Source organism: Lagenorhynchus albirostris, chromosome 17 (genome assembly GCF_949774975.1).
Source record: "Lagenorhynchus albirostris chromosome 17, mLagAlb1.1, whole genome shotgun sequence".
Lineage (NCBI taxonomy): Eukaryota > Metazoa > Chordata > Mammalia > Artiodactyla > Delphinidae > Lagenorhynchus > Lagenorhynchus albirostris.
The window spans coordinates 4626306-4740812 of record NC_083111.1 but is presented as its reverse complement, the minus strand read 5'-3'; the positions used below and the strand labels follow the sequence as shown (position 1 = coordinate 4740812).

Here is a 114507-nt window from a genome sequence, read left to right as displayed (position 1 = left end):
GTCTTCCCAACTCAGTTGGTGGTGTTGGAAAACACCCATCAGAGTAATGTAAACAGAGAGATGGAAACTCTAAGAAAGAATCAAAAAAAAGTTAGAACTCAAAAGCACCATAACAGAAATGAATGCCTTTAATGGGCTCATTAGTAGACTAGACACAGCCAAGGAAAGAGTCAATGAAATTGAAGATGAGCCAATGGAAAGTTCCCAAATTGAAATGGAAAGAGGAAACGATGGGGGAAAAGACATCCAAGAACTGTGGGGCAATTTCAAATGTGTATCATAGGCATAACTGAATACCAGAACCTAAAGAAAGAGAGTAGAAAGCAGAAGAAATATTCCAAGTAATAATGGCTGAGAACTTTCCAAAATTAATGACAAACACCAAACCACAGATTCAGAAAGCTCAGAGAACAACAGCAGGATAAATACCAAACACACACGTACACACACACATATATCATATGCTAACTACAGAAAAATCAAAGACAAAAAAAAGAGAAAATCTTTAAAGAAAAATCTTTAAAGAAGCCAAAGAACAAAAACACCTTACAGCTAAAGGAACAAGGATAAGAATTTCAGGGTGCTTTCATTACAAACTATGTGAGAAAGAAGAATGTGGAATTTAAATATGTAAAGTGTTCAAGGAAAAAAACTACCAACCTAGAACTCTATATCCAGCAAAATTATCCCTCAAAAGTAAAGAAGAAAGAAAGACTTTCTCACACAAACAAAAACTGAAGGAATTCATCACCAGTAAACCTATCTTATAAGCAAGAAATGTTAAAAGGAGTTCTTCAGAGAGGAGAAAAATGCTATATAGGTCTGAATTTGGATCTATATAAAGAAAGGAATAATGTTAGGAATAAATGAAGGTACAACAAAACTTTTTATTTTTATTATTTAATTGACCTAAAAGATAATTATGTGCTTAAAGGAATAATAGCATCAATGTATTATATGGTTATAGCGTGTAGATTAGTGGAATGAATAACAGCAATGCCACAGAGAATAGGAGGAAAGAATTGGTGATACTCTGTTATAAGGTACCTGCAGGCCACACAACACTATATGGTTTACTTCAGAGTGGACTTAGATTAGTTAAAACTACATATTGTAAACTTGAGAGCAACTGTTAAAAAAATTTTTGACGTATAATCAATATGATAAGTGGGGAGACAAAACAGAATCATATAAAATGTTCAATTAAAACCAGAGAAGGGGGCTTCCCTGGTGGCGCAGTGGTTGAGAGTCCGCCTGCCGATGCAGGGGACACAGGTTCGTGCCCCGGTCCGGGAAGATCCCACATGCCGTGGAGCGGCTGGGCCCGTGAGCCATGGCTGCTGAGCCTGCGCGTCCGGAGCCTGTGCTCCGCAACGGGAGAGGCCACAACAGTGAGAGGCCCACGTAACGCAAAAACAAAACAAAACAAAAAAAAACCAGAGAAGGCAGAAAAAGAGGGGGAAAAAAAGAAACAAAGAACAAATGCAACAGTAGAAATCCTTAATTCATCTACATAAATAATCACTTTAAATGTGAATGATTAAATACACCAATTAAAAGACAGAGATTGTCATAGTGGATTGAAAAACCAGGACTCAACTATATATTACATATATAATTTATATATTAAATATAAAGACTCAGGTTAAAAGTAAAGGGATGAAGAAAGATATACCATAATACTACTAATCAAAAGAAAGCTGGAGTAGTTATATTAACTTCAGACAAAGCAGACTTCAGAACAAGGGAGTTTATCAGCGATAGAGAGAAGCATTACTTAATGATAAAGAGGTCAATTCTCTCTGAAGATGTAACAATTTTAAATGTGTATACATCTAACAACAGAGAGTCAAAATATATAAGGCAAAAACTGATAGAACTGAAAGGAGAAATTTTAAATCTACTATTATAGTCAGAGGCTTCAATATCCCTCAATCAGTAGTGCATAGATAAAGCAAGTAGAAAATCAATAAGGATACAGGTAATCTGGACAGCACTATCAGTGGACCTAACTGACATGTATAAAATATGCCATCCAACAACAGCAGAATATACATTCTTCTCAAGGTCATCTGGAACATCCACCAAGAGAGACCACATACCAAGCCATAAAAGATACCACATCAAATTTACAAAAATGGAAACCATACAAAATATGTACTCTGACCGAAGTGGAATTAAACTCGAAACCAGTAACAGAAAACTATCTGGAAAGCCCACAAATATGTGGAAATTAAACAACATATTTCTAAATAACCTGTCTCAAGAGAAACTTAAACATGAAACATATTTTGAACTAAGTGAAAATGAAAATACAACTTACCAAAATGTATGCAGGGAAATTTACGTCATTAAAAGTATCAATTAGAAAAGAAGAAAGCTCTCAAGACAACCACCTAAGCTTCCACCGTAAGAAACCAGAAACAAGAAGAGCAATTTAAGCCTAAAGTAAAAGCACAAGTAAAGAAAGAGTAAAAAATAGAATAGAAATCAATAAAACGAAAAGAGGAAAACAGTAGGAAAAAATCAATATAATGCTAACAGAGGAGATAAAATGGAATCATAAAAAATGCTCAAAACCAGAGGAAGCAGCAAAGGAGATCAACAAAATTGATAAGCCTCTAGTTTTCTCAATGTCTGGTGGAAAAGTCATCAATGCATTCTTTCTAAGGTTGACTTAAATTATCATGGACCTTAGATCTTAACTCCTGCATAAAATTTTTAGAGCAAGTGTATAAAAGTCCATTTATAAATCTAACTGGCTTTTATTTCAGTATTAATCAACCAACCTATTTGTAGAGTGGGTGGAAGGCTGGGAGTTTTCAGTGGCCCAGAGTAAGAAAGGGCTCTGCAGCAAAGTGGTAGAAAGATGGGATTTTTAATTAATGGAATTGGGACAATAGGAAAACAAACTAGATACCTTACACAACAGTAAAACAAACTTCAAATAAATAGAAGATGTAAATGGACCAGAAGAAAAACATGAGAATATTCAATTTATAAATTCAATTCATAAAGAAAAACATGAGAAACTTTAATTCAAAATACATGAAAGTATTGGAAGAAAAACATAAGAAAATTCAACTAGAGCCTTGGAGTAGGGGAAGCCTTTCTAGTTAAACCTCAAAGGAAGGGCTAACAAGTCCAAATACATAAACATAAAAGCCTTCCTTACAGCAAAGAAAAAAAGCTTTATATTGCTTTTAAGAGGAATGTGTGTAAAGCTTCTTCATTAAGTATAAAGTTTATACACTTAAACACTTGTAGTTCCACAAGTATAAAATCTTTTAGTATATAAACTTTATCAAGTTCTCTTTTATCCCTAATTCTCCTTCCTGTATCTCTCAAATTGTAATGAGGAGCTCTGCCAGGGGGCCCCTACCCAGATCCCTTTTTCCCCGTGATACACCCACCCCAGCTGCTGCAAGGGATTCCTAGCAGCTGAGGCTTGGGACCTTCTCCCCAGACTCCTTCCTGCCTGACTGAGCCAATGCCCCACCTTCAGGGCCTGTATTTGTTTGACTCAGGGTACAAGGAGTGGACTCGGGATACAGTTTAAGCTCCAGAGTGCCCCCTGCACTCCAACGGAGCCGGGCTCAAGGTAAGGCTTTACCTGCCCACGCCTGGCTTTGCTCTTTCCCCTTCCTTATAAAGCTTCCCTCACTGCCGTGCAGGGTTTTAGCAACCAACCCATACTAAGTGCTGGGGCAGGCTAGGGGTTTTCAGTGGCCTAGAATAAGAAAGGGCTCTGCAGCAGAGCTGTATAAGCTGTGGGATAAGCAGCCCCGCTACCTCGGCCATACGACCCAGAAGATCCCATGATACTGGAAATCCAATAGGAGACATGCAGTCACGCTTCCTGGTTTCTGGAGCAAGACCACACCATCCGTAGTAGGAAATTAGCTCCTGGGTCCAGCTGGGCCCTGGTAGAGATGAAGCATCTGGCTGTAGAGCATCAAGTAACTATGCAGCAAGAACTCCCCACGTTAAATGAGGAACGTCCCACTCACCAGGACATAGGATCAGGCAAAGCCAGCTTCAGTCTAGCACAAGATGGAAGTGGTATATCCAGGATCGAGCTTGACAGGCCCAGAAGGGACAAGGAAGGGGCACAGATAGGCCACTCAGGCTCCCTGTCACCTTCCACTGCTGCACGAGTTCCATTCTGTCAGCTCACACATACGGGAAGTCCCCTGTGGCCAGATGACAGAGGAAAACCCCAAGCTTTGTTCACACGGGGATGTTCAGTGTTGGTACAAGTCAACAAAGGAGCGATGCATCACCTCAACCCCCTGTGGGAGGAAGGGGAGGGTGTTAGGAGATCGAGTGGGATGGAAACCATCCCAGTTGCGCAGGGGTCCAGGCGGTGTACCCAGCCATCTCCTTTGTAAGAGAGGGGGGTTCATAGCCAGGATACACAGAGACTCATGCAGTGGAAATGCCTTGGTGGGTGATCAGGACCTAGAAGGAGCAAATCTGGGATATCAGAGACAAGAAGGTCTGGGGAAGGGGCATGGAGATAAACCTATGGGAGTGGCCGTAGCATGTGAGGTCTTTTACCTCATGTTAATCTCCACCACAGAGCATCCCTTTAGCAGAGACGTTAAACTGAACAGACAGGATGGCTCGGCTAGGAGACATCAGCCAGCCTCTGTCCTCAGCTACCCCAGTCTTTGTACAATGGCCATAGACTGGAACAGCCATGGTAGCAGAGAAGGAAGCCAGGCATGTCCCAGCACGGCTGCCTTTCACCACAGGCTCCCTTCCACTGAGGCTGATCTAGCAGCTGCTACGGAGACGGATGCCAAGCCCTCCATTACAACACTGTCCCTCAGGGACACTAACCAGGCCCTTCATGGCAAGTGATTACATTGGATCCCTTCCATCCTGGCAGGGTCAGCGGTGCCTCCTGACCAGTCTAGAAGGTTAGATAACAATACCATACATCATAAACTATGCAAATTGAAAAAATGATTTTTTGTATTGTTACAGATTCACAATACCTGTATCACTGCAGTTATGTGTGAGTAGAATTTTGATGAATTAGATTGTTTGTAATTGTTTTTTCCCCTGCTAAGTTTACTCATTTTATTAAGAATATGTGAAAAGCAAGGAATACTGTATTTTTTTTTAAGGTAATGATTTGAGATTTCTCAGGGGATTTCATTAGAGTTGGAACAAGGTTTTTAACGTCTTTTAAAAGTCGTTAAAAGATGACTTTTCTGGGGTTCCCTGGTGGCACAGGGGTTGAGAACCCACCTGCCAATGCAGGGCACACTGGTTCGAGCCCCAGTCCGGGAACATCCCACATGCCACGGAGCAACTAAGCCCGTGTGCCACAACTACTAAGCCCGTGCTCTAGAGCCCGTAAGCCACAACTACTGAGCCTGCATGCTGCAACTACTGAAGACCACGCGCCTAGAGCCCGTGCTCCGCAACGAGAGAAGCCACTGCAATGAGATGCCCACGCACTGCAACGAAGAGTAGCCCCCGCTCACCGCAACTAGAGAAGAGCCCACGCACAGCAACAAAGACCCAACACGGCCAAAAAAAAAAACAAGATGACTTTTCTGAATTTCATTTGTTAAAAACATTCTCCGATCTGAGCACCACGAAGGATTAGATTCCTGTTCTGTCAGAATTTAATTCAGAAGGATGAATTTACTATTCACTCCCTTCCCCTTTCCCCTTGGGGCAGAGCACACTTCCACACTCCACTGACCTGGGCTTTGCCATGTGTCTTGGTTTGGACAGAAGAGGTGATGTGATCAGTGGAAGTGATCTAATCAGATGTCTTAAGAGGCATGGCCTTGGGCTGACTCATAGCCTGAAGCAAAGCCTCCCAATGACTTGAGACCTATAATCAAACAGTGTGAATACATAAATAAATGCCTACTTTTATGAACCCTGAGCTTTGGGATGACTTGTTCTGCAGCACTGTTGAGCAATACCTGACAATTACAAACATCACCAACATTGTCTAACCATGATTACAGATAAAAGGCACGCACCTGAGTGTCTGCGCTGTCAAACCAGAGGATGTAGAATCGCACTTTAAAGGGATTTGGACAAGATTGTTCACCTAGAGAACAATCTGTGTTGTAAGCCTAGAATTTTATAGTTACGTGGAGTTTATCATTTGCTTAGCTTGATGTTTTTCCATTTACCATGTACAGCACACCTGTGCCTTGGAGGGAACCTACAGCCACATTCTAGACCAGCACTGACAAATCTCATCTTCCAAGTTTCCACCGTCACGCACGGACTCACGTGCATTGGGAAATGGCTCATTGGTGATCAGGGGCCAGCACAACCCAAATAATGAGCACAGTGTCAATCTTCATGTGACACTAGTTGTGAGACAATCAGGAAAGCACATTTTGTCCCAAATTAGGCAAATTCAAAATAAAATCAACCCTAGGCAGATGCAGGAAGTTGCCAATCACTCCCCAAAGGAGAAAGGTGAGCTAAGGCTGTTGCTGCCAACAGCAGGGGTGAGACTTGAAAGAGAAGAAATTGGGCAATATTCTGTATATACCTCATGGCTCAGAATCACACTTCCCAACCATCCAGGATACATTAAAACGGGTTCCATCTCTGGTTGGGAAACTAAGATCCCACAAGCTGCATGGCATGGCCAAAACAACAACAACAACAAACATTATTCATGATACATTAAGAGAGGACTCTAGTCAAGGGGTACAGAAATCTGAGGGATGTGGAAATGCAGAGTGATCCTTCCCCCAAACACACACACACACACACACACACACACACACACACACACACCCCAGATTCATGGGTTATGTAGAAACGTAATCAGGAAGCTTAACAGAGTCTAAAACACTTTTTTGAGAGTGTAGTTTGTGTTCTGATTGTTCCCATGTTCCTTCTTTACCCTAAGATTCTCCTCTGCTGGGTGTAGATGTTTCTTCTGCATCCTGCACAAGTACTGAATTCTTGACTGCTGATGCATTTCTTCTTGATATCCCTCTAGCACATCACACTTTCCTGACTCAAGTCTCATCTTTCTGATAGCCCCTCCTCCATCTTCCATGCCAGTTCACTTGTGCACCCTGTTTCTTAGTTCAGGCTACAATAATAAAAAATGCCACTGACTGGGTGGCTTAAAAAATAAACTTATTTATCCCGGTTCTGGGAGCTGAGAAGTCCAAGATGAAGTTGCCAGTAGATTGGCAGACCAGCTTCCTGGCTTGCAGACAGCCACCTTCTTGCTGTACCCTCTCAAGGGAGAGGGAGAGAAAAAGAGAGCATGGGGTAGAGGGGCCCTCTTGTGTCTGTTCTTATAAGGGCACTAATCCCATTCATGAGGGCTCTACCCACATGACCTAAGCACCTCCCAAAGGCCCCACCTCCAAACACCATCACATTGGGGATTAGAATTTCAACATACAAATTGGGGGCAGGGAGAGACACAAATATTCAGTCCATAAAATGCTGTCTGTTTCATGTTGCTGTTCTCAGTGTCCCATCTTTAACTCCTTTCTCATCCCACTATAACATATTCTCCCCAGGTGGTCTCCCGAGGCAAAATAAACAAATGGGACCTAATTAACCTAAAAACATTGCACAGCAAAGGAAACCATTGACAAAATGAAAAGACAACCTACTGAATGGGAGAAAATATTTGCAAATGATATGATCAATAAGGGGTTAATATCCATAATATATAAACAGCTCACACAGCTCAATATAAAAAAAAAAACAAATAACCTGATGAAAAAATGGCAGAAGACCTGAATAGACACCTTGCCAAAGAAGATACACAGATGGCCAACAGGCACATGAAAAGCTGTTCAACATCATGAATCAGAGAAATGCAAATCAGAACCACAGTGAGATATCACCTTATACCTGTCAGAATGGCTATCATCAAAAAGTCTCTCTGGATTTGGGCAAACTGCAATTCTTCTTTGGTGACAGAATGTCCCTTTAAGGCTAAAAGTGTTAGCAAGTAGATGCTGTCTTCCTGTGAGAAGGCTTGAGAAAGAGAGCAGAGAGGGAAATCATCCATATATTGCAACAAAGTAGAACCTCTAAGGAGCTTTATATTACCCAGATCGACCTTCAGGATTTGTGAGAAATAAGAAGATTCTCAGTAAAACTCTGAGGCATTACTGTCCAGGTGAACTGTTGTTCTTCCCAAGTGAAGGCAAAAAGGTACTGGGTAACCTTGTCAACTGGAATACTAAAGAAGGCACTGCATAAGTCAATTACAGTAAAGAATTTTCTTCTGGTGGGAATGGATGGTAGTAAAGTCTGAGGGTTAGAACCACAGGGTGTTGAGGGATAAGAAGTTGTTTACTGCTCAGAGGTCCTGGACAAACCTCCACCCTCAGCCCTTCAGTCTCCTCACGGGCAATATGGGAGTGTTACAGGGGCTAGAGCGCTGGGATAATGGGGCCTTGAGAGACTTTCAATCTTCTGTTATGGGTTGTATACCTTGAAAGTCTTCTTTACTTATCAAGTATTGATTAATTCTGGGAAGAGATTTGGATGCCTCTGTTTGAATCTTGACGGAAGGTGCACTGTGAATTTTGCCGATATCAGTTGCAGCTTTTGCCCATAAGGAGGCTGGTAGCTGATTCAACAGGGCCAAATGGTCAGTGTTTCCAGAATCAGTTCTAGTACCATAAGAGATGGAACAAATTAAATCAAAGGGTGATTTAACTCACCTGGTTGGCTGCTTGGATGACTACTGTCAAATTCTAGGATTATTTCTCCTTTTGGGAGAAAGAAATCCCAGCATGATTCTTCTCTAAGAAGTCTTGGCCTAACAGATGGCTAGGGGCAGAGTAACTAAGGAGAAAGTGGCGTGTATCTCTCAAAGGACCTAAACAAAAGGGAACAGGTTCAGAGACAGGAACCTCTCGAGGTTCGTTAGAGATGCCCACAATGTGAACTGTTTTAGTCCTCCGAGGCAGGGGCTACTGTATATAGTGGGGTTGAGCACAGAGAGTGTGGCTCTGGTGCCAGTTAGGGCTGGACGAGATTCATCCCTGATCTGGGGAAATGTTTCTCCAAGCCAATTAAAAGGGAGAATTGGAAAAAGCCCCTGTAGTTCCTCAGAGCCTTACCGTTGTGAATGGGAGGACATTGGAAAGGCTGGTTAGAAGGCTGAAGGCGTCTAAAGCTCTAAAATTTCTAACCATCTCTTTTCCAGTATCCTGGATCTTTGCAACAATAGCAGAAACTAGGAGGGTTTGGTTTTGTCTAGAAGACTTCATTTGCTGGAGTTGAAGATTAAGAATTTTGGCGGTCTTCCTTTTGGTGATTCATCTAGAGAGCAAGAGAGCTGGTTTGCCAAATTAACTAAGTCTGGAGTGGACGTAATTTCCCATTCTTTTTACTAGAATTTTTACTAATTTCCCATTAACATAGAGTTCAAGCTACCCAGGGGGAATCAACATCTGAAGGAAGACCAGGATTTTCTTTAAAAGCAATCTGAAGTCGATCGTAATATTCATAAACAGATTCATCAGATTTTTGTGCGCAAGCCTGAATTTTGTTCCAATCAACAGACTTCGGAAAAGCCCTAGGAATTGCCCAATGTAGTCACCTAGCAATTGCCTGAGCCTGATCATATAATAAGCTAGCCGGCTGGTCACCCAGGTGTAATTCTGGAAAGTCCAGGATTTTCCCAATTGACAATTTTTATCCAATATTGGGCCTGACCTTCACTGACAAGCATATGCTGTAAGTCAGAGAAAACCAGGTTGATCCGTTTGAATGACTAATTAAATTCCTCAGCAAATCTATGAGGCTCTTCGGTTACTTTGGGAGAATCTCTATGGTTTGCAGTTCAGCTCTAGCCCAGGAATATAAGAAATCAAGGGTTTAGCTTTTGGCTGATGAGAAGTCTTAATTTTAAAGGGACAGTTTCTGATTCGTTAAGAGGAAAAGGATGTAGGGAGAGTTTCAGAGAGAAAGGGAAGTTTGGAGAGAGATTAGTACGGAGGAACTGAGGGTCTAGAGGAGGTGTAAGTGGCAAGAAAGGAAAGAGAAAGATAGTACGAGAGGCAGAGTGTGACCACAAGGAGACAAGGGAGAGAGCTGAGATGGAGGAGGAGGTGGGGTCTGAGGAAAAGAAGCCAAGGAAGAAGAGCCTGACACTTCAGGAGCCATTTTATCTTTCTTTATCATTCGTTTGCCTCAGTTAATCTTAAAATCTCATTTTACAGAGAGGCAAACCCCTGATAATGTATAGAAGCCTCAAAATACCATTCGAAATAGGCATTCCATTCACTTCCAGAAATTCTAGACCTCTAGATGTCCAATTTGGGTTTAAGAAGATTAGGTTTGGGGATTTCCAAGGTTCCCCATCATAGCCATTGATGTGCTAATCTGCCTTTGGTCAGGTGGGTCCATTTAGTTAGAAATGGGCATGAGGTAGGACCAGGGTTTTTAAACATAAAATCAGCTAGAATCCCTGTAGGGGGGCACATGCTCAAAATCTTTAGATAACCAGGATCCCCTTTCTCTCTCTCTCTCTCTCTTTTTTTTTCTCTAGAGTAAAAGAATAATTTTCAAACAACCTAAATAGCTCATTACAGCTCAAATGACTCAATTCAAGCAGCTTAAAGAGTTCAGACACCTCAAACCACCTGCAGGCCTAATGCCAGCCAGTTCTAAGGCAACAGCTTGGTCCCAGAGGAGCAGGGTCAAGGGCTTTTCACCAGGGCCTATAGATCAACTCCTCTTCCAAAAGCATGGTGGGACAGTTTCAGTAAAACAAATACTACAAAAATCACACCAAAGAACCAAACAAGTACGCTCATACAGAACAAGGCCTTCACCAGAAGAAAACAAAACCGTAAAATAGATCCCCATTAAAGCCCAGAGAGCTTCAAATGCAAAGAGGGTGGAGGTTCAGACTGAGGAGAAAGACTCCAGGGTCTTGGAGAAAAACCATGACCTCAGTGGGGTCCACTGTGGGTCCTGCACCTGTTTGCTCACTGGCCCCAGAGCTGGCAGTGGTCTTCTCTGGTGCCCCCACCAGGCCCCCAAAACGTTGACCCAAAATAGGCAGACCACCAGATGCTTCTCTAGCAAAGAGGGGCTTCCCTGGGATAGCAGAGCATTGCAACTTGGGGTGGGCAACCACGGCAGCCACAGCAAGTCCCTGCAAGGCAAGGGAAGCTTTTATGGAGGGGAAAAGTGGAGAGGGATGCATTAAACGGAGCCCACGGCTTGTCATTGGCTGAGTCCTTCCAGAAAAAAAGAGGAGTCGGGCTTCTTCCTGTTCTGCTCCGCTAGAGTCACAGGGTGTGAGAGCTCCCCCTGCTGGTATCCTGGCGCTATTTAACTGAGATTTCTGTTTATTAATTTTTTACAACTTCATCTGTAATATGCAGATAATGACAATATTTACCCTATAAAGTTGCTGTGACCATTAAACAAGTTGATATAGGTTTTTAAAAAAGCTTAAAATAGTGCCTAGCATATAGGAAGCACTCAACAAATATTAGTTTACAAGATTCTAGGATATTACTCCTCCAGCTTTGAGCGGAAACAATGTTTTCCCATAAGTTACATCTACAATTTAAACCACCTTCTGTCACTCTGATATCTAACAATGCCCCCAAGTTTTCCCTCATTCATAGAATTTGAACCTGGTTCCCTGGCTCACGGATCCATCCCCCACCCCCCATGTTACCACCCTTTGGGGTAGCTCAGACGATGCTGTCCCCATGACTAATCCAGTACTCGAGCATCAATGGTACTTGAGGAACCCCCTTGTTTGTGGGCTTCCCTAGAGCTCACTGTTATGTGCTGAATGTGTCCCTTCAAAATTCACATGTTGAAATCCTAGGCCCCCAGTGTAATGGTATTCAGAGGTAGGGCTTTGGGTGGTAATTAGGCCTTGAGGACAGAGCCCACAAGGTAGGATTAGTGTCCCTATAAGAAGAAGAGAGCTAGCTTATTTTTTGTTTGTTTGTTTTGTTGGTTTTTTTTTTTTTTTTTTTTTTTGCGGTACGCGGGCCTCTCACTGCTGTGGCCTCTCCCGTTGCGGAGCACAGGCTCCGGACGCACAGGCTCAGCGGCCATGCCTCACGGGCCCAGCCGCTCCGTGGCATGTGGGATCTTCCCGGACCGGGGCACGAACCCGTGTCCCCTGCATCGGCAGGTGGACTCTCAACCACTGCGCCACCAGGAAAGCCCGAGAGCTAGCTTATTTTTTATAGCAGCCCAAAAGCTAAGACATTTGCCTGCCAGATTGCCTTGTCCCTGATGCCCTAGGTTTCAGTTTCCCATTCTGATCACAGGGTCTGTCCCTCTACTTCCCTCAAAAGATTTATGCCTTTCTCCTCAGATCAACAGGTTCCTTGCATTCTACCAGCATCATCCTATATTCCTTTATAATACTATCACCAATGAACATTTTTTAGTCTGTTACTTATAATTGTCCTCTTTATCACCTGAACTGAAACCTGGCCCCTATCACAACCTTCCTTCCACTTCACTGACCTTTCTCTTTGTTCTTCACATCTCTCTTGACCGCCTCTGAAGTGCACGTGATCCCCAGGGTTTCTGCCTGTGTCAGAGCAGTCGTCACTCTAGGCGCCTCCCATGGTTAGACAGACAGTTGAGTCTATTTCACAAAACAAAAAAAAATCATCCCTCTTATTCTTTTAGCAACCACAAATAGGTCCATGGCTCCCATACCAGCATCTGAGGCCCAGCCCTTGCCCCTAAACCTGGATTTCTAAAAGCCTGATGGACGTCTGCACAAATCCCTTCCTGCAAAAGAAAACCAAAACAACAACAGAAAAACACAGGACCCCCTCCCCTTGTATTCTCTGTGTCAGTGGATAGAACCACCACCCACCCGGGCACCCTGGAATTGATCCTTTATTCTCCCTCTTGGTAGTCAGTTTCCCAATAGTCAGATCTAGTATGTGTTCAAGGTACCAGTAATGGAAAGACACCAGAAAAAAATATTTGGAAAGCATTCAGTATTTGAAATTGTACACACACACACACACACACACACACACACACACACACTCACACACAAACTTACTACAGGAAAACAAAACTAAAACAGAACTTTGTTGAATTTTCTCATACTCGTTATATAGACCATTATAGCTTGTTTTAAAAATATGTACAATGAGGTAACAGATTCATTTTTAACACTTAGGGTCCCTAAAGATCTTAATCTAGCCCTGTCCTTCTCTTTTAGCTGCTACTAGTCACCAGGTCCTGGCAATTTGGCATCCCAAATACTTCCGGCATCCCCACCATCGCACACCCTGACCTTCATCCTTAATGGCCACCACCCTTGGTCAGGCTCTTATCCTCCCACTGGAGTTTTACAAGCGCTTTCTCAACTACCTCCCGGTCTCCCTCCCATCACAGCGTCCTTCCCTCAGGACCACTGTGGTGGCTCCTCTCAAAAGCAATTCCAAAACCATCTCAGTCCCTTGCAAAAAAGAACAAAACAAAAAAGAAAAAAACAACAAAAAAACCCAAACAGAACAAAATAAAACCTCTTTAACAGTACCACACAACAACAGGGAAGTCCATGCACCTTAGCCAGACTCGGGGATCCAGGATCTATGTATTTAACAAGCTTCCCGCATGTTAAATGTGAAGACTCCTGTCTACCTTCCCGGGTCATTTGCCATCACTCTCTCCCCAGCAAAAACAGTGTTTCCCAAGCCTGGATGCTTGTTAAAATCACCTAGCAAATTTATTTTTTTTAAACACCAGCACCTAGGCATCTCCAGATGAATGAAATACTACCTGGGAATGAAGTCCAGAAGTTGGTATTTTTTAGAAAGTCCCCAAGTGAATCTAATACGCAGCCAAAATTGAGAACAACTGCTAGCGTTTAAGATGGAGCTGCTTGGAGAAGTACCCACACACCTATGACACATTTCACCTCCATTCCTTCGCGCATAGCACTCCCCACCTGGAATGTATCTCTGCCCTGACATCTGCTGAACTAATTCCACTTTATCCCTTAAGACTAGGCATAGGTACTGTTAATTCCAGGGAGCTCTCCCAAACTCCCTCCCACGGACTGAGTTTGATCCATTTTCTCTGGGCTCCCATAACGACAGGTGCATCTCTCTACTATTGTCATAAGTATAATTGTGTACATAGTGTGATTATGTTTCTCTCTGTCTCCTCCAAATAAGTTTTGAGCTAAAGGCAAGGAGCAAAACTCATGCAACTTTGCATTCTTTGAGCTTAGCAGTATCTAGCATAGAAGGTACTGAATGAATGATTGTAGATTGAATAAATAAAAGTGAAAAAAATGAATGGCTTGATCTTTTTGATGAGATAGTAGTTGAGTCACCTGTCTAGACTAAGAGGCCTAGGGTGATGTTAGAATATTGGAAAGGGGGATATTTGGGATTACGGTAGTGAATCACCAAGAGAGGAACGGAAGAATTGAATTTTGCAAATATATTCATATAAAATACAGAAGTAGATTTCTTTACTGTAGTTAAAATACTGGCTTAGCCATGCAATCCATTCTACGTGCAAGTATTGTAAGTGTCATAGGGCCATAGGTATGTATTTAGCTAAGACCCAAAGAGGATTTTGTAACTGTTTTAATGGACTGTCAGCCCTTTACACCTTAGTGTAAGTAAAAGCTTTGAAGGTGGGAGAAGGCTGCCATCTACTGAGAAAATGGAGCATAACAGAGAGGTGAACGCTTCAGAGGTTTCTTATTTTTAAATTGCTCCTAGGAATTATCTTACCAAATTTCTTACTCTGTCTGCTGCATATCTTACCAAGTATTTTTCGAGATTATTTTAAACACGTTACTTAGGAAAACTTTATATTGCCTCAATAAATATCCTGTGCCCATTTTTAAATACATCAAACTTTGGTCATATTTTCCTTAAAATTTGCAGTGTTTTTTCCTTAGATGTCCTTAATTAAAATTTAAAAAATAGAAATTAATGGATAGCACAGCTGCAAAGTCCAGACTGTTATTTATTAACAAACAAACAAAAACTACTACTTGTTTTGTTCATAAATTCAGGGGGTAAAAGGATTTTTGACACAAGGCAATGGCCAGATGTGTTCACCTTACTTAACACAAATGCTAACGATGTGCAATTAAATGCATCATTGGAGCCTTTGCAAGAAGGCATCCCTGGCCTGGCATCGCAGTCCACACAGTGGAGCAGATGAAACCACCCGGACAGTGAAGAGAAGGCCACCCGAAACCCGCTCCTTAGGTCCTGTGGCCGTAGGATGGTTAATACTTTGTACATTGTATTTTCTCAAGGGCCTTCCTCGTGCACAAGAGACTTAGTTAACATTCAGAGAGGAGGCTGAACCAAATAAAGAGTCTGTTCCATGACCTTCCTGCTGAGGTCCCCTGAAAGTTCAAACAAGTAGGAACAGCATTTATTGAGCAGCGTCTATATGCCCGGCACTAAACTTTTCACCTTGTACATGGTGTATCGTTTAATCAAAACATTCCTAGGAGGTAGGTTTTTATACAGAGTTTAATGATGAAGAAAGGAGACTTGAAGAAACACAAGAAGCTTACCAGAGCTCATACATTTAGTAAGTTGTTGAAATTCCAAGGCCAATCTCTTCGTTGCTCAGATCTATTTTGTCCCCTCTTGCCCAGGCTGTGTCATAAGGGAAAAGTAGACAATCTAGCTAAGAAAAATGGTTGTGGGCAGCATCAAAAGAGAAACTAATTCTTAAGATGGGGGAGGCAGAGTTGAGTGAATCCCCATTAGTTTGAAAGCAATATCTATGGGAAGTGTTTCTCAAAATGTTTACATTGTAATACTAATCATTGTGGTGCTTCCCTGGAGAAAGGGCACCGCACATGCAGTTGGATTTGGGAAAGGCTGTATCTCACATCCCCTCTCAAAGGGTCAAAATGTTCAGTTAGTACGTTAAGAGCTCTGAGAGGTAAAGAATTCTGTTTAAACTGGTTTATACAAGGCTTTGTGCCAAATTTTTCTTGCAGCACTTCTAACACCCCAGAGAAAACCAATCTGAAAGTGCCAGTGAGGAGTGGATGGGCTGTCAGCAGGGCGAGATATGGTGACGTTTCCATTCTCCCGCAGGCTTCTGGCAGGTGGCGCTGGGGGTTGGGAGAGACATTAGAAGAGGCAGCCAGGGACTTCCCTGGTGGCGCAGTGGTTGAGAGTCCGCCTGCCGGTGCAGGCGATGTGGGTTCGTGACCCGGTCCGGGAGGATCCCACATGCCGCGGAGCGGCTGGGCCCGTGAGCCATGGCCTGTGCTCCACAACGGGAGAGGCCACAACAGTGAGAGGCCCACGTACCGCAAAAAAAAAAAAAAAAAAAAAAAAAGAGGCAGCCAGAACCCGTAATAGGATATTTGGGGAAACAGGGATTGAGAGAGAGAGACAAAAATGGAGAAATACGTAGGAAGTAAAATTAATAGGACTTGAAGATGGATTAGGTGCAGAAGGGAAATAAATAATAATATTATTTTATTATATATTATTTACAACATATAAATAATATGTAATATATACTATAAATAATATGTAATGAACAACCCACGGATTTCTCGCTTGGGTGACTGGGTAGATGTTGTACCAGATGAGACAGAGTTGTTTAACTTTTTAAATTCAGTGCTCTCCAAATTTATTTATCCCTAACACTTTTTTTTTTTTTTTTGAGATCTCCAATGGAACTGATGACCTGCAGAACACATTTTCAGAAACACTTTCTTCTGCGTTAGAAAGGAACTGGCCCAGAGGATGTGCTCAACATCATTGAGCTTCTGTGGGGAAAATCCTAAGGAATACTTCAGGGAGACAAGTGAGTTTCACTGTACAAATGAATAGTGCGCCACTATAAGATCTAGAGCAAAGCAATCTGGAAAGGGGAGTGCTGAGCCTTCCAGCCCACCGCAGAGGAAGGGAGAGGACACTGGGAATGGTTTTGGGAGCTGTGAAGCCACAGTGTCTGACTCAGAGCCTTTGCTCCCACCATTGTCTGGAAGAAGGCAATGCCGCCATGTTGTCAGTGCCCCATGTGGACGGTCCCACTGGCCTTGCTCAGTGTGTGTGCCACAGCCTCCTTTCCTCATAAGTCTGGTAACACGCTGTGGAACAATCAGCAACACAGCCCGACCTGACTGACTTCACCATGGCCCCCTCCGTTCTTATTCTGAAGCTTGAAAGAAACAGGCTTCTTCAAGAAACTCTTGCCCATGTCCTCTCTAGCATCTCATGTTAGTTCATCTCTGGGGGGTCCTTCCAGATACCCCCAGACAGGGCAGAACCTACAGGTTCTTACGGCTCAGTATCCCACTCTGGGATCCTCGCAAATCAAAAAGGTAGAGCCGGACAAGGTGGATAGAAATAGGGTTTCAGTGCGAAGGTGGAGCCTACAGAATGGAGTGTTTACGGAACACCTACCACTTGCCACGAACTTAAAGTCTATATTTTAATTATAAAGTATTAAACACAGTCAATAGGATATAAAATATAAATTCCATATTTTAATTATAAAATATTACATTCAATAGAATATAGAATATTAAAGTCTACATTTTAATTCTAAATATTTTATCTATCTAAATACCAGACCAGGACTTCCCTGATGGTCCAGTGGTTAGGATTCCTTGCTTCCACTGCAGGGGCCATGGGTTTGATCCCTGGTCAGGGAACTAAGATCCGCAAGCCACGCAGCTTGGCCAAAAAAAAAGAAAAAAAAAGACGTTCTTGGAAATATGGTGACTAGTAAGGAATCATGTTCATAAGTTTGATAAGAATTTGTACTTTGATGACTGGATGAATGGTTGGTTGGTTGACTATTATTTTTGGTTAAAGTCTATGATAAAAGAATAATACAAAATATAATATTGAGTATTCTAAAAAATAGTCTTGCATTAAAATCAATCAGACTTTTTATTCTTCAAATTAAAGAAGTTATATTCAACTCAAGTGCATCACAAAATAGGTATTTACCCCTTTACCAAATATATTGCTTTGGTCATGTGTGAACATTAACTAGGAATCTATCCAATATTATGACATAAAAATAATTAATTTTGGTGTAGAATACCCAGATCCAAGTCACGTGCATTATCTCATTGGACTTTCACAAGTATCAAGTCACCCCATTTTCTTCAGATCAGATTTGCTACCCCAGAAACACGACTGCCTTTACCACAGGCAAATTTAAGGGGCCTTAGTTAAGGCCTCCCTGTATCCCCTAAATATTTCTGCAACCTGCTCACTAATGCTTGACATCTTTTCATAAGAGGTAAATCTTATGACTAAAGACCAAAAAAAATTTCCACGGGATGGGTGATATTTTATTCAATTTCACACATAAGTGTGAAGGCAACATAGTAAATAAGAGTTCAGGCTCTAGACAGACAGGCCAATGATGAAACATGGGCTCGGCCATCATTAAACATGCTTCCTCGTCTGTAAAAGGGAATCATGATTATGTATTATCTCTACCCCATGTGTTTTTTCGCAGGTTTCTTTTTTTTATAGGAGAGAATTATTTGAAGAAATATTGCAACATACAAAAACTACATAAAGTCTTAACTTCCACTCATACGGTGGTAAATTCGATACAATGGATAATAAAAAGAAAACTTTTTTATGCTTAAAGTACTGCACAGTTTGATCACTAAGCCCAATTAGTTGATAAGCAAACCTCACAGAACAGCTTCATGTCAGCCAAGGCCACAAACACAGGAAATGTTAGTTGTTCTGGCTCTCCTTCGTGGACTGATGGAAAAGGAGAGACAGTACGAAGGGAATCAAGCTTTCTAAGGGGATGAGAGACATGATCCACAGAGGAGAAAAGAACGCCAGAAGAATTAAGAAGTTCGTGTTGGGCGTAGTGGACCAACAGGCCAAATCCCCAACTTTGCATGTTAGCTGGTGGACCAGCCCAGGGCCAGTGAGTCTGACTCACCAGCGAGGCAGAGCAGCAGTTCACCACCAGGTGGCAGCATAGACCAACTGCCATTTTCACCCTTGGGCAGCACTGCAGCTTCATGATGCAGTACTATATACAATGTTCCAAAGAAGAACCGAGTTCACAGCTATGGAAACAGGTATTATCCCAGTCAGACTCCCTTTATTTGCACCATCTAAGACTGGAGCGCTGATGTTCCTGAATTCCATTTCCATCCACTTTCCCTCACTCCCCCTTTTCCTCTTGCTGTCCTTGGGAAGGTAGAATAACTAGCAAATCTGATTTACTACAAAAAAGAATCATTCCACTCCCAAACTGAAGAGTTGCAGGGTCCACTCTGCAGCAAGCATCTTAGCCGTTCTTTCTAAACCCATAGTGGTTCAGCTACAGCTAAAACTTTTATTAAAACAAAACACCATTTGCTATGCTTAACAGTACCACCAGTAAGAGGTAAATCACATTCTGACCAAAGTAGTTCCAAACAGAAGACGCCACAGAAATCCACTTGCTTTTCTGCAGGAGAGTCAAGCATTATGCCATGAATATCCTTTAAGATTAATTTTCAGATACTGAATAGCTGCTAAATGGATTCATATGAATAAAGTATATTGCATCCAAAAACCCAAAGTCTTTATGAGCAAAGTACTATAGGACCATCAGTCTGAATCCATTCATTTTTCATTCGCGCCAAATAAGTCATCCAAGGAGAATTTCACAAACATACATAATGTCCCCCAAAATGCTATAATTTACATTTGCTGCTTAGATTCTGTCGACAGACATGAAAACATATGTATCCAAATGATTCCCTAGAAATTACACATTATGCAGAAGTTGAAAACAACACGTTATTATTCTTGCTTATGTCACTGTTTACCTGTACCTGAAGTTTTCCCTTAATCTGCCTTTTTTGTTGCGATTGAACCTGGCCTGGTATTGCAGTTATGCTCATCCCTTGTTCTGTAGGTACACTTAACTTTCATGTGGATTAAATGTGAGCCCATGTTAATTTTTAAAATATTTCCCAAACTATCTATTAATAATGACACTACATTGAGCTGAAGACAACAAAAACATCTACTATTTGAAATATATAGCCTTACCCTTAAGTTAACATCACCAGTAATTAACCTCATCAGCGATACTTACTAATCACATCATGTGTTTCTAGTATGATGCACCGGAAAGGCCACAATAGCTCTTAGATAGGACTCTTTCCAAAAAAAGCACAACCTGAATCCAGTCGTGAGGAAATCACAGATAAGCCCAAGCTGGAGAACATTCTACAAATAAATGGGTTGTACCCTTGGAAAATGACAGTCATGGAAGAAAAAAGGAGAAACTGATCCAGATGAAAGAAAACTGAAGAGATGTGGAAAAAACTCAGTGCAACGTGTGATCCTGGATTGGATCTAGAACCAGGGGAAAAAATTGCTATATAGAACATTACTGGGACAATTGGTGGAATTTGCATAAGGTCTACAGATTAGATAATAATAATGTATCAATGTAATGTTCCCTGATTTTGATGGTTATACATGGTTGTGTAAGTGGATGTCCTTGTTCTTAGGAAATATACACTTAAAGTATTTAGGGGTAAAGGGCAATGTACTCTCAAGTGATTCAGAAAGAATACATAATTTTCATGTGTGGGGGGGAGAGAATGTGCAAACATGGCAAATGTTAACAGTTGGTGGATCTGACTAAAGAGTCTGTCAAAGTCCTTTGGATCATTCTTGCAACTTTTCTATCAGTTTGAAATTGTTTCAAAATAAAAGGTAATCCATTAAAAAATGGTAGCCAGAAAGTCGTTCCAGGCTAAGATCCAGTAATTTTTACTTATTCTTTTCTTAATGAAACAACATGTACCAAGACAAAAAAAGAATATTTACAAAGAAAGTAAAATCACCCACAGTCCACCTCCCTACTCTGCAGGCATCCCCACGATGACAGTTTTCCTCCCCTGTCCTTGCTGTCATGCATCTGTTGTCCCCTCTGTGTGGTTACCATCACCTGTTCCACGACGCCATCATCTGTTGGCCAAAGATTGGGCTCCCCGCCTCTACCTGTCACCTCCCCATCTATTCTCACCAGAGCAGCTGAGGTGTGCCTTTTGTGTTTGGCACTTTCAACAAAGTGGTGCACATTCGCCAAAAAACCTCACGGGAGGAGAGATTTGGGCGAAATACATAATGAAGTGTCTGGCTGAATATTCTTGCATTTGAAGACATCCAAGCTTCGCTTAACCTAGTAAAATCCCTTCTCCTGTCACTCATCCCTAGAGTTCACCTTCTACCCAGTTGAAAAGGAGACCAAATGTCCCCAACTCCACTTTGGTTCTCCCCCCTCCACCCCTGCATTTATCTCACACTATGGCTCTCTACCTGGGCACTTCCGAGGCCAGGTGGCAGTGTCCAAATCTCTCAAGTTAGATCAGATTGGGCTCTGCGCTCCGAGTGAACCAGAACCTCCTGGGTCTCACCGAAATCAGCAGGGCAAGGGTCAGGCGTCTGATCCTGAGCGGAACTCTGCCACTAGCCAGCCGTAGGCCTTTGGCAAATTGTATAATCTTTCCTGTTCCCAATTTTCAATTAAGTAAAACAAAGGCAGGATTAAATAACTTCTAAAATCACTTTTAATTCTGAAAGACTATGATGTATAGCTGGGAAAAGTAGAAATAATCAGATAGAAAATCAGGAGTTGAAAAATTCTGAAATGCAGCAGAATGAAAGATGATTATGAACAACATAGGTTTACTTTAGGACCTAGATGCAGAGAATGGAAGAACGAGACTCTCCTTACGCATAGTGGTGGAATAGAATTAGAGACTAGGAGATGAGATGGTTAATGACTTAATAAAACAGTTGACCATGACTCTTACCAGCTATGGATGAATGACACATCTCCAAATGCTGTAATTAAATCTCTCTGAAACCAAATTCTAGCGATGAGTAAGCTTTTCTTCCTTTATACTTTCAGTAGCTTAGGAAGGAAATACAGTCAGTTTTTTAGGTCAGTAGATCAATGGTTCTCCAAGCATGGTCTATGAGTTTAGACCAGAGATCAGAGCATTTCAGAGGGAGAAGGGTTGATGGCCACCAACTTTTCAGTTACTGCACAAGGAGAGTAAAGACCAGGCTGGTTGAGTGACTTGTCGAAGGTCACACAGAACGGTGGTTCACTCCCAAAATGTCTGATGGGCAGGGTGTCCCACTGCCACACATCCTCGTCCGGGAAACATTTCTCACTAGTCAGTATCAGACTGGTCTCTGGTGCTCTTATTGAAACCATGGCCAGGCTTCACCCCTGTATACACTTCACCCCTGAGACTGTCAGGTTAGGCAGGTCACGTACAAGGAGACCTCTTGCAGTACTGGAGTCATTCCACCGCTCTGGGATGGCATCCAAGATGCACACCTTCTGCCTGCCTCCCTGATGTGGGTCCCTCTGGCAACCATCCAGGTGTTTTCAATCTTTGCAACGGCAGTAGGTGAAGGGCTCCACACTGCTCCAGGGGCATGTATCTCCATCAACGTGTCCTCTAGAAATTTGGAAAGTTTGAAAGCCAGTACATGTTCTGAACTCAAATGAACATGTTCAAGAAAAAAGCCAAGTCCACCTATAGAACACCCCACAGTATGTCTCTTCTCTGGTTTTGCCCAGAGAAGGGGGCAGTTAAGGGGGACTCCATGATAGCAGCTAAGGGGGGACTCAATGATAGAAGCTAATTCCTTGCATTATCGCTATTGGCAATAGTAGAGATAGCTTTCGTTACTTGACATGGTGATGGTGGTTTCCACTGTGGGATGGGATGGAACAAAACAAGTAAGCATCATGCCTTTTGCTGGCCTTGCAGTGAGCTTTCCACAGCACCCCTTGTGTTAATCCCTAGACCCTGGCAAGGCTAGATGAGAGCGCTGCTTTTGCAGTTCACCTTCTGGGCAAGGACCACTCTCTGCAAAGCCCTGGGATCCAGACAGATAGTGCACCTGCTGTCACACATCGCCTTGCAACGTTTTCTCGTGAAAACAGACATAACGTTTTTTATCTGGTAGAAAGCATCTTTAGTACAGAAAAGAATGTCATTCCTTGAATCTGTTAATAAAACCTCCCTAATCACCTGGCAGGTTTTTTTCTACACCTTTCCAGGTCTCTCATTCTTTAGTAATCTATAATATTCCAGAGGAATTTCAAAGGACATGGATCCCAGGCCCTCATATGAGAGAATCCACACCTACAATTTAATTGGTGAGAGCATTCCCAGGAAGGGGAAGTGGTAGAACTATGGGATTCAATTTCCCTGTTTTTGTAAATCAGACTGCCTGAATCTGAATCTCTATTCTTTAACTTACTGGCCGTGGGAACTTGGGCAGATCACTTCACCTCTTCAAATCTCATTTGGGTCATTTGTAAAAACAAGTCTGATGATAAACAACCTACACATTTCAGATATTACGGTTGTTATTATCATTACCATTAATTATTAGTTGTTCGGAAGGGAATGTCACATAAAATTTCGGGTTGTGGGTTCTGAAATTACATTGCCTGAGTAACAATCCTGGCTCCATCCCGTGTTAATTATGTGACTATGAGAGAATTATTTAACCTCTCAAGTCACAGGTTTTTCTTCTCTGAGGATGAAGGTTGTTATGAAGAATCAATGAGGAAAAAATGCAACATATCCACAAAAGTACATAGCACAGCACTTGGTGTGTAGTAAGCATTTAAAAAATATTAGTTGTTATCATTAGTGGAAATGCAGCGGCAGCAATGGCAGCAGGAGTGGTAGTAATACTGCTTTATTTGGGAGACAACTTGTAATTATTAACAGTGGAATATCTCTGGAAAACGTTCTGGCAGAATTAATATTTCCATCTTTGACTGGAGCTCATTACAAATACCCATCTTCTCTGAACAGTGCAAGAAGCTTTGAAAGAATGTTCCAGATGAATTGGGAGTGCACGGCATCCAGTGATGTGTAGACAGGGAAACATTTTTTTCCCTCCTGAACTGTTCCATTGGACTTATTAAAAATCTTTCATGTGTTACTTTAATAGTTGAGATACTAATAAAAACAATAACAATTCCTGCCAATATTTATAATATAAAATTTTACGCTGGTCTGACACTCTTGCGTATTTTATGTATTTACCTGAAGTCCAATTTATTCTCGAGAGGCACTATTACATGAGATGTGCACTGGATTTTAAGTTGAAACAGAACCAAACATACTGTATGTGAAACGCTCCTCCAGCTACTGTCTTGGATAGAATATTATGGGACTGGACCATCGTCGAATATTTTTTCATCTGTTTCCTCCTCTTTAGTAGCTGCCCCTCCTGTATTCCAAGGTGGTTATTGCAGATAAGATGAGGAAAACCTTGGATCCAATTGTAATTGAAGTTGTACAAATTTAAGTTGTTCTTATTTCAAGATGTGAGCTCACTGCCCCCCTCACACACTGGCTCTTGGATTCTGTTTGCACTCACTGAAAAACAACTCATTTGGTTGGTACATTTCCTCCACCGTCGGGGCCTGAATTTGGCTCCCAGAAAGGAGGACAGGCCGTCTCAGAACTTGCTGGAAGGTATTCGGATGCACACCTATCTGCACTGGAAACAGGGAGGCCATGCTTCTGCAGCCGGAGCCTTTCCGAGACTCCTTTAAGGAATGTTACCAGGCCTTCTCAGAGCTGTGCGCAAGCCAAAATATATATTGACATGATAGACCACAATGGATTTAAGTGTTTAAAGTCAAAAATACACTTTTAAAAATAAGTACTTAAGTTGGCTGCTTGAGCAATACCTGGGTGCCAAAGTGAATTTGTTTAGAATAAACCACCAAGTATACTTTTTTTTTTTTTAACATTTTTGCACGGAAGCAAGGAGAACCAAAGGGGAAAAACACAATTCCGTGGAACACTCCCTTGTTTCTACATTATGGAACAATTGCAACTTGTAGCAGCGTTCTATCGTGAGGCCAGCAAATTCTGACAGTCTCTATAAAAATGTTTAGCTTCAAGTGAAAATTAAAGATGCTTCCGTGCCCCCGGCTCTGTGCCCTTCTCTCTGTCTCACACGTGTCTCTTACACTTCCTGTGATCCCCTTCCTGATGGCCAGAAACTCTGCTGCAGAAGAATCTCCCAAACTTGGGAAAAAATTGCAAAAATGTCGGCCGCCTAGTTTTCACTGATGTGCCTGTGGGCGCACAGACTCTGCTCTCTCTTCCTTTGGTTACAGCACACAGTTTCTATTACTCTCCCTGGTTGTCTCCATTGTTTTAATTTGGGTGGAATATTGTGAAATATTCTGACTTGGGCAACGTCCTGTGTGGGTGGGCTATGTAGGGTGTTCTGAACGTAGAGGTGAATTTGTCTCATTCATTTGGTTCCTTTTGGGAGACGCCAATGCCTCCAGCATACTCTAAGAAGTGCTATTTCATTCTTTTGTGAGGTTTCAAGCACCAGCTTGAAGCATCAGAGGGGAGAAACCGTGTTGACCTAGGTAGGTGGTCAGAGCATTCTTGGTCGCATCATGTCCTCGGATACGCAGACACTTGGGCCATCACACTCAGGGGCAGGCTGCAGGGTGGCCCTGGGAAGGTCTTGGAATTTGCCACAGGGTTTCTCGCTCCTCCACTTCTCCGGACCCAGTTCTTCAGTCCAAGGCTGGGAACTGGGGAGCGGGGCCCGACTCTGGCATAAATGTATAGCAGTAGGTCAGAGGCGGTCAAATTCTCCCTCTGGCTTAGAGGCGCCCTCTGCAATTGAGACAGATTCATCACGTTTGCTTGCCTCTGTCAGAGGTGAAGGTCCACTAAATAGTGTTTAGCAAGGTCCCCGGCAGCTAGGACAGGGCACAGCATGTTTCCTCAAAGGGAAAGAAGTTTTTCTTCCCTCTACCTGAGATGACATTCCTCCAACCTCAAATGAGAATCCTGATCATTTTCCACCAGCCCCTGACCACAGCTCCGAGCCTGACCACGGGTACGCAGTGCCACGTCCTGGAGGAAAGAGAGAACCTGAGGCAGCCATGTAGGTGCTGGGAGTCACGTCAGCAGGCAGTAACTGAGTTTCTCACTTGGGATCTTAGAATCCCCTGTGGGAAGAGATTTTCTTCAAAGGCGTTTAGCACTCTATAGATCCAGAATCCAAAAGCTTCCTGCAGAGCCTTTGTTTATTGTATGTATGACAACAGCTCTCGCTCCTCGCTGCGTGTGGTTTCTGAGTTCAAGACACCCACTCACCGTCCTGCCTTCCCTGTCGTCCTTGGTTGCCCGGACCCTGGGAAGCTTCAACACTACTTTTCATTGTGCATTTCCATTACCTCAGTAAGTGTGATTCCAGGTTCTTTAAGGGCCTATTCCTGCTCTCCTGCTCTCCCAGGGACACTCGTGTGACCTCTTTTACCTCCATATCCTAAAACCCAGGAGACGTCCATTAGAAAAGCAAAGTCAGAATAGCAAGAAGCAAAGTCACCGTTGCGTGGTGGCCCCAACTGCTGGCAGAGGAATGAGCATACTCAGCACATCCACATCCGCTCCCCCTCCGACGTCCATTACTCCCACCCCTCTTCTCCTGCCTTAATAATCCCTTTGTTCACAGCACTTATAACTTTCTAATACACTAGTTCATTTATTGTGTTTATTGCTAATTCATAGTCTCTCTGTCACTCTCTTCAGTCATATAAGCCCCACGAGGGCATAAGTCTTTGCCTATCTTGTTTGGTAATGAACCTTAAGTTCCAAGGACAGTGTAGCACATAGTAAGTACTCGATTACGTATTTGCTGAAAAACAAACAAAAAGGTTTTTGCTGTACAAATGAATGAATGCCAAAAGATAGACATTTCTCTAATGCTCAGGTCATAAAGCATACCCTATAGACCGCTAAATCTTTTCCTTGCTTACTTTCCTTATCTCTACGTACAAAGCTTTGGCAAAATTTTAAACCTTGTCCACGTTTTTCTTCTGCACTCTCTACATCCTTCCGTAATCCCTGTGGCCCAGAACTTTTATTTAACCTAAACAAAACCATTTCTTTCGTCCAGTCTGACCCATACTCTTCAAAGAGCCCCATGTTTCAATATATAATGCGTTCTCTCTCGGTTGTTCACCCCTTCTAAGTAAATCCATGCCATCATTTGTTTTATCGTTGAGAGAAGTACTCAAAACTTCAGAGCCATAAACACTTCAGGAGGAAAGTCTCTTCAAATTAGAAGACAGTCAGACTCTCTTTGTAAACATGCTACTGCCTTCTTGAAGATTACTAGTGCCAAATCATACAATCTTATGCAGCTGACCCTCTCCCTTAAAGATACCCAGATAGTAGAATTACTATAACTAGTTTTGCAATCACTCAGCACTAAGGAACTCTTAGTCAAGACTAGGATGCTCTTTTGAGAGCACGAGGAGGTCAACAACGTGGAAATAAGTGGTATTGATCTACTATTCCCACGAAGAAAAAATCAAAGTATAAGGTCTCTAATTTTCAAAATTTAATCTCCTTGGATGGAGATTTCAAGAGGATATTTACTTTTCCTTCTCCTCAAAAGGGAGGGATACAGAATAAAAAGAGCTGATGCTTACTGGTGCTTTCCTGTGGTCCAGTTACTGTGCTAAGCTTTTTTTTTTTTTTTTTTTTTGCGGTACGCGAGCCTCTCACTCCTGTGGCCTCTCCCGTTGCGGAGCACAGGCTCCGGACGCGCAGGCTCAGCGGCCATGGCTCACGGGCCCAGCCGCTCCGCGGCACGTGGGATCTTCCCGGACCGGGGCACGAACCCGCGTCCCCTGCATCGGCAGGCGGACTCTCAACCACTGCGCCACCAGGGAAGCCCTGTTTTAAGTTTTTTACAGACATCATCTGACTCGATGCTCACAGGAACTATAAAATGTGGGCATTTTACAGCTGCAGAACTTGAGGTTTCTGCGTCTAAGTAATTATCCAAAGCCCACAGCTTAGGACAGCTAGAAAGAAGTGGGGTTACAAATCGAGCCAGAACAAAGCGGAGCCCTCACCGTCAACGCCCAGCCGCACCCCTCCCACCCTGTCCCTGATTTCCTCTGCTTTCCACATCTTCACCCCACCCCCATCCCCAAATGATAGATAAAGGGGTTTCTAGAGACATACAGGTAACTGACCCAAACGCTGCCCTAAGCCCTCTCGTGCTGGAGCTCGGGGGCCCCGCGGCCATGAGGGGCGGGAGCCACGCCCGCCCAGGAACAGGACTCAGGAGAGTCAACCAGGCGGGCTTTGCTGCTATTCTTGGAGTTGTTTGGTCTTGTTTTCCCAAGACGTGGAGAAATATAGTCTATTGAGGTTGTGAAAGACATTCTTCAAGAGTGGGAATTACATACAGAAGCTGTCGAGGCTCTGGAATGCTGCTCTACAAGATGACATCTACGTTGCAAGGGAGAAGCAAGCAGGGAGACAGATGACAGCTCCAGCAGCGCAGCCCGCGAACCGCGAACTGAAAAGGCCCCAAGCCCCCAGCCTCCAAGGCACAGGCGCGCGCCAGGGGGCACTCGGGCACAAGCTGACAAAACCCACCCTATGCCCGGGAAAGAAGTCTGCTTTGCAGATCACCCAGAGCTTGGCCTCCCCTCCGTGCTCTTCTCGACAAAGAGCACGGCCATCTCGGCAACGTCATGTCCCACTGTCACCTCAAGAGCAGAGGAAGCAGGTAGGGTTGACAGGGCACCCGGCACCAAACATCTGAAAGACTTCTTAGAAGTTTAAGTAAAGAATCAGTCACGCAGTCACAGACGCTGATTAATCTGTAAATTTCTCCCTAGAGTATAAATCCTCATTCACTTTCACATCCCGTGCAGAAGCCTTTTATTGTGTCCAAGACTCAATAAGTACTAGATGGTGAAATGAATAGTAACTGGAACACTAGGCAGAGTCAGGAGCCGCAAAGGAGAGGAAGGACGCTGAGGAGCCCGGGTCCACGCGGGAGAAATGCAAGCGTAGGGAGGCAACGGCACCAAAACGCAGTTTATAGGCTGCAAGTCTCACTCCTGCCTCTGCGAGCCAGGAAGACCACCGGCTTCCCAGGGGTGGGCTGCGAGTTAAATACGACCGTGTTTCTGACGATACCTTGCAAACTGCAAGGTGCTGCACGAGGAATCATGGTGGTCCCTGCTTTTGCAGTTTAGTGCAGGATGTGACGGGGACAACCTAGGTCTACAGTCAGGGACATGATGGAAACCAGCATCTAATTACGGACAGAGTGGACTAGAGCTGCACTTAGCGCCCAGGCACCAGGAGGTGCAGAGGGTGAAGAGCCGCTTCTGGCGTGGGACTAGGCCTAGCGTGAGGCAGAGCTGACCCACCAAGAGGCCAGCGCGATTCCTGAAGGGAACAGAGGACAGCTTTGGGAGAGAAGAGGGAGAGGCCTCCTGTGTGCCGGCAGAGGGACCATCCGGCCCGCGGTCAATTCTATTCATGCAAGTCGGGCCCTGAACACCGGTGCCTAGTGAGTTTCTTCCGAGTGACTTGGTAAATATTTCCTGTTCTTCTAATCTGACCCCACCCCCAAAATGAATTTTTTTGTACTTGTTCTTGCTTATTAGAGATTTCAGGTATACATGAGGTGACTAGGATAGCGGTAGAATGTGAGAACAAAATTAGAGGAGAGAACATTCTGGGCCAAATTACATAATAAAACTGGAAGTGAGGGCGTGAAATAAAACAATGATCAGTTTGGCTTCCTGCGACCTCTTCTAGCAGAGATGGAGTTTGGGGGTATTTTTTAGGGAGGGATTGAGGGAGGGGGTCAAGTTAAGAAGACTGTAGTAGTTGACATTACGGTTTTCAGAGGGGACCAAAATCAGCCAGGCTTTTGCTGATTACATACAAATCCACTCTCTTTATCAGTGCATTTCAAATATTAATAATATTAATGATACCTACTTGCACAACACACGTGAACTCTGCTTTGGGTTTCACAACAACCTACAGGACAGTTAGGGCATATTCACAGTACGAAAGGCTCTAGAAGGGTCAGCGATTTGCTCAGGACTGTGCGGGCAGTAAGGGACGGAGCCCAAACTCACACCTGGATACCGTGACTGCAAATGCAGTGCCGTCTGCACATCACGCTGTGTCTCGCTTCTGGGTATGAAGTGAGGTTTTGGGTTTAGGCCCTGGCGTTGGAAGCTTTATTTGCAGTGTGAACAATCTTCACCCTCGGTGCTCACTTCACCTCTCCTCCCCCATCTCAACGCCCTACACTTGCCCCTTCCTCATCCTGTCCACCCTGAAGACGGGCCGGGACACAGTCCTGACTCTCTTCCTTCTCTGGGAGGACGGTCAGAACTGGTGGAAGAATCCGAGTCGGTACCAAGCTGACATATCTGTGGTCTCTAAACGCAGTGATGAGATAAAGAGAGAATCTGAGCGCACAACCCCACCGTCTTGGGCTTCGAGTGTGGACACGACCAACGACAGAGGCGGCTCCTGATGCGGATGCCTGTCCACGAAAGCTGTTCCTATGTTCATAACTCAAAGCACAACCGGTTCACCTCTTTCACTCTCCTTTTCAGAACAAAGCATTTCACACTTAGGAGACATTTCTCTTACTCTGCTTCTGCAAAATAAAAACGAAAGGTGAAACATTAAAAGCCCACCCGGGTGACTTTATTTGCCTGGTTCTACCTCGTCTGATCATATGAACTCACGAAGTGAGACCCACTGCAGGACGGGGGCGGGGGCGGTGAGGGGGGCGCGATGGGCCCTGACCGGGGCGGCAGGGAGGCTGCAGAGGGGGCGGGGGGGCTAAAGGCCCTTTGAGACCTGACTGTGGCCTCAGGAGGCCTGGGCACTCGGCGGGGAGGACCGGGCCGCCCAGGGGCAGCGATGGTCCGGGGAAGACACTGTGCCTGGAAGGAGTGGCGGGTACATTCCCATCTGCCTCCCTCTCTGAAGTCTAAGGTCCTTGAGGACAGAGTCTGGGCCTCGTGTGTTCAAAAACACATGCTCCGCATCCTGCTCAAGGCTGCACCCTTTACAAATGTCGCCAGATCTAGAGGACCTTGGCAACCAGGGGAAGGAGTGTGGATGTCTATCCTGAGGTAATGGCAGGTCTTGGGAAGCTTAAGCAGGGGGCTTGCTGGGGTTGCATTTAGGGAGGTTCTGTGGGCTGCGGTCCCAAGAAGGACCTGGAGCTGGGCGAGGATTCCCAAGGGCAACAGTGTAGATGGTCGCAGGGATCCAGGGTCATTGCGATAACCTGTCTCAGCGCCTCCAGAACTACCCTTCTAAACACACACGGGACTTGACCTTCTCCATCTCAGAACGCTGCAGAGCTTTTCTTTCTGTACAGAGGGAAGTTTAAGTCCCGGGAACAGCATTCAGGGCCACACACAACGTGAGCCCAGCCCACCTGTCCAGAGCCCCTGCCGCATCCCCTTCACCTACTCTGCTCTAGTCAGTGAACAGGACGTGCCCCTTCGTGTCTATCGAGGCCACTCACCCTCTGGGAAGCTTGCCCTGGCCGCTCCCGGGAGCATCCTGAAGTCCCCTACGGCCGGCGGTGCCTGGCTCCTCCCGCACGGTTACCCCAGCGCTTTGCACGTTGTGGGCACCTGGCGGATGTTTGCTGAGCAGAAGTGAACTGCAAGTGCAGTGCTTGTACTTGGATTCATTTAGTGTTTATTGACCACCAGAAACCACGGGCAAAAAGACTGATCTACTTAATTACCTTAAAATGTAAAACACTGCTCAGAAATGAAAACACAAAGTTAAAAGACAAACTGGGAGAAATATACAGAATACATTTGACAAAGAGGTAATTCCCTTACTATACCAAGAGTTCCCCAAATTGCTCACACCAACAATCTAAAAAAAAAAAAATGAGCAAAGGAAATAAATACGCCCATTCCATTTTTCACTCATCAACTTACAAGGATGAAAGTTTTAAAGTGCCCAGTGGGACTGAGGGCGTGAGGAACGAAAACTCTCAGGCTTTGCTTCTGGGAGTGCGAGTGTGCTTCCTGTGGGAGGGGGTTTAGCAACATCTACACGATGCAAACTACTGAAACCTTCCACTCCTACACACATAGCGTACACATAAAAACGGAACAAGCAAAGAACCGCAGCTGTCGCCCCGTTCCTAAGAGGGGACCCCTCAGTGGGAGACTGGTTCCAAGACGGTGTACCTGCACAATGAAAGAACTAGAGTAAATCTGTAACCACACGTGGGGAGTTGTTCCAAACTATATTGCTAAGTGAGAAAAGCAGAGGGCCTCCACTCATGTACTATGATGTGCCTTTTGTGCAAAACAAATAAACAAATATACAGGTACGCTCGTGCAAACATAAAACCGTGAAAACCATTGACGTTGGCTGCTCCTGGGCAGATTTATTTACATTGTAAACCCGTTGGCATTGTTTGAACCTGCGTGCTTTTCCTTTTTACTTTTTCTTAAATCAATTTATTTATTTTCGGCTGTGTTGGGTCTTCGTTGCTGCGCGCGGGCTTTCTCTAGTTGTGGCAAGTGGGGGCTACTCTTGGTTGCGAGGTGCAGGCCTCTCATTGTGGTGGCTTCTCTTGTTGCAGAGAACGGGCTCTAGGCGTGCAGGCTCAGTAGTTGTGGCATGCGGGCTCAGCAGTTGTGGTTCGCCGGCTCTAGAGCATAGTCTCAGTAGTTGTGGCACGCAGCCTCAGTAGTTGTGGCACGTGGGCTAAGTAGTTGTGGCTCACGGGCTCTAGAGCACAGGCTCAGTAGTTGTGGCACACGGGCTTAGTTGCTCCGCGGCATGTGGGATCTTCCCGGACCAGGGCTCAAACCTGTGTCCCCTGCACTGGCAGGAGGACTCCTAACCACTACTCCCCCAGGGAAGCCCTGAACGTGCAAATTTTTCATTGTGTTCAATTTTAAAAGCCTTCCCTCCCCAAACACATACACAGCTTTGATCCTTTATTACGTACTAGATGTTTGCCAGGCGTTATGGGCAGAACCACAAATGACACTGCTGCATCCTCCAGGAGCTTTCAGATAGATACAGTGATTCTCAAAAGGACTGGTTTTGCATACCACACACACATGGAACCTGCGATGAGACGCTTCCTACCAGCGTGAGATGCACGGGAACACGGTAAAATACCTTCTATGCATCTTGTTAGTCGATAGTTGCTTCCAAAGGCCTGCCTGCCTCCCAAATTTCTCTAGGCACCTACTCACGTCCTGACACAATTAATTTATTAGCTTCACCTCTCCCAAAGTAGCATCGTAGAAAGAGAAATTAAAAGAGTGGCAAATTTAACAGTGATGACGTGGGAAACCCCTGGGACTCTGTCCCTTCAAGTGGTGCAACAAGATCTCTAACAACCAGGTTACAAGAATAGTGTCCCAAAGTCAGCAGGGTGTGTGCAAAGGTGTAAACAAGAAGTTAGCAAACTACTGAAGACAAAGTTAGAACTGAACAGTGTTGCCTGGGTAGAACCTGGGTAGAGCCATATGCTCACATATGTTAAGAGTTTGCTGATCAGAAATCCCCAGTTAGTCTGTCTTCAAAAGTACTTCACAGAAAACACACCTATAGATACCAATCATCGAGGAGCTGCACCATCACTACAAAACTACAGTGATCAGGACAGTGCACGACTGGCATAGACATCAACACAGGGATCAGTGGGACACAACTGAGGTCCAGAAACACTTTCACAAACACAATCAGCTGCTGTGCCACAAAGGTGCCAAGACAATTCAGGAGAAACCACAGGCTTTTCAACAAAAGAAGCAGGGACGACAGGCAGGGCAGCCACGTGTGCAACAGAATGAAGTTGGACCCCTACCTCACACCACATTCAAAAATTAACTCAAAATGGATCAAAAACCTAAACATAAAAGCTAAAACCATAAAACTCTTAGAAAAAACGTAGATGTAAACCTTTGGACCTTTTCTTAGATATGTCACCGAAAGCTACAACAAAAGATGAATTGGACTTCATCAAAATTAAAAGCTTTTGTGTCTCAAAGGACACCACGAGGTGAAAATACAACCCACACAGAATGGGAGATAAAATTCACAAACCATGTATCTTATAAGGGACTTGTATCTAGTATGTAAGGAACTCTTGACAACTCAGTAATAAAGATACACAACCTAATGTAAAAACGAGCAAAGGACCCGGAAGAACACTTCTCCAAAGAAGATATACAAGTGGCCAACACGCAAGTGAAGATGCTCAGCATCGCTGGGCCTCAGGGAAACGCAAATCAAACCCACAGTGAGACCCCAGCTCACGCCCACTAGAATGGCTGTCACCAAACGCAGATAATAAGGGTTAATGAGGATGTGGAGAAACTGGAGCTCTGATACATTGCAAAATGGTGCTGCCACTTTGGAAAACAGTTTGCTGGTTCCTCAAAAGGCTAAACACAGTTACCGTATGACCCAGCAATTCAACTGCTAGGTATACATCCAGAAAGAAATTAATGTCCACGCAAAACCTCGTGCACAGAAGTTCAAGAAGCAACATGACTCATAAAATAGCCAATAGTGCAAACAACCCAAATACCAATCAACTGATGAGTGTATAAATAAAAGGTGGTACAGCCATACAATCGAAGGTTACTCAGCAGTGAAAGGGAATGAAGTACTGATACTCGCAACAGGAACGAACCTTGAAAACATGAGGCTAAGTGAAAGACGCCAGCCACCAAAGACCACATGTCGCATGGTTCCATTTCTGGGAATGTCCAGAACAGGCAATTCTAGAGACAGAAGGTACGCTGGCAGTTGTCTACGTGCTGGGGAAGTGGAGGAAGGGTGGTGTTAGGAGGAAAGGAACTGTGTGCTAACAGGTACAGGCTTGCTTTCTGGGGTGATGCCCCCTAAAATCCATTGTGGGGCCACCTGCGTAACTTTGTCAGTTCACTAAAAACCATCGCATTGTACACTTTAAATAGATGGCTTATGTGGTTTACAAACTGCATCTCAATGAACCTGCTGTTAAAAAAAAAAAAAAAAAAGAGCTAGGCCAGGACAAATAGCTACCGGATGAATGCTGCTGTTGGTATGTACCTTTAAAAGGGTGACATTAAAATTCCAAACCCTTGAACAAGCTTAAAAGTACTGAAATGCTTCTTACACACTATGTATTAGTTTCTTGTCAGCTCCTATTTTAACCCATCATTTTAGAGCAATCAGTACAGATCAAAGAATTTCTGAAAGAATCGATCTTTTATTCAAATAGAATCACATTTGGAAATCAAGATCATATGGTTTAAAACCATCTGACCTGGGTTTTGGATTCAGACCAACGAGAAGGATAGTCTGTTGTCAGCATCCGTTAGAACACTACTCCTGCTCCAGGACCAGATGAAAACAAGGGACACAAACTATTTGTTTTCGCTGACTTTATAAGTACATTAAATTTTATCAAATAATGTATCTTTTACAATTCTGTAAATGAAACAAACTGGATTTTAAAAGGTGGTGAGTCTGAGAGCTGCTCCACAATCCACCCTGTCACTATGCTGAACGTTCCTGCTTTCGTATCATTAAATGAAGCTGAGCTCTGGCCTCACCCGGTGCTGCAATCACTTGATGAGCCCCAAACTCTCCTGGTCCACCTCACCCTGCAAGCAGAGCTCCTACTTCTGAAAGTATCACCTTTTCTTTCCATTACTGTGGTTCAAGGATACTACGCCTTCACAAGGTTGTCCGGTATTCATAGATTTTATAGAATCCTTTGACTAAGCCTTTCCTTAAAGAAAGAAAATGAAGACAGCCAGTTCTTTTTCACGCCACTTCAGCCAACCTTGCCTTTCCCCTGCTCCCCTAACCTTTTTAAACCGAGGTACGTGAGTGACGTCAGGGCAGGGATCTAACGCACTGGGATTAGACGCCCACCACGCAGCCACCCTGGACTTACCTTCCCGTCTTCTCCCCACCACTCAGTCCCCCACCTCACCCTCCAGGGGGACCGTCTACACACTGCTCTCCAGATGCGGCCCCAGCTTTCCCTCCATCATGGCGTCGCTCACATCACAAGCACTGCTTCCCTTTCACCCCCATGAAGTCCTTCCTCGTTCCCGACTTACTTCTCTTTCGAAACTCAGCGGAAAAGCTGGACTCTTCATGGACTCTTTCCTGACGCTCCCCTGCCTTCAGGAAGTCTTGTAAACTCGGTGACACGGCACAGCCAGAGCGGCCTGCTCTCGTTATGGCACTGAGAGCAAACACAGAGGACACAGGGCTTCCCCTGGTGCAATCTGAGATCTGTCTGGGTAAGGCCTGGAAGGTCTTAAGAAGTTACCGTAACCACTTATTAAACATATTCATCTGCTTCTGAGTTAAATAAACCACTTTAATGCAAACACTCAATAGGGCATCTTGCCCATTGCTTGCAAGATTATGTCTCTCTCTGCTGCTGTAGGCATAGACGGCTTCACTCCATCCCGTCTTCTCTGGATCATGATAGAATTCTGTGTGTATGTGCAAAAAAGAAAAACCAAAATCAGTCAAGTACTAAATGCGAATCAGTTACCAGTAATCTGCTATTGTGGTCTTCAGAAAGGAAACGTAAAAAACCGAGTTTAAAAAAAACAACAAAGAATGCATTCTAGGACTCCAGATACTGTTTTCAGACGATTCTCAATTAAACAGAAGTGATTGTTCCCACAGGAATATGTTAACTGTAACTGGGGTGGGGACACACTTTGTAACTTCAGGCCCATCGAGAGGAGCTACGGAGTAACGGCCAAATGAAACCAACAGGTAAGCTAGCAGAGGGACAGGAAGCAGCTGGATCCAGAGCTCAGAGAAACAGAAATTATATGGCAACGTCCGCCAAAAATGGGACCACGGGTGATGGCGGGAGAGGAAGAAGAGAAAAGGAAGCCTGATGCGTGTTGTGACGGGGCGAGCCACCTATTCCGCTCACCTCCAGAAAACTCCAGTTGTTAACAAGGCTATCGCTTTAGGGCCGCAGGCACTTATGCACGTAGGAAGACACACCTCTATCAGAGCTGCGTCCTTACACGTGGGCAGAGGGTGAGGCAGCTAACGAGAGCGCCCAAGGATCCTTTAGGGCACACGGAAGATAAAGTCAAAAAGGTAAGTTTCCGACAGCCATCACTAAGGAAGGATTGTGGGTGCTGACAAACTTCAGGCTTCAGTTTCAAGCTGAGCAGATGAGTTTCAACATAAAGGTAACCAAACTAGGCTTACCCAGAACTTCCGGCAGTTTTTGTACTTCAAGAAGTGAGTGGAACACCTTTCTTTGTCATAGTTATATTCATCCATACATCTGGTAGAAGCATCAGATTCCTTAAATATGTAAGATAGGTATCATTTAAGAGGGGGAATGGCATCTAAAAAAAAACAAACTTCTGAAGCTGCTCCCCCCCCAGAGCAGGTAATGTGAAATAGTTCCTTTTTGTTCATTTGAACGAACAGATAATGAACAGGAACAGAATTATCTTTCCAACTATCCCAGCATTCGTTCTGCTCAAAGCAGACATCTTCCTTTTCACAGTGGCGTCAGTTTTCTGAACACCTGATCACAGGAATTTGAGTCGAAGCACTGACTGAGATCACTTAACCCAGTAACCGGTCAATGAAGAGGCCGAGGCAAGGTGCAACATGCTCAAGATCACGGTGCAAGGAGTTCCCTGGCGGCTCAGTGGTTAGGACTCGGTGCTTCCGCTGCCGGGGCCTGGGTTCAATCCCTGGTCTCGAAACTAAGATCCCACAAGCCACACGAGGCGGGCTGGAGCGGGGAGGGAATCACTGCTGTATGTGGAAGCAAAACTCAGTCTCCCGACTCAGAGGGCAGCTCTCCGCCCCTCCAAGTTCTCGCTTGGCCTTGAATGTTTGAGTTAAGGTGGTTTCGAGAACCTAAGTAAGTTGCTAATGACTGGTCTGCAAGGTAACTTAACGACATTCATCTCAACGTGTGTTCGGCTATCATTTGCTCCATTACGCAAGTAAGTACACAATTATGCAAGCAATTTTAATAGGTTATCATTAATATCACTTCAAAACCACAAGGAGCAACACAGGGCTAAGAGTTCAAAGGAGGGTAGCTGCCATTTGGGAGTTAAATTTCAGCTGTCTGAACTGGAAGTAGATTGGAGAACAAACTTCAAAGTGAAAGGCATGATTCCGAGACTCCAGCTAAAGGGAAGCTTTAAATAAAGGGGAAGGTAACTTCCTTCACAGATCTAAGAAACATGGTCTAGCTAAAGAGACTTAGTAAAGCCGTTAAACAGATGTCATATATGTAGCAAAGCTAATCTTCTACGCCAAATATTTAATGAATGTGTATATTTGGAAAATGCATATAGGATCAGGAATATAATTTCCATAGCACCAGTCCAACGACTGCATTATTCAAGGGTGACAATGCCACAAGTAAGAACCGCTAAATCTTACCAAATAAATGCCAATAAAGCTTTACCATTACAACGAAATGTTTTGTTTACATGATACCTTTGTGAAAACCTTCAGGCTTTAAATAGCCTAATTCAGTTCTCAACCCTCATCCTCAGCAGGTTGTCTCAGGGACATGATGAAGGCGTTGCTATCAAAACATAAATTTCAGGGACGGTTTAAAAATACCTACTTTCCATCTTTGCATGTTTGGACTCAAGAATTTCCTCTGTGTTACACATGCTTGTCTAGTATAACAGTGATGTTATACAAATTAGGGAAACTTAAAAGAGATGAATCCTTGTTAGCTAGATTATGAATATCTAAAAATGCTCTAGTGAAATAAGGATACACAGGCCAGGAATATTTCTCGTACAGAAATAACTTTATTTAAGAACTGCAGAAAACTGACGCCCACAAAATCAGAAGAAGCCTGTTTTTCCAACTCGATACTCACGACAATTAAAAGCGATCTGGCTTACCAACAAGCAAGGATTTATGTCAGGATCTCTCAGCCTTCCAGCTACCACGGGCATCCTACCTGTCTTCTTCCTGCAGGCAGATGTTGGGGAAGAGTTACACAGTGGATGACAATATAAGCTAGTAAATCTCATCAGCTCCACAAGTACTTGAAAAGTTAATTCTGCCATAATGATTATCCAGTGAGGAACTCATATAACCTCTGTATTTTCAGAGTAAAGACTTGGATGTGATTCTCCTTTGCACTGACTTGTGCCTCAGCACAAAGGCCTCATTTAAATTCCTAAAGTGCATCTACTGAAATTTGATTACAATGTCCAGAACGAAAGATAGTTCAGCTAAAATTTGGTTTTCGTTTACTCCTATTTCTAAAGGTTAAGCAATTAAATGTATTAACGAAACCTAAGAATACCGCATGCACTCTATTACTTCCTTATTATATATGGATTAGCACACAAAATAAGGGTGGAATACTTTAGTACAACCCAACTTTAGCAAAAACGTTTGTTAACTAAAGTACGTGAATGTCTACTCCATGGCCAGCCCTGGGATGGCCGATATACCAAAAACAAAAACAAAACAAAGTTATTACTTAGTTGACATTCTGAAAAGTTAAAAAAAGAAAATCTGAAACTTAACTTCCAGGGGCATCTTCTATTTAGCTGATACTTCCCAGGGTTGAAGGAAGTCAGGGAATGCTACTGTAGAGCATTCATCTTCCAACTAAAGCCGTATACAGAGATACAGCTCTGAAGAAGCCTTTATCCATTAAAGATGACCACAGTTCTCTAAGGGCCAATTAGTGATTCCAAGTCAAGCTGTATACTCATATAACAAGTATGTCGACTCTATCCCAGGACAACTACTCTCTATAATGAAGTTAATTGAAATTGGTATACTATTATCTTCAAAGACATGTCATAGAAATGAACTAAAAGGGAAAACTAAAAAAAAATAATCAACTGACTGTTAATTACTAAAAGGTAATTTTTTGTTTATTTCAACGTATTAGCATACTATCGATTAAGCCACCCACAAATATTTTTAAATGCTCTGCACTAAGTTTAAGGAACTTACTCCTGAATGGTGTTCTAGCTTAACTGTCTTTTACCTAGAGGTCTAAGGAGAAGCCAGCAAATAATGCAGTATGACTTACCAAAAACACCACTGAATAAAAACTGCATCAGTATAACCAGACAGAGCTCAGAATTTTTGTACAAAGTGGTTTCTACTTTCCTTGCCCAAGATGGGACCATCAAAACATATCAGTCATGTTAAAAGAAATAAAGTACATTCAGGAAAAACAATCAAACCCCACCAGCTCCTGAAAAGTGAAGGTATTCTGAACCTTGAGTCAACTAGTTCCGTTTCTCTATTAAGAGAAAGATCACGATGTCCAGGCTAAAGGAGATAACCTCTGCAAAGAAGGATGGAAAAAAGTCTAATCGTTCGGGGGTCTTTTCAGTACCCACTAAGTAATCCTTCTATTTTATCATCTTCACTGACCAATACATGAGTATACCTAGCTAGCAGAAACATCTTAGCAAAAAGGAAATTCAAGATGCTGTGCAACTATATGTAGAAGCTTCTTCCTCTCCTGAATACAATTCCTTTGCAGCCTTCACTTCTTCTTATGAGAGGTGAGGGCACTAAGTAAATTCACAGCCTTCCTTTCTACATCTGTCCTATGCTGTGAGAGCAAAGAACTCTGCTTAGTTGTTCATATGCCTTGGATATAATCTCAACAACGATCAGACGCAGACAGAACTCAGGTTGCCTGCCTCCTTTGAAAGTGTTCTGGTTCGCATTTTATCATTGTCATGGGTCAGGAATTCTTTACAAATAACACCGAGGTAACATCACATGTACCGAATCAGGTCTGCTGTAGGAGTTTATCCACCTTTCATTTCCTCTCCTTTCCGGATTCTAAATACAAGTCAATCTAAGTTTGGATTTCCGACTGTCACCTTCTTTGCATGAATCCTCATGTATCAACTGGAAATGAAGAGGAAATGTCAGTTTACAGTGAGGAGCGGGGCTGAAGTCAAGTTCGAGTGTTCCGCCAGCGAGGCCTTATCTACTTAGTTTCTGAAGGTACCAAACAAACGTGACGAAGCTCTACTTGCAGGGGACAGTCAGAAAGAAACCAACGATTTGAGAGAAGGGCCGCAAAAGCACGGCACGTTTGAGGAACAGCCCTAAAATCTTTTCCAAAGGGCAAACTGCTTTAAAAAGTATTTCTTGATTTCCCACCCAGTGGTTCAGGTCGCCACTCCGAGCAGCTCTGCAAAGGAAGGGGGACGCGAACGCTGCTGACCCGTCCAGCCCACCCCTCCCGTGCTGGTCCTTGCCCAGGCAGGGGTTGCGGCCCTCCCACACCGCAGGGCAACCGTCGGGAAGCTGAAACACGTCCTGCGAGGCCCTCAAGCCTTTAACCCACGGCTGGGTGCAGGCAGGCAGGGTCAGGAAGTAGCGGTGGCCCTGCGGAGGGGGCGGGGAAGGCGAACGGAGACTCTGGAGCCAGGCGAGCCCCAGGCCCCGCTACCTCCAACGAGCTGCCCGGCCCCCCGACGGCGGCCGCAGGTGAACCCACCTTGCCCCGACCTTCACCTTCGACGGCGCCCAGAAGAGCAGGGGGAGAGGAAAACGCAGGGAACTGGGGGCAGGGCTAGGCATTTACGCTCCAAAGGCTGGGAAAAAGGGTGAAGGAAGGGTGAAGGAAGGGCCGGGGGTGCCCAGGCAGGGGGCAACTTCCTCGTCCCCGGCCCGAGAAGACCCGTGTTGCGGGGAGGATGTGACGGGAAGGGGCCCGCGCCCAGGCGAGGCCTGGTGGAAGCGGCGTCACGCCGGAAAAGCGGATGCGGGCCCCGCGGCGGCCCAGGCGCGCCAGTCTCTTCCCGCAGCCCGGCAGCCGCCGCAGAGGGAAGGGCGGGGAACTACTCACCTCGGGCTGCCGCTTCACCAGCGCCCAGGCCGTCTCCAGCTCCAAACACGTCAATGGCTCACGCAGCGGGACCTTAAGTAGCGCGCATCCCAACGTGCTGCCCCCGCTCCCCGGCGGCCGCCGGCCCAATCGGGGCGCGCCGCCGCCTGACTGACAGCTGAGCGGGGCCTGGCGCGGCGGGGGCGGACGGGCCTCGCCCCGCCCCCGGCCGGCGGGAGGAGGGCCGAGGCGGGAGGAGTGGGCGGGGCGGCGCGCGCGGCCCCGCCCCGCGCGACCCCCCCGCGCCGCGGCCCGCCTCTTAACACTTCGGCTTGACGGGCGGCGTGGAAGGCCAATCGGTGGGCCCAGCCGCGGCGGCGGCGGCCTCCAGTGGTCGACCCCGGGGAGGAGCTTGCGGGGGGGGCGGGCACAGCGGCGGGCGGGGGCAGGGGGCGGGCCGGCGGGAGGCGGGGGCGGCGGCCGAGCGGGCCGGGGGAGGCAGCGGTGGGCGCGACGTCGGCGGCGGCGGCGGCGGCGGCGGCGGCAGCTGCAAGTTGGGCTGCAGGGGCAGCGCATACACTACAATGGCTGCTGGAAAGAGGCGTAAGGAAACAATTTCCAGGCCCGCCGCGTCCAGCCCGAAATATGAGAAAAAAATTATTAGAAATTCCGCGGGCGGTGTAAAGGCGGCGGACGGGCCGGAGGGAGGATGTTAAAGCCCCGCGGTGAGTTCTCCCGGGGTCCGGGGCGGCGGAGAGGCGTTTAGCGGGAGAAATATCAGGGTTATTTAAATTATGGGACTCGCCGAGGGGGCAGAGGAGCCGCGGCGGCGGCAGGAGGAGGAAAAGTTTGTGCTACTCTCAGCCCCTGCTCAGGACCCCAGAGAGAAAAATAATAATAAAAAATAAAATAAAATCATTCAGCGGGGGTGCGAGGACTCCCGGAGTCGCTGTTGACAGGGCAGGGGGCGATGCGGCTGGAGACCCGAAGGTGAGGTCGGTGGGAAAAAAAAAAAACCCTTTCTTCAGGGTCTGGAAAGTTTGAAAAGTTTTCCTCCTCCTCCTCCGCTCTGGTGCTGTGAATATTGTGACAGCGGCAGCGGCAGCAGCGAGAGCGGAAGACATTAGAGACCCGAAAAATAAGGGAAAAATTAATATAAATTCAGTTTTACGAGTAAACTCTCCGCATTTTCCACCAAAACATCCCGGGGGAAGGTCGCTTCCCAAAGGGCCTGGCGGAAACCCGCAGTCGGCAATATTTGGGGGGCACTTTGAGTGACTTGGGGGAACTTTGCCCCTTTTTCAAAAGAGGTTTTTCTTTTTTGGAGAAACGGATTTGTTTTTGCCCTTTCCTCAGGTGGGCGAGTCGGGGTCGGGGTGCGGGGTCTACGGGGAGGTGTGAGCCCGGGGTGTGTGCCTGCGGGAGGAGGGGTGGTAAATGAAAGCAGGAGATCTGCACAGAGCAGGGACAGCTTGTTGTCAGTATCATAAACAACCAAAATGGAGGGAGAACTCAGGCATATAACCAAATAAAAATTTTTTAAAAATCGCAAAAAAATCCCAAAAAATCCGGGATGCTCCCCCTTTTCTCGCTCAAGGTAGAAGGATGAACCGCCTTTCCCCTGAAGCCCATTTTGACTTTGCAGGGACCAAGGAGTTAATATTTATTTATTTTTTAAAACTTTCGAAGGGCAAAAGCCTTTTATAACTCAACCGACAATGAGAAAACGTGAAAATCCGATGCTCGAGAAGGAGGGGGAGGGAGGGGGGGAGGTGGTAGTGCAGAAACTGCTAAACTTATTGGTAATGTGGACTGATCTGAGATAAGATAAACACTATATTTGCTATTTTATAACTCTCTTTTAATGATCGTTGCGGGGTTCCCCCCCCCCTCCTTTGGAAAAAAAAGTGATGCCATTTTCTTAATAGAGTTAATATGTGTGATTGGAAGAATAAACCTTTCCGGCTTTAGATGGCATTTTCGTCGCATTTATGCTTCAGGTTTTGTTGGTGGCTCCCTCGTTTCTTCAAACTAGGCTCTACAGAGGAGGGGTAGAGAGGTGATGCTGCACACAGAGGCTGGTGTGCAAGACTGGAGCACCTTTTGGGGTGGGGTGGGCAGTTGCTGGGTTTATCCCTTCCTGACACGTTTGCTTCACGTGCTCATCCTCAGGAAGGAATGTTCAGCTGAGGTTTTCTGGTTTTACGTATAGAAAAGGATGGTGCCTCTTGCATCACATTGAAGTTAATGGGAAAGTGCTGCTGATGTTGGTTCCACGTGGGATATGGGACAGAGCAGGGCATTTTAAAGGGACAGCTTCTCTTTTCTGATGATTTTCATCACCTACACAGAATCCCTGCGTGAGGACCAGAAGCAGAGGTTCTGGGAGGGTGTGGTGATGGAAGAGTCTCCTCTTTCCATTACTCAAATGCACCCACCTTTAGCAGTGATGGAGGGAAAGGAGGGATAAGCAAGCCCAACAGAAGATGGATATTGTGAAGATCAGTTTGTATCCAAGCTGTTCTTTTGTGTAACAAGCCCTCCCAGGAACTTTGCATGTTACATTGCTTTGCTTTGGAAGCTGATTTTGGAAGGAATTGTGGAAAAATGGGAATAGTTTAAGGTGTGTGGTGTAATGGTATAGCATTATTGAACAGCTATGAATTCTGTGCAGTGAGATCAAAGAGCTGTGTATGCCCATAATGTGAATTTTACAGCCATTTTGTAAAAGCTGTAAAATACCTAATATTCAATTTGGCTTAAGGTACATTGAGGACTTCTGGTTGAAAACTCCAGACAGAGTGGTGGAGATTCTTTTACACTGTAAGCAGGAGACATTTCTTTAAGGGAAAAAAAGCACATACACCAACACCATGGAAAAGTTTACGCATACCCATTTTAAAACCCCATCCTATACATGTGCTGTAACTCTGCGCCTTTGAAATGGAAAGGTTTTAAAGTCCTGTGACCTACCAGTTTGCATCTTTTAGGTTGAATTTATTTGTGTTATTTAACAGGAAATGTTTACTGATCATAAACTACTATTGAGTCTAATGGCTTAGATTTTCAGAGTATTTCCAAAATTTAAAATGTGTAGGTTGTTTGCTGTCCTCTATTGGAGATTAAGGTTAATCTCGAATAGAATTTACTTGTGTTCCGTTTTCCACAGGTATATGAAGTTTCTGGAATAGATGCCTATTTTCCCTTGTTTTTATGATTTATAGAAATGGATTAAAATTAGGGCTGGAGTTTTAGACTTCTTATACAGAATATTTTGTCTTGCCATACTGTACAAATTATTATTTTGAAGTCTAGTGTGTGTTAACCTGTGTTCACCTCTGAGCTCTTATCTGCACCTTTCTGTAAACATCTCCATGACAGCATTACATTGGTGTAGTGTGGTTTCTGATTTTGGAAGCAATTGCAACTTTCTAAGAACTCATTAAAAAATTAATCCCATGAACCACTGTTAAATCAAAATTGATTGGAAAGTGATTAAACTGTCAAAGGAGAAGAGAAACTCCCCCCCCCCCCAAATAATCTTTCCAGAGGTTTTGGAATGCCATTAATACTTATAAAACCTTTGAAATTTATCGTACATTTTCATTGTTATTTTGGCTCAAGACAGTTACATTGACTATAAATGGTCAGAATTCGGTTATGTGTTTAAAATAAGTGGGACTTTTAGATCTTGAATAGTTGCCACTTTCACAAACCAGATACTAATATCAATAAATTCAGTTTCTGTAAAAGTGAAGGAAAAGTATTTCTTCCAGTTACATTAGACCATTGAGTTATTGAGGTTGTTTGGACACTTCAAGTTGTGATTAGTTTACTGTCAACCTAAATAAAAGTGCTGGTATTGTGATTTTTTTTTTTTTTCTATCTCACAGAGAATGGTATGAAACTTACTTCATGTTTGGGTTTTACACAACTAGTTACTTTTCTGAATCAGAAAATGCACTCAGAGCACACAAGTATAAACCTGTAATTCCTCAGAGAGCCTTATTTAGATAGAGCAGAGCATGATTGCTACTTTGAATTGACTGTACTGAGCTTTTTTAATGCCTGAGAAATACTACCTGTTGAACATCTTTTTTCTGAAGCTACCATTAAATTGTACCAATTTACAGAAATAAGCTAAAGTTATTGTATACTCAAAATCTTTATTTCAGTTAAAATTAGAGAAACCTCATAGGCTGAGATTCTTATTTGAAATTTATATGCCTAATTTTGCTATTCGAAATTCTATAAGGTATTTAGCTGCTTTGGAAGATGATTTATAAATGTGGGCTAATTCTGATAAAATTCAATACCTGCATATTTATTATAACCTAAATATTTTAATAAACAGACATCTTACAGCTAAATAAATTAATGACTATGTTTTTATCAACATAGTTTCCCAATTTTAAGGATACTCTCTGTTTTAATATCATACAAAGGTGTTCTTTTTCTTTCCTTTGTTTTTAACATAATCCTGGTTGTCACTGTATACATTTTGGTTTGGTATTCTGGAAATTTTCCTTTGTAAGGATTAAATTGTTATTTGCTGAATGAAATACAATGCTCCTGTCTTTGAGATTTGAAAAGCCTGAGAACTGAAACATGTATCTATAGCGATCTTTGAAGTTTTGTTTTGATAATCATTTGCCCCTTAAGCTGTGTAATCAAAATATTGGTTCCTTCCAGGAATGTTTTAATGTTTTTTATTTAGAATCTTGTTCTTTGGAAAAATAATATATGTAAAAAATTACCTGTTACACACACGTGCACACACACACACACACACACATGCACACACACACCCAAGAAAAAAGAAAAAAGTTCTACTGAATAACTTTACTTACACAACCTGGAATACTTGTTCTTTTTGATGTGTTTCCAAATGTATAGGAAATAAATAACAAATTGTCCTCTTTATGTTGATAATGTCTTAGATTCTTAAGTTATTTGAGTAGGGAAGAGTTTCAGAAGAAGGAAGGAACAACTGAATCTGTTCAACACAACCCAATATAATGAATATGTTAAAGGTAAAAGGGCTAAAAATTGTCCCTTGAGCCATTTTCTAAATGCTTTAAGAACCTGATAAACACCTTATCTGAAACATCAAATACTTTAAAAATATATCAGACACTGCAAAAGAACAAAAATGGACCTTTGATTTCTTTAATTTTAACAGGAATTAATGTAGGCAGCATATTTAACCAATTAGTAACTGTTTAGGTAGCCTTGGAAAAGTATTTACAAATAAGTTAAATGTGAGGGCAGGGTACACTGGATTGATGAACAGTTAAGTTAACTATGATTTTAGAATCCATGCAGGGGAATTCTTTCCCATTGTACAATAAGACCACTTTGGAGGCAACTAATTTTTACTTTTGTATGTATTTCAGTCCCTAATTTTTTTTGAAAAGCTTGAACCTGACATCTACTGTGTTACTACTTTTCATTTATACAGGGCAATTTTTATATCTCATTAGCAAATTTAATTTTTAAATTTAATTTGAGAAATTAAATGCAAAATTTGAGACCATAACATTTTATGAAAGTATTGGTGTGTACTTCACATTTGAAGCTATGAGAAATATACATGTGTGAAAACCTGGCAGAAATGATTGCAGGGCCATGATTTGATTTTTACTTTTAAATCACTTGGCCTACTGCCCAGTCATTTGCATTCTAGTCTGGGTGCCCACCTGTCTCCACCTTTTCCACCAAGGGTGGTATTGACAAGGGTATGGGTGGTGAGGAACTGCCAAAGGTGCTTTGGTATTTTTGTTTTCTGATTTTGTGTATGTACTGGTATTTGTTGTTGTTAAAGTGTTAAGGTTTTTGCTCTTTTTTTTTTTTAATGCTTATCAGAAAACAAAGTCACAATTTCAGAAAACAAATAATATCTCATTTTTAAAAAGTGAAGTGATGTGATACTGCATTAAAATTGTTAGTGTTTATAAGTCCCTGGATGTCTTGTAAACAGAGTTACTGCAGGGTCATGGTATTAAAACTAACCACAGTGGTGTGTGTGTGGGGGGATTTGAGATGGCAACCTAAGAAATGGGTATGCCTGCACAGAATGAATGAATTCAGGCAGTTATGTCCTAGCTTAATAGGAGGAGCAACTGGCTTGAAATGTTTCCCTGTATTTTTTTTTAAGTGAAAACTTTTCCTAATCTAAATACATAGAAAACCTAGAAATATGAATGTGTTAGAAAGCAAAAGTGTTCTTTTTTGATGTCTTAAAAAAAATGAGTTTTCAGTAATGAAAGTGTATTACAAGAACATAAGTATGGACTAAAATGTCCAAAATTAATGGGGAAGAACTAGTGGATGAGAATATCAGATTAAATAATAATCATGGTAAATTTAAAATTTGACTTCTGTGAATAAAGAATAACTAAATACAAAGCAAATAATAATAAATTTACCCCCCCAAAATGAGAGTGATAATTGGGGGATCTATAAGAGAGTATTTGTAATACAAATTGCTGGTTTTATAACCTTTTAAAAATAGTTTCCCCAAAAGTTTTCCCTCCATATCTTTAGACTTGTATTAAACTAAATTAAATTTAAGAATAATATGTAGTGGTTATTTGGAATTCTTTATTTTTAAATAAGGAAAAACGATTTTTTGTTTTTTTTTTAAAAGATTAAAGATTATTTTAAATGTGTACCTAAGTGAAGTGTTCTGAAAAATCTTAGAAACTGTTGAAAATTATTTTCTTCATTCTTCATCAGAAAGTTTAAAACTTTCCGTTAAGTTAGTGAAATAAATTTTAAAACCTTAGTATAAGAACAGTGTACTTTGTGGACTTTTTTAGGGCAATTTAAATCATTTCTTACAGACTTCATAACATTTAAAAAGCTTCTCACAAGGTAAAGATAAGAACATTCACAAACTTCTTAATTTCTGGAATGTTTTTAGGTGTAGGCTGACAATTAAAGGAATTTTCCTTCCCATTTACTAATTAGCAATTGATTTTCTGAAGGAGAATCTAGACCTATTACAGTATTATGTTCGGGAGTGGGCTTTTCCTTCAATATCAGAAAATACTTTGAGGGTAGAGGAGGCATCTTTTCTTCATGGGTCTCTACAGATTGTGATGATCTGTCATTGCAGAGTCTTGAGCGCTACCTTTTTTTTGAGAGTGAGAGACTCATTTGAGGCTTTCAGATATTAAATGTTTGAATTATTTTCTCAAACCAGTATTGGAATTGCACATGTGTTTATTGATTATTTATGATATCCTATCTTTTAGTTTCTGAATATGGGAATGTTAATTCTCAGATGAAATGCTACAACTAAAGGGCTGCCACTTGACTTTTAAAAAAATTGTCTTTTTAATCAATAGTTTGACCTTAGAGCCTTTAATTTTGAGATACATTTTTGGAGACTGTTAAACTAGAAATTAGAGAACGAGGAATTTAGTCCCTTTGTCTAATAGGCAAAATTAGAAAAATGTTTTAGTCAGTTTTGTTCATTTGAAGATACTTTAGCAAAAAGTTGATTCACTTGTTCTTGATCAGAAGAATTTTAAGAAATTGAACCTGAAAGCTTGAGGTAGTTCAAATGTGCAGGTTCAAAATAGCACCAGTTGAATTTTAGCCTGCTAGATTTTCTCAATAACTTGATTTTATTTTCTTATAGTGTCTTAATGCTGGAATTACACAGAGCCCGCATCACTTTTCATTATACTCCAAAAGAGTTATAGTAAAAGGTTTTATTTTTATCAAGTTTAGGCAATGAAATGAAAATACTGTTTTATATAAGAGAGCATTACCTTTTTTAAGCTACTTTGTGCAAATTCCCCAACAGTTTCTATAACTGTTCCATTCCAAAGAAGAGAAATTAGCTCCTTTACCTTAAAACTAAATTTGCTCTAAATTTCCAGTTTATGGGAGGGTTGTCACTTTATATATTTATATATTTATATATTTGGGTAAGATCTATTATAACCTATATATCAATTTATATATTTGATATATATAAATATATATAATATATAATGATATATATATATATATATATATATATATATATATATATATATCAACCTATATATCAATTTATATATTTGGGTAAGATCTATTATAACCTAAAAAATAAATATTAATATGATCATCATATCTGATTATAAGCTACCTCTCAAACATGAATTTGCTTCCCTTGTACTTCTAAAATTATTTTCTAAATAAAACTGAGAAAATGTTTTTCATGTGTTTTTCTAATTTGTTATTGTCTGAAGTAATTTAATTGGGTAAAATTTCAGTTTCAATTATGTTTCTCTTCTAATATTAATAGAATTTTACTTGAAAATTACTGTTCAAATGCACAGTGTTTCAGCACTAAAACAGCATTAGATATATAATAAAATAGGTATGTTGATTATACCAAGAGTGGTGGAAGCAGCCCTAGTAATTCTTATTTGGAATAGTTTAAAATGTTTCCAGCAAAATGCCTGTGAGTGTAAGGCACACCTCTAACAGCAGTTAGTGATATTTTATGCTTTTCTTTTTCTGCTTCATAAAATTTGAGCATCCTCAGAGCTGCTGCCATGCAAACAAATAACTGATTTAACTATGCCCTGTGTAAAGTACACATATCAGGTTTAGCTTCTCATGTAATTTGCTTTAGCTTTCTTATAAGAAAATTGTATAAGACAGGTATTCCTTAGTAATAATTTGGTATACATCACATCTTAAAATATATTACAGGTAAAATATATCATCATAATCGTTTACCCAAATCAAAATGGAAGTAAACTATCCAGTAATCGTTTTAATTAGACATAGAACGAAGGTTTTAAGTATTTAACAGGATAACTTGATGTACTGCTGAAATACAGGGAATTGTAGTTGAAAGTTGTTTCTGTACCCGAATCGATTTTCGTGTGCCTCAAAGTTTGTAAACAAAAGTGAACACATATAAAATCTGGCAGTTTACAGAAGTTCTTAAACATCTATCCTTTGACAGTTAATGAAAATGTACTTTTCAAATACATGAGCAAAATTACTTCAAAAGTCATAACATATTCAATTATTATAGTTAGTTTTCAAAGAAAAATGGAGATGAATGGTTTAGTATTGCTTTTATCTACATCAATTGAATATTCATTATAGTTGAATTTTTTAATCATTAAAGCATTTAATACTCTTAGGTATATTTTTGGGTTTTGTTTTTTTTTTTAAGTAGTGTAACTGTTTTCCTTAGAACCCTGTCTTTTTTGGACATTATAACCTAATTAAGATAGTTATTTCAAAACTTTAACTGCTTTTATTTAATAAGAGAATTCCTGTTCCCTAGATCATATTATTCTTAAAAGAAGTTCCTACCTTGAAGCACTCTTAATCTAGCTCAGGTTATCTTTTTAAATCTATACTACATAGAAACTTTTCTTCTTCTAGAGTTAGGCATTTATCGCTATGATCTTACCTCTTAGAACTGCTTTTGCTGCATCACATCAATTTTAGTATGTTACCTTTCCATTTTCATTTGTCTCAAGGTTTTTTTTTTTAATTTCTCTTTTGATTTCTTCCTTGATCCATTGGTTGCTCAGTAGCATTTTGTTTAATCTACATATCTGTGAATTTTCTGGTTTTCTTCATGTAATTATCTTCTAGTTTCATACCATTGTGGTCAGAAAAGATGCTTGATATGATTTCAGTTCTCTTAAATTTATTGGAACTTGTTTTGTGGCCTAACATATGATCTGTCTTGAAAAATGTTTCATATGTGCTTGAGAAGAATGTGTATTCTGTTGCTTTTGGATGGAATGTTCTGCAAATACCTGTTAACTCTATCTGGTCTAATATATCATTTAAGGCCAGTGTTTCCTTATTGATTTTCTGTCTGGGTGATCAGTCCATTGATGTAAGTTGAGTATTAAAGTTCCCTTCTATTATTGTATTGCTGTCTATTTCTCCCTTTAGGGCCGTTAATATTTGCTTTATATATTTAGGTGCTCCTATGTTGGGTACGTAAATATTTATAGATGTTATATCTTCTTGTTCAAATAAGCAACCTAACTTTTAGGGATATTTTAGGAACTAGAAAAAGAGCTCAGGGAACTAGAAAAAGAAAGGAAGGAAACATAAAAGATTACAGAAAAAATGAAATAGAGACTACAAAGATAATAGAAAAGATCAATGAAACTAAGAGCTGGTTCTTTGAAAAGATAAATAAAATTGACAACCTTTAGCTAGACTCACCCCGCCCAGAAAAGAGGACTAAGATAAGTAAAATAAGAAATGAAAGAGTTGGCACAACTAATACCACAGGAATACGAAGCATCGTAAGAGACTACTATGAGAGAATGGACTTGAGGACATGGGGAGGGGGAAGGGTAAGCTGGGACGAAGTGAGAGAGTGGCATGGACATATATACACCACCAAATGTAAAATAGGTAGCTAGTGGGAAGCAGCCACATAGCACAGGGAGATCAGCTCTGTGCTTTGTGACCACCTAGAGGGGCGGGATAGGGAGGGTGGGAGGGAGACGCAAGAGGGAGGGGATGGGGGATATATGTATATGTATAGCTGATCCACTTTGTAATACAGACAGTTATACAGCAACAAATGGACAACCTAGAAATGGATAAATTTCTAGAAACATACAATCTACCAAGACTGAATCATGACAAAATAGAAAATCTGAACAGATGGATTACTGGTAAGGAGATTGAATCAGTAATCAAAACCTCCCAACAATCAGAAGTCCAGGATCAACCAGACACCTTCACTGGTGAATTCTACCGAACATTCAAAGAAGAATTACAGGCATGCCTCGTTTTATTGTGCTTTACAGATATTGTGTTTCTTACAAATTAAAGGTTTGTGGCAACCTGCATCAAGCAAGTCTATTGGTGTCATTTTTCCAACAGTATTCACTTCTGTGTCACATTTTGGTAATTTTCACAATATTTCAAACTTTTTCATTATTATTATATTTGTTATGGTGATCCATCATCAGTGATCTTTGATGTTACTATTGCAAAAAGATTACAACTCATTGAAGGCTCAGATGATTAGCATTGTTTAGCAATAAAGTATTCTTTAATCACATTGTTTATTAAGACACGATTCTATTGCACCCTTAATAGACTACAGTATAGTGTAAACATAATTTTTAAATGCACTGGGAAAACAACAAAAAAAAATCATGTGACTTGCTTTTTGCAATATTTGCTGTATTGCAGTGGTCTGGAACCAGCCCTGCAATATCTCCGAGGTATGCCTGCAATTCCAGTCCTTCTCAAACTCTTCCAAAAAGTAGAAAAGGAGGGAACTCTTCCAAACTCATTTTACAAGGCCAGCATTACCCTGATACCAAAGCCAGACAAGAATGCCATAAGTAAAGAAAATTATAGGCCAACCAATATCTTTGATGAACATAGATGCAAAAATCCTCAAAAAAATATTAGCAATGATATTCAGTCTAATAAAATATTAGACTGAATTCAATAACACTTTAAAAGGACCACATGCCATGAGTAAGTGGTATTTATCCCAGGGATGCAAGGATGGTTCAACATCCACAAATCAGTATGATACATCACGTTAACAAAGTGAAGGAGAGAAATTATATGATCATCTCGATAGATACAGAAAACACATTTAACAAAATTCAATATTCATTTATGGTTAAAAAAGAAAAAAACTTTTAACAAATCAGGTATAGAGGAACTATACCTGAACATAATAATGACCATATATGACAAGCTCAGCACTAACATCCTACTCAGTGGTGAAAACCTTTTCCTCTATGATCAGGAAAAAACAAGGATACCCACTCTCGCCACTTTTATTCAACATAGTATTGGAAGTCCTGCCAGGTCAGTTAGGCAGGAAAAAGACAATTGGCAAGGAAGAAATAAAATTGTCACTACTTGCAGATGACATGATAACTTTATATAGAAAACCCTAAAGACTCCCCCCAAAAACTATTAGAACTAATAAATGAATTCAGTAAAGTTGCAGGATACAAAATCATTACAAAAAATATCTATACATTGCATTTCTATATACTAATAATGAAGTATCAGAAAGAGAAATTAAGAAAACAATCCCACTTAAAATTGCATTAAAAAAAATACCTAGGAATAAATTTAACTAAGGGGGTGAAAGACCTGTGTGCTGAAAACTATTAAGACACTGATGAAAGAAATTGAAGAAGGCACAAATAAATGGAAAGATATCCCATGCTCATGGATTGGAAGAATTAATATCGTTAAATGTCCATATTTCTTTGTAGATTATAAAGCAACCTACAGATTCACTGCAATCCCTTTCAAAATTCCAAAGGCATTTCTCAGAGAAATAGAACAAACGGTTTGTTTGTTGACGCCATAAAAGACCTGGAATACCCAATGGAATCTTGAGCATGAAGAACAAAGCTGGAGGCCTCACACTTCCTGATTTCAAACTATACAAAAAGCTATAATAAGAGAACAGTATGGTATTGGAATAAAAACAGACACATAGATCCATGAAACAGAACAGAGAGCCCAGAAATAAACCCACGCCTTGATGATCAATTAATACATGACAGAGGAGCCAAGAATACACAGTGGGGAAAGCACAGTCTCTCCAATAACTCGTGTTGAGAAAACTGGATAGCCATTTGCAAAAGAATGAACTTGGATGACTGTTTTACACTACACACAAAAATTAACTCAATGGATTAAAAACTTAAACATAAGGCCTGAAATCATAAAACTCCTAGAAGAAAACCTAGGCAGTAAGCTCCTTGGCATGGGTCTTGGCAATGATTATTTTAATCTGACACCAAAGGCAAAAGCAACAAAAGCAAAAATCAAGCAGTGGCATTACATCAAAATAAAATCTTCTGCATCAAAGGAAATCATCAACAGAATTAATAGACAACCTACTGAATGGGAGAAAATATTTACACATCATATATCTGATAAGGGACTAATATTCAAACTATATAAAGAAGTCATACAACTCAAAAGCAAAGAAAACAGTCCAATTAAAAATGGGCAAAAGACATTTTTCCCAAGAAGACATACAGATGGCCAACAGGCTCACGAAAAGATGCTCAGCATCATTAATTGTCAGGGAAATGCAAATCAAAACTGCAATGAGATATCACCTCACAGCTGTTAGAATGGCTATTCTCAAAAAAATAACTAGAAGTAGCAGGTGCTGGTGAGGATATGGAGAAAGGAAGCCCTTGTGCACCCTTGGTGGCGTGAACTGGTGTAGCCACTGTGGAAAACAGTATGGAGGTTCCTCACAAAATTAAAAATAGAAATGTCATATGATGCAACAATTCTACGTCTGGGTGTTTATCCAAAGAAAACAAAAACACTAACTCAAAAAGATATATGTACCCGCATATTCATTGCAGCATTATTCACGATAGCCAAGATACAGAAACAATTTGTGTCCATCAGTGGATGAATGGATAAAGAAGATGTGGTGGGTGTGTGGCTGTGTGGTGCATATGTATATGAATATTATTCAACCATAAAAAAGAACGAAATCTTGCCATTTGCACCAACATGGATGGACCTCGAGGGTGTTAATGCTGAGTGAAAGAAGTCAGACAGAAGAAGATGTATACCACGTGATTTCGCTCATATGTGGAATCTAATAAATAAATTAATTTTTTTAAAACCCCAAGTTTATAGATACATAGAGCAGGTTGGTGGTTGCCAGAGGCAAGGGGTAGGGGGTAGGAGAAATGGATGAACTGTTTTTGGTTTTGTTTTAGTTTCAATGGGAAACAAAAACAAAACAAAAAAACATACTAGAGATCCAGTTGCTCTACTTAAACCTTGGGTCTGCTGTGACGCTTAAATTTCATCATACCCATTTCACCTTTTATCAGCCAGTGAAGGAAGAGGACGAGAAAGCAATTTGTTTTGAGAGAAATGCAATCGATCATATTCAGAGGCTGACTCACAAGAGCTTTTCTAAAATGCATGATACCTCTGCCAGCATTAAAAGGAATTTCTTAATTAAAACCATAATACCCGTGTGTCTCAGAAGTGTTTTCATAATCAGATTGCAGGCACACTTGTATGCCTGCGCTGGCCATTCCAAGTGTTCTGCTGTTTGCACGTATTTTGCACTCAGTGCTGCCACCCTGTGTATGGCAGTGCCTCGGTACTGTATGCACTAATTTTCTGTGGGCTTTTTTTTTTTTTTTTTATTAAGCGATAACGTCCAAAACTACTTCTGGAAAATAAGCATGCATATTACAATAAATTTTAAAGATATTTTAGTATACTGTGCTCTGTGTTTAACGCTGTACTAAACCTAGATTTTTAAAGGTTACACAATTCAGAAGTGTGGTGTTCAACTGCCAAAAACAAAATTTGGGAATTTTTACAGATAAATACCTTTATCTGTTTCATCTGTCACTTCACTAAAGGCGGAATTGGACTAGTATTCTAAATACAGCTTGAAATTAATCAAATATGAAAGCAGAGGGTTTGATCCTTTAAAGATGAGAAATATTATAAGATCTTTTCTTTTAGCCAAGTTTTAGTTAAAAGTTCTTCCTAGTAAAAGCAAAACCAAAAATGAGCACAAAAGAGACTGTTTCTGTTTAAAAGAAAAAGAAACTAAACTTGATTGGTTAAATTATTCCCCGAATCATTAGCCAACATGACTTTTAAATTATATCACCCCAAATATTTTGAGTATTAATACTGTGCGGCAGCCATAAAATACTTTGGCTGGATAGCAATCTCTGTTTTCACCTATATTATCTCACTTAATTTTTACAGCAATCTTGTGAGATAGGAAGTGCAGGCATAATGTGTATGCAAGGAGCAGTAATGATTTCAGAAACTGGAATTCTGTTGCTTTTTATGAGTAAATCTTTAGACTGGACAAGCCATAGGAGCTAAATACATTAATTTGCTAGAGTAAACCTAAATTATCTCCATATTGAAGTTTAAATATTTATTTTAAAAATGGATTTGTTGTAAAAATAAAAATTTCAGTCATAAAGTTGACACTGAGTAACCCAAGTTAGAAAGTGCTTGCATGTCCACTTAATTTTTAAAAGTTATAGATAAGGGGGATAGTTTTTATGAATTTACTAAGTTAAGGAGATTTTTAAAGATATAAACCTAAGCTTCCTTTTTTTTTTAACATAGTAGACTATCTTTTATTTATTTTATTTTATTTATTTATTTTCTTTTTGGCTGCGCTGCCCGGCACGTGGGATCTTAGTTCCCTGACCAGGGATCGAACTTGCGGCCCCTGCATTGGAAGTGCGGAGTGTTAACAACTGGACCACCAGGGAAGTCCCTAAACTTTTCTTTTTTGACGATCTTAAATAGGTACAGTTTTACTAATTTTTGCTTTCAAACACATTTACAGCAAAGCCTTCTGATTTCAGAATGAGCCTCTCTTTTTGCATTTTTGAATAGTTTCCGTTCAATAAATAATGTAATTCTATATCATGACAGCTGAAAATATTGACAGTAAAAATTGCAGGTCTTCAAGGGAGGGGGAGAGGTGGCACTTGAGGTAGGCTTTGAACAAGGCGTGAGTCAGGAATAGGTGGGAAGGAGGGCAGACATGCCAGTGAAGGGAGTGGTCTCAGTAGGGCTTAGGAGGCAGCAGTGTGCTTGTCGTCAGCAGTCTCCAAGAGGACCAGTCCGACTGCAGAGGATGGTTTGCTAGGGGGCAGCGCGACGTGGGACTGGAAAGGTGCGCTGCGGCCTGACTGCAAGCCACCTCACCTGCCAGCCTGAGGCATCTGCGCTCTGGGCCTTAGGAGGCACTGCAGCGTTCTGAGCAGGGGCGGGTGTTCGGGAAACTAAGTCGATTCAGAATCCAGAGTGAATCGAGGCCATGGGTGTGAGACTAGCGTTACAAAAACGTTAGTATAATCCAGGCTTGAAGTGGTGGTCCACTGCTGGGAGGGTGACTCAGATCTCTCTCACTAAGCCCATTCTCACTAGCAAGTTCCAGACCTGGATTTTCAGGGGCCTCTTGGACATAACCACCAGGCATGGACGATTGACATCTCAAACTCAGCATCCCTACTGCTGGCAACTCAGACTTCAGGCCTTTTGTGAACGGCCCTCCCGTTCTCTCACGCCCCTGGTCAGGAAACCATCCTTTCCATGTTGACTTGGAACTTCCGTTGTAGGCTTAGTACTTCTGTCGTAGAGACACAAAACCAAGTGGACACGTAGGGGAAGGAGGAGTTACCGCCAGTGGGAGGATCCGGTTGGCACAGACGTGGTCCTGGCGCAGGGAGTCGGGTTGCCTGTGGGGGGGGACAACCAAGAACGAGGGGACGATGAGGGTGCCGGCCTGCAGCGCATGCTGGGCGCTCCCCTGTGACGGGGGCCCAGCGTGTCGTGAGCGAAAAGAACGCTGGTAGATGAGGTGGAAAGGGAAGCTGGGGTCAGGGTGGACCAGATCTCCGCTGTTGAGAGATCGACCCCTGAGGCTCAGAGCCGGGTCTGTGGTGATAAGCCATCACGTCACATCTCTTCGCTGGGCCTCCGTTCTTATCCTTCACTCAGCCCTCTCATCACCGATTCCCGGCACCTAACGTTCTCCTGTGCTCCCCTTATACGTCTCCCCAGGTCACAGAGGGTCTCCCCGCCCGGGGCCTCATTAACTCCGGCTCTGAACTGGTGGCCTTCGGCCTGGCCTGGGGAGAGTCGGCCTAGCGGGGAGCTGGGCCCCTCACCTCGTTCCTGCCCCCGCCTCTCCCATCCTGGGGTTTCCACCTACACGGTGCGTTCAACTCTTCCTCCCCAGGCAGAAACAGAATATCCTAGAAGCGCTCTGCCGTCTCACACCCCCTCCTGCGTCGTCCTTCCGTCGCTGCCAGGCTCCCTGGAAGAGTGGCCTCCGCTCTCCGTTCCCTTCACCGCTTCCTCCTTGAGCTGCCCTGCCCCGCGCATTGTAGGCCGTGTTTGGAGGGAGCATCCATCAGTAGACCCCAGGTACCGCAGCCAGTGGCACCTTTTCCTTTTTGTCCCCCCTCGGCCCTCCTGCAGCAGGAGACGCGTCGTGCTCCCCTCCCCTCCGCGCTCCTCCGGCAGCTTGCACGGTGCCCCCTCTTCCCCGCCCGGGCCCAAGTCGCCGGCGTTTCCGCGGGTCCTGGGCTCCCCTGGGCCCCCCCTCCTCCCTCCGTGCCCACTTCTCCGCACCAGCGTCCGCTCCTGGGACATGTCCACGTCCCCGCCCGTGTACAAGACGCTTTGCCCCGTCTCCTCCTGAGTCATCAGATTGGCAGGCCAGGTACCGTGCCAGACTCTGAGCCAGGTGCCCGCCCCCCCGCGCCTGGGCCCTGCCGGCGCGTGCACACAGACCCCCTGTCTGCCACCAGCAGGCCAGCTTTGTAGCGGGTCTGCAGAGACAAGTGCACGTACCCCCGAGAAGGACAGACGACAGACTGGGGGGAGGATGCACACACACCCGGAACTGGGGGAGACCCAGAATCCCAGAGAGAGGCACACACGCAGAGCCACAAGGGTCAAGGGGAGACGCGTACACCGGGGCTGCTGTATCTCTCTGTCTATAAATTATTGTTTGTGCTTCTGGAGAGACAGAGGGAGGAGAGAGCACACCAGCTCAGGCCCAGGGAGGGGACAGACGCACAGCAGGGAGAGACCCGTGCTCCCACGGGGTGGGCTGGGGGGAGACTGGTGATGCAGTGACACGCATCCAGAAGGTGGAAGGTGGGGGAGAGAGACACCCAGAAAGGGGGGTCAGTAGACAGATCAGGAAGGGGTGGGTCGCTCATCTTGGGGGGATGAAAGGGAGACACACGCACACAGGCAGGAGGTGGCAGAGTTACACTCACACCAGGATGTGAAGGGAGACTCACCCTCGTACACAGGAGGAGCTGGACACCCACAGAGGCACCCGGAGCCTGGGAGAGACACGCGTACACACACCCTGCAGGAGACAGACAGACGCCCAGAGAGGAGAGCGGGACACACACGTACCCAGAGCGGGAGAGACGTGTCTACGCCCCCAGTTGGGAAAGCAAGACAGATTCAAAAGGGAGCTGGCACGTGGCGCACGTGCATACACGTGCGTGCACACGGAGAGACGGTGTGCGGAGAGGCGCACAGACACCCGCTGAGGAAGAGCACGTGCGCGCGCACAGAGCCCCCCGAGTCACGGAGACACGCAACTCACCTGCGCCTCCCGTGGCTGCGCTCGCACCCGGGGCCCCGGGTCGGGGGTGACGTGTTCTGACGCCCCCTGGGTTTTCCCGGAGAGAATCTCTGAGCCGACGTTATCACTTGACCTCTGTGCGGAGCTCACACGCCAGGCCGCCCTCAGGTCACAGCTGCACACGGAATGCCAGACTTCAGTGCCCTTAACCTCAGTAAAGGACTGAACGCTGCCGTACGTTCCCATCCAAGTTGCATTTCTCCGAGGGTAATGTGCGTGTCATCACAACCGTCTCCCGGGTCCGGGAGTAGGATCGCCATGGCTGTGGCCGGGACTCTGCTCGCTACCGGCTTCTGGCCCTGGTGCACAGCTGGCTGGGACTTGCAGTGGTGGGTGGCCTTGTTGCCCATTCGTGGAACTGGGTCTTGCTTGTCATGAAATCGCCCCTCACCTCTGCCCAGCGAGCGCACGGGAAGCCTCGGGAGATGCCAGCTCCTGGGCTGAAACAGTCGAAGCGGAGTCTCAGGTCGCGGCTTCCCACCCACCCATCGCTCCTCGAGGCCGCCCCTCCCGGCTTGGCTCCTGTCCCCACCGCGAGCCAGCCCTCCCTCACCTCCCCAGCGGGCCTCGCCCGCCACCTGCCTCCCTGTGCTGCTCCCATCTCATCACGGGGTCCAGGGAGCCAGGAAGCTTCTGTGGGAGCCCCGTGGAGAGCCAGGTGGGGAACTCGGAACAGCAGCGATCACCTGGCGTTACCAGGCGCTCCTTCCGCGCTTCCAGCCAGCGCGCTCACACCTGGCCACTCCTTCCAGGCTCATCACAAGGCCGTAGATGGGTGCTGAGCTCCTCGAGTTCCAGGAGGGAGAAAAGGAGGCTCAGAGGAGTAGCCAAGTACAAGTAGTAAATGAGAGGATGCACGGAAAAGACTCAGCATAGGACCTGGTTCAGATACGTGCTCAGACGGTTCTCATTGTCTATCAGCCCTGTCGACTCAGTTCTGCGAAATTCTACCTGACAATGGTAACAGCGATAATAGTTCCTCTAATAGAACTAGGACCTCTAAGAGTCCAATGGTCCAGTAATAGACAAGTATTAATTTATTGCATGATTCATGTTTTCCTTTTATTTATATCCTACTGTAATATTTGATAGAATATCTATTATTTTATGTTCTAATTAATACTAACCTATTAATAGCTAATAGTCTAATAGAGAGCTAATTAGAATTTATAATAGACATTAGGTAACTCTGCCCAGGTTCACTGTGAAGACTGAGTCTCTCAGGCTTGCCTGTCAGCAGCCTGTTCCCTGACCACCAACCCCATCTCTGCCCCCTCATCCCCTCTTTTCTTGCCTGCCGAGCAGCTGTGCTCTCCTGCCCAAGGCTCACCATCTCTTTTCCTGTCCCACTGAGCATGGAAATGTGTTCACCCCACTGGCTCTTTTTCTCTGGCCAGTGGAGATGTTCAAGATTCTCCAGACCAAGCAGGTGGAAGTTGGACTCTGCCACCTCCATCCATCCCGCCGTCCTTTCTCCTGCAGACCTTCGTGCCTTCACCTCCTTTCCCAGACCTCGCCACGTGGGGCTTCCACGTGCGTGAGCATGTCTGTGCACACGCACCACACACACACACCCCATCGCCAAGCCCGGCAGGTGCTCCCCTGTGCTGTGACTCGGGGCCCTTCCCCTGTGGGGCACCTGCCGCCTTCGGGCCACTGTGTCCAGCCCCCTCCCAGCCCGACACAGTTCTCAGATCTTGCTAGACTGATTTGTCCTCTACCCTCATTACAGTTAAAAATGACCCAGTCATTGTATGCTAAATGATTGCTTGAAAGCCTGAACGTTGAAAACCCTCTCCCAGAATATTTATTTCTAGAAAATAATTTACATAGTTGAAAGGCCATGACTAATAAAGGTATTTGTTCCTGTTACTTTTACATCCTCTCAGACTCCGAGCAGTAATTGCCTGGCTTCAGTAGAGTGTGTAGAACGGTTGGTTGGCCTGTGACTCTGTGTCAGGATTTCAGAAACGATCTCATGAACTCCGTCCTTCACAGAAATTGTGAGAGTCAGAAACTGCATGTAAATCATTTCTGGCTTCGTCACCATCAGCACCCGCAGAGTTTGTAGGATATCACATATAGGTTTACTGTGGAGGTTAAGTTCAGTGCTGCCTTTAGAGATTTTTTTGTACAAGTTCTTATTATAGAGTATTTCAAAAATACTGAAAAATCAAAAGTGGAGAGAACAGTAGAATGCATCCTCACCTACCCATAATCAGTTTCAGCAGTTATCACCTCAGTGACTAGGTCCTCCTACCCACACCTACCCCTTCTCCTGCCCACTAATTTAATACAAAATTATTTCATGTCACTTGTATATTTTTGGTATGTACAAAATGTACAGACTCTTTTTAAAGATATAATCACAATACAACTGTCACATCCCAAAAGAACAATAATGCCTTCATATCATCAAATATCTACTTAGTGTTCAAATCTCCACAGTTGTCTCTTAGGTTTTTTTTTTAACAATTTGCATGATTCAAATCCAATAAGCCTGTTTATATAATCAGTTGACACATCTCTCAAGTCTATTTTGACCTCCAGGTTACCTGTTCCCTTCCCCCCACCTCTTAAAATTTCCTTGTTGAAGAAGTGGGTTTTTCAGTTCGGTTTGGTTTTGGTTTTGTCCCATAAAGTTTCCCACAAGTCTGGATTTTGCTAATTGCATCCCTGTCGGGTTACTCGACGTGCTTCTGTGGCCCCTCATTTTGTGTAAGAATCAGGTTCTGCTTTTTGCCTCCAAACACGTTGAAGTCTCCTAGAAAGAAAAGTGGGGAAGCTGGAATGTGGAAGAAGTAAATTTTGAATGAAGTGCTACAAGCAATAAGAATGACATTGATATATGTGTGGTAAATCTAGATATGTGATCCCTTATTTCTGGTGGAATACTGACGTTCACATCGTCCAAAATGTGGTTCAATATTAACAGGTATTTCCTTCTGGTATTTTTTTTCTTTCAACCTGTGTAATGCTTTTGTAAACTGAATTGGGATCTTCCTTGTTTTGTATCCTAACACCGTATAAAGGTTATTTCCCGTGTACTTTTATGTACATATTCCTACTTATTCCTCAGAAGCTGGACTCCTTTGAATGAGCACCTTTGAATTCAAAGCATCCTTTGAATGAGCACCATATTTTACTTAGTCGTCCCTGTGGTCGGCCAGGTAGTTGATTTCTAGTCTTCACATAATGCAGTGATGGATGGTCTTGTGCATAAATCGTATGTGCACCTCAGGTTATTTTCTTCAGATAAATTCTTAGGCATGAATGAGTGGAGAAAATGATAAGTGCTGTCTTTTGCTCGGCAGTCGCGTGGCCAGTTTGACTTTTGGAAGTCGCCGTGGGAATGCGCATTTCCTCAGCCCTCCCCAGCATGGCCGTGACCACCGTCCATGCTTTTTTATTTCTCTCGTGTGTATTTATCTTTCATATCTTTTCCCCACTTAGCTGTCCCCTCTTGCCGCCGTCATTAATTTGCCTTTGACACCTGAGGCTGCAAATCTTCCCTGGGCCAAAAATCTCAGCCACCCAACCTGCTGTGGTTTTGCCTGAGAGACTGGCCCTGAGTGAGGGCAGGCACAGCGCCCACCTCCGTTCTGAAGTGTGTGATGCGCGTGCATGTGGAACAATCACTCTGGGTGTTCAGAACCTGTGTTCCTTCTCTTTCTCTTGCTCCCCCTCTGTTTTAGGTCATGGATGTTGCAGCTTAAATGAAAGCTCATGGGAAGCTGAGGGGGGAGAAACTCACCTGCCAAACTCTGAATTAATCGGAATTTGCAAAACACATAAGGGAGTAATTATTCACGTTGCCCGACAATTCCTTTTCTAAAACTTAAGGATTCAGATTGGCACCTCTTTCGGTACCTTTCGCCATTTAACTATCTGGGGGGACGTCGGTTAGAAGTCGAAAGTCTTAGAAACATTCAAACGTCCTAATCAAGACGCTCTGAAATTACAGCACCTCCGAAGAATACCTCCCATTTGTATAACGCTCTACCACGTGTCATTGGCCCTTGAACCGCTGGCCTCTGCGACCAGGTGACTCAACGGCGGCCGCACGTGTGTGCGGAGTCGTCCTGAAGCGGCAGCGGAGCCCCAGGCCTGCCCCTCCGTGACTTGGTGCCGCAGCGCGGCCACGGCCAGCCCTGCCTCGGGACTGTCCCTCCCTCCCCGGGTCCCGCCCCCCAGCACCAAACTGCCGCAGCTCCTCAGGCTCAGCAGCCTGGTTTCCTGTGCCCGTGCTCACGTTGGCGGGTTCCCCTCACTGTTCTAAAGGAATCGGGCAGTTTGGGACTGATGGACGTTGCCTGGGGCTCTTCCGTGGCGAAGGACTTGATACGTCCACACGGAGGCAGAACCACACGGGGGAAACGGAGGACCAGCATTATCTTCAGAAACAACTTCAACACAACCTGCATTTGGGATGTTTTGAAAGGCCGTGTCCTCTGCTGGCTGGTCGTCGGGCACGTTCTCACGTCCTTTGACCACGTGGCCGGCGCCCGTTCCTCCTTGCAGACTGTGCCCCGGGGTCCCCTCTTCATGCAGCAGCCCTAGTTTCTGTCCCCTCTGTCCTCTGCCTGCACCCGGTTGTCCCACTCTGGCGTCTGCACACACCCCGTCCTCCTGTGTATTCTTTTTTTTTTTTTTTTTTTTTTTTTGCGATACACGGGCCTCTCACTGTTGTGGCCTCTCCCGTTGCGGAGCACAGGCTCCGGACGCGCAGGCTCAGCGGCCATGGCTCACGGGCCCAGCCGCTCCGCGGCATGTGGGATCTTCCCGGACCGGGGCACGAACCCGTGTCCCCTGCATCGGCAGGCGGACTCTCAACCACTGCGCCACCAGGGAAGCCCCCTCCTGTGTATTCTTGTGTTCTGGGTGCCATCCCCTCTCATCCGTTGTTCTTTTTCTCTCAGCCTTTCCTTCTCTACCTGGCCCTTCCCGTCAGCCCTTAACGCGTCAAGCCTCTGCTGTTGTAAAAACAAGCAGCACGTGGTGACGGAAGGTTCCCTCTTTTTCTACCCCTCGCCCTCCAGCTGGTGCCGCTTCTCCAAAGAGCAATACGTGCTGGGAGCCTCGGACTTCTCAGGTTCAGCTGATTCCTCAACCTCAGTGATCCATCCCGGTTCCTCCATCCCCTGACATAGTTCTTCCCAAGATTTTACTAAAAGCCTGCGTATCACTCACGCAAAAGGGAGTAGGATGTGGTCCTTACCTTGACCACTGTCTGCATGAATCACTCTCTTCCTGGTTTTTCCTCCTATTCAAGGACGTTCCCTCTGCGGGCCACCCTCTTCCGTCCATCCTGTAAAGGAGGAGTCCCTCCTCGAAGCCCTGTGTGTTGTAAGTGGCCTTCCTGCTGGGCCTCCGCTCTGTCCTCACCTGCCCTTCAGAGCCTTTGCTGCTTCTCCCTCGTCTGTCAGATAAGCTGCCGTTCAAGGTCTTCACCCGATCGGCTGTTTCTTAACATGGATAGTGTAGCCCTTACTGAGTGCTGGTCACTGCAGTATGTGCTCTACACACGACATCACTTATTCCCCATAACAACCCTGTAGGGTTTAATTATCTCACTTTTCAGCTGAGGAAACCCAAGCTGGGAAATGGTAAGTCATTCACCCAAGGGCTCACAGCTGGTCCCCTTGACCCCGTAATCGCAAGCCTGCCTTTCCCTCGCCTACTCGGCTTCCAAAAGCACAGGCCCTTCATAACCTCCTGGTCTCCTCCTAGCCTTGCCTTTCCCTAAGGTACCATTGGCTCCAGGCAAAAAGCAGTGACCACGCCTCCCCGCAGCCTCTTCTCCCCAGGCCGGGCGCTGTCCCCTGTCCTGCTCCCCACTCTGGGCCACACTCCAGCCTCTCCAGCCACACTTGACAGGCCCACACCTCACCTCTCTCACCCCCAGTGTTTTTTTTTAGAGACATTTGTTTTTACATTTTTAAAATAATTTTTATTGGCGTATAGTTGATATACAACGTTGTGGTAGTTTCTGCTGTACAGCAAAGTGAATCAGTTCTACATATACACATAGCCACTCTCTTTTAGATTCTCTTCCCGTATAGGTCATTACAGAGTGTTGAGTAGAGTTCCCTGTGCTCTGCCGTAGGTCCTTATTAGTTGTCCAGTTTATGTACAGTAGTGCGTATTTATCGGTGAGTGTGTTCGGACATCCCATTACCCCCTCTGTGCAGGTGGGGGGACTGCCCTCCTCTATGGAGGAAGACGAGATTTCTAGGCATGACCACCAGGTGGCACAGTGACTGCAGCATCCTGGTGTCGGTGAGCTTGGGCCAAGCCAAGACAGACAGCAGGTGCTCTTGGCTGCCGGGCCCCGAGGGAGACCCGAGAGAGTTTTCAGATTTAAAGCATTCAGCCTATTCATCGCCATTCACAAAGGCAGTCAAGGAGGGTGGACCACTGTGTTCCTTCACAGGTCCATGTGGCCAACAGGAGGGAAGGCTTCCCTCCTTCCCTTCTTCTCTTCCTCCTCCTCTTCGTTCAGCAAATATTTGAGCACCTCCTTTGTGCATCCACTGTTCTAGGTAGGAGGCATATGGAAGCAGATAAGAAAAGGCAAGATCTCAGCTCCGAGGGTGCTTACCCTGCGGCCTTCGCCGGGACCCCGTAGAAGGTACTGGAGACAGAACCAGGAGTCTCTTTGCTCTTTTTGTTACTACCCCCAAAGCCCCTTTTTCCCCTTGCCTCCGGCGTGGATTGACCCCTAGTTTTATATTATCCAAATAGGTTTCAGTTTAAAAAGCAAAAGGACCACCAGTCAGTGTACTGTTGTGACTAATTTTGTTTTCTTGATGATTTTCTTTGGCCACTTGTGACCCTACTTCTCAGTTATCCCACTTAATCAAGAATTGAGTGTGTTCTCTTTACAGTTAAAGATGTTAAGGTTCAGAAAGGCCACAAGGCATGTTAATGTTGCATAGGTTAATACACGAAGAAATACGTACTCAGGTCTCTGTATCATCACTCCATCATGTTCAGGATCAGTGCCAGTGAAGTTTTTGGCTTTTTTAATTTATTGAAGTCGACTTGATTTACAGCGTTGTGTACATTTCTGCTGGACGGTAAAGTGATTCAGTTATGCACGTATATATTCTTTTCCATATTCTTTTCCATTACGGTTTATTATAGGATACTGAATAGAGTTCCCTGTGCTATAGAGCAGGACCTTGTTGTTTATCCATTCTGTATATCATAGTTTGCATCTGCTCATCCAAAACTCCCACTCCATCAATGCCAGTAAAGTTTTTAAAAATAAAAAGAAAAACAGGCAAGTCCAGGGTTGTGACAGGTACCTGTAGATAAATTTGGCAAACACTGCATTTTTGCTGGAGGGAGCTTGACAAGGTGGGCCCAGTGTAAATTATTGAGTTAAAATGACATCTAGTGTTTCGAAACATTTCCTCTGCACGGGATGAGCAGGAGTGTGAGAGGAATGCACGTACGATCACTTAGAAACCTCAGAGATCACGAGTTGCTTGTTTGAAGCTAGGGGGAGTTCCTGTCTGCTGGAGCAGCCCCCTTGGTGGGGTCAGCCTTCCCTGAGTACATGTGGACTGCCATCTCCTCCTGTGTCTTCCCTCCCTTTCTAATCCCTCCACCCGCCTGGCTCTGCAGCACGGCATTCAGTTCCCAAACCCTTGCCAACCCTGCTTCGGTTTCAGCAGAATGAGGGGAGGGGACGAATTCGAGATGCCATGTGACAGGGACATTCCCACGCTGCAGTGTGGAATGTTGGTTTACTATGTACTTTGATAAAGTAGCTGTTTTCTCTGATTCTGAGTAATCGTCATGTTTCCACAGGTGCATTAGAATCTTTGACCACGGTTCAGCCACAAGCAGGGGTCAGTCCACCATCCCCGGAAGGTCAGCAGTCGCATATTCCCTGAAATGCCATTCAACACAACTCGCAAAGTGACTGCTGGCTCCGTGCAGATTGGTTTTGTTTATCAGTGACATGGGATTATCTGTGCCCATGACCACCATGAGATTTAGGCTACACCCCACCTCTCTCACAGAGACGAGGCGATCAAAAGTACACTGCTTCACCAAATACCAGTTTTCACATGAATCTCACATCACATGTGACGGGTTAGTGTTCTTCACTTGGAGTCCTGCACTTGTCTGTCCTTCGAAGATTCTGTTGGCTGTGAGTCTATGTAGGAGCCTGTGCCAAAAAAAAAAAAAAGAACCCTTATTTTCAAGTGCACATCTGGTCGTTTGGGGGCAGCACTAACTCCTGAGTCACCCACCGAATAGGAGAGTTTTGCATTTTGAGCCCTGAGAGCCCTGCTAGAGACCTCAGGTACGTCCCCTTGGTGAATTCTCACAGGACCGCACGGCGTTCATCCCCATCCTGCAGAGACACTAAATTGTCCGAAATTACACTTAGGTAAGGGTCCGGCAGGATTCAAACCCAGTTCTGATTCTCAAAAAGCGAGTCCTTTGCCTCTGTGCCACTGTTCCCCATACTCTGGCTCTGAACCATGTAAGGCCTCACACTGATGGGTTTAAAATCCCTTTTTGTTAATTACCTATCAGCAAACACTGCAAAGGCTAAAGTGAGTTTATAATTGAGGAAGGTCACATTTCTTTTTTTTTTTAACTTTTTATTTTATGTGGGAGTAGAGCCGATTACCAATGTTGTGAGAGTTTCAGGTGCACAGCAAAGCGACCGGCCATACATATACATGTATCCACTCTCCCCCAAACTCCCCTCCCATCCAGGCTGCCACATAACATTGAGCAGAGTTCCCTGTGCTCTACAGTAGGTCCTTGTTGGTTATCCATTTTAAATATAGCCGTGTGTACGTGCCAATCCCAAACTCCCTAACTATCCCTTCCCGCCATCCTTCTCCCCTGGTAACCAGAAGCTCACTCTCTAAGTCTGTGAGTCTGTTTGTGTTTTATAAATAAGTTCATTCTTTTTAGATTCCGCATATAAGCGATGTCATATGATATTTCTCTTTCCCTGTCTGACTTACTTCACTCAGTATTACAATCTCTAGGTCCATCCATGTTGCTGCAAATGGCATTATTTCGTTCTTTTTTTATGGCTGAGTAGTATTCCATTGTATATATGTACCACATCTTCTTTATCCACTCCTCTGTCGATGGACACTTAGGTTGCTTCCATGTCTTGGCTATTGTGAACAGTTCTGCAATGAACATTGGGGTGCATGTATCCTTTTGGATCATGTTTTTCTCTGGATATATGCCCTGGAGTGGGATTGCAGGGTCAAGGTCACACTTCTTTTAAAAAAAAAAAAATGCTAACCTAAAAAAGTTGATAGGAAAATCACCACTTAATTCTGTTTCGGAAGGCAACACGACACAGAAATGTTGGCTGTTTGCCGCATAATCTAAAAACGTGGCTGGGGATGGGGGTGCGGGGAGCACATTATTCAGGCACCTACATTTAGGAGAATTTGTAAATCATGAGAATAACTTTTTTTTTTTTTTTTTTTTTGTGGTACGCGGGCCTCTCACCGCTGTGGCCTCTCCTGTTGCGGAGCACAGGCTCCGGACGCACAGGCTCAGTGGCCATGGCTCACGGGCCCAGCCGCTCCGCGGCATGTGGGATCTTCCCGGACCGGGGCACGAACCCGCGTCCCCTGCAACGGCAGGCGGACTCTCAACCACTGAGCCACCAGGGAAGCCCCATGAGAATAATTTAAAATGTTCAGCCCTCGATAACATGAGTCGTACAGGACTCCTCCACCATCTCCAGCTTCGTTCTGTCTCTGTCACTCTTGGCTCCAAAAATAACCAATTGCCTGAAGTTATCCAGATCCACCAACAGTGTCCAACGCCCCACCTGCCATACCTGCCCAGTCTTGGCTAATTCTTCCTCATACTTTTGTCGTCTTGGCTCAACAGTTACTTTAATTTTTTAATGACTCAAAGGCAGGCCTACTAGTCAGCACGACACTTTTCTTTTTTAAGGCTACCACTAATTAACATATTTAAAAGACCTGTACCCAGGATGAAGTGAAAGTCTCCAGTGAGTCCTTCCTGTGGTGTTTGATAAATGGAACCTACCCCAGAACTGTTTATTATTTGTACATCTCAGTTCCAGCTCCAGTGTATTCCTGGGGCCTTTACATCACGGGGCGTGATGTGCTAGTGTGTAAGGGACAGGAGGGCTGCGCTGGCCTCCTCCAAGGGCGGCAGCTGAGGGTGTGGCTCGAAGAACTGCCTCGACATCTACCCTCTCTAGTAAGGATTCAGCGTGACCCTTACAGTTAGGCCAGTAGCCCGCTCATCTTTTTTTCTTTTCCCCCTCCTCATGGGGAGAAAAGATTTTAGCCATTTTGTGTCATAACCCTCATAAAGGATTTAGTCATGAGTTTATCATCTCACAGAAAAGTGGGTTTTTTTTTTTTTTTTTGCGAACTTCAGTAAATTCATAAGAAGAGTTTGTGTCTTGGCCTCATTAATTTTAAGTTTCTCTCAGTACGAAAACTTGGCCTTTTTCATAACTTCATTGAAGTATAATTGATATTTAACACACTGCACATATTTAAAGTGTACAGTTTGCCAGGTTGCGACATACATCCCTGATACCATCACCACAACCAACATAGTGAACATAACCGTCATTCCCAAAAGTTTGCTCATGTCCCTTTGTGAGTGATGCCCCCCGATCCCACCCAGCCCCCAATAACTACTGAGCTGTTTCCCGTCACTCCAGGTTAGCTTGTATTTCCTAGAATCATATATAAATGGAGTCACGCGATATGTCCTCTTTGCTTCTGCCTGATTTCTTTCACTCCGCGTGAGTATTCTGAGGTTCACCCGTGTTACCGTGTGTATCAGTAGTATGTTCCTTTTCATTGCTGGTTATTAGTCTGTTGCATGAACCCGTTACAGCTTGACTATCCATTCACACATTGAGGGACATTTGGGTTGTATCTAGTTTTTTACTGTTACAAATAAGGCTGCTGTGAATATGCATGTATAAATCTTTGTATAGACATCTGTTCTCACATCTCCTGGGTAAATACTTAGGTGTGAAATGGCTGTGTCACATACTTAACTTTTCAAGAAACCGCCAAGCTTTTAAAAAGTGATTGTACATTTTTACCTTCTTGCCGGTATGAGTTAGACTTGTCTCACATACTCACCAGCACTTGATACAATCAGACGGTCACTTTTTCTTTGGTTTCTGTCTGCGTTGGGTCTTTGTTGCTGCGTGCGGGCTTTCTCTAGTTGCGGTGAGCGGGGTCTACTCTTGGTTGCGGTGTGCGGGCTTCTCATTGCGGTGGCTTCTCTTGCTGTGGAGCACGGGCTCTAGGCGCGCAAGCTTCAGTAGTTGTGGCACATGGGCTCAGTAGTTGTGGCTTGCGGGCTCTAGAGCGCGGGCTCAGTAGTTGTGGTGCACGGGCTTAGTTGCTCCGTGGCATGTGGGATCTTCCCAGACCAGGGATGGAACCCGTGTCCCCTGCATTGGCAGGCAGATTCCCAACCACTGCGACACCAGGGAAGTCCTTTTTTTTTTTTAATTGTAGTCATTCTAGTGTGTAGAAAGCAGTATTTCCTTGTGGTATGATTTGCATTTCCCTAGTGACCAGTGATGGTGCGCATCTTTTAATGTGCTTATTTGTCATCCATGTACCTTTATTGGTGAAATGTCGATTCACATAGTTTGCCCATGTTTTAACTGGGTTGTTTTATTATTGTTGAGTTTTGGAAGTTCTCTCTATAGCCTGAATACAACTTCTTTACACACGCTTAGCAAAGTTGTTCTTCTAGTCTTCTAGTGGCTTGTCTTTTCATTCTCTTAACATTGCCTTTTGAAGAGCAGTTTTAAAGTCTGATGGAATCTAATTTATCAATTTGTTATTTTATGGGTCGTGCTTTTAGTATTGCAACCAAGGAATATTTGACTGACTGAATGTCACAAGATGTTTATCTTTGTTTCCTCTTCGCATTTTTATAGTTTTGGGCTGTAAGTTTGTGTCCATGATCCATTTGTATATGGACTGAGGTATGCATCCAAGTTCTTTTTTTTCCCCCAAAAAAACCTTTTTTTTTTTTGTAAAAAGATTTTTTCTAATTATAAAAGTAAGACATTTGTAAAATACGGAAGAGTATAAAGCCTACATCTTGCTAATTTTTTAATAACTTACCGAGGTACATTTAAAGGTATTGTGGCGGAGTGGGGCGGAGTAGTTCTAAGTGTGACTTTACAAAAGTGGAATCAGAGTATATTCCATGTCCTGCTTTTAAAAATTTGAGCATTATATCAGTGTTTAATCATGTGACTTAATGTTTTTTAAATGCATGTTTTTAATGGCTGTGTAGTTATCCTATCATATAGACATATGCTACTTTACCCCTTTTATTAGACATTATCAACTTTTATTCTTAAAATACGCCTGTACTTAAATCTTCGTTTCTAGGCTTTTTTCCTTATACTTTTAGAAATGATTTATCAGGTCACCATACATGTACGCTTAGCTTTTACTACCTATGTCCACAGTGTATTCCAGAAAAGTTTCAATGGTTTACACTCCCAACAGCAATAACTAAGACACTTAATTTTTTCAATTAATTTTAAAATCATTTTTTGAAGTAGAGTTGATTTACAATGTTATATTGGTTTCAGGTATGTAACAGTGATTCGATATTTTTATAGATTTTAATCTATTTCAAGTTATTATGAAATATTGGTTCTATGCCCTGTGCTGTGCATCACGTCCTTGTATCTTAAGAAATTTAATTTTTTATGGCAAGTGTGTTTCTGTGAAAGCCTCAGGGATGCCCCTGGACACCCCTCTCTTGTCCTCCGCAGGGTCCCTCTAACCTCGGCTGCTGTCCCCAGGCCAAGCGCCTTGCTCTCCCTGCCTCCTTACCAGATGCACCCCTCTCGCTGGGCTCTGTGGACACTGGCCAAGTTAAGCAAACTCCTTGCATCGCTTACCCCTTTCACCAGAAAAAACTTGCCTGGTGAGTGCGCATCTCTCTTAGGTCTGCAATCATGGACGAGGAAAGCGTGTCCGTTTTCCCGGCCATGGTTTGTCTTGTCTCCGTTTCCCCCCTGCCGCTTTGTCCTCAGCCCCGCAGCGTTCTCTGCTCTCTCCCGCCGCGCACCCCGACGCCGCCTCTAACCAGCGCCCCACCGTTTCTCTCCTCCAGCGCCCAGCTCTCCCCTCCTCGCTGCAAGTCCCTCGCTGGCCCTCCGCCGGCACCCCCGTGGAGGTGCGTCCCGTCCTCCCGCCCCGGCCTCTCACCGCCCGCCCCGCCCAACACTCTTCCCGGCTGGAGGCTGGTGTCCTCACGCCTGAGTGGTGACCTCTGTGCAGCAGTGGCAGGGGCGCTCCGGAACCCTTAGCAGCTCTGTCTTTTTGTGGGTTGTGCCACCTTTTCCTTCCTTCTCGATGCTCAGCCTGCCACTCGGCCTCTAAATGGCCTGGTTTGGTCCTACCGTGGTGGTCAGGAGGCTCCACCGGTAACGGGGTTGGCCCTGAGTGACAGGAGGCGGCTCAGCCAGCTCTGCCCCCCACCCCCCGCATGTCCTCTGGCAACACTGTCGGCTCACAGGCGGCCTCTCTCTGGGACAGGCTGCTTCTTGCTGGTTTTCAGCTCATCCAGCACGTTTCCTGCATCCCATTGAAGTCCCCGCCCCTGCACCTCCCCCGTACTTGTTCTCAGTGCCGTGGACCCCTTCGCCGTCTCACACTTGCTTCTCATCGCTAGTACATGAGCGCGACGGTCCCTGCACTTTTCGCATCTGAACCCTTAGGACGGCTGTAGCTGTGCGGCACGGGTCACCTTGGACTCCATAATCCGCAGGGGTGACCTGTGAGTCCTGGCTAACTGGCATGCTCCCCACACCCCGTTTCCCATCTGTGTTGTACATCCTTCAGGGCAAAAGTCCACGGTATTCTTCTCCTTTTCTGATCTTCTGTCACTTGTTCATACCGTACAATGTTGCTTTTGCTGTCGAGTGGTCACCCTAATACCGCCTTAGGGCAGCTTTGACTTTAACCGTCACACTGCTTGCCCTGACATAGGCGTCTTTCCTGTAGCTGCAGCTCCTGTGCACCTCGAGAACAGGGGCCCGTGTGTTTGCATCCCCAGTGATTCAGATCTGTGCCACATGGGATAGAGGCTAGTAACAGTTATCACGTCGGAGTCAGCTGTCTATCTTACTGGAGGGGCGGTCACATGTGGCCGCACGCTGACCCCGGGTCCAGGGAAGTGAAGCAGGTGGTTTCTGCACAGAGCTCCTGGGGCTCCTTTCTTTCCTGGTCAGCGCCTGCAGGTGTAGGTCTTCATCACCTGCACAACATAAGGAAGCTCGGGACGAGCACACACTGGGTGCTTCAGAATTCATTTGGGGTTTTCTCTGTGTGGAAGATGGACTTGCCTGCCACCTGCGAATTCACTTGAAAACCAGTGGTGGCCTCTTCGTGAAGAGCAGCTCAGCAGCTGGGCGATCGCCCCTCTCCTTGTTCTGCCTCTTCTTCGGGGTGCACCCCTCCCTGTGAACACACAGCCTGAGGGAAACACTCGTCCAGCAGGATTTCTCCCTCACCTGTTATTCAGAACAAAATATACAACCCAAGAGATTTTTCTCAAAACTGCGTTACAGAGGAAATCATGGATGTGTCTAGAGTATCAATGAAGAAAATAAGCAGCAATTTTGAGAAACAGCAGTAAACTTGGAATAATATTTTACCGAATAAAAATACAAACAACCCAGATAATTTCATTGTGATTCGAGGGGAAGTAACTAAATCTAGGGATATTGATCTGTTTACTTTTCATTTTTCAACGTACTGTAAATATTTCATTTGATTCACATTTGTTCCTAACAGAATTTGAGATAGATTTTCCAATAAAGTATAAAGATGTGAATAAGTGATAATGAATTAAAAGAACCAATTTGGTTCATATGCCATTAGCCAAGCTGGGTCTGACTTTTGGAATTTCAAACTAACTCTTCTTTTCTTTTTAGGTTGCCTCTTGGTGCTGCCTTGACCGTATTTGGCACCCAGAATGCTTCATTCTGTGATGGTCTATTAATAAGGTTGCCTTGCTAGAGTTTGGAGCAGGGCCCCAGGTAGGTGGCTTTTATCATTATATGGCATGGCTTTCAAAGTGATCACTTATTCCAGCTTCTCAATAATCTAAGATATGACGTGAAAAGCTTTGAAAAGCCTGCCACATAATAAGCATGCCACTTACTATAATTTTAAGGTCCATCAAAATGTATCATGTTTAACAGGACGGCGTTAATACTTACAGAGTCTAATGGAAGGACTGGAATCGTGGCAACGAGCACTTTTTCCTTACCTTGTGCACAAAACGCAGAGCTGCTCTAAAAGCTGTTGGTCCATGTTCCCCAAATCACCCGCAGATAAACTCGTAAGCTCTTCCCTCTCCGAGTCTTGCCCAGCGTGATAGATTATCCCGTGGTGCCACTGTATCTCTTTCTGTCCACTGGGAAGGGTCTGGTTAACTCTGGGCAGGTGGGAGCTCGTTCCGCTGGCTGGGATGCGGCAGATGCTAGAACGAGGACCTCAGTGGGACAGCAGCAGTTTGCTGGCCTTGTCGGAAAGAGGACAACTCAGGCTTCTAGATTTCCCAGCCTGTAAGGTGCAGCTCAGTGGCACAGATCGAGGTGTAGCGATACTTGGAAACCCAGGCACACGTGGATATGGTACCAGGTAAGTTTGTCAGCGGGACCTCAAATGCAGGATGGAGGTTTAGGAACCTGGGCCCGGGCCAGAGGATGGGCTTGAGGCCCTGAACTCCACCGACGGCAGGCGGGCAGCACCCCGGAAAAGGAGGATGCAGCCGAGGCCGAGAGCCAGGCAGGGTCTCACAGTGCAGAGGGACAGAGTTCTGACCGGATAAAAGGCCCGTAAACTGAGCTGGTTGAAATTCTCTAATCTCAGCACACTGTGAAGAGTAAGCATGAAAATCAAGTCAGAATAAACTGTTAGTTGTTCGTATGTTGTAAGTATTCTTTAATTATATATGAAGATGTTAATGGTTTTTCAGTGTTACGGGTTATGGAGTTGTTTCTTTTTCTATTTCCTTGTAGTTTTTACACTCTCTTGTAATGAAGCTGTTTTTGAGCAGTTAGAGAAAGAAAAAATGTTTTCATTACTTTTACTTAGCCAACTCTGTTTATGCAGATTCTCTCCTTTTTCATTTCTCTTGTATCTGTAACCAGTCAAACATTTTCTCTGCCATCTTCAGTTTTCATCCCCCCATTTAATATCACAGGAAGAACATCCTCTTTAAAGATTTTGAACTTTACTTTGTTCCTTTTTCTTTCCCATAAAACCATTCATTTCCCGACAATAAGTCATAACGAGTACAGGTTCCATGTGCTCGCCGAGCTATGGAGCAGAACATTTGACAGCAGAAACGTTCTGAAAATCCAGGCCAACTGAGTGCCGCCCAGGGGGTGCCTCCCCGCCCGTCGGGTCCCCCGCGGGCCTGTGAGTGGACGTGCCCACGTCTCCCTAGCTTTAGACACCCACGGCCTCCCAGGGGCTGCAGTGCTCCCCTAGGTTTCCACCCCTGCGTCAGAACTGACAGCTTCATCCTATAGGGTTTGTCCTCTCAGCTTGCTTTTAAACTCATTTGAGGTTTCCAGAACCCTAAACCATGTTTACGTGCTTGCTTTGATTCCTGAAATTCCTTAAAGGGATTATAGTGTGTTCCACAAATACTCATCCAGTGTCACCACAGGCCAGGGCACCATGCCAGGGATGTGGGGTGACTGACGGTCTCCCTGCAGATGAATTTACAGTCCCGGGGGAGAGACAGGTAATTGAAACATGAGTTTTACAATCCATGTTAGAGGTAAAAAGCTCAGAGAGGTAGAGTTCTGAAAAACTTCATTCTGGAAAAAGTTTATCCTCACTCAAGTAAAATCGGTCAAGGGATATAATTCTCGGTTCTCTTCTGATTGTGACACAGCTGGAGGGAGGGCACAGGTCCCCTGACCTGACAGTCTTGCCCAGAGCGGATCCCATTCACCTTCAACTCTGTGGGAATCAGTAGAAGTGGTCTTGCCCTGGACAGTCACACGGGTGTAGCTCGGGGAGGACAGGGTGATGGCACACGTAGAGCCTCCCCCGGGTGTGGGTTCCTCTGTCCTTACGTTGTCTGGTGCTCCCGAAGATTTTACACACACACACACACACACACACACCTCACAACAGTTATGCCTTGTCTCGTGTACCACCGCACGGGCCTCCGTTTAAAGTGCGCTTGACTTTGAGATGGCTTGAAACTAGTTCTTTGCATGAGCTTTTGTAACTAGGTGAACCTTTCCTTCCTCGCCCCTCTTGTTTTATGGTGCGCTATCTCTGCCTCCTGTTAAATGTATAGGTAGAGACAGACTGAGTGTGTATGCTTGGGAAGGTCAAACTTGAAGCCTGGGAGATGCTATATCTGCGATTTTAATAGCATTAGGCAGTTAGCCATTTATGAACAGAGGCACGCCCTCCAAATGTTTGGGGTCCTTCAGTGTGAACATTTTTATAGTCGGTGTCAAGCGTTTTTCTTAAAGCCCCAGTAATTTAAGGGGTCAGTGGTAAGAAAAACATAAAAACAACTCATCATAATTTGGGACACATGCAGTTTTCAGATTAGCTGAACTGCGAGCTGCCTACCTTATAATGCTAGCCTGAGCACCAGTATTTTGGAAATGCTTTATACAAAAAGAAAAAAAAGGAAAACCTCTAAAAATAGTTAACGTGTGATTAAGCAATCTTACTCTGTATTCAGATGTAATTGCGATGCTTTGTGCTCTCTCTGTCTCTCTCTCTCTCTGTCCCTCTCTGGCATCATTTCTTTTGCACCATTCTGCTCTCATTTCCTGTTTGCAAATACTAATTGCCCATGTGAAGAGAATGAAAATACCCTGGTATACCGCCCATCTGTAGTTTTCAGGTTTTTTTATTTTGAAATGAATATACAACCATAGGAGGAAAAATCTCCCACACAGGAGTTAAAAGGAAATGCCTAACTTCTAAGTTATGGATCCTTAAAAGAGCTTTTAAAAGAGAAGAAAAATTTATAACCTAACGTGACATTTTTGCTCCGTAAAATAATTAACCAAGGAAAACATTTCCGAATTGAAAGATAAAATGTGTTTGAATAATCCATCTTCATCAGATTGTCTCTTCATTTTTCTGGGGACGCTAGAAAATGAAATAAACAACCACACCCAGGCTCCAGGTGGCCCCCAAAGGAACCTCCTTGTCGTGCACATAAGAGAACTAATGTTGGAATTTGTTGATTCCACTTTGGAATTCATTGACTTTTTCCTCTTGGTTCCTAAAAACAAATAGGTCTGCTACTCCTTTCACATCTCTGTTGGCTTTCAGTATTTGTATGTTAAATATAAGCCTTTCTAAATATTGTAAGGCTAAATTGCATGGTAAGTTTCAAAAGTGTTGTCCTAGAACTGCCCTTTAATGAATTGCTCAAAAGTTGAAAATATCACATACAGTAATTCTAAAAAGGCATCCTTATAGTTGATTGATATCAGTTAACGACATCTACCATAGGAAGATAAGTTCTGTAATTTTGGGTATTCCGGGTATGAGTCATTTGGGTACCTGCTTACAACTTGGATGGGTCGGGTCAGGTCAGGTGCAGCCCCGCTCTTTGCCACGTCTCCTGCTTCTGGGCGGGCGCCCTTCTCCTTGCTGTCCTCTTGCGGCATCAGTAGCCTCTCTAACTACCTAACCATCCAGCCATCCTTCCTGCTCTATGCAGTCATGGACGCAGGCACCAGGCATGTTTGCACTTTAGAAATTTTTATTAGGAATGAATGTGGACCAAATGGATATTATACACTTGTACTAGTTGATTCCTCAGCAGTGAGGTCAATCAGAGGATGCTTGTTTTCTGAAACAAAACGAGTATTTTAGACAGCTTTTCCTGCAGTTACTATTGTTTTAATCTAAGGCCTTACAAATAGCTGTTAGGTTTAGGGAGTCCCTTTCTAGTGACTTAATTTAGTGTGTGGGACCAAATTGTATCCACACTGTATTATTTTTTACTTGAACTTAGGTATATGTGTTCTGTCCTGTGTCTACTGTGGGGATTGAGCCTATAGTTCACTTCCTTGCTGGAAAGCACTTGTCCTGCTTTAATTATTTTCATTCATTCAACAAAAATTCTACTTCCTTTTACGGGAAACAACAGCGAATGAAACTAACACAGGTCCTGCCCCAACGCTGCCTACCGTCTACTTTTAATGCTGTCTTAGATTGGTATACTTGCAAGATATGTTTTTTCCTTTAATTAATAAGTGATTTTACAGACCTACAAAAATTGAATGCTGTCAAAATGTCCACATTATCGTACAGGATCATAGAAGCGTTCTAAGTGTGTTGTTGCCCTTCAGAATTGACTGCAGTTATGTTATGGTGTTAATAATTTCTTTCGCATTATCCAAAGCTTTATTGTATTTTATACATGTAAAGTGAAGTATTAACTACTGGTAAATTTCCTTTTGCAACCCACCTATTTACTCTATATGAAAAGCACGTTTTAATCAAATGTTGACATTTTCTGAATTGTTTACTAATGGTGTTTTATGATTAGCATGAAGGAGAATAAAGCTTTGAGTATGATAGCACTTGCCCTTAATTTGCAAAGTATATGCTTGAGTTTTAACTTAAATATGAAAGAATTATTGATGCAGGTAAGTGTTGTAAAACTTCACAGCTCTTAGAGAAGTGACTTTTAGAACTGTGAAATTTTAAGTACAGAAACAGTTTTAATTCAGGCCTGTTCTGTTGCCAGCATCCTCATAGGAATTCGTTTTAGTAGACCCTCTGATGTATGATTCATTTTCCTTGTTATTTTTGTGTGTGTGAGTCACCGTTTTAGAATGTAAAACACAGAGATAATAAACCTGTGTGTGTGCGCGTACACACACTGTATCCCCTTTAATTATTGTTTTTGTGTATGCAAAGTTGCCCTAGGAAAGAAACATCTGTTCTGGTACCAGCAAAAACTGGGCAGGTATTCTGAAGTGTTACTTCATCTTAGAGCAGTTTGAAATGGGTAGATGTATATTTTCTATGTTGCTTCATGATTCTTTAGATCAAGACAAAGAACTTTAATTATTTGAAAAAGCATAGTAACCAATCTTCGATATGTAAAAAAGAAAAACTGGAGTACAAATTTTGTTGCAGACTTTTCAGAATAGTAGTCACAATGCTTTTTAAAAGTTTTTCTTAAAAATCTACAAACAATAAATGCTGGAGAAGGTGTGGAGAAAAGGGAACCCTCTTGTACTGTTGGTGGGAATGTAAATTGATACAGCCACTGTGGAGAACAGTATGGAGGTTCCTTAAAAAACTAAAAATAGAATTACCATATGATGCAGCAGTCCCACTACTGGGCATGTACCCTGAGAAAACCCTAATTCAAAAAGAGTCATGTACCACAATGTTCATTGCAGCACTACTTACAGTAGCCAGGACATGGAACCAACCTAAATGTCCATCAACAGATGAATGGATAAAGAAGATGTGGCACATATATACAATGGAATATCACTCAACCATAAAAAGAAACGAAATTGAGTTATTTGTAGTGAGGTGGATGGACCTAAGGTGTGTCATACAGAGTGAAGTAAGTCAGAAAGAGAAAAACAAATACCGTATGCTAACACATGTATATGGAATCTACAAAAAAAAAAAAATGGTTCTGAAGAACCTAGGGGCAGGACAGGAATAAAGACGCAGACATAGAGAATGGACTTGAGGACACGGGGAGGGGGAAGGGTAAGCTGGGACGAAGTGAGAGAGTGGCATGGACATATATACATTACCAAATGTAAAACAGATAGCTAGTGGGAAGCAGCCGCATAGCACAGGGAGATCAGCTCGGTGCTTTGTGACCATCTAGAGGGGTGGGATAGGGAGGGTGGGAGGGAGACTCAAGAGGGAGGGGATATGGGGATATACATATACATATAACTGATTCACTTTGTTATACTGCAAAAACTAACACAACAGTATAAAGCAATCATACTCCAATAAAAATGTTAAAAATAAATTAAAGAAAAGTTTTTCTTAACAGTATAAAAGAGAATACACAGGTAATTTTAGTTGACATTTTAGTTAGGATTCCATGAATGGAAACTGTATTTATGTTTATTATACCAAGCCAAATAATAATGAACTCTAAACAGCTTCTGGTTTCCTTTGTTTGGGAAAATAATTAGCCACTCATAAGAACTCAGAATAATTAGGCTGAATTTAGGGAACTTAACCATGACTTTGGAATTATGTTTTGTGATAAAATGAATGAAAATGATATCTATTATTTTATTTCAAGCTATAAAATACGCAACTGGGGTAATTTGTAGACTATTGTAACATTTCAAATCGAGAGACATACAATTTTAAACTGTACTGAAACATTTTGACTCTAAAGGATTTTTATTACAAACGCCATTGAACAGTAAGCGTAAATAAAATTTTTATGGATGTATTTGAGATGCAATAAAATTTATATTGGTCAGGGGAAAAAAGAAAAAAATATGTAAGTTTATTGTTCACTAGTCAGCTTTGGTTTTAGATTTTTTTCTACCCAAATCACTGTCCACTAAGACAGATATACTAGTTGTTCTTTTAACTGCTATTTAAATTACTTAAAGATTACTTTACCAACTGTCTTTATTTAAAGGAAACTTTATAAATCTTAAATGTGTTTCTGTTTGGGGATCGTATTGGCAGCTCTGATAGAGAAATAGGTACTGTCACCTGTTCTCGCCTTTTAAGTGCAATGACAGGATTTATCCACTCTCAAATTGGTTTGCCAATCAGCCCTTCTCCTAGAATGCAGTAGAATAAGAGTGACGTAGGGCACTAGCCCCTTCCTGACCACATATATGCTGTCGAGATGGTCAGCTTCTCTGGGCCTCTCACCTTAAAATGGATATGGTGATAAAAGCATCCACCTCTCAGGTCCATTGAATTCCAGGGAGGTAATAGAGATGAAAACACCCTCCACTTGTAAGGTATTTACATTATCAAAATAACAATGCACAAAATAGGCTTTCGTATTCTTAATTAGCCTACCCAAAACTTAGTATGTGCCCTGGGCAAGTAAGTATTTACAAAGTTAATTTTATTATTTTGCAATTTTGATGTGCAGAATTCAGTTCTTCCATTTATGCATGTCCTGTGCTTTACAAAAAAAATTGAGCTTTTGCTTTAACTTTTTAAACATCCTTTATTAGTCTAAATTTTTATTTTTCTTGTCTTTTAAACTATGAGAATAATGCTGCTTTCAAATATACCCTTAGTATTTTTGTAATGATGCTTGAATGCCCTCTATTAAATATTTTATTTACACATCATCAAATTCTTAAAGTATGTGAAAATTTGATTTCAGGGGAAATTAATTAGATTCGTGTTTAGAATGTTAAGTAAAATGGTTTTCATTTAACCTGTCATTGGTGAATCTTATTCTAACTATTTGATTTGTATTATCCCTCTCAAGTTGTCATAATCATGATTTCTGAATGGTCATCTTCAAACTATTCAGGGTTTACTACCCTGTACTCTCTATAACAGATCATTCTGATTTTTTTCTGCTTTTTGACCATTATTCTTTTCACATTTACGTGTACAGTCAGAATTATTAGATTTTTTTTTCTATGCGCGTTCTTAGTCTACTGAGGATCATGCTACTAATAGCATTTTTTAAGATATTTTAAGATTTCTCAACAATGATCTCTTAAAACCAAATGATGCTTTCTTCCTGACACCGCTTCTCCTGTAGCAAACCTATATTTAACTTCCCTTGCATGCTTTTGAAATCTAAGGAGCACAGAGTTATTGCTACATTTCAGCAGCACTTGCAGCGTTCTGAGAAATAAATTGGCAGGTATCGCAGGTAACACAGATGTAGCCCAGAGAAGCCCACGTTGCACCGTCGCGTGCCATGTGAGCCTGGGAGGTGCTGTCCTCTGGAGCCTGCTGGCTGCTGTCAGGCTACAGGTGTGCTCTCCCCGGGAGAGAACTGCGCTTGTCTCTTCCCGAATATTATTTAGCTTAATGAAAACTTGATCCGTTTGGTTTACAAATAGTAACCCTAATATCCATTTCTCTCAGTAGGCGAGTTAGGTTTAAAAAATTAAATTGAATTTGGGAAAGAAGTGGGGAGTCATTCAGCATCACCAAATGCCATTTATCTAGGTAACACTGTTTTACTTTTTGTTTCTGCCTTAATTTGGTCATGTAAATGTGCTTTGAACTAATAAAGATTTGCAATTGGTGAAAATTAATGCATGACTCTTCAGCAGAGTACGGAATGAAAGCATGTGTCATGAAATTGCCATTCTTTGATCCTGTATTTTCCATCACTTGCGGACTGGTTCCGTTTAGAGTGTAGTCCATTCTTATTTTTTGTTTCATAGATTGGCCAAAATGGGAAGGACTGGATTCCGCTCTCTTCCACGAAGAGTCAATGGAACTGGCTAAGATCAAGGTCTGACGCTTTTTCCATCTGTCATCAGGTATGCATTGAACAGAAATCACTATAGTTTTATGCACGTATCTTTAAAGTATTTGATTGCTATGAATATTATGAATTTGGATTTTTATTCAATGTTGAGCTCGCAACTTTATGTTTATCCTGTAGTTCTTAAATGCACCTATAAGTAATTTGAGTTTTGTAATATATTGAGATAAAAGATATTGTTAGCCATGAAAAAATTTCAGCTGGTCTTAGAAAAGTGTAATATTTGAAATCTGCAATTCTTCATTGCTCAGTCTGTACATCCAAAGATAACAGAATTCATTTGTTACTCCATATTGAGTATCACCAATTTTCATATGATCAAATGTTTGTTGTTTCATGGTGCAATTTTAGTACATTCTTTTCAGTAACTTAGAAGTTGTTATTTTTCTCAACTGGAATTCTCTGCCCAATTATGGTTGGGTCTCATAACACAATAATGGCAAAATACGACCAGTCTTTGAAATATTTTCAGATATTAGCTGTATACAGGGATTTAGATACTTCGCATTCCATGTTGATTTTACAGTTGAAAAGTTTATCAGCTTGTTTCCCACAATGTTCTAAATAGGTGCACAAAAGCATCATGTTAGGAAATAAGAGAGTCAAAATTATTCTTTTTTCCTGCTCTGGCAGAATGCTTTATACCAATTTACAGTGTCATTACTGGTTACAGCAGAATAGCTGTTTAGATATTTCTGAGAGAGGCAGAGAAGCTGTCTCTTGAATGAAAATATAACAGGAAAAGAACAAGTCCTTGAGATGCAGAAAAATCTAAAACCAGAGGGAACATACTGTGTTAGCAGTAGTAATGTCAGTTGCATTCATTGTGTTAATGTCAGTTTTAAACTGCAAAGGAGACGTAGGCAATTTGAACAGCGTGTAGCAAGGCCTTGCCTGTATCTACCTACTGAAGAAGAAAGGCTGTGTGAACCAGACACCAATTAATTTACCCATATGCTGTACACTTTAATCAAATGAGTGGATAATTGCTATATTTTGCCTGTTTAATGATAGCCTCTACATTAAAATGCAATAGGATCTGTTGTAATGTACACTTAATTTTACAAAAATGTAGGTTAAATTTGGAGCTCCTGCAAAAGGATAACTGGAATCTGCAAAAGTCAGATCATCCTTCTAGCTCGCGAGGGCAAGTGTCAGTCTGATGCCAAAACACAAGCGAAACAAAGAAATTGGTTTTCATTGTTTTCTGAATATATGATAGGATGAGAAATCCAATTGATTAGTAGTTGATGACAGTCATTTAGCCACATGCCAATTTTCAATTTAAAATCAGATCTTTTTCAAAGAGGTTGCTGGTATTATTTCTGTGTCTCTTAAAAATAAATACCTTGCTAAAAACTAGCATTCATGAACCTTGAGGAACCATTTAGCTCGTTTATATCAATTGGATCTTTGGGGAGTTGGTTTCTTCCTCTGAGAAATACAGTTGATAATATTTCCTATCTCTTGTCCACAAATTTTCAAAGGTTTCAGTCAATTGAAGTTTTTGTCTAGGTAGACATACTCTTTGCCATACAATATATACATTTCCTTCCTTCTCACAGCACCGATAATGAATTGAAACTCTGACACACCTTTTACAACCTGCCACACCTCTACACTGATGCATCCCTGCACAGGTATTGTGCTCTAAGCCACAAGGCCCACTGGTGTGCTCACACCCACACGGGTCACAGGTGTGTCAGAGACTCTGGTCCCCCAGCTCTGGCTCTTCCACTCACCTCGGGTGCCCAAAGAACAGCATCATTTCCTGTGATGTGAAAAACGGTGGGGAAATTACTCCAGCCAGATCATTGCTTCCACCCAAGAGACAGGGAACCCTGATCCTCACCTAATGTAACACCAAAAGGTTTTACCATTTCAAGAATGCATGTTTGTTATGAAGACAAGTCATTTCTGCTCTTGACTCAGAAATCCCTCTGTGTGTGATGACACTGGTATAAAGAATCAATTTTCAATTTGGGCGATGCGTTCAACTCTTTCAGGCGTCTGGTGTCTGTGCCTTGAGTACTCCTTCCCTGGAGTAAACGGTTCACAAGGCGCCTGAAAGAGTTTTCGGCTGCTAATCTATATTTTCCTATAACACGGAGCGTGACTAGACCTGGCTTGCACAAATTATTGCACAAATGAGTTTTAGACATTAAAACATTTGCGGAAACATTTTTATGTGCTTAGCGAGACTTATGTTCTCTAGTCCCTTGTAAGAAGTGAGGCTTTAATAATCCACTTTTAGTATCATGACTTGATGCTTCCCGAGAGCTCCCGACCGCTTTCCCTGAGTACGACGTTTGTCAGGTGGGGTTTCAGGGGATCTGTGAACTGTTCATTCTGAGCAATGCGTTAATATGTGTTTTGACAAATATAAAGAAGCCTACAGATATTACATTAGACCAGCTGAATCCATTTTATGGTTTCTTTTTTTTTTTAATTCAAAAGCATCACATAGCAAATAAAACTTTTAAAAATTAAATCTAGTTACAAACTAGTTGTTTCTTATTTTTTTTTTCCAGTCCCTTTTTGCTTTCTTTTACGACCACATGAAACTTGAGAAGCCACCTAAAGCTAAATCATTTAGTGGAGTTGGGCAGTTCCCAAGTGTCCAACAAGAAGGCCTGGTTTAGGCTGCGATGGCCACTGTCATTCCTGGTGATTTGTCAGAAGTAAGAGATACCCAGAAAGTCCCTTCAGGGAAACGTAAGCGTGGTGAAACCAAACCAAGAAAAAACTTTCCTTGCCAACTGTGTGACAAGGCCTTTAACAGTGTTGAGAAATTAAAGGTCCACTCCTACTCTCACACAGGAGAGAGGCCCTACAAGTGCATACAACAAGACTGCACGAAAGCCTTTGTTTCTAAGTACAAATTACAAAGGTATTAAACTCTATTTGTCTTTCAGATTCTATTTTCTATTATGTTGGCCATGTGAAGCCATTGTAAACGTATATATTTGTATCCACATCTTTCCGCTGATTTGCAGAGAGAAATGTTAAGTAGATTAGACGTTGGCTAGTTTTAGCATTCTGAGTCACAGACTTTTATGGGTTAGTGTTTTTGGATTTTTTTTTTTAATGCAATGCTTAATGAGAGTAGAATTTCCGTTTGTACAAAAAAAGAAATTGCAAGAAAAGGGTGTGGACATTAACGTGAGTATATTCAGCCTTGCTCGTTAACGTTTGTAATCGCTAAAAACCAGTGAAAACTAAAGTGGCGACTTAGATGGCTCCAGCTCTGCAGTGTTTAGGTGTGGTAACTACCCTCGTAGCAGATGCATATTAAGTTAAAAGAGTGTCCGAGCCGAGGGAAGTTCTGGGTTAGCCTAGCAGCTTAGCTTCCGTTTGAACAGTGAGGTCGGGCGGTTTTTGTCGTGATGCTGACAGAATATGTCTGTGTTCAAGGCACATGGCCACGCACTCTCCCGAGAAAACCCACAAGTGTAATTACTGTGAGAAAATGTTTCACCGGAAGGACCACCTGAAGAATCACCTGCACACACACGACCCCAACAAAGAGACGTTCACGTGCGAAGAGTGCGGCAAGAACTACAACACCAAGCTCGGGTTCAAGCGGCACCTGGCCTTGCACGCGGCCACGAGCGGCGACCTCACCTGCAAGGTCTGCCTGCAGACGTTCGAGAGCACGGGCGTGCTGCTGGAGCACCTGAAGTCCCACGCGGGCAAGTCGTCGGGGGGCGTGAAGGAGAAGAAACACCAGTGCGAGCACTGCGACCGCCGCTTCTACACGCGCAAAGACGTGCGCAGACACATGGTGGTGCACACGGGAAGGAAGGACTTCCTCTGCCAGTACTGTGCACAGAGGTTCGGGCGCAAGGACCACCTGACGCGGCACATGAAGAAGAGTCACAACCAGGAACTCCGGAAGGTCAAGACGGAGCCCGTGGACTTCCTGGATCCCTTTACCTGCAACGTCTCCGTGCCCATCAAGGACGAGCTCCTCCCGGTGATGTCCTTGCCTTCCAGCGAACTGTTGTCGAAGCCGTTCACAAACACGCTGCAGCTGAACCTCTACAACACTCCGTTCCAGTCCATGCAGAGCTCGGGATCTGCCCACCAGATGATCACAACCCTGCCTTTGGGCATGACGTGCCCAATAGACATGGATGCTGTCCACCCCTCTCACCACCTTTCTTTCAAATACCCGTTCAGTTCTACCTCATACGCCATTTCCATCCCCGAAAAGGAGCAGCCGCTGAAGGGGGAGATCGAGAGCTACCTGATGGAACTGCAAGGCAGCGTGCCCCCCTCTTCCCAGGACTCTCAAGCATCGTCGTCTAAGCTAGCGTTGGAGCCGCAGATCGGGTCGCTGGATGACGGCACGGGGGACCTCTCCCTGTCAAAAAGCTCGATTTCTATCAGCGAGCCCCTGAACACAGCAGCGTTGGACTTTTCTCAGCTGTTTAATTTCATACCATTAAGCGGTCCCCCCTATAACCCCATATCGGTGGGGAGCCTCGGGGTGAGCTCTCCGCAGGAGGAGGCACATTCTTCTGTGGCTCAGCTCCCGCCACAAACCCAGGAACTTCCGGATCCTGCCGGCACCATAGGTCTGGGCTCTCTGCACTCACTATCAGCGGCTTTCACCAGTAGTTTAAGCACAAGCACAACGCTGCCACGTTTCCACCAAGCTTTTCAGTAGGTTCCACGATGCGGATCCGTTACAGAAGTGTGTGTGTAGCCCTGCCTTAGGTGACCATTTTTATTTTAGTGCCTACTTGCAGACAGTATAAAAATTTCTGCTTCTGTATAGTACCAGTTTTCATTAAGCCAGTATAAAATAGAAACTAGCTTTTTAAATGAGCTTGGGAACCATTTGTGTTCAGTTATGTTTACCTGGGTATTTTGTCCTGACTCACTGCCAACTGTCACAATTTAAGATGATTTCTCATACAGGAAAGCCATTATTAGTAGTAAAGTCTTACCAACCCCGTGTTCCAATTACTGTTAGATCTTAAATTTTTCCTTTTTTGTCCAATAACAATGGCTCTACCTTTTGACATTTGGCTCATTAAAAAATTTTGCAAGAGAGTTAAATTTTCTAAAATGTATATGAATGACCTGAGAGTTGTAAAATTTCTACTAGCCTCTAAATGGATTAATAATCAAAAGCTTCAAATGAATTAAGAATCCAGTCTGGGGACATGACATATGTTTCTTAGATAGACCATAATTTCAGGTCAGTATATTTTGAAGACTTGCTATCGTCTGGCTCAAATGTTTGCCGTCTTTATTATGCACATGTAAGGAAAACAAAACCGAAACACAAAGCACCAGTATCTGTAGCAAAAAGAGACCCCTAGTAAGGTGACACGGCATTCCACGTTACTTAAGAGTTGGCCTTAATTTCGTACACAGGATGTTTGCCACGTTTTATACTTCTTGCTCTCTTTTCGTTCGATTCACACTAATAGTGTATGGCGTCAGAGTCTTCAGTCAGTCTCTGGGTGGATCTCTTTCGTCGTTTCCACCTTACATGGCCAGAGGGTAGGTCAAGCACAGCCAGCAGTTCTCCTTGGATTGTCAGTGTACAGTCGGTCCAGAGTCCAGAGCCGCTGGGGAACACAGGTGTGTTTATCCCGGCAGGGGATGGGGGGGAGGGGGGCGGAGGGGAGGTGTCTCCGCTTCTAGGGTGAGAGACCCTAGGCGGGCAGACAGATGTGAGACCTGCAGCTCTGCCTGGGAACTTGTCTGGGGATCGCGTCCCCTGTCGCCTGGGTGGAAACGAGATCCCTTAGGAGTCAAGTCAAAGCACATCGCTTATGTCACTTCTTGCTGAATTTGAGGCAGTTCGTGGTCCCTAAGCACCAAAAACAGAAAACAAAACAACAGCCCTGCTCCCATGGCATCTTTCTTATTCAGTGTTAATTCATCTTTCCTTGCTATTTTTGGACGGAGACTTTAAAGTTAAATGCATTCGAAAACTATTTGAGGAATGACCACAAAGTCTTAAGCGACTAAAAATATATACAGTAAAACCCCACTTTTACACGTCCCTGGGAAATAGGAGGAACGTTGCAAATAAGTTGAATTTGTAGAGGGAGGGAGAAAAGTAAAGCAAAACAAGCACTATCTTAGTGATTGTGAAAAGAACAATCGAGAACATTGTGTTCAATGAATACAACAGTTACTATGGGCTTTCTTCATGTTAGGCAACCAGCATATGTTCTCAAAGGTCGAATTATTATTCTGTTTTGCTAATAATCAGTTGGGGCATCAACCTAAGAAACATATCTAGTAAGCACTTGTTAACACCTTATTTGGGGACCCTGTCTGTTGGGGTGGGTATGAGGAGGGAGGGTTTATAGAAGAGTATATATCTCTTTAAAAAAAGAGAGAGAAAAATATTTCTGAGCACTCATCTGCCCTATGTGGAAGCTTCTTTTCCCGTTTTTAGGGCCAATTATCACTGCAGATTTCGATGTTTACCAAGAATTCCTAAAAATGAGTGCGGATTACTGAATAGAATACACTATTTAAAATATTGGGGAGTAGTATAATTTGTGGAGAAATGTAAATTGTAATAATGTAAATGGGGGTTTCACTATATATATTATATGTATGTACACACACGTCGCACTTCATAGAATCAGAGTGGCTCTTAAGGAGCTTGGGCTCCTGTTATTTTATCATGCTCCTATGTTTGTTTGTTTTTTTTTTAATCCTAGGAGCAGTAGTTTTTATACGTATGTATTTAAATTTTATTATTAAAAGTTACATTTTATTAAAAAAAGTGTGTTCCAAAGGCATTAAAATTATATATGTTAATAAGGAAATACATTTTTAAATTTTTCAAACTGCTCCTAAGCTTTTGATTAGGAGAATATTTGCTCTGAAAGTAGGCGTTTAGCTCTGCTTTATTTCCGCCTCCTTTAGTTTCTATGAAACAGATTGCTTACTTAAATCACTAGTTGAATGATTAGTGTTCAATATTGCTTTAATCACCATTGGAAAAAAAAAAAGGAGAAAGAAATCTGGTGACAGAGCACAAATAAATAGAAAACCTATTTTTAAATAGAAATCACAAATACAAGTGTGGAAGCACTACTTTATTTTGTCTAAAATTTGCTGAAAAAGAAGTCAGAATAACGAACTGAGACGTTGGCCTTAGTAGGCTGTATTTCACTGCTAATTAAAAAAAAATTAAAAAGGGAGTACCAGGATTTATTAAATAAAGCATTTTGGAAATGGGGAATGGTGCCATGTAGGTATATATATTTTTAGCCTAATTCTCGCCCTGCGTGGAATTCAAATACGTGGAGGCATATCTTCCAGGGCACCAGTGCTAAAATTGTGGACTCATATTTTCATATGTACACCCCTTTGCCTGTTGCTGCCCCACAGACTTGAAATAACACTTCCAAGTAAGAGGGAATTCAGCTAATTTGTTTTTTAAATTGACTGTAGCGGTCACTAAACCCCTTTTGAGAGAATCTATATTAAACATGAGGCTGACTCATTTATTTTAATTGCACAATGGTCTGACAAGGCTGTAACACCGAACTGGCTCTTTTTTTTTTTTTTTTCCTAAAAAAAACAAAAAAAAAAACAAAAAAATTGACACATTTTTATGTCAACTGGATGTGATTAAAAATAATTGTTGCCAATGCTGTTTTCATTCTCCGGTGGCCAGAATCATCATCCCTGGAATTTCTAGTAGTGCCTTTGCTTGGTTTAAAAAAAAAAAAAAAAAAAAAAAAAGGGATTATCATTAAGTAAAAATATTTCAGTTTAGGATTTGGACCTCAGACAAGATATTGAACCTCATTCAGTTTGACCTTCCATGTGTTTGTACAAATTAGATCACCAGACACAGAAAGCATGAGTGTGGAAGGATCTTGACACCGTAAGCAATATTCTCCACCGATGGATGCAAATACCACCTTTATAGCTGTTGGTCACTGTTACAACGTGCATCTTAAAATCCTCTTGGCAGGTTCCATTTTCCAGAACGTTGTCCTGGCTGATGATGCACTACTCCTTGTGCAGCTTTTTCATTTCGTTTCGTGTTTCTTCCAAGCTGTGTATTTTTGCCTATTTGTTGCTTGTGCTTTCACTATTCTTAGTCCCTTGTGGAATATAGTGACGTATTGTGTTAATTTGGACAGTAGCGGTTTTTAAAAACCATATACTGACTGAAACATGAGCCAGAGCTGATTGCTTTATGAAGCTAATAATGAATGTTAAAGAGTACATATTTTCAGGATCATTCATCTAGAAAGCAATACACATATATAGGCCAATATTTTTTTACAAAATAGAGCTTGGTCAACCTCTATACTACACATATTACAAGATATAGCACTTTCAAAACGAATCTAAACCTTTACAGAAACTTTCTTATAGGTTATGCCTTTTATTTTAAGACTTATTATAATTTGTTTCAAGTGCCGTTAGATGATATATATGTAGGCCTTTGATATATAATGCTTTGTGTTCAAAAATGGTAGATGGTATTTTAAACAGGTACATTTTTACAGTGTTTTCTTATCAATTTGCTATATTGCACAGAATCAGTGTGTGTCTTTTCATAAGGTTTTACAATGGTTTATTTTTTTACAAGGTTTACGTGTCTCAAAACACACTGTCTTCCCAGTATGTAAATTAAAAAAAAAAAAATACCAGTTCACCCAAGTTGCTTCTAGCCTACTGAGATCCATGTGGCGTTGGAGGAGATCTTTCAGATACTGAGTATTCTTCATTAGCAGTGGCAGACTGTTATCTCTGAGAAATGAGTGCCTACGTTGACCTTGTCTTATTCTTCTCATACTGCGTCAGCAGCTGTCTACCACACAGATAGTCTGTTGTGATCCCATAGAGCCACATAAGTTGTGTTGTGTAGTTCTGTGCTAAAAACCCATACAGAGCTCCTTTCTGATCATCTAAATCGAGATGATCCCACCCACAATGGTAAAGGCACGCTCAGATCACCCCCCAGGCCCTTCTCCAACGTTGTCAGCCCTCTGAGGATGGAAGGCAGTGTCTTTTGATAAGTTATCTAGCTTAGAAATAACAGAACTATTGCTAATGTATAAAACACTTCATTGTATAAGCTTCAGTGGTACAGATGAACCAGAATGAATGTGTATCTCCTCAGAAGCACTCCTTCAATATTCTGTTGGATCATATGCTGCTAATGTAACTTGGGATACAACTCTTCATGGTGCTACAAACTTCTCTGTCTCATTCAGTCGTGTTTTTTTTATCCATAGGAAAAAAAGGACTACATTAGGCGTAAAGGTGTACAATATATTTTTATACTGTGACTTCATTTGTCTTTAACAAGACTTTTACACCACCCACAACAATGTATTCACGTGCACTTGCAAAAGGAAATCTCGGACGTGCAGATGTTACCAGAACAAAACCCAGCTTTGTCCACAAGGTGACTATAACTCAGAACGAAACGTGGGCTTTATGATATGGTGTGGCGTGAAGAACATGCTGTATGTTACTAACAGCCCTTTGAATTTAACAAAAACTGGGAATCCATTCGGAAATGGATTGCATCATGCCTGAACATAAGCTGGACTGCTGAGATTGTATTTTTAGCTGATGGAAAAAGTGTTTGGACTAGTACTCTAAAAATGTTCTAATGATAAAGTTTTGAGTCAAAATAGAAAAGAAAAACTCTGCATTCCAGGCTGAATTTTGTATATTTTTATTGCATTTAAAATCGCTATTCTGTGATATGGGAAATCAAGTGGCTTATCATGTATATCATGTACTTAAAATGTATTCACAAACTACTGTTGTATTTGTATAAAATATAGACAAAGATCGTATTTTTTGTGTGTGTATAAGCTCTGTAAATTAGCAATCACATTATGAAGCTGCAGTGATAACTACATTTTAAACATCCACACCCAAAGAAGCAGCTATTTATTGTCCAGTTACCCAGATATAAAATATTAATTTGCTGCTAATTAAACAAGAGTGCTGCAGCTTCTTGTGGCCTACAGTGTTATGTTTGCTGTAAGAAAAAGATATGTGAACTCCACAAAATATATGAATAAAAATTATAGAATGGCTTTAGATAATGTAGATCTTCCTGAAATTTTAATAGATGATAAATTTCTATTTGGTATAACATTTTTTCCCTTTGAATTTTAAATATTTTCTCATTCGATAAATATAAGATTCTAATAGCTGCCTCTAGGACAATACTCGGTTGCTGAAATGAAACGTAAAGTTCTAGGGTTTCTTTTGTTTTATAACTTTTGAACCTTTAAAGGAAGGACAGAAACTGTAAATAAAAAAGTCAGAACATCATGCATCAAAACTTTAATCCAGGTGAGAATTCAAACAACCCCCCGAAGGCTGTAGGAATGTATAAACTGATCATGTTTCTTGTTCACCTGAGATAAAACTGGCAGTCAGCATTCCTTTAGCCCTTATTGTCTGTCAGTCCTGCCTGTAAATTATCTTTTTAGAAGTTCCCTTTGGGCTACTTGTCTAAAATTTTGCTGAAAAGCCTCCCTTGACAGTTCATCTGGACCAAAATGATGAGCAACAATTTCATCTAAAATTCATCAAACAGTCACGCAGCTTCGAAAGAGAGACATTAATTCTGAAAATTCAGTTAATAATCTGGCCAGGAACCAACTGTAGAATTTTTTTGTTTGTTTTTTTGGTATCTCATAGCACCTTTTTTAGTATGATAGGAAAAAATTCTTTCTTTACCTTTGGCTTTCCTGTCTTAAGGCTGTCTACCTTCAGAGAGGTAAAGGAAATGCACAGTGACCCCAAATTTTGCAGTTCCTCTTTTTACATACTTAATTCCAGCAAATCTAAAAGCATTACTTTGTTAATTCTTAGCATTAACACTAAATACATTTTCATTTAAATTCACACATATGAAATATTTCAAGGACTATTTATAGAAAGAAAAATGCTATCGCTTTTTATAGTTAGAATACTCTGAAAAAGGATGTTTGGGATTAATTCACTTAAGGAATATTCTCACTTATGGAAAAGTAATTAGAAATGCAGTTTGCTTACTGCACCATAGACCCAGTGGGGCTAAAAGACTTTTTCATTCATGTTTTTGTTAACTGAAAAGTTCCTACGGATGGTTCACCATTAAGGGGAGGAAAAGGTTCAGTCTGGCTATAGACGGCTTGAGTTTGCTGCCACTTTTCCTGAATTAAGCATTTCTTAAGCAAAAGGCACTGCTTCGTGCTGAGCCCTAGGGCTGTTCCAAAGAAGTCAGCTTTACAGAAAGAAGGCTGTTTCCTGATCAAACATCAGAGTGAAGAGGACAGCATCACTGCAGCCGTGGGAACGTGTAAATATTGTATTGAGTTGCACCCAGTTACCCATTTCTGTAGATCAAAAATGGTCAAATATTGGCGATTCAGCCTAAAACTAAAACAAAACAAAAGAAGACCCAGAAGGTCTTGACTGCATTCTATTCAACACAAGGTCAATAGTAAACCTGTCCATCCTGCGGAGGTTTGACTCTTGGCTAACGTGATGGTTAATGTGTCCACTCGGCTAGGCCACGGTACCCAGACTGGATGCCCGGTCTAGTCAAACACTGGTCTAGATGCGGCTGTGGAGGTACTTTTTTAGGTGTGACTTATAATCAGCTGACTTCAAATAAGACAGACTGCCCTCCATAATGTGGGTGGACCTCATCCTATCAGTTGGAGGCCTTAAGAGAAAAAAGTGAGCTCTCCAAAGCAAAAGGGAGTTCTGTCTCCAAACGGCCTTTGGGGACTCGAGCTGCAAGATCCAGCTCTCCCCTGGTCCCCAGCCTGCTGGCCTGCCCTGCAGGTGTCGGACTTGTCAGCCTCGACAGTCATGTGAGCCAATTTCTTAAAATAAATCTCTATCTCTGTGGTATACATACCCCGTTGCTTCAGTTTCTCTGAAAACACTACCACAGCTAGTTCCAATTGCCGTTCTTTAGAGGTGCCGGTTTTACCTTGGAAGAAGTGGGAACATCTTTCGCTCTGATATGCTGTTATAGCAGAGAACATAAATTCCCAGATTCCGACTGCTTTAGAAAAGAAAGAGAAAACGAGCACAGCGCTTAATGGAGATGGTACCTATAAAGGATTTCTCAGACTCTCCTTTTCCATACTGTTATTTTGGCTGCAATTATTTTTTAAATTTATTTATTGGAGTGTAGTTGATTTATGATGTTGTGTTCATTTCTGCTGTACAGCAAAGTCATTCGGTTATACATGTATATATTGGGTTAGCCAAAAAGTTCGTTCGGGTTTTTCTGTAACATCTTTCGTAAAACCCAAGCGAACTTTTTGGCCAACCCAATACGTTCTTCATATTCTTTTCCATTATGGTTTATCACAGGATACTGAATATAGTTCCCTGTGCTGTACTGTAGGACCTTGTTGTCGGTTGCCATCATTGCAGATGAAAATGGTTTTCTCCTACTGAGCAAGTTTTCTTTAAAAAAAAAAAAAAATGTAAACAGGCTAATCTTGTTCTGCCCAAGAGAGGCATACTTGGCATGTAAACCAATGTTTATTCTAAATGCACAAGTGGAAACATTTGTAGATTGAATCTTTTTTGAAAACATGGTCCATTTATAGTAATACCTTAGTCAAGGTCTTGAGATCCTGAGGGAGATGAGAGTTGGAAGTGCAATGGCTCCTCACATCAGCTGTGGAAGTTTCCTGTTTTATGGTAGTAGAATTTTTGCAAAGGTTTAACTTTTGGTTTATTCTAGCTGTAATTAGAGAACTTTAATCTTTTTCTTGGGGCCCCTTTCAAAGTGTCGTTCTTGCAAAACTGCTCTGTTTCTACAAACACATAATTGATCTGTTATTAGTATCCACACACACCTGGTGACATTTCTAAGACGGCTCCTGTAACCAGACTTTCATGCCCTAGGAATGTTCATTGTGGAAGTAGGTTAATAGCCTAAGCTATGCCCTATTTAAGATTTTAAGCTATGTCAGGTTTTCCCACCCAGAATTAGTGGTGATCATCGGCTGTAATATACACCCTTATAAGCATCTCGAAGACCATTTTGTTTACAGACTACAGGCAGCTGAGTTCACCTCATCCCTAGTTTTCTAAGTTACATTATCTCTCACAGGAGTAAAGTGCACTTACTGTTGTATTTTCTATGATAAATTCTTTCATATGCTGTTTCCATAGTTATTCCTAAATTGGATGTTTACTAAAAGAGCTTCAGGTTAGTACTAGTCAGTGATTTGAAGGACCCTGAAAATTCTCTTCCATTCTTGACAGCGTCCGCCCGTTTGGTCCTCTTCCTCCTTCTGTCATTTTCATGTTAAGTCACTCGCTGTTCCTTGTGCTGACGCATCCCTCTGTCGTGTTCTCCATCCCTGGAATGCCTGCTTTCTCTGTTCCTGCCTGTGAATGCCACATGCCAAGAGCTTAGCATCCTCTAGCCCTTTCTTGATGATAGCTCTTCCATTCACAATACCTTCTTTGCTCTCACCCACTGAAAAGTATCTTATTTTCCCTATGAACGTTTATTAGATCTTCTCAGGGATGTGTCTGTCCTTTTTAATTCTTTTAAGCCCTGGAGGTGAAAGCCCTGTCCACGTGGTTCCCTGCACACGGCAGAAAATCAACACATATTTGTTGCCTGAAGGGCAATGATGGCTCTTACCTTTCTCAACCATCTTAACAATTAGGACACATAGTTTAAAAGAAATACTCTTTTAAAAGTTGAGCCTAGAAAAAATTTTACAGGATAATTTTTTTTTTTTTTTTTTTTTTTTTTTTTTTTTTTTGCGGTACGCGGGCCTCTCACTGTTGTGGCCTCTCCCGTTGCGGAGCACAGGCTCCGGATGTGCAGGCTCAGCAGCCATGGCTCACGGGCCCAGCCGCTCCGCGGCATGCGGGATCTTCCCGGACCGGGGCACGAACCCGTGTCCCCTGCATCGGCAGGCGGACTCTCAACCACTGCGCCACCAGGGAAGCCCTACAGGATAATTTTAATGCTTGGGTTATCTTTGTTCTATAGAAAGTCTTATTTGATATACTAAAGATTGCGTGGGGACTTCCCTGGCGGTCCAGTGGTTAAGGCTCCGCGCTTCCAATGCAGGGGCCGCGGGTTCCATTCCTGGTTGGGGAACTAAAATCCCAAATGCCGCAGGGCGCGGCCAAAAAGATTGTGTGATCATACTTAAACCTTACATTTTGTTCTGCCCTCCTGCATCAAAATGAGCAAATTCTACAATACAGTACCATTTCTTCAGAAATAAACCACTCTAAATGCTTTCACTGCAATGGACCAAAATTAGAGAGCTTTTTTTTTTTTTTTTTTTTTTTTGTGGTACACGGGCCTCTCACTGCCGTGGCCTCTCCCGTTGTGGAGCACAGGCTCTGGACGCGCAGGCTCAGCGGCCATGGCTCACGGGCCCAGCCACTCTGCGACACGTGGGATCTTCCCGGACCGGGGCACGAACCCGTGTCCCCTGCATCGGCAGGCGGCCTCTCAACCACTGCGCCACCGGGGAAGCCCTAGAGAGCTTTTGAGGATCCCAATTCTTGTAACTTTGTACTTCAACACTTCTAACTATGGAGTCTTTAGCTCTGTTTAAACTTCCTGGAACTTGAGTGACTAGAGATAAGCATCAGTAGGTAGGGTTCTTTTTGTTTTTCCCTTAAAAATTTATTTACTTATTTATTTTTGGCTGCCTTGGGTCTTTGTTGCTGCCTGTGGGCTTTCTCTAGTTGCGGCGAGCGGGGGCTACTCTTCCTCGCGGTGTGCAGGCTTCTCATTGCGGTGGCTTCTCTTGTTGCGGAGCACGGGCTCTAGGCACACGGGCTTCAGTAGTTGTGGCACACGGGCTTAAGTAGTTGTGGCATGCGGGCTTGAGTAGTTGTGGCTCACGGGCTCTAGAGCACAGGCTCAGTAGTTGTGGCGCACGGGCGTAGTTGCTCCACAGCCTGTGGGATCTTCCCGGACCAGGGCTCGAACCGGTGTCCCCTGCATTGGCAGGCGGATTCTTAACCACTATGCCACCACGGAAGCCTGGTAGGGTTCTTAAGATTTTATTTCATCAAGTACTAGGGTAAGTTCTCATTAACAGAAATTATCATTTTGAAATCTCCTTAGATCTTATTTAATTTGCCTTTTCTCCTTAGCAGTTAGGCCAATGAGTAAAAGACCACTGAAGGGGAACCTTTTTGTTTGCTTATTCTACATACACAGTGAAAATCAATGTTTTTTTTTAAAAAAAAATCAAAACCAAAATAGACCTCTGAGGTTTTCCCCCCATTTTTACAGATGGGACCAGGCGGTTACAGCTGCTATACAGAGCCACACAACTAAGACCAGGGCCCAGGCCTCCTGACACAATCCCTGGCTCCTTCTGCTTTCAGGTGTCTGAAGTTTTCCCACCGGAGCCAGCTCTGTTGGAAGGAAGAGGCATAATTTAACGTGCAAGGCTACAAGCAGAAATTTCTTTAAAGTTTCATGTGTTACCTCAAAATTTCAAATTCTGGGAAGATAATGAAAATCATGTGTCTTTGCCTCCCTTGTCAGTACTATTACTGTCCTCATTTTACAGATGAAGAAACTAAGGCTCAGTGAGATTGACTTGCTAGGAAGTGATAGGATTTAAACCAGGTTATTTGACTCCAGGGCCTGTGCCCTTTATCACTGTAGTTTCAGGAGAGCCAGTATCCGGGCATCCACAGGAGAGAAGAAAGCAGAAATTGAGAGTTCGGGAGACTATACTCCAAAAATAACATGAGAAGTTCTCCCCGGACAGGATTACCAAAATGTCTGTTCCACCAAGACAAGGAAAACACAACAGACTCTGTAGAGTGTGTGTGTGTGGTATACAGGTAGATGTATGTATATGTAAATACACACACACTCACGCATATGTTTCCTAACTTGCCTCCTGAGAGGGCTTAGAAGTAGTGATACTTATAGCAATGAGCACAGTAACACCCAGATCTTGGTTTCTAAGTACCATTCTCCACCAAAACGTTTGGAGCTCCTTGGAAAAATGGCTGCTTCTACGACCTGGGGCTAGGAAAATACAAGATGACCCTGGAACATCTTTTACCAGAAAATAAGGAAATGTTCAAAGAATGATAAAGAACATGTGAAAAATGACACAGGAGCCAACGTGAATGGGTACCCAGTGGCCTAATTTGGGAAACTTGGGCATTAATAAATAGTTACAGTAATAAACTATAATCCATGGACTGACAAGAATATACGAGGTTATGGTGATAAAAATAAAATGATTAAATATAAATAACTAGAGAAGTAGGATTACAAGTAATAACTGCAGAGAAAGAATAATGAAATTAGAAAACTATGAACTGGCAACTATCAGAGTAATAATTACTTCAGATGAGAATCATCCATGGGTGTGAAGTAGTGGGCTCAGCTACGATGAAAAACAGGATATTTACATAGGATTAAAGTATCTTCCCACAAAATACTTATTAATTACAAAAAGAGTAACTTTGCATTAGAAAAACCAGTGGACACCTATTTAAACAATTCATCAAAGTGAACCTCGTCGGTAATCGGACAAGTCAATAGACCTCCTAATATGCTACACTGAGAAGAACACAACAGCATTCACTTCACTGGTATTCCTGCCAACATTTCATAACCTGAATTTAGTCATGAGGAAATATCAAACAAACCTAAATTGAGGAATATTCTATAAAATATTCTTCAAAAGTGTCAAAGTCATGAAAGACAAAGAAAGACTGAGGAACTGTTTCATATTAAAGAAAACTAAAGAGCCTTGGTAACTGGATGAGTTTTCTGTTGCTGCTATAAGGAACTACCACAAAATAAGAGAAAAGAGAGATAAGCTCAGGAAAGATCTACAAGATCCAGGACTTGCTGGCTTCAAAATAAAACTATTATTATTTTCATTCATTCCAAGATATTCAATTTGACAAAGGGCTCAGAGAGAAGATCAAATTCAAAGTAGGACTATAATTCCATTGTTAATATCTCAGAAAGATCTAAGACGGTACCTCAGAGAACCATTCAGCCAGACAAAATGCCCTCCACGGCTCTCAAGGGCATGCCTAAAAGATCCTTTGCACTAAACAACAGGGCTTCTAAGAATCTTAAGTTTGTTGTCTCTAAGCAGCCTGACTGGAACTCAGTGACTCTTGTGGATGGAGTGTTTTTTCATGGAATGGATTTGTAAATTGATTTATAGAAAACCCACAACGTTTTTAAAGGAATTGTATCAGCATGACATGAAAGGGACAGAGACAATACAAAATGGAGAAGTGCGTGTCTCACAGACCTTCTCCATTAAACAGAAGGGCTTCTAAGAATCTTAAGTTTGTTGTCTCTCAGCAGCGTCACTTGCAGCCCAGCCAACAAGGTTTCAGGGTGTGAATTTTTTAATGAATTGATTCATAGGAAACCCACAAAGGTTTAAAAGAAATAGTATCAACGTGACTGAAAGGGACAGGGGCAGTAGAAATGAAAAGGGATTTTTACCCTCAAATCAATTTGGGCAAGAAGCAGGCTACAAAATTTCCTCAGCTGCCAACATAGCTACGTTTTATGAAAAAGGAAGACTAACTCAGAAGGCAGGACCAAGAACCTAGAGCCATGCTGAATCACCCCAGATGGTGGGCTGAGCCCTAATGAAAGCAACATGTGCCTAGCTGGATTTCAGAACTGTATAGACCAGTGATTCCTTGTGTGCCTCCTATTTTTCCCTTTATGAATGAGAGTTGTTCTCCCATATAGCAGTTATTATGCCTGTCCCTCCATTGTACATTGGAGGTTTGGGGTACAGATCATTAGTCTTTTTAGTTCTCAGATCTCAGATTGAGAGGAGCTGTACGTGGAGATTTGTATCAAGGAGCTGCATTTGAGACACCGTCCCCAAGGAGCCGCATCCATATCTGGACCAGATTTAGATAACAGGATTCTTTTTTTTTTTTTTAAATAAATTTATTTATTTATTTATCTTTGGCTGTGTTGGTCTTTTTGTTGCTGTGCGTGGGCTTTCTCTAGTTGCGGTGAGCGGGGGCTACTCTTCATTGCGGTGTGCAGGCTTCTCATTGCGGTGGCTTCTCTTGTTGCAAAGCACAGGCTCTAGGAGCATAGGCTTCAGTAGTTCTGGTACACGGGCTTAGTTGCTCCATGGCATGTGGGATCTTCCCAGACCGGGGAAGGAACCTGTGTCCCTTGCATTGGCAGGCAGATTCTTTCTTAACCGCTGTGCCACCAGGGAAGTTCTGATAACAAGATTCTTGACCTCAAACCTGAGTCTGTGCTGTAATTTTTAGGGATATTGGGAAGGTTATATGTAATCTGCATATGGGGAAAAAGTAAATAATTTGAGACCAGAGAGCAGATTATAGCAAATTTAAAACATGTCCACAAAATCTTTGATATTCCTCCCATCCAATGATGCTGTCTAATTCCCCTTCCCTAGAATATGGACTGACCTCAATGACTCACATCTAAGAAAAAGAATGCAGCATAAATGCTGCTGTGAGACCTATAAGGCTAGGTTGTGAAAATGATAAACCTTCCCTTGGCTCAGTCCCTCTCTTTGGACACACAACTTTGAGTGCCCTGGGCTGGCTTGTAGATGTCTGGCTGCCTAGAAGTTGCCATATAGAAAAATAGTATTAGTATAAATATTCTTCCTTGTGTCGGCAATGAAAATTGGCAAGTGCCTGGTACAGTTATCTATATATGTTGGAATAGTAGAGACAGTCCACTAGCTAATGATTAAATTGGTTAGAATGATAACCAGGATGGAAAGATAGAAAGATGAAAAACATAGATAGATAGGTAAATAGATAGATAGATAGAGTGGATCTGACTCTCCCAGTAACATAGGCAGACTATTAGGCCCAGTAGCAGAAAGAATACTACTCATTTGTATAGTTCTTTACAGTTTACAAACACTCACACAGCCATTATCTTCTTTTATCCTCACAAAAGGCAGGGCATTTTTTTTTAATCTTCATTTTACAGAGTAGAGAAGTAACTCTTAGGAAAAAAATAGATGAGAAATAGATACTAAATAAATACAAAAAAAGAAGTAACTCCTAGGAAAAAAATAGATGAGAAATAGGTACTAAATAAATACAAGCAAAAAAGACATCACAAGTAGCATTATTAATATCAGAACACATAGACTTAAGATTAAAACATTCAAAAAGGAAAAAGAAGAGAAAGTAATATGAAATGCACAATTTTAAAAGGAAGATGTAATAGCTATAAATGTGTTGCACCAAAAACCATGGCAGCTAAATATATAAATGGAAACTATTCAAAATGCAGGAACTTAATTCCAAAAATTCTGTTACAATGAGAGAGATTAGTAATTCTTTCAGAATGAAATATAAAAGAAAAAACAAAAAAAAAGTAAAATAATATAATCAAACTTGATGTATATACTAAAAAAAACTTTGTCATTTGCAAAAGGAATACATACACCCTCATATGTATGTCCAGGTATTACAAAATCTCTTATGCAAGTGATCATAAATAAAATGTAAACGCATTTTCAAAGGGATAAATATTAGGGCCACATTCTGTTAATAAAATTAGAAATAAATAACAAAAATATGACTTGAAAAAATATATAACTACTTGAAAACTAAGAAACGTCATCCTAAATATCCCTTGGACTTAACAAAGAAATCCAAACTGAAATTACGAACTACCCAAAAAAGGCCAGTGAAAAGAAGAATGCATCATATCCAAAGCCCCGAGTCAAAGTTGAAGTTGCGCAGGGGAAAAATTATGACTTGAAAATTCTTCATTATTGAAAGAGAAAGAGAAAATAAAGGAACTCGGTGTTTATCTATGGGGGAAACTGGTAGCTAGCCTCCAAAATCCATTCTCTCCTTTTACCACAGTAAAAGAACAGTAGCCAGGAACATGGCGTGTCTAGTTGGTGCCCAACTACGCTACCCCCGCAAGACTCCCTTGCAGCTAGATGTGGCCATGTAACCAAGTTCTCCCAATAAAATATGAGTGACAGTGTTAAGTGCCACGTGTAGCTACGGGGGGGGGGGTGGCTTGACTTCTCCACATTTCCTTTCCCCTCCCCACCAGCTGGAATGAGGGCAGGGTGGTGACCCAGTTTTGATTATGCACACAGGACACTGCTTTAGAGCTGTGTCAACAAACTTTCTGAAAAAGGTCAAAGAGAAAATAATTTGTTTTGTGGGTCATCTGATCTCTGTCATAACTACTCATGGTGGCCACTGTAACTCAAAAGCAGCCGTAGACAAAATGTAAAGCAATCAGCATTTTTGTGTTGCCGTTAAACTTTATTTACAGAAACAAGCAACAGGCAGAATTGTCCCTCTGTTGTAGTATGCTGACCCCTGCCCTAGAGAATGGCAGGGTTTTCCCACTTGCTTGTGTCCTGAGTGACTTTATGGAACAGACCACTTACCTACCCAGGACTGTTCCATGAAAGAAAAATAACAAAGAAGTTTTGGGATCCCCTTGCTACAGCAATTTAGCCTTCATCCTAACTAATATATCAACCGAAGAGATTTGGGGGAAAAGGACGATAAAGTAAGTCAGAAGAGAGTAAATAGATAAAATAAGTTAAAGGTGAATTCAATGAGGTAAAAATTAGCAAAACATACGTGCAAAATTAATGCTTTGCAACAAAAAAAAATCAGTAAGGTAGATAAACCCTTGGTGATCCTTGCTAAAGAGAAAAAGAGATAAGAGAATAAAAGGATTGTAAGAGACCAATACATCTAAATCTAATGAAGTTATTTTGAAGGTTTAGAGGAAATGGATGATTTTCTAACAAAAAATTTAGAGGAAATGGATGATTTTCTAACAAAATATCAATTACTAAGACTCAGGAAGGAGCAGAAAATTGGACTCAATCAAATACCATATACAAGAATGGAAAAGTGATTAAAACTACTGTTTGAAAAGACCAGCATCCCATGGATAAAACTCATAGCTTAGTTCCATCTAAACTTGCAAAAGCATGTATTCATTCATTCTATAAATATCTACTGAGTGCTTACCACCTGCCAGACACAATTCTGGCCAGTGAAAAGCAGTGAACAAAACATAGTCCCCACTCACACAGAGATGACATTTTACTGGAGGGAGACAGACAATAAATACACACACAAATAAATACATGTTGCATATTGTGATGGTAAATGCTGTGGGGAAAAGCAAAGCAGGGTGTGGGAGATATAGTGAGCACTTGTACTGATACTGAGTTTCCCTAATGGCATGTTTTTGAATGTGATTGTCTGTTATCTGCATATCCTCTTAGGTGAAATGTCTCTTCTTGTCTTCTCCCCATTTTTAAAGTAGATCGTTTGGTTCTTTAACTGCTGGGTTTTGAGGAGTTTTTGATGTATTCCAGATTCAAATTATGTACTTCATATTGAGTGAATTATGGTCGTTTGTATTTTTTTGAGGAATTGGTTTATTTCATCTAATTTGCCAAATTTACGTAGAGTTGTTTGCAGTAGCTCTTATTTTTTAATGCTTGCAGAGTCTATAGTAATACTCCCTGTTTCAATCTTAACATTGGTAATCTGTGTCTTCTCTCTTATATGACAGTCTTGCTAGAGGTTTGTCAATTTTGTTGATCTTTTCAAAGAGCTAGATTTTGTTCCATTGACGTTCTCCATTGCTTTTCTGCTCACAATTTCATTGCTTTTTTCTCTCTATTATTTCCTTCCTTAAGATTCTTTTGAATTTATTTTGCCCTTCTTTTTCTAAGTTCCTGAGGTGAGGATGTAGACTACTGATCTGAGACTTTTCTTTTCTCCTAATGTGAGCGTTTGTTGTTAAAAATTTCCTTCTGGAAATTCCCTGGTGGTCCAGCGGTTAGGACTCGGTGCTTTCACTGCCGGAGCCTCGGTTCGATCCCTGGTTGGGGAATTAAGATTCCCACAAGCTGCGTGGCATTACCAGAAAAAAAAAAATTCCTTCTTAGCACTGCTTTAGTTGTGTCCCACAAATTTTCATATGCTATATGCATATCAGTTCAATGTTGTTGTTGTTTCTAGTTTCCTTTGAGATTTCCCGCTTGACACCTGGATTATTTTGAAGTGTGTAACTTAGTTTCCAGGTGTTTGGAGATTTTCCTGTTACCTTTCTGTTATTCCTTTCTAGTTTAATGCCATAGTGATCAGAGAACACACTCAGTTTGGTTTCAGTTCTTTGTTGAGGTTTGTTTTATGGATGTGGTCTTGATATATTTCATGGACACTTGAAGAGAATGTGTTAGGTGGGATACCCTATCAATGTCAATTTGATGTGGTAAATAATAGAGGACAAAGAAACAGGTTGAAATACACCCATAAGTATGCCATCAGGAAAATCCAGATGGGGGAATGTCTACTGATAAAGTGGCCCACTTGCTTCAACAGATAAATTGTAAAGAAAAGAAAGCGATGGAGAGTCAGTCTGTAGATTACAGGCCTTAAATATACATCAGTGTAAATAACGTGTGATTTTTATTTAATTTGTTTATTTATTTTTGGCTGCGTTGGGTCTTCGTTGCTGCACACGGGCTTTCTCTAGTTGCGGCGAGTGGGGGCTACTCTTCGTTGCGGTGCGTGGGCTTCTCACTGCGGTGGCTTCTCTTGTTGTGGAGCAGGGGCTCTAGGCGCACGGGCTTCAGTAGTTGTGGCACGCGGGCTCAGTAGTTGTGGCTCGCGGGCTCTAGAGCACAGGCTCAGTAGTTGTGGCACACAGGCTTCGTTGCTCCGCGGCATGTGGGATCTTCCCAGACCACGGCTCGAACCCGTGTCCCCTGCATGGCAGGCGGATTCTTAACCACTGCACCAGCAGGGAAGTCCTAATAATGTGTGATATTAACCATAGTGTCTAGGGATGTATACATGGATGATAAAAAGTATTAAAACACACACACACACAGACACACACAAGGAAGTGCTTACTGTAAAGTCAGGGTAGTGGTTACTTTTGGAGAGAGAGGGCTGTGATGGAAAACATGGAGGGTTACTGGGGTGGCAGGCAAAGTTTTATTTATTAGCTTGTGGTTTTATTTCTTTCCTGGGGTGGTGGTTACGAGCAGTGGTATGCTGGTATTTAACAACTGACTCTCCAAGGGGAAAAGAAAGCCCTGACTTGTAGCAGTTTCTGATTTCCATCATGTAAATACTACCACCATGGCCAATTTCAAGCTACCAACATGATGTCATTTTATGTGGATCTGGGAAGAGATTACACAAACAGCTCTTAGGAGGCTGTATGAGCCAGTTCCAGGGCAACACTGGAAGGGTGTGTGCCTTACAATAATTCACTGAACTGTACATTTATTTTTTCTGAATATTTTAAAGTTAAAAAGATAAAAAAATAAATTTAGAGAAATAAATTGCACTGGATAAGTGGCTGATTCTAGGACTGGAACGGGAAATATTTAAAATGAACCTAGAGCATCTTGTAGGGTCAGAAAGTAAATTAGTGCTCAAAAATGGAAAGAAAAGCTCCATGATGATGGGGTATGTCAAAGGGAAACAGTAGCCAACTGAAGGAGTTTCCAATGGCCAAAAAGCCGGAACAATTTTAGCAAGAAGATAAAGTAGTATTGGATTATAACCCGAAGTATAAAGTAAATATCCATGACTACCTACTGATATAAATAAATGAGTGAATAAATAAATAAGTGGGGGAGAATAGACATATCTCTTGGAGAGAAAAATCCAAACACAACCACATTATTCCCTGCCCCTTAAGAAAGGGCTGCACATAGGGGCTTCTTTCTAGTAAGTATAGTATGGAAAAGGGGGTAAAAATAAAGACTTTATAGAAGAGAAACCTGACAAATACGACCTCAGCCAATGATCAAGAAGAGCATCGACAGGGGGAAGTCGTGTTGAGTTACAGACCCTCAAAATGATGTGATGAAAATGGTAGTTGACTTCTGTGGTCTTCCTTTCAGAAACCCATCATCCCAATCTAATCATGAGAAAAACACCAGGCAAATCCCAAATGGGGGACACTGTATAAAATACTTAACCAGTACTCCTCAAAACAGTCAAGGTCATCAGAAACAAGGGAAGTCTGAGGAACTGCCACAGGCAAGGGAAGCCTAAGTGGCCATGACAACTAAATGCAATGTTTCCTGCATGGGATCCTGGGTATTTGTCAGACGCTGTCTCTAAGACTGAATGAAGCAAGCCTGTCACATCCAGAAAAACAACTGACGGCATTTGTTTCTTCTGATAAAATTTGCTTTCAAGAGAAAAGTGAAATTTTGGAAACGTTTTATCTACCACCTTGATTTGGTGGCCTTCCAGTATGATGAGATCGGGGTGATATTAACAAATGTGATTTTTTTGGTATTATGTAATGAAATGTGTCAACATTTGGAAGGTTTGCATAACTCAGTGAACTATTATTTTTTTCAAATGACCAATGTTACAAACTCATGCCTGGGTGAAAGAGCCATGCAGTGTTCAAGAGATACCATTGGATTTTAATGTAATACAGTACAAAAAGCACATTGTTACAGTTTCAAATTCCACATGGCAACTAACATGTAAGGAACTACCACTTGCCAAGTTTGGATACAGTATCAAAGTAGAATATCCACAATTATTTGAAAACACTAATAAAAAATGCAACTGTGCACATCTCTGTGACACTAGTTTTCTCCACGTATTTCATCCAAAACCACATCTCAGAACACACTGAATGCAGAAGCAGGTGTGAGAATCTGGTTGTCTTCTATTAAGCCTGACCTTCAGTTAAATGTACTTGCAAAACTGTTAAACAATGCCACTCTTCTCACTAAACCGTTTGGCTTTGCAAAATAGTTGTTTTTTATTAAACAAAAATTCTACTCCTGGAGTAGAGGCAAAGAAAAAAAAGCTATGGATCCATTTTTGTTTGGGTTTGGGTTTTTTTGCTTTGTTTTTTGTTGTTGTTGGTGGTGGTTTTTTTTGAGGGGTGGGTGTTTTCTTGCAGTTAATGGTAGTCAGGCAACACCGTTTGTGGCAAATGAGAGGCACGTAAGGGTAAAAGCCAAGCTCCCTCTGGGAAAGCTTCTGCTGTCCTAGCAAAATGACAGACATGCTGGCTTTTCTCAACATCCTGCCCGGATGCGGCTGGGATGCAGAAGCTGGTACACTAACGTAACATTAAGTCCTCTGACAGCTCTGACCACCTCCTTCTATATTTCACGTTACAGGAAATAATCCTTCGTTACTTAGACCGATGTTAATTAGCTATTCTGTTGCCTGCAGTAAAAAGCATTTCATGCTGATACATGACCTCACATATCTGGGAACAGGTAACTCAGGGCCCTCAAAGGGACAAGAATTCTAGTGTGGGAGCCGCACAACTCTGATTGGATGAACTCGAATTCGCTTCCTTCTCCTTCCGCATTTTGGGGCCCCTCAGGGCTGATATCCACATGGGTAATAAGGACTCACAGAATCAGGGAGGCTAAATGCGGGCTCTGCACTCAACGGGACAGCGCCCTGAGCATCCTCTGTGGTCCTCCCCCACCCCAGTCTTCCCCCCGGGTCAAAGAGCAGACGTGGAGTGTGCACTGCTGTGTCTGTCGTGTCACCACCCTTGTGTGATGAATCCCAGTGAAGTTCTGAGTGGTGTAAAAGTTGGGGAATAATCCTTTTAAAACCTCTTATAATTGCTATTAAGTCATAAACTTCCTGTCATTAATAAAACTAAGGACCAGTTGGTGGTGGTGGCCCTTTTTCAGAGTCAGTCAGTGGCGTAGCACTAAAACCTCATGCGTCACATGGACGTTTGACAGAATCGGTGTTTGTCCAGGGACAACTGTATGCCTCCTGGACCCGCCCTAAGGGGTCACGCTCCTCAATCTTTGTGCTTCTTGTGCTAAACCAGCAACTCTAGATAATGAATAGCCCCCATTACTTTTCCATTTCCATTCACTTATAAAATCTGGTAGATGCCCCAGAAATATCTTGGGACGTTCATTCAAAAGTTAAAACTATATATATATATATATATATATATATATATATATATATATATATATAATATTACTCAGTCATAAGAAAGAATGAAATTCTGCCATCTGCAGCAACTTGGATGGGCTTAGAGATTATTATGCTTAGTGATATGTCAGAGAAAGACAAATACTGTATGATAGCACTTAAACAAATATATATGCAAAACAGAAACAGGCTCAAAGATATAGAAAACAAACTAGCGGTTACCAAAGCGGAGAGGGAAGGGTGAGGGAAAATTAGGGGTATGGGATTAAGACATACAAGCTACTGTGTATAAAATAGAGAAGCAACAAGGATATATTGTATAGCACAGGGAATTATAGCCATTAGCCCTTAATAACTTCTTTAATGGAGTATAAGCAACACGATGCTGTATACCTGAATCTAATATAACACTGTAAATCCACTATACTTCCATTTTTTTTTAATGCCATAATATTGAAACATCCTGGAAGGAGGAAATCTATCTTTGAGAGTCCCCTGGACTTTGCCTGAATGAGAAATAAACTTTGTTTCTTAAAAAAATTTGTTTAAACCACAGACTACACATAAAGGCAGCTCTGGCTTTGCCCTCCCCAGCTCTATGTATAAGTTAATACCGACTCATCAAGTCCAATACTGAGAACTAACAAATTGCTACAATGGATTCATCCACCGTAGGCTCCTGTTCTGAGTGCGAGGGTCTATGCACACTCATCATCTTCCTGATTCTTCCTCATTACTACAATGCAGGGCGAGGGGGATGGATAAAGTCTCAAGTTTTACATGCCATGTCATTAACTGATCACTCTCTAATGAGATTTCATGAGTCTTAATCATCTTTCTGAGACCTCTCGAAAAGTCTACAGAAATTCACTTCAAATAACTGCTGAGCTTCGTGGAGAGAACAGGAGTTTTATTCATCAGTGAGCAGACCACCCTCCCGGGTCAAGAGTTACATTTACAGCCCCCTTCTACTCCTCAGAAGCAGAGATTTTCTGAAGTCAGAGCTCCTGGATCTGGGCTTCTGCTCAGCCTCTAACGCCCCACAGGCATTTGCTCTCAGAACAGGAAGAGGGTGGATTGCCAGATCTTTGGCACTCCCTGCTGGCCACATTATTGGGCCACCACTATTCAAAGGTTGAGAATTGTTCAAATGCCTCTTTAGCTGGATGAGCAATTCTGGCGTTATCTCCTCACGGATCTGCATTATCCCTTGGGAAGTTCCAATCTAAGCACATAATCCAGCAGTTGGAGAGCCAACACTTCCAAGCTCTATCAGGAGAGATGATGAGATGCTTCTTATAAAATGAATCCCGGGCTCTTAAGAACACTCTCTGTAACCACGGAGTTTCAAATTTCCTGTTTTCCCAGCCACCACCATCGAGTAACCAGCAGCCACCATAAGTGGACACCTGCTAAGCAACCCACCTAAGTTTACTTTGTCAGCTCCAGGAGAAAACTCGGCTATTGGGCACCTGCGTCATTCCCCCCTTGTTCCTAATGGTTCCGTCCTTCTAAGGTGTAAGGCCTAGGGACCTGCCCCTGTTCCAACTAGCCAGGTAAAGGTGGAGCCCTACTCAGCAGAGTCCTGAGAACTCCATACAGTCAGCTGTCATTGGGGGAAAGCGTGCCAAGGAAGCATCTCCCTGACTCTAACTTCTGAAGGCCTGTAGATCTGCCATCACACTACTGTAGGGGAATTCACTCTAAACTGCTAATGCATAAACTGTGAGTTTCATATCTAGAGAGTGAGGTACAGCACAGGGTTATAAAATCACCAATTTTCTCCTTAGGGACAGTTAGAATTTGGAGTACCCTAATCCGGAATTCACATTGCAGAGTTAGAGAACTAGCACATCAAGATTACGATGGAAATATACATCCAAAGGTTTGTTAAGGGATACAAGGAAAGAAATCATTGGTGAAACTGATGTCTTCAAGATATGTGCCTAGTTATGGACTCTGTGGGGCCCAGGACGCTTTGAATGAATGAACAGAGTGCAGGTAGCCCAGCACTCAGGTGTTGTTGGCAGTGCTCAAGAATCCCTCCACTTCTAGAAGACTTGGTGGGATGACCTGACAACCAGGTTGGAAGAACGTGTGTCTTCCACAGAGCGCATCTGTCATGGTGGTGTCTAGGGGACACTAAGGCACTGCCTGTAGCCCTCTTCAGGACTCGGAGTGTGCCGGGAGACCCCTCTACTGTCAGCCTTCTTTCAGGACTGCCTCAGTGGAAAAGCCCCGCTTGCCCACCATCACACCCCTTCCACGAGGGGAGTCCTTACTCAGTAACTGGTCAGTGTATGGGAACAAGTCCCTGGCCCCCCTTTCCTCAACTTGGGACACTTCTGCAGGATCATCCCAGCTCCGGAGCAACCTCACGTGACTGCCTCACAGCCCAGCTTATCTCTCGGGCCCCTCCTGCTTCCACGGGTCCAAAGAACCCTCTATAAAGAACATCCTGCACAACGATCTGCATGTCAGCCCGTCTCCCAGGGAGCCCACCCTGCCACAGTTGAGTCAGTAGTGGTCTACTGGCACTGGACCCTCCCCCCTCAAAATGCAACGAGTTAGGACTCCTGGTAAGTGCGAGAGGCAGATGGGCTCCTGTATACGGTAGCAGAGCAACTGTTAAAACTTTTACCTGTGATGAACTGGGATGGTGCTGGGTACCCTGCCAGTATCCTGTCCGAAATACGGAGTAAATGGTAACTATACGAATAGTTGAATCAGGCGGCGGTTGCCAAAGGCAGTGGACTCTTTGACAAAAGATGAAGCGTCTGGGACTGCTTAATCAGCAATTGAACTCTAAGTGTGAAGGCCTAGGGCTCCCTAAGTGGAATAAAAACACTCATCTCCTACAGCCAGAAGGATACCGAACATATTTATTGCAAATACCTTTTTTCCCCACTGTAGGGCTTGCATTTTTATTTTCTTAATGGTATCTTTTGAATTGACTCCTGATTTCCTTGTCCTATCTTTGTCTAGCCTAAGACTGTGAAGATTTTATCCTATATTTTCTTATAAAATTTTTAGTGTTTATATTGAGGTCTGTGATTCATTTTTTTTTTCATATTTTATTTTTATTGACATAGCCCCAGTAAACGTTCCTGCTAGAGGACCACAGATATCATCAAGGGCCATTCTTCCTTTTTGGACAAGGACAGTGAAACCCACGTATGAGCCCTGAACATGCCCAAAGCCACATGTTACCTTGAGCCCACTCTGAATCTGACTTCATTTCTCACCTTGACTGCATAGTATACGGACCCCCATTGATGAAGACGGCAACATGCCGTCCAGTATGGCAAAGGTGGTTCAGAAAGACAAATATCATATGATATCGCTTATATGCAGAATCCAAAAAAAATTGATACAAATGAACTTATTTACAAACAGAAACAGATTCACAGACTTATAGGTACCAAAGGGGAAAGGTGAGGGGGAGGGATAAATTGGGAGTTTGGGGTTGACATATACATACTACCATATACAAAACAGATAGCCAACAAGGACCTACTGTAGAGCACAGGGAACTCTGCTCAGTATTCTGCAACAACCTAAATGGGAAAGGAATGTGAAAAAGAATAGATACATGCATATGTATAACTGAATCACCCTGCCGCACACCTGAAAGCAACACAACATTGTAAATCAACAACACCCCAGTATAAAATAAAAATTAAAACAAAAAAGGGGGCGCTTCCCTGGTGGCGCAGTGGTTGAGAGTCCGCCTGCCGATGCAGGGGACGCGGGTTCGTGCCCTGGTCCGGGAAGATCCCACGTGCCGCGGAGCCGCTGGGCCCGTGAGCCATGGCCGCTGAGCCTGCGCGTCCGGAGCCTGTGCTCCACGACGGGAGAGGCCGCAACAGTGAGAGGCCCGCGTACCGCAAAAAAAAAAAAAAAAAAAAAGGAAGCCTTCCCTGAATCAATGTATTAACTTTAGATGAGCATTCTTCACTGCAATGTCTTTCTAAAGGGACCTAAAACAAAAGTCATTTTAAAAATGGGTGGCTCTCTTGACCAAAATTCAATGTTGGTAAAATCCTATTCTGTCTTCATAGCGCAGTACTAGAGGTAGTTCCAAGGTTCTATCAATGCAGTTGCTTAACCGCATGGAGAAGTAGGGTCTCTTACTGAGGAGAGTCGAGATCAAAGAGGCGAAAGTAGGAGCCCGGAGCTGATGTGACTACAGCGGTGGCCGCAGGCTCCTCGAGGGCAGAAAGCTTGCTTGTTTTGTTTACCACAGCAAACCCCGTATGAACAGTGTGATTCATTTCCATTTCATTTTTGTGGATGGTGTAAAATAAGGATCCAAGTTACATTTTTTCTGTATGGATATCCAGTGGTTCCAATACCATGTTTTAAAAACACTACCTTTTCCACCGTTGAATTACCTTGGATACTTCGTCAAAAATCAATTGACTCTACGTAGCTGGACCTATTTCTGCGTTTGTTATTATGTTCCATTGATCCATATTCCATCCTTATGCCAGTACCACAGTCAGGATTACTTTGCTTTTTGGTAAGTCTTGAAATTAGACAGTGTCAACTGTCCAACTTTGTTCTCTGTCAAAGTTATGTTGGCTATTCTAGATCTTTTGCATTTCCATAGATACTTTTTAAAATCAGATGATCAGGAGCTTCCCTGGTGGCGCAGTGGTTAAGAATCCACCTGCCAATGCAGGGGACGTGGGTTTGAGCCCTGGTCCAGGAAGATCCCACATGCCGCGGAGCAACGAAGCCCGTGTGCCACAACTACTGAGCCTGTGCTCTAGAGCCTGCAAGCCACAATTACTGAGCCTGCGTGCTGCAACTACTGAGCCCACATGCCACAACTACTGAGCCCACGTGCCTAGAGCCCGTGCTCCGCCACAAGAGAAGCCACCACAATGAGAAGCCCGTGCACCGCAAGGAAGAGCAGCCCCCGCTCACCGCAACTAGAGAAAGACCATGCACTGCAACAAAGACCCAACGCAGCCAAAAATTAAATAAATAAATAAAATCAGACGATCAATTCCTAAACACAAGTGCTGGGAATTTGATTAGTATTGCACTGAATCAATGTAAAAATGAACAGTGACTGACATGTTAGTATTTAGTCTTCCA

General features: G+C 42.7%; 2 protein-coding genes across 10 annotated transcripts; one reads left to right on the top strand and one right to left on the bottom strand.

Moving 5' to 3' along the window:
* Positions 1 to 36221: 36221 nt before the first annotated feature.
* On the bottom strand, positions 36222 to 41886 carry CHCHD7 (coiled-coil-helix-coiled-coil-helix domain containing 7). 6 transcript variants are annotated; one of them, XR_009536572.1, is made up of 6 exons: positions 41733 to 41886; positions 41140 to 41269; positions 38791 to 38860; positions 37106 to 37204; positions 36819 to 36959; positions 36222 to 36360 (listed from the first exon to the last, which is right to left on the bottom strand). XR_009536572.1 is itself a non-coding variant. In XM_060128581.1 (5 exons), the coding sequence occupies exons 3-5, from the start codon at positions 38842 to 38844 to the stop codon at positions 36256 to 36258; spliced, it is 258 nt and encodes an 85-aa protein (XP_059984564.1). In that variant the 5' UTR covers positions 38845 to 38860; positions 41140 to 41269; positions 41733 to 41886; the 3' UTR covers positions 36222 to 36255. The 6 variants fall into 6 exon arrangements, 5 of the variants coding, with proteins under 5 accessions (XP_059984564.1, XP_059984566.1, XP_059984565.1 ...); XM_060128581.1 differs by lacking the exon at positions 36819 to 36959; XM_060128583.1 differs by lacking the exons at positions 36819 to 36959; positions 41140 to 41269 and adding an exon at positions 40658 to 40783 and having other exon boundaries at positions 41733 to 41881.
* A 355-nt stretch (positions 41887 to 42241) lies between these two features.
* On the top strand, positions 42242 to 93494 carry PLAG1 (PLAG1 zinc finger). 4 transcript variants are annotated; one of them, XR_009536339.1, is made up of 5 exons: positions 42242 to 42436; positions 83339 to 83437; positions 85974 to 86332; positions 86857 to 88164; positions 92685 to 93494. XR_009536339.1 is itself a non-coding variant. In XM_060127571.1 (5 exons), exons 3-5 carry the CDS (start codon positions 86091 to 86093, stop codon positions 92752 to 92754), a joined length of 1566 nt encoding a protein of 521 aa, XP_059983554.1. In that variant the 5' UTR covers positions 42242 to 42436; positions 83339 to 83437; positions 85974 to 86090; the 3' UTR covers positions 92755 to 93494. The 4 variants fall into 4 exon arrangements, 2 of the variants coding, with proteins under 2 accessions (XP_059983554.1, XP_059983555.1); XM_060127571.1 differs by having other exon boundaries at positions 86857 to 88110; XM_060127572.1 differs by lacking the exon at positions 85974 to 86332 and having other exon boundaries at positions 86857 to 88110.
* The last annotated feature ends 21013 nt before the right edge of the window (positions 93495 to 114507 follow it).

Bases quoted from the DNA above. Each gene is read 5' to 3' on its own strand.
- CHCHD7 (XM_060128586.1), bottom strand. From the start codon at position 41,464: ATGCCTAGCCCTGCCCCCAGTTCCCTGCGTTTTCCTCTCCCCCTGCTC. The intron at 37,205-38,790 runs GTAAGCCAGATC...TACATATTTAAG, and splicing joins ACATAAATCCTTGCTTGTTG to GAATCTGATGCTTCTACCAG. The intron at 36,361-37,105 runs GTAAGCCTAGTT...ACATACACACAG, and splicing joins AAAACTGCCGGAAGTTCTGG to AATTCTATCATGATCCAGAG.
- PLAG1 (XM_060127571.1), top strand. From the start codon at position 86,091: ATGGCCACTGTCATTCCTGGTGATTTGTCAGAAGTAAGAGATACCCAG. The intron at 86,333-86,856 runs GTATTAAACTCT...TCTGTGTTCAAG, and splicing joins TCTAAGTACAAATTACAAAG to GCACATGGCCACGCACTCTC. The intron at 88,111-92,684 runs GTAGGTTCCACG...TTTTATCCATAG, and splicing joins CGTTTCCACCAAGCTTTTCA to GAAAAAAAGGACTACATTAG.